Raw genomic sequence first — 121,896 nt, 5'->3', positions numbered from 1 at the left:
AGTGACGTTACAACCTTATTTGAAATTGGACTAACAAGATCACATCTACCATTGTGCCCTTTCTGCTCAGGAAATGCAAACCTTGATGACTTAATTTTTGGGGCACAAAGAGGATCAACAGGAGAGAGGTAAGGGTCCACATTCATAATGGCTGCACTGCAGCAAGACTGCTGATGGACAACTGAGGTAAATGACATCATCTCTGACACCCAAATTCCATAAGAAAGGAAAAATTATGTTTTTGAATGTCATATTCTGAATTTTGTAACCAATACAAGATCATACCACCGATCAGAATCCAACACCTCTTTCATTCAGTTTTCCCATTCACAGTGAATATGCTCTGAATCAAGTTGCAATTTCAAATGTACCAGGTCTATGTTGTAACCTTGTATTTGTAAAGTAAATTGTATCAATGCTGCTTTGATATTTGTGCAGTGTGTCTTTTTATCTTGCGAGTTGCCAAGTATATCACCTGTCTCCACTCATCTGTACATCTTATTCTTAATTTAATAACCATGGGGCCATCACCTTTAGGAAACACTTCTACACAACAAGACACTTAATTGTAGCCGTAATGGCTCCTCTTAGAGAAGTGTCTGAGCTGGGATCCTCTCACATTCAACAACAAGGAAATGATCCAGTGACTGTCATTCATTTTGAAGCAGAATAAATCAATGGCTTCACATTAGTCCTTGATATTTTAATGATGTTTAAAATCTAAAGCTGCATAAGACAGAATATGGCATTGCTGGTATATAAATATCAGCAGTAAATAATGCTTTTCAATCAAGCAAGGATCTTACTGAAGGCTTTACAAGCAGGTGAGAGCTGAGTTTTATTCAGGGGGGTAGGACATGTAAACTCAGTTCATGCTTTAGTGGAAAATACCCCAAACTTCCATTCTCCTCTCTAGCCTGCAGGTCACTCTGACAACCTGATTTGACCTTTCACCTCTAAAGAGAGATAAGATGCTATCCCTGTTTGTAAAGGTTTTTAAGAGTTAATTCAAGCAGTTAAAAAGGCCTAACTCAAAACTTTCCTGACTCACAAAGCCTTTATCGTGTCTTCTAAATTGTAACTTTAAATGCACAAGAACAATAAATTCCCTCTCAAGATTAGTTTCGTCCCAATCCATGTTTAACGTGAATTTATTTGATTATATTTTACCAAGTTTATGTTAACTTTGATTGTATGTTTTTAACTAATGCTTAGCTATCCCCGGCATAAGCTTGTGTAGACAGTTTATGTCATTTTTTAGGAGTATATTTAAATTCTTAACCTTACAGACAAAAGTTATATTAATGACTTTGTACTAATCCTGCTAGCATTAATTATAACACATTAAAATACTTTATTTATCTACTATTTGGATGATTCTGCCACAACGGAGGGCTCATTCCTGACTGCTTATACCTGAGCCCAAGCATCCCTAAAAAACTGTAATAGATTGTCTTTTATACAATCACAACAAACACAAGGTCCATAGCAGATCAGACACGTGTTTTTAAGTGCTAGCAACAGTAAATACTTAATGTGAAGGAATCTAAAGTCAAAATCAAAAGATCACACAGACACAAGATGAATGATTTCAGTCAGAAATGTATTAAATTAATCACTTTTCATTACTTTAACAAGCACAATTTACAGTCAAAAACAGGCTATGGTCCATTAGTGCCTTAGACGAGCAAGTCATTAATACATTAGTCATGTGTTACACACAAGGGCAGGAGTCTTTAAAAACTGCAGTTTAGTCAGGTCACCTTATCAGACATTTAGTTGTACATGAGACTGTGCATCGTGTCCCTCATAACTTAAGAGGCATGAGGAAAAGTCTAGAAAGTTGTTTTCATTTGCACGGCCTCAGATAGGTGTGTGTGTGTGTACACAGCTAGAATGTCTCTTATGTGGGAGATAGATGAGTTAAGTCGACATCTGCCACATACAGATAGTTAATGTTCTAGCACTCTTCAGAAATATATCTTTTGCTGGTTTTCAGATCCTCATCCTATAGAACAAGGAATAATAATCCCATGGCAAGACACACTCATATGAAATCAGAACGGAGCCGTTAAATCTCACGGTAATAATTTAACCTACAAAATATTTTGTGCATTTTAAACTGGATCAACCTCTCCTATTAGAGGCAAGGAGTGCATTTGGGTGCCTGCAGCTTCTCTGTATCTCCGACAGCATTTCCTTCATGCCTTTCGAGTAAAGGGAAACCACTGAGGTCACAAATGGTAATCACAGCACAATCCATGTAGCGTTAAAAAACACACTTATATCTCATCAGGAAAAAACACTGTTAGATGGGCCACAGCATAATACCTCGGCAAAACACACATAAAGACAGCGCTTTAAATCTGCCCCAGTAATATCTGAATCCAATAAATAAAAATGCATTGCGGTGAGCTGCAATAAAGAAATAGGTTACATCATTGTCATAATTTCATTTAAACTATGCAAAGTGAGGGGTCTGAAGGTCAGAATCCACACGAGGCATTGCTGTTTTTAAAAACTTCAAAAATCATCTACAGACAAAATGTGTTGATGTTGGACAGACACAGGATTTACACGACTGTCAACAGGTAATCAATAGAGAACACGATTTTAATCAAGTGTACATTTTGTAAACTGGATTTGATTTAGGAAACAAACCCCCCTCAAACATGTTCGGAGGGGGTTCGATCTCCAAAGAGTTGTCCATTTTGTTGCATATTGTCTTTTGAGCTGGAGTTCTTTCAGCTGAAAGAAGTCCGTAGGAGGGAGGAGCGAGAACGAGAAGATTATCTTCCAGATCAAATTTTAGACAATTGAGGTATCAAATAACCAATTGTTTCCAATTTCGAGAGGTAAAAAAAAGTCAAATTCCTGGAAGAAATAATAGGACACTGCATTTTCCAAGGTGGCTGGAATGTTGACTAATTTAGCCCCTTGTCCCAAAAACCTCACTGACCCGTCCTCTCACATAGTGGAAGGAGGGGCTAAGGAGGATCTGTGCAATATGTAATGGGACAGGGGCAGAGGGTAGTTACGCACTGTACTCGACCAGGGAGAAATTCTTCATGGCGCTGTCCAGTGTCACACCAGCCTCCTGCATTTCGTACCTGTGGGCAAAGCAACAGAATCAGTTCTCTGTAAAACATCACATTCCTGCTACACCTGTATGAGTAGTGAACCTGACATGCTGACTCACCAGTCACAGGTGGAGACGGTGTAGTAGACGGGCAGCTGGGGGGTGTTGGAGAGGCAGCTGAACTCCTCCAGGCCACACACTCCCATGTTGGAGAAGCAGAGCCAGTCTCCCACACTGAGCTCAGGCAGCAGGCAGCGCTCCACCACCTGGTCCAGCTGATCCAGGGTTGGGCCCCACAGGCTGCTGGGAAACACTCCCTCCTCAGCGCACAGCGCATGCTGGTGAGGAGAAAACAGTGTCATTAAAAACAGGCAACGATCTCTACAGTCTCTCATGCACATGGTAAATGATACTATAAGAAAAGCAAAATCTATATGATTACAGACGGCAACAGAATAAATTATTTGCCGTACAATGACAAATAACAATAACTAATGCATCAATATTTACAGACTGTATTCCTGTGGTAGCTAAAGGGGTTCTTTTTAAAACAACTAGAGCTGCTATCAGATTCATCATTCAGTCCAGGGTTGACTCCTGGGTGGAAGGCCACTCACCTTGTGCACTGACGGGACAGCGATGGACTTCCCCAGCAGCTTGTGGCTGAATGGGCCATAAACACCCTCATTCATGTAGTACAGGAACTCGGTGTCTTCGTGGTTCACACCTGTGTAAATACAGTGTGCAATCAAGTCAGAAATACAGAAACATGCCTACAAACTGAATACTTGACCTCTGTTGGGTTTGTTATGATCATGCAACACTCCTATACAACACAGAGAAGCTGAGTAACTCACCTTGAGTGAGTCTGTCCCAGTGGCGGGTCTCCACCTTTTTGCCGATCACGCTGACAGCCAGGCTGAAAGCTGAGGCCACGTAGAACCTGCCCGGCTGGGCCAACACTTGCACTCCGGACATGGGGGGGAAGTAAGCATCGAGGAGCGGCCTGACTGCAGACTCAACCTGCACACAGAAGGTTACAACACATGTGCACTTAGATTACATCTTTACTTTCAGGCCTTCAAGCTGTAATAGTTGCTAGTAGCATGGGATGCTGATGATTTTGCTATAGCTTATGTTATATCATTTTGTATATTATGATATATCTACATGTCAAAGTGTTGTGCTTTCACTTGTGTACTCTTCAGTTAGGGGTTTATGTTTTGGGGCAAGTCTTTGCTGAACGTGTAAATTGATTGTTATTTGACAGTCTAATAAATGCGTCCCACACATATCACAGCCGTTTACCACTTACCTGTTGAAGCTGAAACTCTAAGCCGGTAAATCCACCACCAATGTCCAGGATGTTCATGTTGAAGCCCAGATCCGCCTGAACAGAAACAGCTAACAGTCAGTTTTTACCCTTAATGAAACAGAAATTACAAGTGATAAAAGGGTATTCAGGATACAGGGGGAAAGGTCTCATATCTACTCAATTCTACCAGATTAAACACTTTATAATGAAGATGTTTCCCCCCAGACTCACCCCCATGTCAAACACACAGCGGGCATCTGACAGAGCGTGGGTGTAGGCCTGCTGCAGGTCCTGGCAGGAGCTGGGGATGTGGAAGGTCACCCCCACCACCTGGACTCCAAGGTCCTTAGCTGCTTCCAGCAGGTGCCGGCAGCTCTTCAGAGAGAAGCCAAAGGCCATGCTGGTCTCAGCCGCGTGGGCCTCAGTGGTCAACTGCAGCAGCAACCTGGAAGAGACAAGAACAACAAATCAAATAAAGTACAAAGATCAAAAGATAAATAAAACATCGATATTAGCAAAACTTGAAGTTTGTTTGACAGTAACAGCACCCAATTGTCTGTTTTATATATAGTTTAGAGTGCAGGTGGATTAAAAGCTAAGGGAAAGGGTTTGCTGCCTAATTGGATCACTCACTTTGCACTCGGATGCAGGCGGGAAATCTTGGACAACTCTGCCTGGTTTTCACACACAAGATGCTGGACGTTGTTCTTGGCAGCGTACTTGATGAGTGCCAGCTGCTTGCAGACGCCTGATAGGATGATGCTTTCTGGGGGCACGCCCTGCTCCAGCACCAGGCTCACTTCAGTCTGCAGGAAAAAGGACACACGTTGAAGACATGGACACAACATCGAACAGACCCAACAGAGATAATGAGTGTATTACAGAAATGGAAAGGTTAACAGTCATCAGCAGAGAAGTAATCACTTGAGTGCTTGTAATGTCATTTCCCCAAATCTCAAATGCTTTCATGAGAGGATGAGGCACTGAGCTGTTTTAAAGACAAACGGAGCTACCTGAATTTGAATCTGTGATGTTTAAAGCTCACCTTGTTAGCACAAACGAAGCCCAGGCCCAAAGAGGCCAGGACCTCAATGACTGCTGGGCTGCGGTTGCACTTGACTGGGTAGTAGGGCTGGAGCCGGGGCACCGCACTCTGCCAGCACACATGTTTCCTCATCAGGGCACCGAGGTCACCCACCACAAACGCACTCTTCTCCATCTGGGAACACAAGAGGTGGTGAGGGCTGCACAGAGAGCAAAAAGCAACTGGCCAAACCAAAGTGTGCTGAAGACAGTACAGGAAAGCCATTTCAGGCATTTTGGGAATCTCTTGCACTTCAACCTAAGGACATTTAAAGGCTAGGCAGCAGAACTTACCAGAGCCTGCTCACAGATGTGTCCGTCAATAACATTTTCAAGGGTCACTCCTCCCTCCAGGAGTTCAATGATGTAGCTGGGATTGTCAGCAAGTCCTTTCATCTCAACCGTATTCCGTTAAGCCGACAATCATATAGAACAGATAAACAAGTCAAGGGGTCACGACTGAGCCAATGGGGTCCTGCCGGTATGCAACAAACTGAAAAAATAGAGGGAGACACAAAAATAACTTTAATAACACCATAATAAGCTTTGTTTTTGTTTGTTTTTCACAGATATTTAATCAGGCATCCATATGGCTGATGAACTAGTTGCATTTCCACTGTTTAGAACCAACAACTAGTCATTAATGACTAATGTTCCATTTGGGCACACAGATCAAGAACTCTACTTTCTTTATTGTATAATAATTAAATGTGTAAAGTCCACACACCCACTTGAGCTTTTATCAAGCCAAATTCCACACAGGCCACAATCCGGCTGGACTTTGCTTCAGGTGTGTGTTTGTGTGCGTAAGCAAGCCAGGTGTTTGGTGTGTAAAAGAGACACTGTGTCACTCACATGGACAAGTCAGGAGATGGACCTGTCCCACTATCAGCTAGGATCCCAAGGTGGCTCAGCGTTGAAGTCAAACTGCTCCCGGTATAGAGCGGCCCCTAGGCCCACTGGGTAGCGCTCATACACCTGTGCAGAGACAGGGGAGCCCTGAACCACAAAGACATTATATCAGATAAAAATACACAAGTACACTGTACATAAAGGGAAATACATTTATTAGGTATTTATCACAACCAAAATCAAATGAAATGCAGTGTCATGGCTAGGCGTGTGAGTCATTTTGATTATTATGTCATTACCACTATTATCTATGGTTTCACATTTGTTGTCACCGAGGTCAAAACTTCACCAGCGTAATAGATAGCAACTCTCGCGACCGTTTACGTGACACCTAGTATATCATTATTATTAAATAGTATCTATGCCAACTGTGTATAATCGGAAATAGTACACATTATGTCATACTTGTCTATGAATTAAACACGCGTGTGTTGTTATGCAAATGTTGTCACACATTGAAAATTGAGATATTGTTGTTATTATTATTAATAATAATGCACTGCGTCAGCAAAACAAACATGAAACGCTAAACCAGACTCTAGTCATTAACAGTGAAGCTGTCAAAGTGAAGCTGCATGGAGCACAGGAAACGCCATGGAGAGGAAACTGAGATATTCTGGGCTCAGAGAGCTACTAATGCAAGCACGTCGAAGGAAGCTTATATTAGCATTCTGTTATAACCCTCAAACAAACCCAAATACGGACATGAAATAATTAGAAACATTTTGGGTTAACGCTCATATCGTTTGATAATATACTAATACAAATAGATACAACATTAAGACATTTGAAGTGACACATAATCCAATGAATCGGCCTGTCATGTATGGCTCAGAAGGGAGAAAGAGCAGCCCGCCATGTTACGTCCGCCCGCTGAATCCAAGCAACTCAACCGAAAGTGTTTCGCTTTACTTACGTGAGATAACGGCCAGAGTGATTCGGAAAATCGTCTTCTCTTTTTCGGCGGAATTTTCAAAGAGTAGTAGGCCCAACGATGTAAGAAAGAAAGAGGGCCGTTGTTGATGCCATATGGTAAAATGACGGACTCTGGTCGGCTGAATTGCGTCTTCTATCTCGGCTGATGGTGGTGGAGGACTGAAGCTCAGCAGAGGAAGTGGGAAAAGGTAATCAACTGCCGTGGGCGGGGCCTATCGTCAGTTCCACCAATCAGCTTTCTTCCTTTCTGTGAACATACCACCAAATAAGTATTTCCGAATATCTCACAGGCCGCCGTAAATCTGTGATGTTTATTCTGGTTACATAAGCGTAAACTTTTCCGTAGATGGCCAGTCGTCACAGTAAATCAGTCAAGACTACCGCTGCTCCAGATGTTTGTGTAGGAAAATTAAAACCAAGAGACACGTTTGTGTTTACATGTGTGTGTCACTATCCCCCTCAGCGAGTTATGTGAAGGTTTTTGGTTATAACTTGTGACGTTTTCCCCTTATTTATGTAGTTATTTTTCTTTTAATTAATCTATTTTACATTTTACAAAATTATACCTATATGGTACATACTATTTGTTATTATGTGTTCATAGTAATACTGCTCTTTAAAAATACTCCTGTTCAAGTTAAAGTCCCTAATTTCAGATATTACTAAAAGTAAAAAAATACCAATCTGACAGGTATATAAAGTAGTAAAGTTAAAGTACATTTTGAATTAATAAAAATAATGGGTCCTTTCAGAGGGTTATATTATTTACAACATATATAAATAAATAAAAAAGTAATTTGTCAATAATGGAGATAAGATAAGATAAGATAAGATAGTACTTTATTGATCCCAAATTGGGAAATTGTTTTTGTTACAGCAGCATAAAGCTCAAATGAACTGCGCTGTACACAATGGTGTGGCACTTTCATAATAAAGGAAAGCCAAAAACATACAAAATGTGCTTCTGCCTAGGTGGTTGATATGTTGACCCTATTTGTTTCTGCTTTGTTGAATCTGGGGGATTAAGATTCAACAGCTTGTTGAATTTTTGGTTTTAGACCTTGAGGCAAACTTTGTCAACCAAGATAATTGAATGTTTTCTGAAATGAAGTTTGATCGGAAGTAATTAATTTTGAGAATTGTATCTTGTCAAGCATGGTGGTCAGGAGTTCAGTACAACACTAAAAAACTGGCACAGAAACTCAGCCTGCAGCTATCATATTAGTCGTATGACTTGTGTTTCTGTGACACTGGAGCAACACGCTGCATGGCTTCATCTGTTTGTCTGTCCTATAGCTCATATCTTTGTTTTATGACAGTTACTCTGAGGGACACTGTTCACAAAAAGAAACATGGCCCAGAGAATCTTTCAGTCTTAACAACAAGAAAAAGTCTTATATGAACGACAAACTCATATTTTAAATGCTCTCAGAGGGCTAGCCTTCTTTACTATGTTTAGAGACAAAGTGACTACATTCATGTATGGATTCATGCAGTTCAGTCATGCTACTGGCCCTGAGGTACAAACTACAGAAATAGCTAATCAAATTGGGCCATACAGTTCACATTTCTGAGAAACACGATTTCAGTTAGAACTGGCTTCTAAATCAATTTGGAGCTGGGACATTCAATTCAAGGCTTGTTTGGAAAGTAATTGTGTGTAATGTTCTATAAACACAAGGTAAATTGCTTAACACACCCACAAGTCATAGACAAATACAAATAAAAACAAGGTGTGCAGTAGAGAAGGGAAATAAATTAATATATTTTTTTATAAAAATCATTATTATATTCTAATAATCATTGATTGTGCCTTTTTAGATTTATATTAGTTTTTTTCTTTACAGAATTATGATTGTGCTGGTAAAGTTATAAAGGTTGGTAAACATTTAAGCTTGTTTATTATTTTTAAATGGATATGCTGTTCTTTATAATGATAAACACCAGCATTTTCAATAACGCAACACAATGAAAATAAATGAAAATATATATGTGCTTCAAGGTTCACATCGGGGTCCACGAGGACGGGACTAAATTACATTTTGTGCTTCAGTTCCGCTGAGTTCAGTTAAAAGCCTTGACTGTCATCAGGAAGGAAACTCAATTTGCCCGGAGTAAAATATATAAACAACCAGCTGCATTAATAATCAATTCTAAATACTTCCAGCATACCAAGAAATCTAAAATAAAACTTTTATCTATCAACAAAGAGTTCTGTCACACAATTTATGTGGAGATTTATCCACAAATATCAGCACATTTGTACTGGTTTCTGTATACAAGACAGGTGACAAGTACCAATACATTATCAATATACTAATGCTCAAAACATTTTGTCTGTATTACATCATTTTTAACCCTAGATTAATCAAGAAAGACTATTAAGTTATTTATAGTGTAACATGTATGGCAGTGTACTGTATTACCTTACAATAGTCCTTTTACACAACACACATTTGGAATCGTCACAGTGGTAATTGACATTAATTTTAATTATTCACATAGTTTTGGCTTTCTTCCTTTGACTTGTCTTCAGGGAATAAGACCTATTCTCCTTTTTAAACTCTCAAAATGTTGTTTGTGTCAGCCTAGAAATAGAGTACAGCACTAGCCAGGATTGTGTGTTACATTATTTCTAACTCTAACAGCCTTAACTCAACAATTTAAAACATGTCGACAGTCCTGTGAGACAGTTTTTGTAAAATAAATGTACATTTGCATGATATGCTCCCTTTGAAAGCAGCTGTACCAGTCCTCTCTGATTTGAATGTTTGGTTTTCGTTATTCAAATGCAGCATTCCAAATCCTACATTGTTTTACCATAACACTGAGCCTTGACCTTCGACCATTTTGCTAATACAGTATATCCCCTGTGCAAACAATTGTTCGTCATATTAGTCAGAAAAGCATGTTGTCTTCTATACTTAAAACGCGACATCACGCTGGTATATTTGGTAAACTGCATTTGATTGAGGCTACTGTGTATTGGGACATACACTATTTGTTCCCCTGTATTACTAAACAATAAAGTAGTATGAGCATTGGAGGGCACAGTTTGATTCACTGTTACCCAAAGGCTGTGATTCCTATGTTCAGTCGTTACACATGACCAGAAGAGGGCGATATTGAGCGGTATCTGCGGACTGAGCTGTCAAAACAAACACTTCCTTCAAGGACTGTCGGAAATAGTTCTAATGCGGCTATAGGAAAACAAAACATGGAGCAGCTGATATGAACCTTTCTAATTTAAAATAAAAGTGGGTTTTCTTCAATCTGTTGACACACGTTGAAACTATGTGGTCTTGTAGGTTGCACTCAACATATTGGTAATATTCCTACTTTATATATACTGCGGCTATATTTTTTAAATGTACACATTGTATGTTTGTTGAATGATTATGTAAAAAGTAAAAATGCCTTTAAATGCCTTCCAACCGCTCAATAATTACTATCTCCGACTTTATTTTCTGACACTGAACGTCACAAAGACTTGTCGGTCACGTGAAGGCAGTATAGTGCGCAGCAGGTTTTGCGCATGCGCAGAACAACCGTCCTGATCAGCTGACTGTGAGATGCTGTGTTGAAGCACATTTGAGTCTTAAAGCTGTTATTTTCTGTGGTGTGTATGGAAAGCTGTGACTCTTTAACTGAATTACACCGTGTGGACAAAACGCTGAAGCCATTAATCACATCGGTAAGTACGAAAATACACCGAATAATGACGTCGTGACAGCGTGAGACTGCGATGCAAACAAGCAAGCTAACAGTGCATTCACCCATGTATTTTGGTATATTTTGCTCATTGAATCAGTCATTTGAAGGTCGAATGATTAAAGAGTCCAAGCTAAATACCAACAGTTCTCAGTGGTTTGTTTTTCATGGTGTTTAGGGTCTGTATTGAGCATGTCCTCTGCAACACACACACTGATCATATGACAGTAAATCAGCAGACCTGTCTGTCTCTACTGAGCTGTACTGATGCAATCAACCAGTGTGTGTGCAGTTTCCGTATAACTATCATAGGAAAATAAATGTGAGGAAGGTCATGAATCAAAAGCATAATGGAAGGCAAAAGAGGAACAAGGAGCTTCTTTAAAAAAAAAAATTACGTGGAGGAGGAAGACTTCTGTGTATGTATTCTGAGCAGATATGGAAATTGCTCATGCAACCAAGGGTACAAATAACATATAAAATAAAGGGTTACAATTCAAAGTCATGCTTTTAAAATCAAAAGAGCTGTAAAATATTCTGTAGGCTCCAAAGTTCTCTGCTTTCCTTTTGACAGGAGAAAATATATGTTTCCCATCATTTTGACTTGCCTAGGTCTTGTTTGACATTTATAATCTCACCATGTGATATTTCATTATTAAAGATATATATAGTGCAATAAATTAAACATCTTTGATTTACGTGTTGTTAGTTTTACATTATCAAGTTTGCTGATATGATGATCACTCTTAACTTTTTTTTATCATGGTCAAAAGTAAATATTACGGGCGCATGTTTGTGCCCATAATCATTTGGCTAGTAGTGGCATGTATAATATTTTGTTGTGATTTTGTAATACTTGTTGACAGTCAGTGGGGATACTGTTCACTGACAAAACAACAAAACAATAATGCTTGAAAAGAGAAGAAGTACTTTATGATGCAAAAGATTATTGAAACCAGACAACGGGACTCTTTCTCTTCCTTTATCTTCAGTGAATCTTTACATCAAACTCCCAGTAGACCAACCTCCTACCAGCAGCTATGACTGAATTCTGGTTGATCTCCGCTCCGGGGGAGAAGACGTGCCAGCAGACCTGGGACAAGCTGATGGTGGCCACCACACGCACCAACAACCTCTCCGTTAACAACAAGTTCAACATCCCTGATCTCAAGGTAAAACACAGCAGACATGTGTAATCTTCTCCACAGGGAATCAGCACACAATACGTTTAGTAGTGTTTGTGTTAATATTTGTGTTTATTTTGTCTCTAACAGGTGGGAACACTAGATGTCTTAGTGGGTCTGTCAGATGAGCTGGCTAAACTAGACACTTTTGTGGAAAGGTAAACTTTTACTAGTTATTTCTTGTTGTTTTTCAAAGGCACTTTTGTTATTTTAGTTTATGTTTAAAAAAAATGCTGAAGCAGTTAGGCTTAAGAAGATATTTGGACATTCAGGAGAATACAATATGGATGAAAGAAAACATTCAGAATGTTCCTTTATTTCAATATAAAAAAAGAAAATAAATTGTCAATATCTTTGCTTTTGGGGAAATTTAACTTTGAATATGTGGTTTTGAAATCTGATGGTAGATGTTTATTCAAATATAGCCTGTATTGCTTCTTTCCACTAAAACTGCATGTTTGGCATTCACAGAAAACAAAGTTAAATGTCACATTTAGTCCAGTTCTGCCTGTAGTTTTTCTCCTGTCTTTAATTAGGACCTCTTGTGTTGGTGTGTAACTCTTGTCCTCTCCCATGTGTTATGTTGCAGTGTGGTGAGGAAGGTCGCTCAGTACATGGCCGATGTCCTGGAGGACAGCCGCGACAAAGTCCAGGAAAACCTGCTTGCTAATGGAGGTAATTCCTGTGAACGTAATCATTAGACTGGTGCACTCCTCAAATAAAAGTAAGCAGTGAAATACATTGCTAGTAAAACATTTTTAGCTATATAAATAACCTGGCATGAATTTCAGTCAACTCTTTTTTTTTTTATCATACATTTTTTATTGCAACATCTTCAATTTACAACACAGTACAGAAGACAATTCAGGTTGCACAACATTTTGGATTAATTCAATCCCATCCCTCTATCCTACATCCCACCCACTCCATCGCCCACCCGCTCCAATATGGATATTTCCCTATCCCATGCTCTCATGCCTGATGTAGGCATATAGTTCTGGGAGTTAAGATTATTATAGATAAACAAAACTATTTGTTTGGGAGCACTCTGCACCCAACTCAGAATAGGATGAATTTCAGTCAACTCTTATGACATCGAACCACAGAAATGTTACACACTTGACATTCAAGGAGATGGTGCTATGTGTTTCACATCTCTGTAGTTGCTTGAACATTTAAAACATTAAGCAGAACAATTCATGGACATTTATACACAGTTCTCCAACCTGTGCTTTATATTTCTAGACCTAAAACTTGCAAATGCACTCTGTAAATGAACAAATACAATTATAAAAATTATAAATACATTAATACAAAAATATAAATAAACAATCATTATTCGACACTAGGCCCATAGATATGAAGATGTTTTAGGCTGATGACTGTTTTTCTTCTTTCATTTCCAGTGGACCTGGTCACCTATATCACCAGATTTCAGTGGGACATGGCTAAGTATCCAATCAAACAGTCGCTGAAAAACATCTCTGAGATCATCGCCAAGGTACAAAAAAGCTACTCATTTGTAGACATAATGTTTGGTTATTATATTAATGGTGGTGCTTTTTTATATGTGTTTTTTTATTTTATTCAGGCCTGTGTACAACAGTATAAAGATCAAATGAGAACAAACAGCAACAAAAACCCTCATATTTATATTTATCACATATTGACATAGTTAGATTTTGATCATTCCTGTAATCTGACAAGTGTGTTATATGTTTGGTAGAGGATTTGAGCCTCACTGAAGTCATCTCTCCTCATCTTCTTCTTACTGTTCTCTAGCAAGCCTCTCAGATAGACAATGACCTGAAGGCCAGAGCTTCAGCCTACAACAACCTGAAGGGAAACCTGCAAAACCTGGAGCGGAAGAATGCGTGAGTAGATATTAAATGTGTACAGTACTCCTGCACTATACACACTGTAATCGTAAAAGCTGTAACATAAATATTTGTATGTCTTCCTGAGAAAAATGAAGGTTGTCTGTTAATCTGAACTGCATGTGTGGTCCTTTAGGGGGAGCTTGTTGACCAGGAGTCTGGCTGACATAGCGAAGAAAGATGACTTTGTGCTGGACTCGGAGTACCTGATTACCATGCTGGTGGTTGTCCCAAAGTAAGTACACTTACATCACTGTCTTTATATTCAATATGCGTTCAAGTTGTTATACTCATGTAATTAATTAATGTTTCTGACATGTTCAATACATTGACAAAATAATAATAAAAAATAAATAACTGAATTCATAGTGTCAATTTAAATGGTCAATTTGTAATGCATGCAATTTCAAAATAATACAAACACCTTTTTGTTTGAAATATCAGTATTGGTATCAACAGCTACATGTTCTTTTAAACTTAGAATACATGACTGTTATCTTTCCTTCCAGGACCGGATATGGAGACTGGCAGAAGACGTATGAAAGCCTGTCAGAGATGGTTGTGCCACGCTCCACAAAGTAAGCATAACATTTAGTTATTTTGGGACAAATGTGTGAATGGTCAACCATTAGATGAGTAAAGAATGGCCCAGTGATGCATCTGCATTTTTAATAAATGTCATGGAGTGACACATGCTAAACAGACTGATTTTAAATTCTACTTACCTACCTACCTATAGTTGCTAATAGTGTTTCTAAAAACAGAAAAAACATTATGTGGGTGACCTGCAGAGAGCAATTGACCTTTAGCCGAAGAGGCCAGATGATTTGAGGTGGCCTTTCGGACAAACTCAGCTCAGTGTGGTGTGGTAACCTAGCAACCTGTATTTGAGACTTAGCACTACTGCTTGTATGCACTGCGAACGGGAAACATCTCATGTTGGAGCAGCGAGGAAATTGGCAGATGTTTTTGGGATTGTGCCTAAGAGCTACTTTTAAATGTATGATGTGAACAGCTGCATTGAACATTGGACGGACTTAATGCTTAGGAAATGCAGACTAAATCTTAGTGCAGATACTTTCAATACATTGTTAACCAGGAAACACAGTTGGTTTGTGTTTCGAGCAATAAGTGAGAAGCCAGTGAGGGATCGTCATGTCCTTGTTGCTACCTTTGGAGACAAATACTAAGACGTAGTTAGTGACCATGTTGACAGATCTTGATTAAAGGTCACCTATTATGCAAAATCCACTTTTTCATGTCTTTTATACATAAACATGTGTCCAATGTGTGTAAAGAGATGCTGAAAGTTTCAGGAAAAGAGATTCGCTCACTTTTTGTCCTGATCAATTTATATAAAAACCTGTCTGAAAATGAGCTGATCAGATTTTGGCCACTTTATGATGTCATAACGATTTTTTGGCTTGTGTAACATTAGCGAATAACCAACCAAGGTAACCCCCTCCCACCTTATCACCTGAATCTCCTCCTAGAGCACCATTGTTCTTTTTAACCAAATATCTCTCAGAGCGGCGTGGGGAGTGGCTCCTTATTTTCATCTAAAGTAACAGACAGAGAATCAGCTCTTTTGAAACAGGGCTGAAACAGAGGGGATTATGGGATGCTACAATGCATGATCTGTTTGGTATTTCAAGCCAAACACTTCAGAGACATGTTTGTATATATCTGAGACCTATAATATATTGATGAAAAACAGTATAATAGGGAACCTTTAAATTACAAACTCAGCAACTGGAGCTTCCAGGTCATTCGGTTAGTTTACATGAAAGTAAATAAATTAAACCACTTAAGATGAGAATGTGGACACTTACTCATACAGAATTACATACCTAAGAATGATATGTTACACCAGGTAGAGATGAACAGTAGGGCTGGTACACATTTGTATAAAGGGTAGTACTGTTCTCATTTTCTGTCCCAATGAGGTCTTTCTGTATGTGAAAACCTGCTGTAATGTGTCAAACATACTGTGTGTATCCAGCTCTCATGTTAATGTCTATTTTCCTCCAGGCTGCTGTTTGAAGACAACGACAGCGGCCTGTTCAGTGTCACTCTCTTCAGGAAGGCTATCGATGACTTCAAGCACAAGGCCAGGGAAAACAAGTAAATTCATTTAATTTCAGAATTTTAATTTTTGCAGTGTTAGCCATCTGATACATTTTTTTTTTGAATTGCAGATTATGTGTCCTTCTTTTTAGATAAACAGCAGTATGTTTGAACATATAATTGTTAAAGTAGGTGACCTATTTGTAAACAAAGGAACCGGCTTGTTATGCTTAAAAAAACTCCATTCTTCTATATTTGGCACAATTTTGTCAGCTGTCATTAGTCTCTCCAATTAGCATGACAGGAGGATCTCAATGTGTGTGTTTATGTATCATGTGACTGTTTGTATGTAGCCCATTGTCAGGACAGGAGTGCACTTGAGTGTTTATGTGTGTGTGTGTGTTCGCTGACAGCTGATTAGCTCTCTGCTGTGTGCCCTTATCCAGGTTTACGGTGCGTGATTTCCAGTACAATGAGGAGGAGATGAAGGCCGACAAAGAAGAGATGACACGGCTGTCCACTGACAAGAAGAAACAGTTTGTACGGCAGCTGTTTACTTAACAAACACTAATACCAAGTGGGGAAGAAGAAAAGCCAGTTTAGGAGGGAGGGTTCTTTTATTCTTTAGATACATTTTTATTTCCCAATTACATTTTTAATTCGTCTTAAATATTGGCTGAAATCAGTCATCATGGATATAAATATATGTTCTTGTCATATGCTTTCTGGTAATATTTGACGACATTTTTATTTTAAAACGTCCAAAAATCGAATGTTCAATATCAGCTAGTTGACAGGTATTTTAACTTTATTATAAAATATTAAAGTGCTATTTATTTCCACCCAGGGGCCTCTGGTACGATGGCTGAAAGTGAATTTCAGCGAAGCCTTCATTGCATGGATTCACATAAAAGCCCTGCGTGTGTTTGTGGAGTCCGTATTAAGGTAAGCAGGAGAACATCCAGCAGCTTTCATGAAACTGTACAATTCATTCATTCTCTCCATACTTTGGTTGTCTATCCACCCATCCCTTTTTAATGTAGGTTTTTCTTAGTAACAAACTTCTTTTGTTTCGTAGATATGGGCTGCCCGTGAACTTTCAGGCCATGCTGCTCCAGCCCAACAAGAAGAACATGAAGAAGCTGAGAGAGGTGCTCAACGAACTGTACAAACACCTGGACAGCAGCGCCGCCATCATCGATGTGAGTCTCCTTCACACACTCTGTAACAATAAACATTGGTAAACATTATATTATAATGATGAACAAGTTATGAATATGGGCTACACAATACTAAACTACAGTATATGATCACTACTTTAAGAGAAATATTATATAACCATTAAATAATATAATAATTGTATTTTTATATATATTGTTATATTATATATTCAGCCTTTAGTACTTCATTTAGTCCATATTGTTACCATAATATTACTATATAGTTTTGCCTTGTTGCTATCTTTGAATGTGTTTCCCAATTATTATACTTAGTAAATGTCAGTCCAACACTGTATTAACCCAGGTATACCCATTGTTAATGCCAAGCTATTACCTGCTTATTACTTTGGTAATTATGTGATTTCACATGATTATTACCTTTTTACCATAAAAGTATTACCCTAGTATTACAATGTTAATACCAAGCTGTGCTTCAAACAAAAACCCTGAACAATCAGTCAATAAATGAAAATGAAAAATGTATTGAAATATAAAAACAAAGAAGAATGAAGTGTGTGTAACTCTTGGTTCTCTGCTGTCCCTGCAGGCTGTCATGGACATCCCCGGGCTGAACCTGAGTCAGCAGGAGTACTACCCCTACGTTTACTACAAGCTCGACTGCAACCTGCTGGACTTCAAAGTCTAGAAAGATTTCCATCATCATCTCATTTTCTGTGCAGTATGATGTGACATGTTCACATCCCCAAGCTTTAATTTATTTCCACCTGGTTTTTCCTGTTTTTATTTTTCTTTCCTTTTGTCTTGTCCTTCTATGTTCCTCTCTCATGCTGCTGTTACATTCCTGGGTCTATATTGAATACGTTGTTGAACTTTTGTTCTAAAATACTGGACAAATGTGGACCTTTTATGATCTTTGGCATGCTCCCAAGACATGGATGACATTCCCTGTCAGAGGACATGAAATGATGCATTCTTATGTTTGTTTTTTCCCCCGTCAACCCACTTCATGCAAAGCATCAAAATCTATACATGTGGGGAAAATGGAGAGAAAAATAAATGTATGTTAACTATAGTATTTATTTTAAGCCTCTAAAATCAGTAAATAGGCATTTGTCTGCTCGGTTTTTTGGAAGTGATGTGTTTTTAGCTCCATGTAAGGACTGCCTGTTTACAAGTAGATGTTGACCATTGTTTCACCCCAAAGCTATAATCCTTTCAAAATACTGAGACGTATCATCCTACAGTATAATGAAGCAATATGTTTGCTTATTGTATGCTTCTATAATATCTGTATATTAAGCAGTTTGAGAAAATAATGATCAATCTATGTGCAAATACTGTATTGTCCTTATAAATGAAAAGTACACCACATATTTAAAATCGATGTGAAAAATAAATACTTTATGTGATGACTTTGGCATACTGTCCTTTAATGATATTAATAATACACATAATTGTGCTGATTTAAAGGTCCCATGTCATGGCCATTTCTACTGATCATAATTCCATTGTTGAGGTCTACTAAAATAGATTTATATTGTGCAATTTTCCAAACTGACATTGGTTTCTCATACAGCATCTCTGTATAGTATGACAGCGAGACACAGCAAAACCCAGCCCGAAACCAGCCTGAGCACACACCCGCAGCCTGGCTGGGAGTTTGTGTGTGTGTGTTCACACACAGACTCACAGCCTCGCCACGTCCCGCCGTCTCAGGCGGAGAAATCGGCGGAGCTGCAGCTGAGAAAAGATTGAGTGTGTGTGTGTGAGGAAGTCCGCGGATTGGTCCATTTGGACCAATCCACAGATGTAACGGCTCCGCGGACGTTACGTTACGTCACTATACCCAAATACGTCACTGTACCCATGGAAGAAATAGAGAAATCTCCAACGAGGCGTTCTGGGGCAGCATAGACAGGTCTTTTCTGTGTTAGAGTTGTACTCGCTACAGGGTGTACTTTGAGGGTTTGTGACTCTGCAGACCATTTACATGCATAAAAAGCTACATAACACACAAGGGGACGGGTAATAATCAGAAAAGCATGACATGGGACCTTTAACTTGAATCACATAATTATAATTTAACAAAAGCTTCCATTATAATTTAAGACGTTGACCAGTACAGTTTGACTGTTTTATAAAAAAAAAATTGCTTTAAGAGTTTATAAGGTTAAGAGTCTACCTCTTCAAATTCACATACACATGATGTGATGTTGTTGTCCACATGCATTATAGGCATTCACAATGTTTATTGAAATCAATACGTTTACAATTAATACAATGGTATATTTATAGCCTATATAGTCTTTTATTTGGGTCATGATGATTAGTACAAGTGCATATTTGCATGATGATGATGACATGAGCCGGAGTTGATATCCCTCTCAGCCAATCAGAGGTCAGAGAGGATGCAGTTGGATGACGCAGATAGCGGTGTGTGTGTGTGTGTGTGTGTGTGTGTGTGTGTGTGTGTGTGTGTGTGTGTGTGTGTGTGTGTGTGTGTGTGTGTGTGTGTGTGTGTGTGTGTGTGTGTGTGTGTGTGTGTGTGTGTGTGTGTGTGTGTGTGTGTGTGTGTGTGTGTGTGTGTGTGTGTGTGTGTGTGTGTGTGTGTGTGTGTGTGTGTGTGTGTGTGAACGCTGTCAGCTGCTGTCGGTGGAGAGCAGCACCAACCAACAGCGGCTCAAACAGACCGACAATGGAGACGGAAACACGGATGGAGCTGCAGTAGAGATCCGGGGAGGATGCTGCGGCTGCTGTGAGTGTTTAGTCCGCGTCAGCTGCACCTGCCGTGGATGATTTTCCCAGATGGGTTGTGGGGGGAGTCGGGCGGACGCTATCATCGAGCCCAGGTACCATGAGAGCTGGACCAGAGAAACGGAATCGACGTGGCTTACCAACACGGACGTAGAGACCTCTCTAGCAGTGGCAAACGGTAAGAGCCTCCGCCTCCGTTTTATCTGTTTTAACTGCAACATCCCTGAGTGCATGAAGGCCCAACAGCCATATTTCATTTAATTTCAAACCTTTATTTAACCAGGTGAATGCCATTGAGATCATCGATCTATTTTTCAAGGGAGACCTGCAGCAAATAAAATACATCTGTATGAACCAATCATAACACAACTGACATAGCAGTTTTCCAGAACAAGAATGTGGTTGTTTCACATGATAAACCTTTAACTGTTGTCCAAAGGTAAAGCCCTGGAGGCCAGTCTGAGGGAGAAGAGGATGGTGAACACAGGCACCCAGTGTGGGAAGCAGGCCCTCACATCCACCGGCTCCAACCACCAGAGGAGACCCAGACGCTCCCTGAGTGATGTAGGTGTCACTGGTAGCAGGTATTGGCACTACATATGAACACCAACAGCCTCTGTGCTGGCACGTCACAGGATGTGAAGCAGCATGACCACTATACATTTCTTCTGAAATTATTTGCAGTATTATGATGTCTTTCTGTTAGGCTGTTGCAGTATAATCAACTTAACGAGGAATCTGACTCCAGTTGTGTGTTTTCAACATATTTATACCATGTAGGCCTATGCACAATGAATTTTTTCACCAGTTTTCCAATTCACTTTCCTTGTGAAATATTCAAGTTGAATGAAGCAGAAAACGTGAAGCTTTAAGGAAGGAAGGTCCATTATTGTCATATGTTTGTGTTTGTAGTGTATTGTTGTGTGTGGTGTGTTTTATCATTAATATCAATGCCAAACACAACATTCCTTTTACTGCAAATCTGATAAATATATAGTTCACTGAAATGTTGACTTTAATTAAATGTATTATGTCAACAGATTACACATATACACATAACTGTATTAGGTTAGTTGAAAGCAATAGGCTATATTAAGTTCTCAGTGTATATGGAACATGAAGGCAGGCGGTATATATGTCTTGTGACCCGAGATGATTGCAAGATGGACTCTTATGATATATAAAAATAAGTTTGCAGAGACAATAGACATACACAACCAGAACCTTGCAATATACAGTTTCACTGTTGGGTTAGTGAAGTTAATTGTAAGACTGTATAATAAGTTGCTCGACAGAGGTGTAAAGAGAGAATTAGTAAATGTATTTGCATCTCTTTGTAGATGAAATGTAAGGTTTTGATGCTTTTCCTTTTTTGCATATGTCGGTAGAGTGAATATATTTGGGTTTTGTTTTGTTCGAAAATATGGTATATCATGGTATATAAGTCTGTTGGTGCTTTGAGAAATTCACCATTGCTAATATTTAATAGAGAAACAAGTGATATTGCAAATAAATAGCAAATCTGAAAGTTGTGGACCACAAAAGGTTCTATGTGTAATTATGGAGTACATTCATATTATATTTTTCTAAATAACTATGTTCCAGTAGCTTTTGGTCATTATTTTGTAGCTGCACAAACAGTGAACGTTGAGAATGATAAGTTGTCCAACCATGTGTTTACCTAATCTTTTTATTGTGGGATTTAAACCACAAAATAATGCTGCTAGCTGCTCTTAATGCATGTTATGAATTCATTCTGATCATACAAACTGTATTTAACTTTTCAAAAGATCTGAAAAATGAATTCCTCTGACCTACCAAATGGCATTTTCAGCTGCACAGAAACGTAGATTGTTGTGTTTTATTTATTTAACCTTCCACTTACTGTGTGGGCAAAGCTGCAGTGACTCAGGTCTCAGCAGGCCTGTTGCAGACTCACTCTCTGTCCAGCGCAGTGACATTAAATTGACGTGACATTCAAACTCTCACATCTTTTTGCAGCAAACCACCCGTGACACCAAAAGGAGGGCATCAAAAGAAACCGGTGCGCTGTGTAAGGATGGGCAGCCCGTCAGTATCAACACTGGTGGAGAGGCTGCACCTGGGGACGTGTGTGATGAAAGATGAAGAAAAGCCAAGACTCTGCGAAGAGGAAGATGGCCGGATCTATGAAAAGTTCACCAGAAGACGGGATGGTGATTTACACAAGTGTGTGGATGATCTTTGCTAGGGACTTGGTTCTTTACAACACAAGCACCTGCATAATGTCTCAATCCAAAGATCTCGGGATGCTGCATCTTTGTTGTGCCATTGCAAATGCATGCGTGAAGTGAAGCAAGAGAGTGGATCGCAAACAGTGTTAATGCTCTCCACCAGGCTTTTCTCCCATGCTTATGGTGCCGGTCATGGAATGGGTCACTGTGTTAAGCCACTTTTAAAGAAAACAAGAACAGACCGTACCGTATGCACATGATAATCACAATCTGCACATCATATGTTTTCTGTGTGTGTGGGGCCTTCCTTAAGAATTATGCTTCAGTTCTTTGTGCAAGTATATTCCTTTTGTTGTGAATGAAAAAACAATGATGATGCTGTTAAACTGTAAATGCTGTAAAGGATTTTCATTGAAATGACCCTGAAGTGCTGTTTAGAAACTCGGATTTGGAGGTTTGACACTTGAAGGCTGAAGACTGTCTTTTCCAGCCTTTGCAAGATAAAAAAACAAACACACCCGCATGTGCCTACAATTCATATTTATCTGAACTGCTCCTGTTTTCACTTTGAGAGTTTGTTTTATTCAGTAGTATGTGTTCTCTTACATCTTCTTTTGTGTTAGGATGTTAAAGTTTATAAGAGACCATTATTATGGATCGTAATGATGAGCGTTTATGTGGCTTATACACTGATCTGCATGTTTAAATCAATCTCAAATGCATTCAGCAATGGTCAGGAGAACATCGGGAGTTGAAAGAGAGAGTAATGGCCAGCAGATGGCGTTGTTGACCAGTCGGGGTCTCTGAGAAATCCCATGTCTTAACATTTTCTGCCTTTGATAACTGCTGCTTGTCAAACGTTTTTGATGATTCACTGAGATGATAATGTTGAAATGTGTACAGGCCAACTTTTGTGAGTGAAATACCATTGAAACACTATCATATTTTTCTTCTTTAAATTAAAATGGTCAGCTACTTAATTTGTGAAATCCAAAAAAACAAGTGAGATGTGCAGTCATTTCTACTTAGCTTCTGGTGTTTACTCTCAGAATGAACTATCATTTTGTTTAAATAGTTGTCAGTGAAATATTAATCATTTGGAATAGATTAGGTCTATAAATTACAAGTGAGTATTAGTCTATGTAAGATCTGAATGATAATATGAAACAATAAGATAAATAGTAATGTTCATTAAACTGGCATAACATCTATAATAATCAGAATATTGGAGCTACATAACTAGAAGGAGATATAGCTTTGGTGAATAAATAATAATGATAATATTACATTTCATTTGGAGGCGCCTTTCATGAAACTCAAAGACACCTTATATTGCATAAAATAAATGCTCTAAAATGTCAAAACATGACGGAAACATAAGCAGGACTAACATAAGAATAGACTTTCTTCATAAATCAAACATGTATGGTGGTTAGGGTGGACATGGACAGTAGCATTCAGATGAGGATTAAAACATGTGTAGCTAATAAGGCAGGCCAGATGTGGAAATGTGGAAGCAAAAACATATACATCTACAAGTAATTTAAGAATGGCATTTATCTATCTTGCAAAAAAAAGTAGTTTGCACCTGATGTGCTATTTAACCATTCAATTCGCAATTATAATGTGTCCTCTAATCAGTGGTGTTAAGTAACTAAGTACAATTTTGAGCTACTTTACATCAGTCTTTCCATTTTATATTACTTTGTACTTCTACTCCATAACAATTGATAGGTTAATATTGTACTTTTACTCCACTACATATATGTAGTACATTTAGTTACTTAGCAGATATAGAAAATTATTAAATTATAGTCACATGCTACCCAGCAGAGAGGCGAAGTCCCTCCCTTTCCGGGGGACCTCCATGGGACCTTATTTCGGAAAAAGTATGTATTGAAGTAAACGGCGAGAGAAAGATTATCTTTCCATCCCGTTTGAATTGTGCCACGAATTACACATATGATGTTTGTCAATTTAAAAGATAATTTTGCAAGTCAAAAAGGTTTGTAGTCTTTCTAGTTGCGTATTTTTCATAGTGTTATATTTCAACAGTTTTACACAAACTGTGACTTTTTTGACATGGAAATTATTTTTTAAGATTGACAAACATCATGTGTAATTCGTGGCACAATTCAAACGGGATCGAAAGATAAGTTTTCTCTCTCCTGACTTCAATACATACTTTTTCCGAATTAAGGTCCCATGGAGGCTCCCGGAAGGGGAGGGACTTCGCCACACCTGATACCGGAAATTGTGTTAGCCTACAAAAATATCGATTTCCGCCCGCCACGACTCCTGCGCAGTTAACCGGCAGGCACTGGGACCACGCGGAACGTGCTGTCGGCTCGCTGTGGTGAACCGTTGGTGCTCTTCGTTCACACGGGAGCGGTAACAGCTGACTAACGTCTCACTGCGTAGCTCAGCGACTCACTAATATTAATTAATATCTCCCTTTCGGATATTTTCTCTCAAACGTTTGCGGTTATAATGAGGTGAGGATGGCTAAGCGACCGGGGACCGACGACGGGATGTTGCCTTCGCCGACCGCTCTCCGGGACATCGCAGCCGGGGACGTGAACATGGAATGCGGCGACGGAGAGGCAGAGGTCTCCCTGGAAGAGATCCTGAAGCTGTACAGCCAGCCGATAAACGAGGAGCAGGCATGGGCAGTGTTTTATCAGTGTGGTCGGACTTTAGCGCAGAAACATCGGAGGAAAAGCTCCAAGTCTACCGGGGCTTCACCCGTCTCCTATCCGAGGAAGATCGAGGGACCCGGGGATGTGAGGATCGCCAGAGACGGGACTGTGAAACTGCGCTTTGAAGACAGCACAGGTAAACGAACCGAGAGCAGGTGTTACTCTTCTCTGGTTTGAGCTATTGCCATCTCAACAGGCTGCTATCAATGAAGCCTTTTTTCTTCACACCCCTCGCAGGCCAGAGGATCAGAGCATCCTTACAAAGAGGCCATATTGTTGTGGCTCTCCGCTTCCAGCCATGTGGTGAAATGTTTACGGACAGCACGATGCGGTTATTAAAAATACATCACATATCACCGCATAGCTGCTGGGGACCATGAAGACAAAGGGAGCTGTTTTGTCAATAATTGACGGATAGTGTTTGTTCTCGGAACATAATCCAATATTTTAATTTAAATGCATGTTATCTCTTCGTTTACTCGGGTGTGTTGCAGGGCTGGCTCAGGATGGCTGCTTGGTTGGGTTTGGGTTTGAAATGTTGCTCCTGCAGCGGTCGGTTAGCTACAGTAAACAATGAGCCATGTGATGGATTCAAACTGCAAAGCACCTTGGGCCCAGTCCAGAGCCAAGCAGTATAGCCAGCATTTAGGCTACAGTGAAACAGCTGGCAAAAATCCAAACACAAATAACTCTTATTACTGCTAACAGCCCCATAATATGTTATGGCGGAGGGATGGCTAAAATCACAGATAAGGGGGGAGGAGAGCAGGTGCTTTTTGTGGCCTGCAAGCACCTGAGGGAGATTTTTTGTAAGGGGGTAACTATGCATATGCGCTCCATTTAATTGTGATCAATGAGTTTTGAGCTCCAGCTTTAAATTATAAACATTTAAAACTATAAGTCCATTGACAGAAACCTTTTCAAGCAACATTGTCATCATTTCAGCTGCCAGCTCTACAATGCTTGCATTTCAATTAATTTCAATGTAGCCTTAATATCTCAGGAGGGCACATCTGGTGCAGCATAAACAGAAAACATACTCTACATACAGCCAACAACAAAATCAATATCACCAACAAAAAACATACTAAACATATGGCAACAACAACACACTTAAACGTTTGCTAAGTGAAATGACCAACCATAGCTTGTGGGTTTTTATGATGGTTGGTAGGATGATCACTTTTGGGTTTTGTACCATTTGTTAACCAAAAAAGCTCTATGAAGACTATCTTCTATTATTATCTATTAAACTCAGTTGTAGCCCTATTGTACCTGGCAGCAGGCTATACCTGTCCGACCTCTTGGGTAATTGTTATATGATTCATGATATCTGAGGGAATTATCATTCTCACCACATTATTTTTGTTTCATTTACATTTTTTTTAAATGATCAAAGACCACCTGGTAACTTATTAAAGCGGCCTCCAGTAGGAATATCTTAGTTCACCACTCCAGGTGTACACAGCGCCTCAAAGCCCTTTAACTGCATTCCATTAATATGTGAGAGATAGCCGGGTGTGGGAGGAGGTGTGGCTGTCAATAAAGCCTGAGGCACCGAGGTTATATCCCATCTCTCCTGGGAACTTATTAGCCACCTTTCTTCTTATTTCCCCCTCCCCTGTGGAAACCCCCCCCCCCCCCCCCCCCCCCTACAATCCCTGTCTTTGGCTAACCTCTCAAACCAGCTCTCCCTCCTCTTAGGTGCTGTTTACACAAGAACGCAACGGTTATATCCGCTACTTTTCTCTTTCGTATAGCCCGTTCGTTCACACGAGGCCGTAACGGAAACGCGGAAACGGACCCCGCAAACGATAAAGGGTACCAAGGTGGATAGATCTGCAAACGGAACGCTCTGGGGGGGCCAAACGGCTCATTGTGTACGCCCTATACAATCATTTCCTGATAACGATGAAGCCATAGCCCCACCTCTCCCCACCTCTGCTGCTCACTGCTGTAGCATGGTCAGTAGCTACTGTCAGTAGCCACTGCTACTGCTACTGACCATGCTACAGATGTTAGTGCAACATCTACAGCTCCTCTACCACAACCATCAGCAACAAGTGGACATGGAGAATTACAGGAACTACATTATTGCTAAATCCACCGCGGGGCATAAACAGATGGGCAACCATGCTCGGGGGTCTTCTTCGCTGCTTTTGGTGTATTTTGTGGCGCCACTTACAGGCCCTGCATATGTACTACAGCGTCTCCAGCGCTTTCGAGCGGTCTCGTGTGAACGGAATACTTTTTTGATATCGTATTCGGTTCGTTTGCGTTTCGTGTGCGTTTGCGTGTAAATGGGGTCTTAGCATATTCAGCCACCCCAGTAATGTTTGCAGTGTGTGGAAATTACACTCTCAGTATAAACACATTTTGCCAGTGTTGCTGAGAGTCTCGACACTTCTAAAAATAGAATAAATGTGATAGTTGGCTGCACACACTTTAGAAGTATAACTGCAGACGAGTTTGGGAAATTATAAGTGGAGTCCTCTGCTGCTCCTGTGGTGAGTTGCTGAGGTATTTTGAGACAGCTTGGCCTTGTCCTGATTCTTATTAACTCTGGTGATGAGAGAGACGTGAGACGTATTAGGCTTTCAGTAGCTCTGCGGCGACTTTCAGAGTTTCCAGCAGAAAATCATTGCTTATGCAATTGACCTATTGCCTGGTACATGAGTCAGTGACAAGAATGCATTTTTTGGCAAGCACCCAGACCACCATGACTGGGGCTTTCAGGTCACTCCTCCTATCTTACTGCTTGTACCAAGATGTAATCTAGAGCCAAACACTGCAGGAAGCGTGTATCACTGTAATGTTTGGCACATTTTTATCAGAAATGCAGTTAAACAGAGTCGAAGTAAGGTGTTTATTTAAGGCTAACTTGATGCACGATGAACGCTGATGCTGCTGCAGGCAGATCAATTCAAATGGAGCACCGTGAAGAATATATTGACTCCCACTCTAGCCTGGAGAAGGGCCTGAATGAAGCCTTGATGCTGCATGAAGATGAGACATTTGTTTACCCCAAGAGTTTCAATGATTCATACCTACAGTACAGTGCAGATACAAGTTTGTGTTGCTTAAGTTTGGTGCACACAGTATTATAAATAGAATGTTATTCATACAGTTGTTAATAATGTCCTTGAAGTGGGTTAAATAAGGACAAAACATATCTTCGGTTGTATCATTTGTTCTTCATTGATTCGATTATAGTAGAGACTTCTCTTTAACCGTTTTTTATTCAGCAGCACAGCGGTTGATCTTTTTTCTGAATGGGATTGTCTGGGCGACACGGCTCACTGCTCCGAATATGCCCACTCTGATTTCCTCGCTGCAGGAGAGACGAGGCCAAGCCAATCCTTCTCTGCTTGGCTGGGACAAACAGAGGTCTCAGTGTTTTCCAAATGAGCGTTGGTGGAAGACTGTTTATTTTCCTCTCGTCTGTTAGCTGTAATTCAGTGAACTGAGCAGAACCGAGCTACACTGTGGAACAAATATTTTCTGTATATATACAAATATTATAGTATGTAACCTAAGCAGTTAGAGTTGTACTATTGATTGCTAACACTCAAACACTTCCTCAATTGATGCAGTTAAAACTGAACTGGCACCTATATTATCATTTAGAGATGACACATGTGGCCAAAGTGTCTTATTTATATGCAATGACCTAATTTTACACTCTGGTCCGTTGTCAAAGTCTGCAGATCTCTCTATCTATATGTACTTTCACCCCTGACGATACTCTTACCGGCAGTTACCCTGTCTTCCAAGTAGAGCTGCATGATATGAGGAAAATATTCAATTTAATGTTGTTAAATATCAGGATCACAATATTACTTTAGTTAAAAACACAGATATTAAACTCAACCCTGTTTTGCCCTTCTGCTGATTTCTATAGACTGCTGAAAATACAACACATTGCTTGTTCAATAAAAAAAGAAATGAACTGATTTCCAACATGTTTTTATTGAACAAATTACACATTGAACTGAAAATAAAAGGAACCAATAAAAAAAGAAAAACATTTTATTGTATAGTTTTTATGTGCTACTGATTACTTTCTTTTAAAAAAAAAAAACATACCATAGCAAAATCAGAGTCTGTTAGGAGCTGTTCGGGCAAGTTCATCGCTATTTCTACTATTGCTTATCAAAGCGTATGTAATTATTAAAACAAGAGAGCTTATCTGTGTACTATGGAAGCTCCTACATGGAAATCTAGACGTACAGGTGTGTCGGAACAGAAGATAAGGTTGTCTAAGCTGTCGTTTCATCATTGTTCGATCGACGAAAAAGAAACTTCAGGTTTTTCCAGTCTATTTAGGCTCCTGTGATTTTGTTTTACAATGAATAGAGGGCAATGTCTTTCTCCCGGTTGAAAAGGAACAGTCTTATCTACAACCAGCACCCAATGGCAGGTTTTGACACTTTGCCTCAGGCGGTGTGCAGTGACTGCAGAGAAAACATAATCATTTATTCACCAAGTTGTGTGAAGCACTTCCGCACAATTGTGCTTCTCAGCCCTGCTTGCATTAATTCTCTTCTCTTTTTGAAGTTTAATATTTTATGATATCTAACACTGTGTGAAGCATGTGTCCTCTCTGCATAATGAAAAAGAACACAATTGTACACAAATGATTCAGAGGGTGTGTTGGCACATTTAATAACTGTCTTTATGGCTGTGGATAACCCTCTCCATTTTCTCTTGTTACAGATACATACCAACCGGCCCCGACGTCATTAGAGGTAAGTCTCACGTCACACTCTCCTTAGTCACTCTTCATTCCTGGTTTTAAGAAATTATAGTTTTCCTTTACCTCAAGTGCTGGAAGAGCAGTTTTCTTTTAGTTGTGGAGTAGTTTTATTTCTCTCAAGATAAAGTATACTGGAATGTTAATTTAGTCATCAGATTTATTTTCGCTCCATAACTCTCTTGTATTATTGACTTCACTTATGACAAAACAATTTCAGAAACAGTTTTCACAGCTTGCTCATCACTGAATCTAATAGTGAGCACAACAAGTGGGCTGGTGCAGCCACTGTGTCGCAATATTGTTGACCACGGTCAACAATATTGCGACACAGTGGCTGCACTCACCGGCCTTGAGAAAAACATCCTCTGAGCAAACGTACAAATCATTTTCATGAACTTTAACTCATTTGTTAAGGCTGGTGAAAAGTGTTGGTAATCCTTATGTGTAGATTTTCTGTTCAGGAACCGGTAGAAATCAGCTCGTTGTGTCCCATCAGTTCAGTCAAAATAGAAAAGTATATATGGCACTGCTCACCGGCAAACTAAATATATTTATCACCTATCCAACTGCAGTAAAATGCAAGCTTGACAACATTTCAAACATTAGTCCCAGTGTTTGAGCCCCTGACCTGTGCTGCACTACACACAAGTGAGTGGGAGTGAGCTCTGTGCAAATAGCACTCTTTACTTTGTTCTACTTATTGTGTTTGTTGTACTCTGGAGCAGAAGAGCACTTACAGAGAGCATTCATCAAATGCATTACTTTCTAAACTAATACACACTCATCACCAAAACCACATGAAGAGGTGTGTCCAGTGTCTGTTTGGCCAAGGTACACTGTTTAATCCTGGGAGGAGAAGTCTCTCTCTTCATTATGTGTACTCGGACTAATTACACAGAGAGTTCTCTGTCAACTCCGAGCCGGCTGATGTCCTTCATGTTTAACTTGTACTTCATGTGATCACAGGCATGCACAGTATGTGTTTTTGCATGGCTTAGTTGGAAATGGAATTACTTCCCTCAGCTGACAGCCTTTCCCCTCTCCTCTTCTTCTTCTACTACACTATTTTTTACTTGGTCATAATGGGTTGCTCCCTGCCTCATTAGCTCTGCTTATGCCTTGTTACTGCAAATTAACAGGGTGTGTTTGCCTTGTTATTTGTTGGAAACACATAATCGGTTGCACAATAGCTATTTGTGAATCAGCATGACAATCCCACAGAATCGATCACATGGCAAAACCCTGACGACACACCTTGTTTATACCAGCAGCGACAGCGACGCTGGTGTGTTTTCAAGTTTTGCGTTTGTGTGTGTCATCAGGGCAAAATGAACTCCTAGAAATACCTAATGTATAGGGAACTACCACATATGCTGTTTTGAGTACTTTGCCAAGTGTTTATATGTCTGTGGACAGATTTCGTATACAGCATACCATGCCGTATGCAGTCACAAAGCATAACAGGTGTGTGGTTCAGATGAAGATGGGTGTGGTCCAGGTAAGGGCGCTGGAATTCACGAGGTAGCAAGTTTCCCCAGTTTAACACATTTTTACAAGTTGATGGGATTGATGGGTTAAGCAAATATAGTCATGTGTGGGCTGGAGTCAATTGCTTGTTTTTTCAAATTCATTTTTAGTCGCATACGCACAAAAAAAAGAAATGTTGACTTATCAGTCAGTCCTAGATTTTCGTCCAGACTCAAAAGTCTCAACCACTTTTTCGTGGATTTCCATGAAAGATATTGCAGACATTAATCTTCCCCTAAGAATAAATCCTACTGATTTTTACAATGCCCTTACTTTTCCCATAGAGCCACCAGCGAGCTGATATTTAGTTTTTTAGTGAAATGTCTCTCTTACATCATATTCTCTACACATATTGAATGGACGGCAATGTCATCTGTAATGACATTGCCGTCCACTTTGTTTCCTTTGTTATAAATAACTTGTGGTGTGATCCGAAACCTTCAAACCGAATGGCATTCCCAAAACTAATGGCATTGTGTTCACTTCTAATTAGCAAATATTAGCATGCTAAAGTAAGATGGTGAACATGGTGAACTTTGTGCTACTGAACAAACACATGTCAGAAGTATTCTAATGATAGTCATGTTAGCATGCTTTAGTTATCAATTGGCCCAGCTGCCTCACAGCAGCGCCAAACACAACCCTGTGTAGACCATAGTTTTGATTCAATTTCATGTTCAATGTAATTTAATGTTCTGAGAGGACATTAGCGGGAACTATAAATTCACCCTGGCGCTTTTCCATGACCTAATTGTGTTCAGGTTATTCGAGAAAATTGATTTGGTGAACACGGCAACCCACACAAACACAGTTTTAACCTTTTGATTGATATAACACAGCAGTCCCCTCACATTTCGGCCAGCGTCCCTCATGTTTTGGCGTGTGTGTGTTGTCTCAGTCCCTTGTGTATCGAGTCAGCCGACTTGTCAACCATCCAGTGTCTCTGCTTCTGCACATGTCTTTGAGCTAATCACTATCTTGTTCTGAATGTACCCCTCCTACCTCACCACAGAACCTGTGTGGGGGATAATCCTCAAAGTCAAACAAGTTTTGTTCCTTCACAAGTAAGAGTTTCTTTAAGATGCTCTTTGTCAACTTTGTTGCTAGAGGGAAATACTTCTTCAAAGAACCTATTTTTGGAAACTAGCATATTCTGTATAGCCTTAATGGCCTTAATGGCAAGCTTACCCCAGTTTGTCCTCAGTTGAAGATCAAGGTGTCGTATCCTATTACAGCTTGAAGACAATTCGTTTTCCAGTATCATGCAAGAGGTAATGTCTTGGATTTTGGAATGGATCCTAATAGTTTTAGCCGTCGGTGAGGTAGAACATGGCATTTAATGTGCAGTCTCAAGGTTTATTATCAAAAATAATATGATCCCCATAAAGTGTTGTTCACACAGACTTGTTTTGCCTTGCTTCAAATTCCAGATTTAATTTGGATCATCACACTAATTTAACTTCTTTCCAGATGGTTAGATATATTCGGCTTAGATTCAGCAGAGTAGTGACTGTTTTTGCATGGTAAACGTGTACATTACCGGCTTCCAAGCTGCAGCTGGTTGAACAGGGACTGCATGTGTGTACATATGAGGCTTCTGTGTTTACTGTGTGTGTGTGTCGTCTCCCTCCTCTCTTACACCAGCCACTGCAGGCTATGAGCTCTGTCTCTACAAAGACTGTTTTTTTTACCCTAGTCAGCTCTGACCTCAGACTGAACATTTCGAGAGCGAGAGACGTCATTTGTTTTCTTCTTTTGAATGTTTGATGATGGCTAATAGAGTTTTTGTGAAGATTACTCTGTAAATACGAGTGAATACAGGTATCTTTATATTTGTAAACAAACAAGTGCAGGTTATTTAGTCTGATGGCTTTTGAGTCCAGTCCCCTGGAGTGATTGGCACCCGGTTTGATCCTGACATTAATAACCAGAGACTGTTACTTCCTGCTTTTTATCCTAATCAATAATGGATTTCTGTGGCATTGACAGTTTCACTTAAAAGCACCCCTGCGGCTCATGTTACAGCCCTCAAGCGTTACAATTCTGCCTATACAGGGATAATTGAGCAAGCACAAAACCACAAGAATGCAATTTATTGAGCCGTCTAAGCTATTTGAGTAAGGTATTCTATTTATATCCACCACAGAAAATCAATTTCTCATTTTCTTCTGGTCCAGACAGGCCTGAGGAATAAATTGAACGTCCTCTTCAGAGAGTTGGTCAAGTTTATGAGGTTATCGCATCTTTTGTCACAAATATGTTCCAATGCTTGAAAGGAAGCCCTTTGTGTTGTTTTGGAATAAGATGTGTGGTCTCATGTTGAAAGACATTTTCTGTCCTCGTCTGTCCCAAAAGCAATTTATCATATTTTAGATTTTGAGATTCTCTGTGGGGATTTTATTCTGACGGCATTGTAGGTCAAACTGATGGCTGTAACGGCAAACAAATAGTCGCTATTATTAAATAATCTTGGCTCCGTGTGTTGTTTTGGGAGGACATTTTTGGCATTACTATACAATAGTTGCTGTGTGCACCATGTATTGCTAAGACATTTTGTTATGAATATGTTTACCTGTATCTCAGAATCAGTTCTGCCATCTGATAACGTAAAATAATGAACTGATGTCAGTGAACATGATGTGAATGAGCAGCTTTGTGTTCTGACACACTATGAATAGTAATGCTTCAGCCTGGAGGAGGCCGAGCAGCCGCTGCAGTGGAAGACCTCTAGATTTAGCTGTAGTTATGTAACCGTCTGTGTTGTGATGGCTTTACAACTGCAGCAAACGCTGAAGGCTGCTTAGCTGACTGTTTTGTGAACTCTGATGGTTACAGTGTTGCTTTGAACTGCAAATTCAAAGGCAAGAAGGTTATGTCAGGCTTTTTTCTGTAGTATGCATGAATAAACACTTGAATAGTGATGGTACTTTTACAATGGAGTCTAGATAAGGGCTTCAGTTTTCTGAAGCACATATGTTTACAAGACACTTTAGCAATACTACTCTTCCAGACCTGCCCTATCGTCAACTCTGTCTGTCATTTTAAGCCACCTGCGATAATGCAGCTCAGAGTATCAGTTATTCAGCTTTTTCATTGTGTATTCAACGAAATCACAATGACATGACAACCAGTATCAGGGATTTGTCTAAAACGGGTAACGGGGGCGCTGCACTCTTACTTTCGGCCCTCATACCAAAATGCGTAAAGTGATGCCAGAAAACATTATTTCTGTTAGTCAGCAACTGTATTAGGCGGAGGCGTGTGGTGCAGTGGATAGAGAGTTGGTGTTCGGATCAGGGGAGCACAGGTTCAAACCCCACTGCAGTCAGCATGTCGTTGTGTCCCTGGGCAAGACATTTCACCCCAAATTGCTCCTTTGGGGATTGTCCACAGTATTGAGTATGTAAGTCGCTTTGGATAAAAAAAAAAAAAAAAGCGTCTAACAAGTAACATGGAATGTTACGGGTCAAATAAACCGTCAGACGGCATAGACGGCTTTATTTTTTACTGAGCTCCAACGTGGTGTTGTTGTTTACGTCTGCGGCGCCATCTTGCATGTTTTCGTCATGTTCTCGCGAGGAATTGATATCTTGTATACAAGATCAGCGCCACAGTATTGCCCTCATACTATATTTTTCTAGAATAACCCCCCCGAGTATGAATTGCCAATTAATTAATGAAAAACTAGGAGTAATTGTACATTGCTGCAGCACATTAGCCTGTCTTTTCCATTCTCCTGTGTAAGTGCTAAAGGGCACCCTTAACATTTACACAAACGGCTCTTTCTTTGCCCATCTGCGTGCTGGTTGACTCACTGATGCTTTTCTCATCATGGTTGTTCTTGTTTGTCGAGCCAAATTATACAACCAATGATATGTATTTATGCCTATTCCTTCAAGTAATCGTGTTTTTTTTTTTAGGATAACCTGACCTTACATTTTGCTTCAAAAGTAAATATACGGGGTCATAAGCTTCTCAGAGCTTTTCATTTATTAAATCTTAATCTAACCGGGGGCACTCACATTCAGAATGAATCATTGTCCTAGGCAAGTTCTGGTCAAGAAAGCTGCACACACACAGTAATTGCACAAGTTTAAGCCTCACCAGGGACAGCATTTATACTCATGTGTGACCAAACTTGCTTGATAGCCTGTCTGAGCTATCTGGCCTGAAAGCAGACCAAACGGATGTTTTTTAATTATGTGACCCTCTTATTGTTTTTGGTCATCGTTTGTCCAGTGTTTGCTTAGTGTACAGCTTGTCTCAACTGGTTAACTGAAAAAAACAGTCCTACTTGTATATATTTTATAAGCTATTTTGTACTGGCTATGCTTATTGGGAAATGGTCTAGCAATGAAGATTTGATATTAAATGCAGCGTTCCTTCAGGGGACAAAGGTTAACTTATTCACAAGTGAAAATTCTCTTCCTATTTGTCATTGATTCTCAAGATGATGACTGAGTCTTCATGTGAGAACGACATTCTGCAGTATAACACAACTCATTGTTGGAAAACATGAGCATGGAGCACGTCTTGCCCCGGGCAATGATGTCAGACACGAGCTTAGTCTCATTATTTGTTTGTGGAGCTTGATGAAAATGTGTTGTATATATTTTTTTTTTGGTTTGTTACACACACGAGACATATTTAGCTTTGACACCCAGATGACTCATCCTGCTACATTTCCCAAGAGGCATTTGAAAATGTAGGCGATATCCTGTGTTACCTGTGGTTGGCCAAGACCACAGGATGGGGAACATATGAGTGTTTCTCCGTGGCACGTCTCCACCTCTCCTGGGTGGAGCCTGGTTTCAGTTAGTGTTTGCTGCCAAACATTTCTGCCCATGCCTGAAACCCAGCAGAAACCCAGCAGATTTCTGTCTTTCCCAACAGTTTTTTCCGCATACTTGTTTCCTCTTCTTCCTCCTTCCTTCTCTGCTCTGACTTCTTGCCTCATTCCTCTGAGTCACAAATGAGATTGTGAGGTGTAATAAGAGAACCTAGCTGTAATTCTTCCTCTTACCTGAGTGATTGAGTCATTGATACAGTTCTTAAGATGCCTCTTCCCCATTCCATCACACAAACTTATAAGGGACATGATGTTATTCTTTGATAAGAAACGATGAGTGACGTAGTAGAGTTTCATTTATGAAAATTCAAGTCTTGCAAAGTTACGTTTTAGCTGTCATTATTTATGCTCTGTGATGTTTTAACCTTTGATATAATAAACAAGATTATTGTACAGATTTCCTCAGATAGCCTTATGATGTATTCATAATAAGAAATTCTGTTGTTGAACCGCTTGGCAGGTTGTTATTATAAGGCATTTTACGAGGGCATGGAAATTGAATTAGAAATCAAGTCTAATGCAACTGATACAATTCATCTGGCACCTTTATTTACATTGAAGGAAGAAATCAATTGATTTAAGGCAGTATGGCTATGTGTCGTTCAAAGGTTTACGATACATACATGGTATCCTGTCCATAAAGTCCACTTTAACAGAAATAAATGACAACATAAAACATGGCAGTGCAAATCCTTATTTTTCAACTCCTATGCAACACACATACACACTAGTCAAGCCTCTCTAAACACAACAACAGCCACACACACGTGAGCCCTGCTCTGGGCGTAGTGCAATGTTTTCCCTGCATGCCTCTACGGCGTGTAACAGCCAATCACCAGAATTGTTAGATCTTGCTACAACATGCTTCATGTGTATTGGCTCTCTGACGCTCATGAGATTAACTCCTTATGATCCTTGTTAATGGGTGACAAGTCATTTTACTTTATAGTATAGAAGTAATGCAGTCTGTGCCTAAATGTATTGAAGTTCTGTCCCCTGCTCCACCCTGCATCTATCCCGCGGCAATACGTTGTGTATTACAGCTAAACATGGTCTAATGTAAGTCTCTGCGTCCCTCTGGCCCATCAATGAGAGCTTTGTGCTGTCTGTCACTCTGGCCTTTTCTAGTATCTCCGCCCACTTCAGCGCATGTTGTCCTACAGATGGATTATAAGGTTACATAATGAGATGCTAAGGAATAGGATATTTGTTTTAGCCCTGGAACCGGATTATCAGCTGCACACAGAGATGGTTGATAAACTGACAGTACAAGAAGAAAAAATGGATATTCTTCCAGGAAATAATTTGATCAATTGGTTAATGTAAGATAATTCAGAATAGAGGCTGTTGAACTGGTATTTATATTTTTTATGGAGACAATTATTAATAAGCTTAGTTTAACTTCAAGTACAGGGATTTGAAATCTGGTCAAAAGGAGTAAAAAGAACCAGTGGAGTATACTTATGACACCTTTGTTCAGTACTTGATTCAAAAACGAATTTACTGATTATATGCAATTATTTTGGGTGTTTTGTTAGAAACATGACTCTTACATGTACGTTATTTAATGGTTTTTCCACCTCTGTCAGTCTACACCCCTGACACTGCAGGCAGGTGCTGTTCTCTGGCATCTCGCCCAAACCTAGCCAGCCATGCCCGACAACAGAGGTTTCACCCACATCAACACTCTGTTATATCTGGACACCTCCCTTTTTCAACAATGTCGCTCTATTCCTTTCTGGATAAGAACACAGAGTACAGTAATAACCAACAGTATGCTGCAATTAAACGAACACTTTATTAATTATTTTACACCAGCAAAGCATATAAAAAAAGAATGTTTTGTTGTTAACTAAGTTTCTACCCACATTTAAGTCCTGTGCAAACCATGTAGCCACAACAGGGAAACATTGACACAACAAAAACAATGACGAGTACTCGATCACTGGAATGTAGGTTAAAGGTTGCAAGCTACTGTATATAATATGCAGAGTGCAAAGAAAACATCACAGACATAGGCAGATACTGAATATGCCATGACTAATATTGGGATTGAACGGAGTGTCCGTTGTGGAGAAAGTCCTTAAGGGCCTTGAAGGTTCAGTTAAAGCTGAATACATAGTGAGTGTCAGTTCTGATGGAAATCCCAAAAGAAAATGACTAGAAACAAAGTGTTGAAAACCAAAAAAGGTATTTAAATTGAATTTACCATTTTTAGTCAAAGGCCCAGACTATTAGTTGACTGATGAGGGTTTTTTCTATGGCTGATGGCTAGAGATCAGGGCAGCTGATGGTAGACATATATAAGATTAATATATTATAGTAGTAGTTGTTTTCTTTTAGTATCTTTATAAATAATAACGGACTGTACTTGTATAGCGCTTTATAAGGTCTTTTCGACCCCTCAAAGCGCTTTACGTACCAAGTCATTCACCCATTCACATTCATGCAGAGCAGTACCACTTGCTCTAGGGAAGCCATGCTATCGGAAGTCATACTGATTTTAACATAATAGAAAATGCTAAACTTTAATAAACATTTATTCAACCCTGGTATTGTCCACAAGTATTCATTGAACTATGCTTTGAGAAAAGAAAAATATATTCTTGAACTTGAATAAATCCAAAATAAATGAAGTTGAGTAGCCTTCATTGGTGTTGGCTCAGTTAAATACTTATACAAATATATAATCTGCCTCGTGTTTGCAGGAGATTATTGGTCTACCATTAGCCCAGATGGCTCATACATGAACTAATTGACTAAAAACCGATGGCTCCAGACACTCCTCTGTGTGTAAAATGCTTTTTCTCCTCATGCTAAATTCCAAACACTTAAACTGAGAGCAATGGTTTGATTGAGTTTTCAGGAGAGGACACTGCACAGCAGAGCCAACTTGTCATGCTGCACTGGAGAACAACTTTGTCTCTTTGTTGATATTTTGGAACAAACTGCAAAAACAAAACTCAGAAAGGTCATACACTGACTGCTTGTTAATGAGGGGAAGCAGCGATGAAATGAAATCATCCCCAGATTATAGTAATCATCACGCTGTTTGGAGGAACACTGTGGCCTCATTTTGCATTTGGCTTGAGGACAGCAACTGTCTTCTTGTCTGTTCAGGTGAATTCAGCTTGTTGGTGATGGTTATCTAACTGAGGCAAAGTAATTAGGTTTTTAGGATGTGCTGATGTGCGTGTTTTAATTATAGAGCAGCAGGGGCAATATAAAAGGGAGTGTAGAGGGATCGAAGAAAGCTCTGGAGGTTGGTGATTTTAAAAAGCGTTTAATAACTCATGGATATTTAGTCATAGTATCAATTAAATGCCTATGCAAATTGTTGATTCATTTTATCTGTGAGAAATAAAGTGTAGTGTGTCAGCTGGAAATAATCAAGTATTGGCACACATGACAGCATGCTACTCATCTTCTGTCGTTTATTTCTTCAGTTTTTCTTGCATATCTTGGTAGAAGTAAAATATCTGGTATTGTATCTAATGTATTTTTTTCAATTGAAAGGAACCCTTGGACCAATCTGTAAAATTGATTTCCTTTTCTACTACACAATAATAATCCACACAACCCATTTGTCCATTGTCCCACAGGTTATTGACTCACTAGGCATCATGATTTACAAAGCTCTGGACTATGGACTTAAGGAAAACGAGGAACGTGAACTCAGCCCGCCGCTGGAGCGCCTCATCGACATGATGACCAACGCGGAGGAGGCGGAGAGTGACCCCTGTCCTGACGAGGGCTACGAAGCTACAGAGGAGGAGTGTGAGGAAGAGGAAGAAGAAGAGGAGGAAGAGAAGCCCGTCTCTGCCACGCCTGGCGTGGTCACCAGCATTCGCAGCTACCAAGACCTCATCACGGTATGTTGTGTGGGGCGCACTGTGTCTCTTAGGCTACGTTAACAATGCTGCTTTAGTGCTACATTTTGATTTATTTCTCAACTTAGATTTTTTTTGTTTGGCTGTTCACATTATTTTAACTGAATCAGGTTCTCTCCTGGACTGACCCACATGTGGAAAACAAAAAATAACCAAAAGCCATTGTACAAAAGTATACATGAAGACCACTGAACTCATCAATTACTGTTTAATTGTAAAGAATAAGGATTAGGAGAAATCCTTTTTTTTAATAGAGCGATGGCTGAAAACATGAAAGTGGCCCAAATAAGAGATAAAAAGATTCCACGCATTACTGTTAAAAATGATTTAAAATAAACTATTGATACAAATATGCACAGGTCATAAGTGCATATTGCAACATTTCAGTGAGATCCATTAGGTCCAATCGTAAGCATAATCCCCACACAGTAACACTCCCATAATAACTGCTCCTGATCCTTTACTGCAACATTTTGATTAGTCATGGTTCAAGGCGGATGAAGAACCATGACTCATCAAAGACATTAAAGGGCGAAATAAATATGCAGATTTGTCTTCATCGTGTCTAAAACAAAGCTGTGCACGTTGTCATCAGACCAGGTCCAAACAAATTCCCCTGATGGGGGCCGTCACGCTGTAAATTCCCAAAGCACTCTCTGAATATGAAAGCAATTATAGCTGTGTAAACACGCTGGTATTTGGGGAATAGGCTTAGAAACATTCAGCGTGTTCCTTCCATGTAATAAACTCAGTGTATAATGAATTAGGTCTGTTTGCTGCCGGACCGGTGCATGCTTCTAATTCTCCCAACAATCCCTCTCTTGATATAACGGCAATATGTTGGCATGACATGGCCGGAGTAAATGACTGCAAATTCCTGTCTGACCTCCTTCCTTCACTTTGACTCTGCTGTTCTGCCAGGCAGAGGAAGGTCAGGTCGATTAGGGTGAGGCAACAGGTGAAGCTGATAAAAGATGACAGCACTAGTGAAGCATCCCACTAAGACAGGAAGAGTTAGATGGTGCATGTGCAGACTGGGTCTCCTTTCTGATTTAAGGGAAATGGAGTGAACTCCTCTTACCAAAGCTGTCAATCTCTTGAGTTAGGATTGTATTCCACTCAAGTATGGCTCATCAAATACTAAAATGATTTCACACAAATTCACTGTGACACCACATTTCCAAACTATGATATTTAGCACATACTGTTAACCTTCAGTTTCCTTCTTTTTTTTAGCAACCATAAGGTGTGCCATATACAGATCATTGTTATTAGGGTAAACAGTGGAAACCACAGACATTGCAGTATTTGAGATGATACTGAAAAGACTCTCACTGCCTACTGTAAGTGTAGAATTAGCTGGGAATTTAGCTTCGGATGAACGAGGAAGAAAACACTTTCTGCTGAGTCAGACATTCCTGTGGCGAGCCAAGCCCATCAGGAGAAAACAAGAATATGTCACTCGTCTGGATTCCTGCTCTTGTGTCACTTGAGATCATTTGAGCTAATCTATTATGTTCTCAGGCAGGCTTTATTATCGTCAAAGTCAAATACCATAAGGGTCAGAGTTTTAAATGGTGCATAGCTAATGCTAGTCAGACAATGTTGCTCTGACTGGACACTCAGGTTCACGCTGATGACATTTTGTGTACATGACGTCCAGAGAGTGCTTACTGACGTTAAAGATCCCATGATGCCTCTGGAGGGCCACCATGAGCAAGAGATGTTTGTTTTTGGTATCGAAACTCATACAATTTTATATGTTTCCACTTTCCGTTTAGTGCAATCATTGGCCCACATTTTTGATCTGCCCAATACTTTGACCAAATGCTCTCTAATCTAACAACAATAACATTCCCATCACCCCTGAGCCCTGTTGCTTTTTTTGTTTTGTTTGTAGGACAGTTGGCAGGTTTACAGAAAAACTACTGGCATGATTTTCTTGAAACTTTGTTGAAAGGTGTGGCTTAGGCCAAGGAAAAAACCATTACATGTTGGACTGCATTCAATTCACAGGGACGTTTCACATTCGTTAACATTGAGAGATTTGAATTTGTGCTGAATTCATGTGTTGTTGGAATAATCAGATATGCCATTTGCAGGTTATTGTGTTTAATTGTATTGGTCACAAAAACACTCACCATGATTTAACTATACAAGAGCTCTATGCCTTCACCAGTTTTCCCGGATACTTGTCTAATTTATTTTATGGTGGCCATGTTTAGATAATGATTTGGTCTTAAGTAAAGGTCAAGACCATTTTATTAATATAGCTCAACACTCAATCACACTTTCCCTTAAGGCTGGCTTTAACGCACCACTACATGTATAACAAATTCCTTCTCTCATCTCCTACAGCTATGTTCTTCCCACCTGCCCAGCCCATCAGACGCCCCCCTCCATTACCAGGCGGTGTGTCGTGCTCTCTATGCCGAAGCCAGAGAACTACACACCTTCCTGGATAAAATCAAGAGTGCAAAGGAGGTAAGAAACACATCCGTTTGTGAGTTATTAATAAACCTGGTGAGTCACAACAACTATTTCAAAAAATAATGAGTAACTATACCAACCTTTGGCCACTATGTCAAGATTTCCAAAGTCGGTTAATTTTATACACGAGTCATCCTCAAAACATTTGACTTTATAACTCATCACAAGAAATAACAAAATAAATTGAAAGTGATAGAGATGTGCTTGGAGGTCCTATCCAGATAGTACCAGGAGGAAATGAGGATTTACCAAACTCTCTTGTCGCTCGGGGTTACCACCCTCTGCTGTTTCGGGATGTGGTTTTACCGTGTACAGATTTAAGGTTGAATAAGGATCTGTAAGGACGGCAAACCTTCTGATGCCAAGAAAATAAAAGACCAGATTTGTGCCCAGAAAGTGCACAATAACCACACACTGGACCACAAAGTGGAAATGGTCCAGAAGCATTGAGACTGTGTGGGTGTCCCTGAATGACCTTTTTTATCTGGCCAGATCATCATTGCTTGCACTACTTCATGGTTGTGACCTGGCATCCTGTTTCTCATTTCTTTGGATGTATTGCTCTAGAGATAGAGCATTGGAACTAGAGTAATTTAATCTGGTTAGTGAGGGATTCCCTATGGAGACGGCTTGTGTTTATACTGTTAATCAAAACGTGATGGGATTCATTGTTTTTAATTAAACTCATTAATTGAAAATGTCTTCATGGTAAAATACCTTTGAGGAAATACAACATGGAAGATGTCATAGGCAACTTGAACAGATTTGGATAGTTAACACTAGTTGTCTAATTTCAGAAAATCATGTTTTCAAGCAAATTGGACACCAAATACAAACGGTAGGAAAGCTTATAGCTTGTGGGAAAACATTTACCCTGCCCAACTTAAGCATTAAAAATAGACCAAAATTCCTGTACAATTAGTTGTACAACTCTGTGTTTCCTGATTGAGTTGAGGTTTAGAGATGTAGCCACATGACTTATCCTATAGACTGTCAGACTAGCTTTGCTGCACAGTCTGTACACTCTCATGCAGTACGTTTCACGCGTGAGCCAAGCAAACATCTTATGCAATATATGGTTATAGAATCAAGTTTAACCTCATTATAGGAATTTAAGGAGCTTACAGGAGGGGGCCACCAGGCTGTAGGGGTTGCTTTGCACTCCCTGTAGCACTGAGTCACTGGATAGCTGCTAATAAGTAACCATGCACAGTGTCACACATGCTTACGAATTAGGAGGCTCGTCAATGAGTCTTTCTTCCAGTTTCTCTCACTGTTGTTGTTTTTCTCTCTGTTAGTGTCTATCTGCTTCTTCTTGTTTGCTGAATTCCCCTGTATGTTCTGCCAGTCTAGAAATGAACCATAACAAATAAATGTTTTTCTAAATGATGGGAAGTCCAGGGTATTGAATGTGAAATTGGAAGCAGCAAAGCATTTGCACACAAGAAGAGAACAGTCAAATCAGCAGAAAAAAAGATAAGGCCTAGGAAGAAGGAATGTGTTCCAGCAGTAAACATGGGTGCGGATAATTGGATGTGTAGAAAAAGAAAGCTGCAGCTGCCAACAGAGGACGCTTTAGGCTTGACTGTCTTTGATCTCTAAATATTTAGATTTGACACGTGCAGCTGAAAACAAGATCATTAACTCACCCAGTTTGACATTTGAATTGCTCACACAGAACTTTCCATACAGTAACTTGCTAGAGGAATTCCGTAGCCAGACATGAAAAGCAGCCATTAGACGACTATTGGCATTTCCTTTCTTTCCCTCTGGTACATGGTCAATAGAGGATGAGACAGGTATTGACCCACTAATGTTAAACAACATCCATCGATTAATTAACCAGACTGCTTTGACTGCAGCGACCTCTACTTATTTAGAGCCAGTACTGTGAAAGCATCAGCACTCCTCAGGACTTGTTCCGCAGCTCAGGTAAAGAAGCAATGTCTCATGGGTACACCATCAGTAGTGGGAGAAAACATTGAAGTATTTTCAGGAAGTTTTATTTAAATGAAATGATTGTAAACAAAATCTATAATATAAGCATATGGTTGGGGCTTATCTTGGTCACCATGCGGCCTGTGTGAACTGACTGTCGTGTTTTGATAATACAAAGACAGTCATATTTACACAGGAGGCGTGATGGCCACCTGTTTAGATGAGGACAAGATTCATGAGAATTGATGGTCCACTTGTAATAACACGTCAGGTCGGGAGCTAATGCAGCGGCACAAACTCCCTATGAGTTATGCCGCTGAGAGGCTGAAATGTGCTCTTTGCTGTGACGCGTTCCATATAAGAGTCCGAAGTCATTTATAGTCCATAGTGTTTAATAAAACGCAAACAAACAATGTACAACTCCCGGCCTGACGGTCAACAGAAAGTATCAGAGCAAATTCACCCTCTTCCTACATCATATCCTCCCAAACCGGCATCCAACAGGTGACCTAAATAAAAATAAACCACACCCACGTGACCATTGCCGGAAGTGATAAACAATAAGAATTAACACTAGAAATGAAGATAATAATACAAATAAGTAATGGCAAAACAAGCATTTTGGCTCCTACAAGTACTGTGAATGCACTGGCTTTGAATATCATGCCTAAATATTTGTAATATCTTACTTCATTTTATGTTTTCATGTCCCTTTTCTCGGCTAGAATCTTCGAAGAATGGAAGGCGATACCCGGGAAGAACCTGTCAAAGACCTCGATGAGCTGCAAAATGCAGATTGGGTAAGATTAATTTTCTTCCTAAAGCATTATTATAATCACTCTGACCATGCATTTGGGATTAAGTCATTTATGTTTTGCAGTAAGATTTTCATCCCATCTTTATTTTTCTCCAACAGGCACGGTTCTGGGTGCAGGTGATGCGAGATCTAAGAGATGGTGTTAAATTAAAGAAGGTTCAGGAGCGTCAGTATAACCCCCTGCCCATCGAATACCAGCTCACACCGTACGAAATGCTGATGGACGACATCCGCTCCCAACGCTACAAGCTGAGGAAAGTCATGGTAAGGAAAAGGCCACCAAAAACAATTTTTTAAATGTAAACCTTCTTCTCTTTGTTTGTTTAACATGACTTTACAAAGGCATGTTGGTGCCGTTGTAGGTAGAAATAAATAACATGGAATGTGGACATGGAATATGAGTTTTCTTTTACAATTTATTCCCCAAAAATGTATGATTTTATTTTATTTTTTTCTCCACAAGCTTTTACAACTTTATTCATGGTAATTCAGAGTTCTGTTAAAATGTAAATGTTATCCTCCCCTGGTTCTGTCATTTAGTTGAACCTACAATGGCCACAAAACACCATCGCATCTTCCAAATAATTTTTTTTGTAATACTCATGTTCCATTCTGTTTGTTATAATAATAGTCACATTTCTCAATGTTCTCAGGTGGAAATGGTAATTTCTCGCTACAGGTTTCAACAACATCTTCGTTACAGGTATATATACAAACATTACATAAAAATCAAGATCTTCATAATCCATTTTTTTTCAAGGTGAATGGAAACATCCCACCAAGGTTAAAGAAGAGTGCACATGAGATCATTCTTGAGTTCATCAGGTCGCGGCCGCCTCTAAACCCTGTGAGTAGTCAACAACATGCTGCAATAAATACATTTTGATTGAATGATCACATGGAAGTTTTCTTAACAAGACATAAACTTTGAGTAACACAATAGTTACATGACTTAACGCAATAACAAAACATGCACCCTATCTTGGGGGTGGCAAATCTCACTTTGTTCACCATGGTGATGGCATTTGAGGGCTCACTTGTGGTTGTCTTGACAGGCCTCAGCACGTAAACTGAAACCCTCCCCTTATCGCCCCCGAAGCCTCCACGAGCGACTGCTGGAGGGCATCAAATCTGAACCGAAGCTCAGGCCAGTCTCACCGGACATGATCCGCAGACACCGCCTCGGTAAGCCACTAGTCAAGTCAAGGTCAACTTTATTGTCAATCTTCCAGTTTGTGTGTACATACAGAGAGATCGAAATACCGTTTCCCACAATCCCGAATAGAAAAACAAATGTATATAAAAATATGTGTGCAAATATGACACATTAAGACCTAAATAAAAACACAACAATCAATATATACAAAATAACAGTCACTTCAATATTTGAGAATGTACATTTGTGCAAAATTGTACATAGAATGTGCACAATATTATTGCCAGATTGTCCATAGCAGCGTAACATTACTGAGGCACTAATGGCATATGCAAAAAAGAATGCAACACTCTGTTCAACCTGTCAAACTAAACATTTAATTGTATCTGAAATAGGTAGTAAATAACCCTTACCTTTTAACTTGCTGCTTAAGAGCCTAGCCTACCCCCTCCACAATAACCATTATCTATGACTTGGCGCATTCATCACGATTACTCTAACAGCCCTCTTCCTACATTGATCTGTTCACTTAATCAGAAGTGTCAGAGTGTTTAAACACGGATCACTTTGACGGCTGCACGGAGCCATGAGTTGTTTGCCAGACATTCACTGCTAATGCATCAGCTGTGGTTTCTGACAAATGTGCTCTTGGACTGATAAATACTTTGGCTTGAACTCCATGATATGATTCCTGTACTGCATGTAATGCTGCTCTTTGTGGATACTGTTATATAACAGGGTGTCTTAAAAAGTATTAAAAGTTGATAAATCAATTTAGCGAAAATTAAGGTTATTAAAAAGTATTAAACGGCATTTTCCAAGGTATTACATTTTGTAGCTTGCTTTCCATAAGTATATACATGCTCCAAAGAGGTTGTCTTCTAAAGTTTGCCTGAATTTAATCATTGCGTAGGTGTGTAGTGTGATTCTGTGTAGTTTATTTATGGCATCCCATTGGAGGAGGCTTCAGTAGTCTGTCTCTTGGGAACAATGCCTAAATCAAATACTACTTTCTAATGGTTTATTTTTCTAATGAACCTTGCATTGGGTTGGTCACACAATTCATTCTATCTGAATTATGGTAAGGAGTTATCACAAACTGTTTAGTTGTGCTATCTTACAATCAATAATGTATATAGTAAATGCGAGGTAAAGTGTGTCGCCAATGTAACCGGTTAGAACTCGAAGTGGCGATGAAGTCTTAAAATGTATGGAAAGGGTCTTAATAAAGGTCTTACATTTGACTTCAGGATTCCTGCATATACCCTGTATAAGCGAGCAGTGCATAGGGAAGTAGATAACCATGTTGCTTTGTATTCTTCATAAATGGCCAATTGGATATAATCTCTCAAACCATTTCAAGCCTTAATCAGCTAAAAACAGCAAGTATGTTATCAGAATATACTTTACACTGCGTCTCTGGGGTTTACACAAGAGGCCTTTTGTGAGGGGATTTGGGAGGGTAATATGGAGCAGTGGTTACATAATCCTACTTATGTGATGCTAAACAGGGGTGTAAACATAACATGGTCTTTATAATGTTCGATTTTCAGAAACTGTATGTTTTACGAACTAAAATGATTCATTGACTTCACCATCCATCCACAACTCTCATGGATTTCTTTTTCTCCTATTTACTCCCATTCTTTCTTATTTCAAATATGCGCATGTCTATCAGTCATGCGACCTCTTAGCACATCTTTCAGCTTTGACTCGTCAGGTAAAGTTTCACAAAACCTGTTGTGTTCCTTTTGTTGTTCCTTGTGTTTCATTCCAGGCTATTTTAGGGTTAGGTCCTGCTTCTCCCTGATTTAAACAGACACACCCTCTTTATGATTTGTCTGTGCTCATGTGTGTACTGTTACTGTACCTGAGGGAAAAAAAGGGACATAAAAACAGTGTATAACTCAGACTGGGTAAAATGGTATTGGCTGGGAGGTAGAATAAAAAGGAAAGGAATCCTTTTGTATCAGGCATGTTATGACCGATAACTTTTAAAGCGTGAGCTAAATATAGCGGTCACTATTCACAGGGGACCATCTGTAGTCTAGGTGATGAGATGGCCACTGAGCCAGAGCCTGTTGGGTGAGATTACCCATCCATCACTCTGTCCTGCAGCCAGTCTGCCCTGCTCGTCACCCTAATCCGCTCTCACTGAGGAATATGACACATTACATAACACTGGTGTCAGCAGCCTACCTCTGGTTGAACGGCATATGACCGTCTTAATGTCGCAATACAGTTTCACAGGATGACTGTAATCCAGATGGATGTATGGGAATAACCTTTTGTACTGTGGCTGCACTCCTCGTCTTAGGCTGTGTTCAAAGTCGCACAATAACAACCGATTCACACCGAGTTTGACCTCAAGTTGTGCGTCAGTGTGTACTGTGTTCTGACTTTCAGGTATTTGTGGATTTTGAGACATGAGTTTACAGACATACTCAAGTGCATCGCAGCTCTTCAGACTTTTAAATTGAGACTGAACCATAAATATTTAACTATTGGATAAAATAATCACAAGTCATTGCGAGTGACTTTAAAGTACAGTTAAGAGTTAAAGTTAAGGGGCTCTCATATGTGTTGTACTTTGATGTATACATTTAATAATAAAGTATTTACAGTAAAGGCAAATTGCAATTATTAAAGTATTACATTTAGTGAAAGAGGTGATTTACAATTGTGATAAACAACAGTCATGTGATGCTGAAAAGAGTAATTGATCTAGTATATTTCAGTGTGAACAGTTTGCTCGTAATGGGATGCTTAATCATTAATTCAGTGTACAGTACATACAGATTGAGAATGTAGTATGTTTGATTGTGATTTTGAACACAGCCACCTTCTGCTTGCCCTGGCACTTCCCCTTCACTCTCCCTTTACTTTCCAGCTTTTCACAACATATGTGTGTGAACGTAGCCCACACCTACACAGCATCCCTTCACACCTGCATCTGACAGAAGCCTGCTGCTGTCAAGTCCTCACTGTGGAATCAGTCTGGTGTTAGAAATGTAAATCTGAATATGTGTGTGGGCCTACTAAAGGTTAAATATTCCCTTATTTCCTTTACAGGTGCAGGGAAAAGCATCAGCACTCCTCAGGACTTGTTCCGCAGCTCAGGTAAAGAAGCAATGTCTCATGGGTATGAAGTAAACCATCAGTAATGGGGAAAAAACATTGAAGTATTTTCATGCAGTTTTATTCAAATTAAATGTTTGGGGCTTATCTTGGGCACCATGCGGCCTGACTGGTGTCATGTTTTGATAATACAAAGACAGTCATAGTTTACACAGGAGGCGTGATGGCCGCCTGTTTAGATAAGGACAAGATTCATGAGAATTTATGGTCCACTTGTAATTAAGTTTCAATGGTATCTTTCACCCACAGACACTCCTGATGCTGCCAGGAAACTAGCTGGCAGCACCCAGTCTCTGGCCAGTGGCACCCTGGGACCCAATCAGGGCAGAGCGCTGCCCCTCAGCCAGAGGAAGAGGCTGCTGAAAGCGCCAACGCTAGCTGATCTCGACAGCTCCGAATCTGATGTGAGATATCGAACTCTTATTGTCTGTGCTCATAAGATGACAATTTCAAAAATGTAGCTCACACAACAAACGCAACAAGAACACCACTCTCATTCACTGACCACCTTAAGACATAGAAATAAAAAAGCGAATAATACCAAATAATCCCAGGTTATATTCATGGTTTATAATACTCTTATGTCTTTGCACAGCCTTCGTCATCAACCCCCTTTATCAATTTCTTATTTAACAGCATTACAAATGTTTATGAAGTATCATGCAACTGTAGTATAAGTGTTTCCACAAGAAGCTAGTTAAAACCTAATTGAATTTATTTTATTATGCTATATTAAAAGAAATGATAGCTATGGGTATCACAGGACTTAATAGGAGAGATATTCTGGTTGACAGGAGGAGCCCACGCGGAGCAGCTCCAGTATGTCCCCGTCTTTAGTGGAGGACCTGTCACCTGAGACTGTAACAGGGAAGAAAGGTAAGAGCTTACCTGTAACTTAATGTAATGTATTCTGCTTTTTGACTACTACAAACTGATGCTGCCTGCATAAAATTCACTTTTTTTTTTAACAAGTTATTCTTTTCTGTCCCATGACTCCAGCTCCTCCAAAGTTCCTTCCCGTTTCTGCGTCACCACAGCCAGACAAGCGTCGGTCTCCACAGAGGCGGCACTCCATCGAGAAGGAGGCCCCCACCAGCGTCTGCCCCTTCCTACCTCCATCCAGACAGACCTCCAAGTCTTTGGTAGGTAAACCTCTGGGAGCTACCTCTGCTAACCAAACATAGCCTGGATGAATTCATTAAGGAACCAATACATGAGTCCTTTAGAGCTGATGACAGAGCAATTATAAGTGACAGATATTACTGCATCAGCTGCAAACCACTTGTATCAGGTGATTTAAACTAAAACACAATCACGTGGGACAAGTATTATTTGTTAATACTGTACCTTGTAATAATTGAAGTTGTCATCTATAATTGTAATCCCCTGCTCAATATGTCAAGTAAAGATTCCACTAGAAATTACCTACCATATTTTACAAGAGACAGTGGTCAGGTGATAACATTAGTCCCGTGCAAATCGATATCTCAGTGATTTAGGATTGGAATATAGAATATAGTACATCATTTTTGATCTCCTTAAATGTAAATGCTATCAGCATCTGTTATCAGAAAAATGTATCAGTCTGCTCATTAATGCATTATAGCTAAATGAAAATAGTAGCACATGCTTAAAGAGTACAAATTACAGGCAAACATTTGAATTGCAATGTTTGTAGAATACCAAATTGTATACATGGAAATCACAATTTCAATTACCTTTTTTAATATACCAATAATTCTGGATAAATACAACATATATTTGTTGAATTAACTGCCGTCCTGTGACCGGTCATTCTTTCTGAGTGACTCTGTGTCGGTCGTATGATTCAATGAGGTTGAAGGATGTAATTGAAACCACAGGACAGACGCTGTATGAAGGGATTTAGAGGGAATGGTTCATTCTCACCACTTGTTAGTTTATTGGCAGACCTCTGGCGCCGGACCAGAAGCTGTGGTTTCAACCATCATCGAATCAGAATAAATACAACTTAAAACCCCATGGGGAGAGTCATCACACCAGTTTTTCTCGTAGATGTGATCAAGATCTTTGTTGCAGTTTCCCTCCTATTGGCTGGCGCTCATATAATATCTAATTTGAAATGTTTACCCTGGTAAGCTGTCTCATCTCTAACACAGTCATTTCCTATTTTATTTATTAATGCAGCTGAAGGCGGATCCCAGCACCAAGGTAACCTGGTCAACATTCTGTCTATCCACCAACACCATTTTTAAATGTTGCTTCATAAAATGATATTCTCTAAATTTGAACTGTAGAAAAGTGAGAGTGGGACAGATTAGAAGAGGTCTGAAAAGTGACGCCAGTGCCAAGTGCTTTAAACATGAACTTTTTCAAATAGGGCTACTTGAATGTGTCAGATTGCATTGAAGTCCATGAGAAAGTGTTCCTACTTCTCACTACATTTATTATGTCTGTAAACATTTACTTGATGACTGTATGCTCTCAATTCCTAGTTTCTAGTCTTCTTCAATACAACATCAGGTTTATTTTGTAAGTATATTTAGAGTAAAGTAGATGATAAAGCAGGGAATGCCTTTGGACTTTGTTACGTTGTGATTGACAAGTTGCTACTAAGGCAGTCTGTCAATCAGAATAGAGGTCTCTAGTCACTTGTGGCTACGTCCACTTCTTTTATACAATCTAAGGAAGAAGCAGGAGAGAATAGTTTGTGAAAAACTAGCAGGGATGTGTAAGATGAAGCTCTGCACATCAGAAGTAGACTCAGAGATGAAGGCTAACATCTCGTTGACCTTTTCTCCTTTGGCGAACGTTCATGTCAGATGATTTTTCTGTCATGGGACTTGCGGTCATGAAATTAAATTTCATGCCACACGAGATGACACAATATGCTAATGGTACGAGCACTTGCCAGGAGAGAGTGAATACAAAAATATCCTCCACTAGATTTATCTTGTATTGCATTTTATTAGGCATACTGTATGTTATTAGCTTATCAGAATATAAGGTCATGCTTCTGTTTGAACGTCAGGTCCCTCTGTCTGCTGGTCAGGTGGGAGCCAGCAGGGGTGCTCAGGGCACGGTATGTGATAGTTACTGCATATCATCACAGGCATATCACACTGTGTGGGGAACCATCCAGAATGTTGTGTATTTTTACATTTATGGGGGCTTAAGTCATGACCATTTGTGTGAATGGGAGATCTGCTGCATACTGAACATTGCTTGGGGAAGGTCTAAAAAGAAAATGGAGTTGAGAAATTATCTGTGAACATTTACAGTCTCACATCTTCTAATCCGACTCAACTAAAGGAGACGTGAATAAATGATTGCTGAAGAAGTTCCCCAAGCAATTTTCACTTCACTTTGGGTGAATACAGTTCAGACATAAGATAGATGGATATGTTAAATGTTTCATAGGCTCCCAGCTATGTCGCAAATCTCCTGGCAAACACAGCTTGTTCCATGATGGGGGACCACTTGCAAATGGGATGTGTGGAAATAATGGTTATTCAACAGTATTATAATCGTAATATATGAATAGGTCTGTTGAGTAACTTAAGATTGAACTTAATTCTAAATTTAAAATTATTATCAGATTTCTGTTTGGGAGTTTAAAGAGGGAATTAAGTAAATGGAATAATTGAATAAAGAAGATTGATAGCCAAAAGCTGTGGACCACCAACATGGCGGGAGTGTTGCATCACCAGCATGCTGTGTTTTCTGTTCATTGTCACGTCAGTGGAAGTGCCATTTGTGGTTAAGAGAGTCTGTAAATGTTCATTTGTATATCAACTACTCACCCTGTGTTACCTTAAAAACTATGTTGTCTTCCTATGGCTCCACAATAAACGAAGAATCCAGAAATGGAGAAAAGTCTTCATACGTCATCATAAAATAGGGGCCACATTCATCGTCAGTACTTTGTAAACCAATGTTTTTATATAGTTTTCCTGAGACAGACGAGTAACACACCTGTGAGGGTGAAATAATGTATCGATATAGTTGTTTTGCTGTTGCTAAACACAGCTATCCATTTACCACATTTACTGTGAAGCATGCAAGAAAAAGAGTATTCTTTAAGAATTTAAGGTACCACAGACTGAGTATATATAAATGGCCTTGTTTTGGGGTGAACAACACCTTGTGTAGTGGTGTGTAATGGGTGTCATTCTCATTGTGAGCAGGTATCATCCCTTCTTACCGCTGCTCTGTTTTGGGTAATCTGTTTCCTAATGAGTGTAATGATGGGTGTGTGTTTTCCCTCCAGGAGGAGTTCTGTTACCCGGTGGAGTGTCTGGCGCTGACGGTGGAGGAGGTGATGCACATCAGGCAGGTCCTGGTCAAGGCTGAGCTGGAGAAGTTCCAGCAGTACAAGGAAATCTACACTGCCCTCAAGAAGGGAAAGGTAGATATATCACATATTGTCTGAGTTATACGTTCCGTGCCTTATTATTTAAATAGATGTATTGTTCCCCTCTAAAGCTTACTTGATTCTTTCCGCTCTAGGTTTGCTTTTCATGTCGGACTAAGAGGTTCTCTCTCTTCACCTGGGCCTACACCTGCCAGTTCTGCAAAAGGTAGATTATTAGAACTACTAAACTTTCAATTTTATTCTGTTTAAACGTGTATCAAGTACCAATGCATATTATAAAATGCTTCTATAGAGCCTTTTGTGACTCCAGAGGGAACTGTGTGAAATCTGATAAATGTCAATGTATAATTCAATTAATTTTTCTTTGAGTATCGGTTGGGTCTGTACGCTCTGGAAAGGTAAAATATTTGGTGGTCTGGAGAAAGAAAGAAGTGGGCTCACCAAAACTGTAGCTGCTTCTCATTTCTGCTCTAAAATAGCGATTCATGGCTACACTAGCCAGCTTTTAAAAACCTTAATCTCTGACCCTAATGTCTCCGAGTTGAATATAATTAAGAAGTGAAATAAAAAAAGATATCTCAGATTTTTTTTCTTCATACATTTTAAACTCTTTGATTTTAAACTGTCTATCATGAGTTTTAATTTGACAATATTATAAGAGTAAATCATTTGAGTGCTGTTTTTAAGTAGCATCGGTTCAGTAATGTCTATTATAACAGATCTTTTGTATCTTCTCCAGGCCTGTGTGTTCCCAGTGCTCTAAAAAGGTAGGTGGCTGTTGAAAATGTTAACACTCACATTGTTGACACTCTTGACACTTGTTGGTACTGACAGGTCCTTTTATAAAATGACTTTTCTTTGAAATCCTTTTGTGTATCTTTTACCCTCAGATGCGGTTGCCATCTAAGCCCTACTCCACCTTGCCCATTTACTCTTTGGGCCCCAGTGCTGTGTCTAAAGAAGATCCGAGTGGAGCGTCTTCGTCTGCGGAGAGTGAGAGGCACCCGTTTGGGTCGGCACACAGCCGGCACAGCCTGCGCAGAAGTGTTAATAAGTATGTTGCTGTCATCCTCGCATTTATTTTTATATACTAAGAAATGTTGTCAAATGTGATGCTTTGTGAGATTAGTTAATTATTTATGGCTGACTTATTTTAGGATTAGTGCCAACAAGCATTGTCTGTTCATCCATTCCACACACATGCAGTCAATCCCACTTACAGTATAAACAATATAGCCTCATAAACCAAAAAGAAAACTGCTAATCTTATTGAAGAAACAATTACAGGTTTACATTATTTAGTTTTTTCATAGTTTACACACACCACTTAATTCTTGTTGCTGAAATGTTTGGAAATACTTTTTTAAACACTTTATAAAACAAAATATACTAGCAATGGATTCCTTGGTGGATTATTCTTTCATCCTTTGTCCCTTTTCTTCTTACTAATTTTTTTTTATTCTGACATCAGATATTTTTCCAATGTCCCTCATGTTTCACAGTATAGTCTAAAAAGCTACATTTTCCTGACTTAATATCTTTTTACACGCATGTCTTGTTTGATATTTGTGTTGAGGAAGATGAAATAAATTCCTGGTGGGGATTGTGTCACCAACACATTTGTGAATATCTCTTTCCGTCCTCAGGATGTCTAGAAGCAGCAGCGGCAGCAAAGATGGCCGCTCACAGGACGAGCCCGACCTCCCAAAGGAGCTAACGGAGGACTGGGTCACCATGGAGATCTGCGTAGACTGCAAGAAGTTCATCATCGAGATCATCTCCTCCAGCAAGCGCAGCCTCAACGTGGCCACCAAGCGGGCCCGTCTCAATCGCAAAACCCAATCCTTCTACATGTCGTCGTCCAGCTCGGTCAACTTCAGGCCGTCTGAGCGCACCATCAACGAGGTGTAGGAGGCGGGACTTCCCTGTGTGCACTTTGCTTTACGCCTCTGCCAAATCTTAGTCTCCAATACGAAGCCAGTCCATCCCACCCCAAAGTCATCCCTTACCCCATCTCAGGAAAAGTCGACATGTTTGATTTATCAGGCGTGCCAGGTAACAAAGGAAAGCCATGTTTCTAAAAGTTGGTGATAATTCAGGACACGTTGGGAGAAATGAGTTGACGATGTTGCTATGTGGATCAGGTAAGAATGTATATTTAACATAAGAGCAGGTTCAGATGATACAGAAAGCCAAAAGCTGCAGTGATAACGTGTAAATAGTAAAAAGGCCCGTCCCTAATCTTAGCTAGTGAATATGTTTTCCAGTTCCTGTTTACTTCTAGCACTCAGGAAGATCAACAGATTGTCCTTTTGACAGAAATGCACTGTAGATCCTCTACCACTCCTCTGCCCCCCCCTCTTTTCTTCCAGCAACAATTATGCCAAATGTTACATCATTCATTTTTTAGCCAGTTTAAATTAATGCTCATTTTGTAGGGATGATGCAGTGAAGGGTAAAAATAGGCAAAGATTATTTTTCCGGGAGGGTTTTTAGCTATTAGTTTTAATGTATATTAAATAATGTGCCTGGTGCCAAAATGTAATTTCTTTCTTTGAATGCCTTTGTAGTTGCGGACCTGTTGTACATATGTGTTATAAAGTCAATGGGGGTCATTTTTACGGTAATCTACGTTTGCTTTCCCGCCCTTTCCGCGATCCAAGAGCTGGGCAGCGGAAGCACAGAAATGTAAAGTTATGATTGTGTACATGCTGTATATCTTAATTGTTCTAAAGCTAATATAAAAAACTACAAGAAGTATAATTTTACAATGTTTTATGATTTCTGCCGCTCAAGTTTGTTAACATGAAATTATTCCGAATAAATGATTATGTTTATGTAATATTAAGATTTTATTTCTATTGTATAGTTTATAAACTCTGCAGTGTTAAAATACTCCTCTAAATTGCAAGTCGCACTTTTATTGGTTATTGTTTGTTGGGATTTTGTCTTAATTAATGATTATTATTTCTCCTCTTGGGGGTCCATAGTGCCATTTCCCAGAGTTCCTCATGAATGAATGTGTGTGTGTGTGTGTGTGTGTGTGAATGGCTGCAGCTGGTTTGTGAGAAAAATGGCTCGACAAAACGAAACAATGTATTGAATGTAGGCAAGTGTATAATTGTCGTTAAATACAGACATACACTCATGCACAGATGTTTGTATAGTGTGTTTTGTGACGGTCGTTAGCAAATAAACACAAAGTCAACCAGCCTGTTCAATAGCGATGCCATGTTCCAGTGAAACATCTGTTTTATTTTAGACCTCTGTAAGGAATGTATGCATGCTGTTCTGTGATCGGTTTGTTTTTATCGAAGAAATTCTAATAAAAACATCACGATTCTTACTTTGACCTCATCATCCTCATTATTGTATCTATAGTTTGAAGCCTGATATTACATTTAGTTTCAGGACTGTGCACTGTCACAGTCATTGTACACAGCAGAGGGCGATGGACGTAATGAAAGGAAGTCTTTTTAGTTGGGCGCCATGCCATGAACATCACCCTGTGGTCTCAGGGACATCAGGTGGTGGAAGGTGTGTATTGCAGGCGTCATTAAGTGATGCCATATTCACAGTTGAACGTGTTGTTATGCTGTCAAAACACTGTCTTTGCAATTGACCCGCTGCAATATTTATAATTTTAAAATTGTACAAAGAGCATTACATTTATACACATGGGCTTTCTGAAAACCTCTTTTTGCAGCCTGTCACTTTCTTTTGTATTTAAATTGATTTGTAATTTTTTTAAACGGTCATCTGTATTTTAAGTTCTTGATATACGAGTCCATAAACATGAACTAAAAGTTCTCATTTATTATAAAAAAGGAGAAATGGAATGTTCCTGAATGATTTTTAGGTTTAGTTTTTTTATCGCTATTATCACAAACATTTCCCAAATTGGGATCAATAAAGTACTATCTTATTTCTATGTTCAGCTCAACAGTGGCACATCAAGTGTGAAACCTGCAAGATAAGTGTACAGCGGAAAGAATACTCAGATATTTGATTTAAGTAAAACTAGTTATAACCCTGTGTATTAATACTCTGTTTCATATGAAAGTCCTGCATTTAAATTCTTCCCTAAAGGTACAAAGCTTAAAACAATTTTATTTAAAATATATTCATTATTGGATTATTTTCGACATTAAACTGCTCATTACTCTGAAGTTGCAGCTTGTAAAAGTGGATTTATACTGCTGAAGGAGTATATGTTGTAATAATATAGATCTGCAAAGTAACTAACAGTCAATTTAGTGAAGTAAAAAGTGGATTATTTGCTTCCGAGATGTAGTGCAGTGGAAGTACAAAATAGCATAAAATGATGTGTGTTAAGTACCCCAAAATTGTACCTAAATGCAGTAGTACATAGAGGTACTTAGTTACTGTCCATAAATGTAGGGTATGTTTATACTGGTGGATATATATGTCAGCATGCATGCAGCTCCTATACATAGTTCTTCCAACAACAATTGGCTTATGTATGTAAGCCATAAACTGTATATATAAAGTTGTATGTACACATACACACACACACACATACATACATACATACATAATGGGCTAGCAATGAAATGCTATCCCTTGATGGGTTAGTAACAGCCCCTGAAAATAACCTGCCTGGAGGGTGACCCTCACACACTGGTTTCTATGCAGCAAACAAACACACAGTCCATAAACAGTGTGAATAGGCTGTGTATTTAGCAGCAGCTCAATACAACTTTCACAGCGTGTTGTTATCAAATACTGCTCTGGCTAACTGAGTCCAGCAGCTGACATGTGACCCAGCTGATGGCAACATATTCAAATCTGGTTTTTAAACTTCAGGTTTTAAGTTCAATGTTGAAGTTAGATATTTCGCCAGCTGGTATGTAGCCTATCCATTGTTGCCACGAGTCTTTGACATTTTTGAGAAATTGTGAACATGAGGGGAGAATATCAAGGCCATGAAAATGACAGAAGTTGGCATGTGTCATAGAAACTGCTTGAATTTATGTATTGAATATTTTATGCATGAATGGAAAAGTTGGTTATTTTTCACTCAATTAGCTGTGCTGTGTGTAACAAAGCATACACGTTTTAACACATTTAAGCCTCTGTCTTTCTTTAATGCATTTCTGTACATTTCGGATAATGGTTATCATAAACACATTGTAATTAACTTTGATAAGCGTCTCTATGTTGTGTTGGGTTCTTAAATTTGAAGGAATTTTGCCTGGAAATCTTTGAAAAGTTCACGAATTTGATGTTTAAGAAGGAGTGGGAGCCCTGTGCATCATACTGCAGAGTTTGTGTGTACTGATAACAATTTAGTTAGGCATCAGGTGCTGAATACACACACACACACGCACACGCACACACACAGATGGTTATTGTGAGGCATTCAGAGTGACCGGGCTAACAGGGGGCCATTTAACTCAATGACAGTCTGGGCTTGCTAATGTGGAGTGTAATGAAATTCCCCTTTGGTCGCCGCTCCTGGGCTTCTTTCAATGTTTCCCCACTAATGGGCAGGGATTCAAATGTGAAAGGGATATATGATCCTGCATCTCTTCCCCTAAGGTCGGTGGCTTCACCAGAGGGCTGCATACAAATACCATGTAAACAGTGAGCCTCCCAGGGGGGTAACAATATATTTAGCCTCTTAACTACTGTATGAGTATAATGTAGACTGAAAGGTCAAGGGGTGAAAGTCATAATGTAACATGAAGCAATGCATTTATTTTACTTCATCTTAACTGTTTTATCTTTCTATCATAAGTCCTGAAACATTACACTAAAGTTAAATATATTGACGTTGCATGTGATGATATATAGAGAACATATGTTTCCCTAGATAGCCAGCAAATAGGCCTATGTTTTTTGTGTTTGTGTCAACAATGTTCCCCTGTGTCAAGGCAACAGGACTCAGCCGGTCCAAACTATCTGCACCAAGTGAGTGATACTGAGTCTAAGAAAAAAACACAAACAACATTTATACTGCTGTCCGAAACATATTCTATTATTTGTTCTTGTGTGCAGATAAATCTAAAGCAATACATTGGAAATTGTCTTTGCAGTATCACATCAATTTACAAAAACCAAAAACAGGGAAATCAATATCAAAGATATAAGGATATTGTAAAGTTTTGAAAGAAAATAAATTGTGCTAGTATCAGCGTTACAGTAAATCAATCTTAAATAATCCCACTACAGGGAGGCATGCTGCGGATGATCCGATGGGGGTGATAACAGCGTTGCTATGGCAGCTGTTACCAGGGGCAGTGGTCTTAGCACAACAGTGAACGTACGCTCCGTCAGCGTCAAGAAGTTTGCAGGGTCGACACAGATGTAAAAGTAGTGGACTGTCTCATTGTCGCAAATGTTCCTCCGATATATTACAGCTTTTGTTCTCAGATGAATAGAAGACTGATTTGAAATCAGCGGACATGTTTATGAGAGAGCACCTGTAGTTTACATGTTTACATGAGCCTGCTGTAAGGCTGCAAACCCTGGACATCTCCCCCACATCATTCCCAGTCATAGTTCCCCCTAAGTAGGTCGCTGCATCTCCACCATGCATTCACCTCAAAGGCAGCATTGTCACATTTCCTCACAGCAGTATAGCTGCCTGTGAAGCTGCTTCTTCTTCCAACATTAAACCACCAATGAAATACACAAACGTTTGAGTGCTGAGACTTATTATACATATTTTTATTATACTACAGAGTGCATACACATTGGGGCTGTTATAATGGCCAAAGTACAGTATTTCACAATAACAATATTATGACAATGCCAATGGAAACATTTTATAAATGACAATAGGTTAATGCTATCTGTGAAATTCATATTTAACTTTTTTGATTGTTAAATGTTCTTTTTTAAATCACACTCAAAATATGGTTGTAGTGAGATAGAAACAGGGGGTGTATAACTGCAAATAAGCGTGATTAAAGAGGCACTGAATTGTGTGTTTTCATAAGATAATATATCATTTGTATTTGTTTGAAATATCATTGTTATAGTCTGGAATACAGTTGGCCCAAATTGTTTTGTTGAAATAATAAATGTGCTACTGATGGACTCATCAAACACGATAAACGTCTTTATTTAGCTGGGGGAGCTGATCCACGTTCAGTTAAAATTCATCAACTCAATCAGCAAGTGCAGTCAGAGAGAAGCATGTGGGTGAAGGAGGAATGTATTTTATATTAAGTGCAAATTATATTAGCTCTCTGATCGTTTTACACGAGCAGCAGAGCTCATAGAGTTGCCAAGCAGTGAGACTTTTTATCCCAATGTATTTAATAGTAACAGGGAAGTCAACTGCAGCTGCCGGGCAGTGATATGCTGTGTCTAAATGTCTGGGAAATTAAAGCATTACCACTTTGAGTGAGCATCAAAAAGCGCAGCAATGTGCAAAAATAGCTTTTTGGATTGCACATGTGTTTGCACAGCTGCTTGTTACGTAATTTCGTCTGCCTCCCGTCATCTTGTGGGTTCTCAGTTCCCCTCAGGTGCCTCAGCAGTGACTCCTCTGCTCTCAGATGAGCCACCCTTTGATTCAGCTGAAAGTCAGTCTGGCCTAACGTGCTGCTAAGTTGTGACTGAGCTGCGTGAAGGAATGCAGTCAGGTTGAAATGGTTTCCCATTTGTGACTTTAGAGGCCAATAAATCATGGCAAAGGGGATGTGAGGAACATGCAGCAAAGCATTCGCTCAAGTAGCCGGTTAATGTTGGGTCATGGTGGGTTTGGTCTGTTGGAGACGCAGACTAGAGGCAGGGAGCCGTGGTCAAACAGCTTGTAAGGCAAAGAACCTTTCGAGGTCCAAACGTCCGTCTTGGGGTCGTAACACTCGAAGCAGTCTGAGTCCTCGATGACATCGTGGCCGTTGAGGATGCGTCCACCGGTGACGTAGAGCTTGTTGTTGATGACTGTAGCGCTGTGATGCATCCGCCGCTCCTTCAGGTTCTCACACTTGATGAATTTGTTGGCCTTTGTGTCGTAGGCGATCATTCGCCTGGTGTATCCTGGAAAATGTGATTTTTATTCAGTACACTTTAAAGAACTGAGTCCGTTAAAGTTTTATATTGTTCTTACAAACAAAGAAGATCATAGACTAATGGACAGTAGTAGCGTATGTTATGTGTATCTAAAGCCTGATTTAGTTTATTCCTCTGTGCAGTAGAGCTCCATTGTTTTTACTAAACTATAAACAGATAACTGAGCAACACAGTTGCCCTTGGAGACATGTTGTATTAGTTTATTTTGAGACAACGACGCATACAATACACTGTCCTCCTACTGGAAATACGTGCATCAAATGTTTATAATTGTTAAGCAAAAAAATAGTCCTTGTCAAATGCACAGTATAACTTAAGATTGACATTGTCATTAGGAAGGAATGGGCGTGGGGCTGGGAGCCACAGTCAAGGAACATCATTAAATACCAAGAGATAACTGCTTTAATGCTCTAATTTAATGAGTACATTGATTATGTAAAGTTATGTAATGAACGGGGCGACCATTCATTGAGCTCACCTCCTATGATGTAGATCTTATCTTCAATGACAGCAGCAGGAGCACACACATTTTTCACCGTCCTTGTTTCCAGCCTGGACCACAAGTTGCGAGAAATGTGATACACCTGTTGACACAAATATCAACAGAGAGAAAACCTGTTTACTGCACCATCAAATACTGTAGTTTGCTCTCTGCTTGTGTGACATCTGGTTTCTATCTTTGAAAACTTACAATGAATTCAGTTGAAAACTAAGTCTCTATTTGAGTGGCAACAATACACATATTGGACATAAATGCTGATTCAATGCTGATAAAATTAGGTGTGTGACTCTACCTGAATCAGTCTAACTGGATTCTGCATGGCGTCCTCCCCTCCGAAAACATAAATCCGCTGATCACTGGCTGCAACAGCTGGATGCAGCACGGCTGTGGGCGTTGGTGCCATGGCCTCCCACTGATTAAACATACTGTTATATCTCTCTACGGACTGAGAGATCTTCTTGTCAACCCCAATGCCTCCTAACACAAAAATAAAGTGCAGGTAGGACACACTTTGGTGGGCATATCGTGGCTCCAACATGGGTTCAGCAGTGCGCCATTGGTTGGTCTTCAGGGAGAGCGTGTACACTGTGGCGCTGACTGAGCTGTCACCTGACGTCATGCAGAGGCTGAGCCCGCCGACCACGTACAGGATGCTATGAATGCACACATATGCAGCTTTGTAGAGGCGCAGAGGGAGCTTGGCCAACCACTGCCAACGTTGAGTCCTTTCATCATACAGTAGAGCTTCTCGTGAGGTCTGCTCATTGTTCTTGCGTCCTCCAACCACCACCAGTGTTTCTCTGCAGGTGTAACGTCGTGGAGTGGTCCAGAGCGGCTTGAGCTCTCGACCACACTTGGTGCTGACTGAAAGCATGAGGCGGCGCACTGACTCGATGATCTCAGTGCAGAGGGTTGAGGACTGCACCAATGGGTCGTTGGCGATGAACTGGAAGAGGTAAGTTGGATGGATGTATCGAAGGCGGACTTTCTTGAAGAGATCATGGATGGCGCCGCGTCGGGAGAACGGGTCATGGTGGATCCACGCCAGGAGGGTCTCAAACACTTGTTCTTCCTCAGCGCAGAGTCGGTCGTCCTCTAGGTAACACATGAGCTCAGGAAGGGACAACTCACAGAAGTCCTCTGTGGCGGCTACGTCAGAGAAACACCTCACGGCCATCTCCTTCGCCCTCTCCTTCAGGCTCTCACAGTGAAGGATCTCAGAGAGGCGGATCATGCTCAGGCAGTTTTCTGGACTCAGCTGCTCCTGGAGGAACAGGGAACAGGCCTCGAAGAGACCTCCATAGTGAAGCATGGAGGCCGCCTGCATGAGTGGGAGCACGATCTCCATGGTGATAGTGATGCAACCTGTGTAGACGTAGTCCACTATGCCACTGAGGACATCTGAAGAGATCCCCTTCAGATTCACTCGGGCCTGACTGCTCTCCAGAAAGTTGCTGCAGAACATGGCGCGGAAGTACGGGCTGCTGGAAACCAGGACGTTCCTGTGGCAGGGGATCTCCTGCTGCTCGGTGCAGAGCAGGACGTCTGTCAGGATACGCTCCTGACGCAGGATGTTGAGCTGGGCATGAAGGTGGGTGGGAAGTTCTGAGTCTTTGTAAGAGAAAACCTCTCGTGGTTTTAAGGCCATTCTGTGGAGAGGGAAAAGAGAGACTCCATCATCAAAGTGTTTCTATCGTCTGTATTGGAAAAGCATGGGCATACACTGACATTGCATGGTTCTATCAGATATCGGGAAAAGCATGGATCCGTTCTACTCTCATGTCTGGAGTTAAGTAGGGGGATGCAGCCAGGAAACAGTTAGCTTAGCTTAGCATAAAGACTAGACACAGGGAGAAGCCGCATTTCCTGTACAAAAACAAATCAAATCAAAATCAAATCAAGTTTTATTTATATTGCACATTTTTAAAACGATTTTTGGTCGAGCCAAAGTGCTGTACATATAATAATTACCTTACAGTAAGGACACTTTACAGCAAATATAACAGCACAGTTTGTGCAGAATATCAGTATGAGAAAACGAAGTGTAAGTATATACCAATACGATATTTGTAGACTTAATCAACATATGGCAGTATCAAATGAAAAAAGTAATTTCTTCAAATTGTATAATATTCCTTTTAGGTCTAAAAGTAGAATGGGATTCCTCTACAAACTACTCAAATGACTAATCTTCCAAAAGGGCAGTTTTTGCTTCATTTTTACATTTCAATAGCAGACGTTTTTCCAAAGTTTAGGTTAGTTAATTTATGTATATATGCTTTAACATTTTATCTGGTTTTATGAGACCAACTCAAACTCTGAAACTTCTGCTGAGCAGCTGTCCTTAAAGTGAAGATTACTGACTGACTGCTATTTTTACCTCCTCCAAATGATCTTGATGCATCCATGTAGCATTAGGCCACATCTCCCATATCAAGCAGCCCATCACCGCTAACATTAACAGAGCTGTGTCATCACACCATCTTTATTTGTCTCTCCTCTCTCTGGACATTTCTCTGCCTCTCTATCTCTGTTGCCATTTTCCTCCTCTCTCAAAGTCTCTCTCTGTCTCTCCCTGGTTGGACAGTTTGTTAAGACCTTTCGGTTTAAAGAGCAGGAATTTCATTGTGCTATTAGCAACACTAAGGCTTTTAATCACCCAAAGTGACAGCTACTGATTTACTCCCACTTACAGGGCCTGCCAGCCTGTTGGATATATTTGGACCTCTAGTCATTACCTTTTATTATGAAATGACTGTAACAGACATTTCACAACTCACAGTTTAAGCAGTTACTTCACAGATCAGATGAAAAATACAAAACATTAATTAATAATTAAATTATGATATCATTATGTCCATAAGGCTTTATAGGTCTTTAGGGGGAATTAAAAGGCTACCAAGCAGAATGAACATAAATACATAGAATATAAATACATTAAAAAAAGCTGCAAAATTAATGCATCAATAACTATTATTCAATAATAATTGTAACTCTGAATTGGGCCAGTTTGCATAATTAGTGCTCTTATGTTGGTACTTTTGTATATTGTGATGCCTTCACTTTTGTACTTTTTGTTTTTTTAGTTCAGTCAGATATTATTACTATTGTTACTTCTTCCACCACTGTGCAAAAAATATCATTTGGGATACTTTGTAATCAGTCGTCAATAATGTTTCTAAACATTTATTATGTAACCAATATGGTTTTTTTTATGCTCTTTTGTGACCTATGTATACTTTAAAATTCTTCTGCTGTTACCAAATGTCAAAGCTGATTTATAAACATATCATTAGTACAAACTATTAAAATAATGGCTTTTTAAGTTATTGTAACAGAGGCAAAGCCTCAGTTACCTAATCATAAACAACATTTGTGATCATAATGAATTATGATTGAAGCAGACAATGAGCTTATGGCTGAACAAAAGTTCTGAAACATTTAAATATCATATTTTCATCAAACTGATAAGTTTGAGAGAAACGTGTTGTTGTCAGTTCATCAGTGAGCATCTGTGACTGAATAAATCCTTACCTCCTGTCTTCAGAAAATCAATAATATCCAAAATCAGTGGTTGGTTTGGACTGAAAAAATTATCAAATCCTACGAAGAACAAACCAAAACAGTATCCAGAGAGAAAATGTAGTGTAGTCAGGGAGAGAAAAGGAGCATGGCACAAAGAAACGAACAAGCTTTCCAGTTAGGCGCTGTGGAGCTCGCCATGAGGCCACTGTGTACATTCCTGCAGCTAAGAATAGTATCCCAGCCACCGTGACTCCAGCCAGGCCTCTCATGTGACACAGAGCGGTTTGGTACCCAGTTGCCGGCTTAGCGGCTCTGCCCGGGTCCAGTGTTTACAAAGGCCAGGGGAGGGAGAGCCATCACAAGGCCCTGACTCAGCCATCGGGCCCACCCAAGCTGGAGTTTAATCAAAGAGTCCCAAAACCCTTGTCCATCTTCTGTGCTGATTAGGTCCCTTCCTACTCCTCCGTCATGTGTGTAACCCAGGATGAAGGTAAATATAGAGCAGTGCTGATGGGCCGTCTTGATCAGAGAAAACAGCTGTAAGAACCAGGCCCAGTGTGCGTCAAGATGTGGTTTCTCTTCATGCACAACTGAAGATGACTGCAGTTACTACTTCTCACCTGTTTGAAGTGTCAGTTACCCTGTAGCACTGTATGTGTCACGTTGCCAAATAGCATCCATGAAACCCAATCCTGGATATAGTTTAGATGTACATACTGTGGTCTCAGAGGCATATTTGGCCACTATGACATGTAGTTGTGATTTTACATGAGTCGATTGTTCATGAGTCCACACACACACACACACACACACACACACACACACACACACACACACACACACACACACACACACACACACACACACACACACACACACACACACACACACACACACACACACACTTTAAAATAACTGAAAAAACAATAAGACTGTTACTGTATACTTTTTCCAATGTAAATCCATTTATTTCAAGCTTCATGTTTTCCTTCATCATACAGCAGGAAAATAAAATCTTTAATATCACGGTAACTACAATGGAGATTACAAAATCTCTTTGACAATATGTCCTGAACGCACATTATTTTTTCTATTTACAAGACACAGAAACTTGCAAATTGCTTTCTAGTGGAAACTGCTCTAATCTCATATCAAGAGTGAATAACCTCTGAGGGTTTATGGTAAAAGAGGCCGGAAAACAGTGATCGGAGGAACGGGCACATTACCCTTGGCTGAAAGATAGAATCAGAATCAAGACAAGATCTATTGCAACATGATTCGAAGTCACTGACGGGAAAGATTTAAGAAGAAAAAAAAGTATTCTTCTTTGATGTCATAACCTCATTCTCATACTTTTCAGAGAGATATGATTCCATGGGTTTCTTTTCCTGACAGTAAATATCTTTAAGATGTCTTTTCCCTGTCTCAAAAAAAGGCCTTATCTTCAGCCCCTCTCTAATTTGCTCTCCATGACGTTCCTGATGCAGTGAGATGAAATACTGTCTATTTGTTTAGTGGCATATCACAAGAAACTGGAGTTACATGTGGACAGATTGAATGACAAAGCTGCAAGAAAGTGGGCTGTCAGCAAGTCAGACATCATGGCATGCGAGCACACGCTGCATTGGTGGACTTTGTCACACAGTGAAATCCTACACTCCACACACCAGTTACCAAGTGACAGCTTCATGCTTGAGGTCATGGTGTGTACTACACACTCACACTTCAGGGGCGAAGCTCAAAATCTGACAAAGACCACCCATAATAAATGCAGGTTGAGGTGCAAGAGGAAGGTTATAATCTTCCACTTTTATCTTACAGGTTCTCCATATTTCATATTGTTCAGTCAGGGGCATGAACAGGCACCACTCAGTTAATGTTATTCTAAAGTGTCAGACAATCCTGATTTATCTTATTCCCCAGAGGCTATCGACTTCCATTGTTGACATAAAACTATAAAAAACACATCAATGAGTCACACTGGGTGACATGACCATGGGCATTGTAGTTTATTTTGAGTGGATCCTCCCTTGAGTGGGTCATATGACAGTGGGCTCCGTAAACAGGTTTACAAATAAACATTTTCAATACTCCACAGATCTGTTTAATGTCACAAATAAATAAATATGTTTAATGTGTAATATCTTTCGAATTGTGTTGTTCTTTCACATATAGTACTATAGAAGTATAACATATTGGCGCCATAAATAATTCCAAGGGACATATACAAAGTGGGGACCTGGAATATATTCTGTGTTGTTAGGGGTCCTTGGCTGAAATAAGAATCAGTAATATCTGCAGTAGAATGTAAAATGTGCATTAATCTGTGTCTGAAAATAGACCCCTCCAAATACGCTATTAACTGTTTGGGTGATGTTGCTACAAACCACAATGACCCATGTTATACAGGCTTTATTTGAAATAGAAGTACGCTGTTTTTGTTTGTTGAAAACAGGCAGTGGTGGAAGAAGTACTCAGTTGTTATACTTTAGTAAAAGTAGTAATACGTAAGTGTAGGAATACTGGTAGAGTACAAGTATAAAGTAGCATCAAATCGAAATACTCAAGTAAAGAGATGCACCTCCAAAATGTACTTGTATGAATGGGCTTGGTGCAGGCTTTTATTTGTATGTGTTGATAATAAGAAAACAAAATAAGACATATCCTTTGAGGCAGGTTTTTGAGGTGAAACACTATCTTTCATTTTGATATAAATTAGGTTTGTTTGATACTCCATCACCTCTCATCTCTCACTGTGCTCTTGAGCCCCATTCACATCCACCGTCACGCCTCGACCGGAAGTGACGGATGTAGCCACGAGCCCGACGAACGGCTTGTTCGAAAATACAACAAGGAAGTGACCGTTTATTGTAAAGGAAAATAACCACCGGATAATAAACGCTCTCCTCACGTCGGGGGTCGCCTTGCTCGGTTGTTGGGTGTCGGGGGGGTAAAGTCACCGTGGACTTGCCCGAGGTTTCAGGTCGTCTCCAGGGATTCTGGTTGTAGCCAGCAAGCTAGCTAGCGATGAACACGGACGTGGAATTTCACATCAGGCAGAATTATCCTTGGACCAAGCTTCCTGCTAATGTCAAACAGGTACCGTATTTTTAAGCTATCCTCAGGGGGAAGGTGAGCGGGGAACACCGGTGTGTGCTGGGGGGTGAACCTGTCAATGTCACCGCGGGGCTCTGTGTCATACAGCTGTCAGTGTCGCACCACTCGGTAAATAACCTCTGCAGAAATACAGCCGGAGCCACAGCTGGCCATCTTTACATTACAGCCCCTGAAGCTACCCTGGCTGGCATCACGTGACAGGCTGCTCAATAGGTGGCGTCACATGATTTTAGCGCGTGGATATCATTCATACCTGTGTGCATAATGTGTGTTTTAACTATAGGCTTGCAATGTCGAAGAATTACGAAGGTTATTTTATTATGAATAGTCTGTATAACCCCCTCCTCCTGCATATACGTTGTGCTATCACGCTAGCATGTCGTGCTGAAGTGGAGGCGGGTGTATGTACACACAGAGGCTCTGTGCATCCTCACCAGAGATGCACACCCTTGGGAAATATCAGTTTTTTATTATGTTGTAAGTCTTTTTGTCTGACAAACATGAATGCATCAATATGGAGGGATTCAAAAATGATGGTTAACTGCAGCACAGCACCCAAAGGTGTTATAGTTTCAGTGCTTTGCTCATGGGCATCCTGGCAATGCCCAAGATGTGACTGGCTCCTCTCCAGCTACCAGTCAACATGACATACTTGGTCTGTGCAGGGACTTGAACTAGCTTCCCTTCGGTTCCCAGCGGACTGAGTTAATGCCGCCCAAAGATGTGTGTGTGCATCTACCCAGAGGCACAATAAAAACATCCAAGTGCCCAACAGGATTGCTGCTGGATCAAATACATATCCAACATCATTTGCACAACTTTGCTCCACTGCCCAAAGGCTCTATACCTCAAGGCTTTTTGGGAGTCATCTGTTTTTTGTTGAAATAATTGAATAGTTTTACGGATGCGCATTGTTTCCAAGTTTCTCTCTCCCGATAAAGATATACATTTCAATTCAGGTTGTTTTCTTTCTCTTAAATTTAAATCTACACCGCTTACTGCGTGGGTATAACTACCAGAGGCCAGATACTGCTGTGTCCCTAACTGAGTCGAAGGCCTGCTGTAGCCAAAACAATTAACTTTATTATGACACTGACAAAGTGAATACAATGTGAATGGGTAAACTAGGGCCAGGAAATGTTCTAGCATGGGACAATTATACACATTGCACAGACAATGGTAGAAAGATGTTGATAAAAAGGGGCCCAGTAGGTCATTTTACGCCCTAAAATGTGAATCAAACCATGATCCTAACCTTTGTGCTTTGTTTTGCTCTGCAGTGTTTGGGGAACTCTCAGCGAGAGTATGAGAAGCATGTGCTGCTCTACAGCATCCGCAACCAGCTGCGATTCCGCAATAACCTAGGTGAGTTACGATTTTACCTCACGCCAGTGCTAAACATACACCTTGTACAGTACTCACACATGATGATACGCTGCTGTGAGATTAAAAGAGCTAACATATTCACTTACATTAAATAGCATAATAAAAAGGCATAAGGAATATGTGGACTAGCAGAATATGTGCCCGGGTATCTAAAAAGGCAGTTAAGCAAAAATTGCACCTGCACAAGGCCATCTTCCCAACAAACGCATTCTCTCACAGGTACATTCCCTGGAATATTGGTAATACTTGACCCCCATTTCGGTACGATGTTATGTGTATGAACAGGTAATGCGGTTTTAGTGATATCAACACATTACCTATATAATTTCCCAGTGTCTAAAACACTTTATGTAATCAATTGTCTAACTTGCTATGTGACCTTTTGAAGCCTATTCAGTATTGTATAATTGTTCCTTTTATTACCTGGATTTACCTATTTTAGGTTTCCCGGAAGTATGACAGCATGAAAACTCATGTTATATGTGGCTCAGTGGATAGAGTGCTGGACTTCGAATTAGGGGGTAGCAAGTTCGAGTCCCACTGCAGTCAGCATGTCGTTGTGTCCCTGGGCAAGACACTTCACCTCAAATTGCTCCTGTGGAGATTGTCCACAGTACTGAATGTATGTAAGTCGCTTTGGATAAAAGCGACTTACAAATGACATGTAATGTAATGTAATTTTATGAACAGTGCGCCACGTGAGGAAGGATGAGCGCAAGTATTATGAGGAGCTCCTGAAGTACAGCCGTGACCACCTGATGCTGTACCCCTACCACCTGTCTGACATCATGGTGAAAGGGCTGCGCATCACTCCGTTCTCATATTACATAGGAATCATGGAGGTAAGCCACTCCTGCTGCAATGCACAACAGAAAATGAAGAATGGGGTTTGATGTGGAAAGGCTTAAATTCATCAGGATTTGTGTTAGTCTTCTCAAACACCTGAACATCTATCTTTGTAAACACAGTATGTGAAAGCTCTGGCTGATTTCCAGCATTGCTGTCTTCTGAAACCAAAGACAATAACAAAGGTGATTTTCACATTTCCGTCTGCGCTTATAGAACAATGAGCTGGGTAAACTGCAAGGCGACGAGCAGGAGTTGTTATTGTTCATCAGAAAAGATTCACTAATTGGTTTCGGAGCTCCGTCTCTTATTTAAATTGAACAGTGCCTCATTTTTGGCATCCCTGGTAACTACTGTGGAAAAAGCAGTTTTAGACTAAACAAAGAATCCATACAGCCATTATAATAAGAAAGATCTAAGCTTTTCACAACCCCCTGCAGCTATTTGTAATGTGTTCTTTGAATCTTGGAAATATACTATATGATATGGTACACCTGAAAAGATTTGCTGAAAAAATACCCTTTGTTGCAGCTACACCTTAATCATGTATGCACAGTATGTTACAGGAGCTAGCACTATTGAGCCACATTATTTTAATTATATTTAAATTGCATGTATAACCAGAGGAACATGATGTAACATGATAGAGCTGCATCAAATAGATTTAAGATTTATTCATAAAATTGCTGCTGAAAATCCAAAAATCATAGTTTTATTGAAAAAGTAGATAATCTCAATAATTCACACCACATTTGTAGCTACTGAAATATTAGAGATTCTATTTGAAAAAACATAAACATTTATATTTTAAGCAACAGACACAGAGTTATATTAGTTAAAGAGAGTTTAATTCATAACTAAGACAGACTCATTTGATACAAAGAATCCCTTTTAAAAAAAATATAATTTCTTATGTGATGAATTCACACAATATGACAACAGACATTCAAAGCATTTGAAAACCTCAATAGAAACTTTGAATTAAAGACGTCCATATGACATGGCATACATTACCACCATCATCAGATAGATATATTCGGTTGTTCTATAAAATATTCTGTCTTGAGTATTTCTATGTTGATCGACCTGGCATCAGTCAGGCACTAGGTGTCAGTCAGAGTCTAGTGAAGCCTCGTGTAGCAGCTGAGAGACACAGCACTGATCCCAGGATAAACACACCCAGAAACATGTTTTCTGTTTGCTCTGCAGTCATTTTTGGCTTTGTCCGCATCACGCCTCACCCTCTCTGATAAGTCTGTAACACTTTCTCTGAGACTTTGACCAGGACCAGTACTTCTTGACTCCCGACAATAATGGATACAACAACTCATCGAACTGTTTCCATGGTGCTGTAGCTTGAAAAGTAATCAATATACATATAATAGTTGGATGTTTTTAATGACAGTAATGCGCCTGCATCAAATCAAACTTTATTTATACAGCAATGTTCATACACAGATAGTAACACACAGTGCTTCACAAACAATAGACAAAAATAAAAACAACGCCCCCTTCTAAGGTGATAAACAGAGTAGTATTATATAATTATGAAAATTAGAAACACTTGATGCCAACAGAAGTCAATAAACACAGAAGAATAAGAACATAAGAATCTATAAGAATAAATATAATTCAATTAAAAGTCAAGTTAAAAGCGTGGGTAGTGAGTTGGCTCCTGAAAGTATGAACTTTCTCTGTAGTCTAGTTCCCTCTGTTCTGTTACACTTGAAGCTGATTACATATATTGTGTATCTTTTTTCATAATGCCCTCAGATATATCTTTTCAGTTTCTCCACCCTGTGTGTTTACTCAGAGAGGGTGTGTGCAGATGCCAGCAGCCACATATGATTGTTCCACATTCACATTACTTCCCCCTTTCAGAGAAGATATGACTAATAAGCCCAAAAGCTCTTTCTTACAACTCAACTTAAAAAGGCTTCTTTCATTTGCCTATGCATGCTAAACTTAACTTGACTGAGCTTTTAATTGTGGCCGCTGAATTGCCGAAGGCTATGTCATATTCTGATAATCCGTTTTAAGCACTTAATGTAAATGGGTTGTAGAAATTAGCACAGCCGCCCAGATCTGCTAATCCTGTTATTAACCAGAGGCAGAGGGACACAGAAAGGGAAAGAGGGAAATGAGTTCAATTATTTTCCCTGTGTCCTTCCTGTCTCCACCTTCCCTAACTCTCCCTTCCTTCTTTGCACCTCCAGGATATTATGAACAGTGAGAAGAGTTACGACTCCTTGCCCAACTTCACTGCTGCTGACTGTGAGTTTTTCCTCATCCGTATTTTTTTCTCAGTTCCCCCCCCCTTTGCTAGGGTTGTTGGAGGTCGTTCATACGGTCATTGGAGGGGCACATTACATTTAAACTGGAGATATTCAAGAGTTATCGGACATTTTGTTTATTCACGGGGCGAAATCAGCACCTATAATGAAACTAAAGCTGGAACAAATTGATTATTTGATTAACGGAAAGCTAACTGTTTTGATAAATCGTTTTAATAAAACATATTGGTTTGGTCGGACATATAGAGCAATTTAAAGAGATTTCCCTCAGCTAAAATATTTTCTGTTTTGATTCAAATGTTGTTGTTTTTTTTAACACGGAGCATGTCCTGTATCCAATATAAGTAAATTAAGCCAAATCAAATATTTTTACGGAAGTTGGGTATATTATTTGTTGATAAAAATAAGTTTTCTTAGTGTTAGCATTGTGCCTCTGCTTTGACGAGGCATGCCTTTCCTATAAGACTTCTACCACTTTCCCTCAAACAACAAACTAATCTCACTATGGTTTTTTTGACAGCTTATTAGAGTAACGATTTTCAAAACCCCCTGACAAGCAATAATCAATCTGAAACGTGTCTCTGTATCTCTGTAACAATCCAGCTCTGGTAAATAGATTTATTTTGGATTGACTGATATAAATTACATTTTATAAAGGATTATAAATTGCTTTTCTGCAATGATAATACTTGACCAAGGAGCTGTGGTTCTCGGTAATGATTGTAAAACCAGATTAAGATTGTGTCAAAGCTGGAAGTGTACAGGCAGTTGTAGCTTTCTTTGTCTTTCTGCTGTCAAGTGTAAAGGGCTTTGGCGTTGGCCTGTGAGTGGCCGAGTCCTGGCTGAGCAGGACCTTCACGCTGTGGGGACAGAAGGCTGCCAGCAGGGGCTTTTCTCCTCAAATCTCTCTGAAGGAGCTTTGGAAGTGTGTCATGCAGCAGTGGGTGGCTGGAGAGACAGCAAAGTGCGTGTGTGAGAGTGTTTTTTAGTAGGCGGTTGTTTGTGTGTCTGTGAAAAGGCAGGATATGCGTGCAGGATTCTGCTGCGATAGTAGGCCGAAATGCGAACATCCCTTATTTGTCCCTGAATGCGCTGGCAGCCGTCCCAGCACATTCTGCTCTGCCCCTTCCAGCCATGGGCATCAGAGGCTTGAGGAAAGGACAAGGTGGGATCTAGAGTCAGATAATTATACCTCTACCTCTGTACCAGCTTTACAACTGTGCTTCATGGGCCAGTATTTTCTCAAACAGACCATACGTCTTCATTTATTCACAGATAAAAATGCATGCACACGCTCACTCTTAAGATACCTCCCTAGATGGATTAGTGGTGCTTTTGTGTCTCTGTGTGTTTGGATTGTCTAGAAGAAGAATTGGGAGGGATGAAACCCTCTTTAAGGGTCACACATGCAGAGCACACAGCACACACAGTGACATTTGTTCTCTGCTTTTAACCTATCCTAGTACCAGGAGTCTAGTACTAGGAGCAGAGAAGGTGTGTGGTATTTGTGTATACGTACCCCTTCAGCAGAGTTGGGATGAGTCACTGCTGCCGCTCGTCAAGCTTTCTCCGAAGCCACTCTCAAATATGAAGTTGGAAATATCCAGAAAAAGCTCATTCTCAAACTTCTTTCTTCTTGCTGTAATTCTCTGCTGCAAAGCCTCAAAGTCTGTAATTGAAAAATGCCTCAGACACTTTTTTCCAAGCTGTACTGCAGCCAGAATGATATGTCTTAGTACATGTACAGCAGTGGCGAGCCGTGACTTTTATACCTAGGCCCTCTGACCCCCACCCCTTCCCTCGAAAAAAACAGCGTATAGTTCAGCGGAATATCAAAACAAAACGCATGAATGAAAGCGACCCTCTACCACACAAAACAACACCTGTAAACACCCAATTTGTGTTCTTTGAAATTGAAAAGGATATTGCATTGTGTTTGTTACTTTCGTTGCAGTTGTATGTCTTAAGTGTAATTTGGCATGCTTTTATTTTTGAAGGCGAGTTTACGCTGTTGACAGGAAGTTGTTGTTGCTATGGAAACAAGAAAAGCTTCATAGCGGGCGGAACTTGTCATAAAGTCCGCGATAATAAAACCCACCCATTTAGAGGGAAGATATGATTGGTCAATTGTACTGTCATTTGACATTACTCTCTCGTTCAGTTAGGCGAAGTCCCGCCCATTTACCTCCGACCCATGGGACCTTATTTCGGAAAGATTATGTATTGAAGTCAATGGGGAGAGAAAACTAAACTAAAATAATATATATATATTTTTTTTTAATGTTTTTAAATATTATTTTGTAGAATATTTTAGGCCTTAGACATTACATGTTCAAGGCCAATTACAGAGTCATAATTGAGTTTGGCTGACTTTCTCCTTTTCTCATCATTCCACAGGTCTGCGGCTGCTTGGCATCGGGAGAAATCAGTACATTGACCTAATGAACCAGTGCAGGTCGTCCAAAGTAAGACATGTTTATAATACAGCCTTTTAAATAGATGTGTTCAAGTTAGAAAAGTCAGTGTAAAGTGCATATGGGAATATTTAATTTAATCCAGCTGTATTTTCTCGGATTTAGCCGACAGCAAACTGCATGGCAATTCTCAATAGATAGAACGGCCTAATAAGTATTTACAAAAGCCAGAAAACACACAATATCATTCCACCATTTTCTTCACAATTATTAGCACATATCATGTTAATTAGATTGTAGTGATTTAGTCTGACCTCACTTTATAATTTTGTCTCCTTTTTCAGAAATTCTTTCGCAGGAAATCAGCGCGAGACCTGCTCCCATCCAAACCAGTGGAGATCTCTGTGGAGCCGTGGTGGACGGCGCAGACCGGCTACATCACCGAGGACGATATCAGGGTGCGATAAGTGCTCTGCCTCTCTTATTTCCCATGTTTAACCATGTGTATGGATTTGTAATGTTTAGTATTAGCATGCAGGGATGGATACAGTGGAAGGAGAGTTGGCAGATTTAATTATGTTATTTTATTTCATATAGCAAATGCAAAACTGTACTCTTTTAATCCTTATTCAGTTTTATCTACAGTTCATGTATCATTGATTTACAACATAAGTGAGAAAATATGTTGGCTGGTGTTGACTTTTCATTGAAGATTCTTACACGTCACCCACCAAGCTACAATCATTGATCGTACGAGCGCCTGCACTGCATGTGGAGATCTCACCTGACTACAAATAAATACCTGCAGCGTTCCCAATACTTCTTCTCCCCTCCATAAATAGGAAAAAATAAACTCTGGAAAAACAGTCAAGGAATTCATACATTTCATCATCCCAGAGACTGTCCTACCCCTGTTGTTCACTGGAGGCTTTTTTGACGAACAAAGCCACATATCCAGGTGTGCTCTTATGTTGTTTTTTTTCTTTTTGTTTGTTTACAGATCTGTTCCACAGCAGAGAAGAAAGCCATTGATAAGATGATAGACACTGGAGCTCAGCTGGCTGGAACAATGGAGTACAATGTGGTGTTAAGTGAGTATCTGTCACATGTAATGTTCAAATTAAAACACCTGAAACTAATCAATCATAATCATAATCATAATCAATGTCATAACAAAGTGACGTTTACACCCTGTGTTAAAAAGAAACAACAATTATTCATTTCAATAATGGTTTGCTACTTAGCAAGAATGTCAAAATATTACTATTATTTACTTTTAGAGATTCTTTAACATATAGAAGCAAAGGATATTGACATTGTCACTCTCTTTTATAACAATTTTCAATTATTTTGCACCTATTCATACTTTCAGCTTTGTCTAGTTCATATGTTGTTGTATTTAAAAGATGTCTCCAATCTGTTCCCCTTGAATTTTATATTTAATTTGAGGTGGACTGAATATTTCAAACACAAAGCATTTCAGAGTGGATTGCTTCACGGTCTTACTTTTTCCAAATTAGATTTGTTCTAGTCTCCTGTCCCACCCTTACATCCGGTTTCAACAGGAATTATGGGAACACGTTGCCCCAAAGGGCTACTCTCTTTACGGCTTTACGATCCTTATGCTGCCACAAAGAGATTAAGTATTATTGGAAATGAGTGCTGTTTAAATAGTTTACTGGTGCAGATGGAGCATTACAAATCTGCAATAGCAGTTGGGGACTGAGGTAGTTTTTGTTTATTTATTTTGTATCTACCTGCTGGTACAGGATGAATTAACCTTCAGAACTAAACTTCTTTTTAATATAAAATTACATTTGTTGGCATAAATGGATAATTGTGTTTGCATCTTTCAAATTCAGCTAGCAAGAGGCAAAATCCACTTATGATATTATGGTGTGAATATCACAGATGAAGCTGCAGTCGTGTCCACGCAGTTTAAATGTTAATTAAAGAAGAGTTTCACAGTCATGAACCCCGGGCCACTGGAGTGCTGCTGACTGAGTTGGAACAAATACAATTAGATACAGGAGTCACAGGCAATTTAAATACAAGTCGCAGTTCAGATGAGATTTATTAAGCCATTCTCATATGTGCAATACACAGAACAGAACTGTGTACATGTTAACAATAACAATTTGGTATAGTAAGATTTGTTTTTCTGAATGTGGCAACCATATAATTGGTTCAATTATCCTAACAGTATATTTGTCTTTTCACTCTAGGCTTGTACAACCGGGGCTTCATATACGTGGATGTTCCCATATCTGATGACAGCTGCATCTCAGGTATGTGTGTGTGTGTGTATGTGTGTGTGTATGTGTGTGTGTGTGTTTAACATCCTGCCATTAACCCCCCCTGAGTATTTCCTTGACTGAATGCTATATTTACCTTAATTACTAATAATATAATAATAATAACTGTGGGGAAATAAGCTGTGATTATGGGTAATTGACTGATCTGAAACGAGGCCTAATAGTGTCATGAAAGATGCATACAGTATTTAAAACAAACAACTTTTTTGCAAAGTGAAATTATGTTTTTTTTAAAAAGTAGTATCTATTGGAATGTGTGTTCACCCCTCTGTGTGTTTCAGTTCCCCCGCTGGAAGGCTTTGTCATGAACCGCGTCCAAGGCGATTACTTTGAAACACTTCTCTACAAAATCTTTGTGTCCATTGATGAGCAGACGAACGTAGCGGAGGTACGCTACAGAAACACCTTTTGTTGTTCTCTCCTGTTGTGTCTGCTCAATGACATATGACTGTGTGTGTTCAAAGAACTTTTCAACTGAGTCCTATTTATTTTTCTTTCCTGATCTGCCCCCATCCCCCCCCCCCCCCCCAGCTGGCAAATGTGTTGGAGATTGACTTGGACTTGGTGAAGGTTGGTATCCACTTGCTGCAGAATGTTTCTATAGTAATATACATACTAAAGTTGTGTTTTTCACAAGAGGAAGGAAAAGTGGTAGATCTGGGGACTATTGCGCCGCTTTCCAAAATTGACACCAACAAAACAGGGTAATTTCCTCTGGTTCCACTGAGGTTTTGAAGAGATTTTGAGAGATGCTTTTTGCCTCTCTGTATGTTTTCAAAGCACACAGTGTAGCAGCAGAAAGCAATGAAGTGAACAACCTTCTTCACTTTTTTGCCAATTCGTTTTTCTGAGCCAAATATTGAGATGAAAGTTTGGCATGAAAGCTGATACATCAAAACATTTGTATTTAAATGTGTTCCTTTAGTGTTTGCTTTCAGAAGGCATGCTTTTATCAAATTTGACTACCGGTAATGTGTTGTATAACACATTTGTCGGAGTAGTAGATTGGCCATAAGAATTTTAAATTAAATTGTGTGCAAATGAATGAGAAAGGAGGGATAATATGTAGCTTAGCAAGTTGATTTTAATGCACAATTTGGCCATACATTCTGAACACACACACGCTCCCACAGAAACACATCTGAGAGATAGCCTGTGACACACACACACTCACACACACCCACCCCATGACTGATGAGGGCTGAGCAGCACCATTCCAGTTGAATTGGTGCTCGAGTTTGACCCAGTTTTTCCCAGTTTCCTATTCACTCTCGATCAGACACTGAGCCAAACTCCCAGTGTTGTGACCGCCGGTGTGAAGAGCTGAACTCCCCTCCGTCCCTCTGCCTCAGTTCATGCCTGCAGCGTAAAAGCAGCACTTAACAGAAACGGCTGAAGGCTGAGGAAGCCGCGGTTCTCCAGGAGAAAGCCGGTAACTTTAGAGTTGATTGAGATGTCTGAGAGGTCTCCTTTGTGCCGAACCCTTTCCCATTGTGACTTAAGTTTAAGTTTCTCTTGTGTAATGACTGTCTCATGGCCTGAGTCACTTGAAAAAATAAATCCTCGCTCTCTTTTGATATGGTAAGAGGAAGGGAGTTGAACTCGGCTTACACCTCTGTGTGTTGAGATGTAAGAAGCAATCATGCCCCTAACTTGATTGAGGTGACCTGAATACAATCTAAAATGGCAAGCCCAGTTGACCACTTTAAGGAAGCCAGCTGACTGTTTAGTGGAAATGTTGAAGTTTTACCCTTTTGGATTTGGTTCAGGTACCATCAACAATGAATGACTTGTTATTGTAATTCCTGTTTGGTGTTGAGAGAGCCTCACCTGAAAGAGTATCCAGGTAGCATCCAGTCTCTCTTAGACCTTCACAAGTCAACATTGTTGTCAGTAGAACCCAACCTAGTGGAAAAAAAAAGCAATGTCCTTATTTTGAGATGTTTCACAAGCAATCATACAGGAAGACAGCTATTTTAAAAGGAAAGCTACAATTTTTGCCACCCGCCGTCTCGAAAAAACCATACTGTGAATAAGTGGTGCAATCCACTTTGTTTTTCGCCTTTTCATTTCCAATTCTTATTGTCTATGCTCACCTAAAGTACACGGAGTTCGTCCAACTCTTTTGTGAGGAGAAAGGCTTCAAGATTCTTCACATTTTTGGCTTGATTTCCTTGAAAGTACTTTATTTTTAAAAAGCTGTATAATTAATGTATACATTTCCACATTAGTAAAAGTCAAGGAGAGTGACAGGTTTAAAGTTCATGATAGTAGATGACGTATTACGGTGAAAGAGTATCAGATTTTTGTGGGTCAAACAACTTTTGATTTTTGTTTTATTAATGTTTTATCAGAATGCAGTTTCCATGTACTGCCGCCTCGGCTTCGCTGTGAAGAAAGGTCATGTGATCAGCGCAGAACAGCTCCACCCCTCCTGGAAGAGCGCTCCGTCCTCCAACAGATTCAAGTATGTACAGACAGACACTTTAAATCGTCCATTTGTCCCCATAATTGTTTAAATATATTTGTCAACCTTTTACATACCAGTATGTTTTGTGCCCTGCACCTTCATCCACCTAGAAAATCCTTTAAAAATATGATATGTAACTTTTGCATTTAATTGTCTAAGAATAAGTAGGGCCATGTTTTACATATTGTTGAGTTGTGTAGTTACTAGGAGACAAATCGGCTATTTTAATAGAAGTTAATGGTCCCATTTCATTTGGTCTTCTGTAATGGCGTCGTGTGGCCTCTGAGCATGCGCCAGTGTTGTGTTTGTTTGCCAGAATTTTTAACTGGAATTTTTTATCCAGCTCTAAACGAGACTTTTACTTTACACTTTTAAGATCTTCGACATTTTTAAATATATAAGTTAATGGAAGATATCAGAGAAACAAGCTGAGCACATGGCAGCCAAACAGCGTCAGAGATGTGAGACTGCTTTATTCAGTATTATACCTGGAGACATATTCTGATAATTGGGCTTACGGTAAAAATCTCCTGAACCATTTGATGAAAAAATGAAGCAATTCTAACTCGGTGAAGGTCACTGCATTGACAAACTCCCATGATCCCACGCTGCTGCACAAATTATTTTGTTATAATTCTGAATGAGAGTCCCCAAGTGGCAGAAAATTGCTTATTCTTGGACAATTAGATTTCTCTTAATATTCAATTATTTATTACGTTTTAATAAACTACTACACTTGGTTTGATTGTGTTGATGGTGCTCTCTTTAATCCCTGTGGCTCTCTCCTCCGTCAGGAGCACCGTGGACCCTCAGAAGATGCTGCTGTCCTGGGACCAGGGCAGTCCTGTGATGGAGGGGGGCTCCTCAGCCACCGACACCGACACCACCAGCCTGGAAGAAGGTCTGAGTGGCCACACACACTCACTCACTCACTCACTCACTCACTCACTCACTCACTCACTCACTCACACTGCATTGAATGCAAATGAAAACACATCTTGATACACAAAGCCCTTTTCTTAATATTGCTTCAGAAGTTTTGAAGAAGCAGCGCTAATTAGTCCCAGAGAAAGCTTAGTTATGCTTCTGAATTTCATTCTCACATTATTAGTTGTTTTTCTAAGAAGTTTTTATTTGTGGTTTAATATTAACTTTGTTATGCCTATTAGGGTGCCAATTTGGTGTTGCTGAGACTAACAAATTGGATATTATCAAAGTGGCTGTCAACATTTATGTGTTCTATTTTCATTATTTTAAAAAGAGACACGGTTTGTGTTGGACCTTGAAAACACAGAACATTTGACATGAAATCATAAGCTCATATCCTCAGCGTATGAATCGGACAGCCAAGTAGTTGTGCTTTTGCATATATTCATGTTCATTCATTGAGTTATGCATTTGGTATACCGTATGTCTGCTTTTTATTTGTCTCTGCAGCAGAAACAGGAAGCGTTAGCAGCTTAATCATCCCAGCTGCTCCCACCAAGAGGATCGCCTTCCTGTTTGACTCCACTCTCACTGCCTTCCTCATGATGGGCAACCTGTCTCCGGTCAGTCACTGAATGTGGACGCTAGAAAACACACCGATTCTCCATGATAAAAAGCTGAATAGAGACATGACGATTTAATCACAATTAGATTTGGACTGTGCATCCTGACTCCTCTGTGTATTTGTTTCTCTGTCAGAACCTGAAGAGTCATGCAGTGACCATGTTCGAGGTGGGAAAGCTGTCCGATGAGACTCTGGACAGCTTCCTGGCTGAGTTGGAGAAGGTGAGACCAGCAATGGAAACAAAGAAAATAAATACTTGTTAGTGTATCTAGTTCAGCCTCTGTCATAAACACCAGAGTATGCTAAATTACAGCGCAATGTACTGTACATGCTCAGAGGTTTAAACAAACATGTATCTCGTGGTGTCTCTGTCTCCAGGTGGAGAGCACAGCAGAGGGCGAGGCTCAGCGTTACTTTGACCACGCTCTCACCCTGAAGAACACCATCCTTTTCCTGCGCTACAACAAAGAACTCACTCAGGACCAGGGACCAGATATCCCTAATATAGGTAAATATACGGTTACTCCCTCTCTGTCCTCCCCATTATAGGTAAATACATGCAGGTGTTATTCTCCCATACCTGTTTATACATGTGGTTAGTTGGAAGCTTGGAGGTCCGAGTTGTTTGTGCATTTTTACTCAATTTTGTCTGCTGTCTGCACACAGTTCCCTCCTTGCTGTGTTGTTAGTTTTTTTGCCAATAATTGATATATAAATGATATAAATGAAGCCAGTTCAGTACTGGTTGTTTCAAAATCACTTGGAAATTGGAAAATGTCAATCAGACAGAAATGTAAGGTGAGAGCTGGAACGTGCATTGTGAACGTGGTGGTGACTTAAGTGGCTCATTATAATGTTCACTGCCAGATGAATTTCTACTCTTTTATAGTACCAGTAGTCTTCATCACAATGTGAAATTCAGGATAAAAAAACACTCATGGAAATATCTGGGTATAGGGATGATTTGTGGGGGTTAACTGACGATAATTGTCAGCAATCATCAGCTGTATGACACTCTTTTCCAATTTACACCTTGACTCTACTCTAATAATATTATTACATATTTTGAGTTATCATTAACACAATTGAGGCAAACAACCACTGTAAATGAATCTTATTCAACTACTTAATGGTGGGGTAGGTAAGTTTGAGAAACCGGCTCGAGATACACTTGTTATATTCCATGGAATGCTCTTAACATCCTGATAGCAATGAATATCTTAAGTGCTTTGACAAAAAATCCATAAAAACATATTTCATCTGTGGAAGCCGTAATACTGTAAAAAGCACGACCAATCATTTTAGCCGGCCCGGCTAAAATAACTGGATGGCCTACCTGCCTGTCAGCCTTCCACCTGTGCACAAACTTATCTCGTGCCCTCATTGGTCATGTGCGCGTTCGTGTGTGTTGGAGGAGGGGCTCTGGAAGGAAGTCTGAAGGAAGGGGCAGATTTTTTTTCGGCTGCGTACTTTCAAATGGTTTCTCCATTCTTACCTACCCTACCTTTTAAATCTGTGGTTTTCAATAATAAATCACAAGCAATGAAAGATTTAGAGATATCTTTATGTGAAGGTTTTGCCTAAGACTGTAAACCTTTTTGGAAGCAATGAAGAGGAAGTGGATCTTCTATTTGTTCTACTTTTGGCAAACTTGTGTCAAAACTTGTCTCTCTGCTGTATCTCCCCCTCACCTGTTTCAAACTTGAATATATGACCATATTTTATTCAAGTCTCTCCTAAATATTGTTAAAGGCCTGTCCATCCAGAGTGAAGCTGTATTGTTCTCCTGGAGTCTCTAGTGGGAGTCGGAGAGGACCAAGCTAACTGAGTTTCCCTGTAACAACGGTTGTGACACCAGATGCTGTTTGTTTGCTTTGGCAGCGTGCCTCTCTTCTGATTGTCTTATCTCTCAGTCGTCCTCAGCTGCTGCTCGAGACGTCTGCTGGGGAGCGAGCACACTGAGAAGCCCGCTGGGTGAAGCCCACAATGATACAAATTATAATGAGAATAAATAATAAATGATTATCAGATTGCAAAAATCAAGATCCAAACCTTAGACAATACAATGTGAAGCAGCAGCCTCATTGCATATTGTGAATGGCTCTTATCTGTTTTACTCTGAGTGTCTGAGATTCAGTTCGTTATTTGCATCTGCTTCACTCCGGTTATGATTTAACATTAATTATCACCTTTAGCACTTAATAGACACCTCTTAGACTTATATCTAGCATGCAAAGGTTGATTATTAAATCAAAGAAGGCCATGTTGACACTTTCTCCTTTTGAGAGGACTTTCTTACAAGCGTCTCTTTGGAGAGAAGACTTCTCTTGACGCCACTGTTATAAATAAATCATCTTTACTGGGCTCTCTGGATGAAGTTCTTCAACCCAGTTGCTGTTTGATGCATCTACACTTGGTAGAATGATTGACAGGATCTTTATTTGCACTCATTGCTTCTGTACGCTTCTTTTTCTTTAAAGCAGGGGACGCCAAACTCTTTTTATTTTAACAGGTCAAACAATAGTAAATGCGTATTTTACAACTAGTTACAAAGCAAAGAATGAAACGTTTCTAGAGCAGAAATTGTGCCACCGAAAAAGAAAATTCCATGAAAATAAATGCACCACTTCTAAACTGTTTAATGTTTGACATTACTGTATTTCATGGATGCACCCACATATTACAAACAGTATTTCTATGTCTGCTGCTCTTAATTTAGGAATACTAAAGCCTAAAAAAATTATGAGGTGTGTAAATCTGAAAACAGGGAAAGATAAAACTACTGACAAATACTGGTTTATGTTCCTAGCCTAAGCACCAACTCAAAAGACTACAATGAAAATGTAAGATGTAAATCTGTAACTCTAATATTTAGATGTAACAAACAGAAATGGCAGGTCGGGTAAAATATTGGTTTCATAGCCAAGATGTTGAAATAAAAACAATTTCACTAAATCTAGTTGACATCTTGTGCTTAAACTTGGATGTGTACTTTCAGTGCAAATCATGACAAATAATACTGTATGCTCAAGCCATGGCGTATAGATAGTTTGGTTATCCCTGTTTGAAAGGAATAGTAAGTACAGTAAAAGGTAACAACCAGCAGCTAGTTAGCTTAGCTTTGCATAAATACTGGAAACAGGGGTAACAGTTGGCAATTCATTCTTTACTCTCTTCTATTCTTCTACCATCCATGAAGTAACTTCACAAAACACCCAAATACTCAAACTACATGCATTCAGCCCGATGACTCACAGTAAGATCTCAGCTTGTTTGGTATAGAAGTTGAAACTGAGCCTGGTTTGTCCCCTCCAGGTTTCCCCTTGGACATGTTGCGCTGTGAGAGCCTGCTGGGTCTGGACCAGGCCACCTGCAGCCGGGTCCTCAACAAGAACTACAAGCTGCTGGTCTCCATGGCGCCGCTCAGCAACGAGATCAGACCCATCAGCAGCTGCACGCCTCAGGTACGACTCCTGGAGGGAGGGAGGGGGGGAGCGGAGGGGATACTGTGTCACCCTGGGATCAAATGATCACCGTTGGAGAGTTGTGAGACAGTGTGAGACAGTTTGTGCATGTGTGGTCTGTTTAGTTTGCCTTTTTCTGTGTGTACACACTTGAGTGATCTGTTGCCGTGTGTGTGTGTGTGTGTGCTTTGTGTGCACTCAGTCTGCAGTTGCCCCCAACAACAAGGCTATACAAAGAGAGGGAGGAAGGAAGGGAGAAAGGCTCATGAGTAATTCCTCTGCCTGGCTTCAATCCAGCTTTCTCGCTGAGCCCAGAGAGACAGAGGGAAAGAAGTTAAACTCTTGTTGTGCCATTCACGCTGCTCTTTAATCGCACACTACTGGGAGTCAGTGAAGTGGAATTCAATGAATGTGTTGCTTTGTTTTCTGCTTGGTTCAACAATGGCAGCTTCAATTTCAGCTTCTTCCACAGAAAACACAATGACTCTCCTTTGTCTCTGTTACTTACCTTCACTTTAAGCGTGTGTTTATGTAAGAAATTCAATGGAAAAAGCATTAATGTGTGTTTCTACCCACAGCATATTGGCCCAGCTATCCCTGAGGTGAGCTCCATCTGGTTCAAGTTATACCTGTATCATGTGACCGGCCAGGGCCCGCCCTCTCTGCTGCTCTCCAAAGGCTCCAGACTCCGCAAACTGCCAGACATTTTCCAGGTTAGCACATACTAATAATTAATCAGATAAGTGCACAGTTGAGTAAGTAAACGTATGCTGATAAAGATTCTGTACAAGCTTAAGAAATCTTTTTGAAGCCGGATAAGAAAAGCCCTGCACGATGTGATAAGAAAAACACATTTTTTGAGCCCGATCAAAGATGTGACTGCACACTTTTTCACTCGTCTTTGACTCCTGCCCTTTCAAATGTTGACCTTGTCGCTCAGTTTGTAATCAGAGCACCGGAGGTACATTTTCCTTCATCTCCTTCTACCTTCATTTGTAACTCTGCGCATCACAATCACATTCATATCACACTGTGCACCTGCATTTCCCGCACCAAAGGCTTCCCTGATACTACTGGAATGTTGTAACTATCCGTGGAATGCGAGACGGTGAACAAAAGAGAATCAGATTTTCACAGAAGAGCAGGTTATATCATGCAAATGGGTCACTTTATCGGAACAAACAGCATGTGTTTTTCTTGCTGTCATTTGACTTATTTAAAAACAGTTGTCTTACATAGTCATTTTAACTGAAGGATTTACCTCCTTGTAAAACACAAACGCCTCACTCCTTTATATCATGGAAAAGCTCTAACTCATTAAGAGGTCAAACTAGCTGCAGGGTGTGGGTTTAGTTATTATTAATCAGTTTTAGGTTTGGTGCGGTCAAGTTGACATGTCAGTAAACAGAATACAAATAATTCCTCTCAATAAGATTTTTGACTGAGATTATACATGAAGAAACCTTTTCATGTTATTTGAGTCTAGAGGTACTGTTACATTCCACTTGTGTTAAGTTCCTCATTATATGAATAACATTATTCTTATCATTGCTCAGTACGGTACATAATGAGCAGCTGTGAGTTCTTTACTTGACCCACATTCTGTTTCTGTCCAGACCTACGACAGGTTGTTGATCACCTCCTGGGGTCACGACCCCGGAGTCGTGCCAACATCCAACGTGCTGACCACCATGCTCAATGACGCGCTCACACACTCCTACTGCTGATACTAATCCAGGTAAAACCAACTTACTGTAAATGAGCGCCCACTTTAACATTGAGGTTTCGTTGTTCTCTTAATTGCATCATCGTGTTGTGTTGGTTGGTGGTGTGTGTGTGTGTGTGTGTGTGTGTGTTGTGTGTGGTGTGTGTGGTGTGTTGTGTGTTTGTGTTTGTGTTGTGTGTGTTGTTGTGTGTGGTGTGTAGTTAGTGTGTGTGTTAGTGTTGTGTGTGTGTGTGTGTGTGTCGTGTGTGTGTTGTGTGTGTTGTGTGTGTGTGTGTGTGTGTGTGTGTGTGTGTGTGTGTGTGTGTGTGTGTGTGTGTGTGTGTGTGTGTGTGTGTGTGTGTGTGTGTGTGTGTGTGTGTGTGTGTGTGTGTGTGTGTGTGTGTGTGTGTGTGTGTGTGTGTGTGTGTGTGTGTGTGTGTGTGTGTGTGTGTGTGTGTGTGTGTGTGTGTGTGTGTGTGTGTGTGTGTGTGTGTGTGTGTGTGTGTGTGTGTGTCCCTCCCTCAGGGTCACGGTATGCACGGCCACGGAGAAACCGTTCACATCCCGTTCCCCTTTGATGCAGACGATCTGGAAGGAGGTGAGTTTTTATCCGTGGATAAATCTTTTAAATGATACAGTCGTAAAAGAGGTGTTTTTGGGTGTTTCCCTTCCCTGTAGTGTGCATTTGATCTCGAAAATATGTTACAGTCGAGGCACAAAATACAGATAGGAACTCTGAAAATTAGCTTAATAGGGCCCCTTTCATTTGTGTTATTACAAGAATAATTTAATTAAAGTAATCCAGAGCAAGGCTTAAAGCTACATTTATTTTCTCATAGGTCTTATAAAGAAATAATTTTAGCAGAAGCAAACATCCGATAAACTGAATATGGCACAGTTTTAATTGTTTACAATACAAGTTATTGACACAACATGAGAAGAGAATTTTTGGCACATTTTTGTTCACATTACTATTTTCACATCTCAATAAAGACTTAAACTTAAAACAAAGATCAGTATTATCTAACGTAGCAAGAAATGGCAGACTTCAACATTTGCTTTCCACTTCTATTAACCTTGAGTTCATGAGTAAAAAAGCCACACTGGTCCTCTTCAAAATCATGCATTAAATAATGAATAAGTCATATTGCAATATGAGTGTCCTGTCACTGTCATGTTGCGTATAAATAATTAACATAACATGAGTCAAGCTATTCAACTTTCTCTGGTTCCTCAAATATTCCGTTTTTGGGCTTAAGGGTTTAAACACGTCAAACATCATTAAAAGGATTGGAATCCTCTCAAATCCTTCTCTTGTGATTTTGTGTGTGTGGCTTAACACTAACACTGATCCCCTTAATACATTTGCTGTGACAATATTACATCCTCTGCAGAAACAGAATTGATATGGATGCCATGCTGCACACATATTAATATGGCGTCTTGTTGGAGTGAGCTTCACTGCCGTTGTTTGTGTTGTCTCTCCTCCCTGCGCAGACTTCTCCCACTCCAACATGTGTGTGCACAAGGCGCTGCAGAAGCTGAAGGAGAACGTGGACCTGGAGCACCAGTGTGGCTACATCACCATGCTCAACGCCAACAACCGGCACCGACGCAGACCCAGCGAAGGCAATGAGTGCAGAGGTAAGACACACTCTTTTTTTTGTTGCAGATGTTTGTATGTTAGAGACAAGACATAGAGTTGAATTAGTAACCATGACTTTGCCTCGGCGGCCATTAACACTGATAGTGCAAATTGGATTAAGCCCACAGTCCAGTTTAATTATCCTGTTTGCTGCATAATGTGTCCCTTATTGTGATAGCCTTTGCTAATGGACACGGATCGAACAGCATTAGCCTTTACCTTGAGATTCACTGATTTAAATGTTGCTGACATAATTGAAACACAATTTATTTTAATTGACCTCTCAAATGTATTCAGCAAAATTGATTGAATCAAACTTGTTTTTTTAAGTAGCTTCTTAATTAAAAGTCTGTGATCCAGCTGTGAAACAACCTTTCTGTGTCTTAATGCTGATGGAGAGTTGTTGCCTTCTTTAAGGGGAAACTCATCTGGGGGGGGGCCTGGACAACAATGGCAGTACTGAGTCATTTGAGCTTGTGACAGAAGAAAACAATGGGGAAACCAAAGCAGCAAAGACAGACAGTAAGGCTACTTTTTTGATTAAAGGGATAATTCACCCAAAATAATAATTAAAAAAATACTTTTTCTATCTCTTACCTGAGTGCTCTTTATCAATGGAGGTCCATTTGGTGTGTTTTGCAGAATGTACAAGATACTGGCATTAGAGAATTCTGCTTTCTCTCAAGTGTAATGAAAATAAACGTCACTCGGCTTATGGTGCACACAACTCATCAGCAATGTCTCTTCAGAAATCATGACCTGGTTTCTCAAAATAATCAGGTTGTGTTATTGTGAGCAGTTTTAAAGTAGGAACTCATGTTTATACCGAACAACATCTGAAAACGGTATCACCATGCAGACGGCTAGTTCCATTATATTTAAAAGAATACAGAAATATCTCAAACACTTACAACAAACCTATCCAGATTGAAAAAACGCATTTTTGCTTTTGAGGTGAATTGTTCCTTTTTAATATGCTTCTTTCCTATTCGTTAACCTTCAAATGACTTGATCAAATGTTTGAGGGTTGGGGGAGACAGTGAAAATTAGCCTTTCTATGCTAATGTCTTGTGTCTTAAGTAGTAAAGCGTGTCCTCACCATCCCTCCTCTCCGTGTCTCTTTTCCTTCAGGCCTTTCCTCTGAAGATGAGTGGGTTCCTCTTGAGCTGTGCTTCGGCATGCCCCTTTTCAGCTCCGAGCTAAACCGCAAAGTGTGTCGAAAAATCGCCTCGCACAGACTGTGCAGCAGCGAAAGGTACAAAAAAACAAAACACCCAGCGTCCTCAAAGATTTCACTTTTGTTTAAAACTTTGAAAAAGGTGTAAAGACGTGTGTTGTGACTTTGTTGTTGTTTCAGCCTTCAAGAGCTCCTTTACTCGAGCCGAAAGCTATCGCTGAAGGTGTTGAACTTCGTTCAGTCATTCCAGGTACAAACACTCTGCTCACTCTACAGGTTCACTCTTGAGAATACTTGCAGAAAAGAAAAGGAAATAATGTCTCTTGAAAATATCAGCAATCAGAAATGTATTATTTAAAATGAAATCTGTTAAGAGTTAATCAAGATTAAAAACTGATTAATAATTCATGCTTGTATCCTATTTAATCTTTGATTTAATCTGCTTTAGAAACAACGTTGTGCGGTATTGTGAGAGAGAGAAGGATTTAAAAAACGTTAGAAAACAACATAATTAAATCTTTGTAATAACCATCTACACAAATAAATATTGCATCTTCAATCTCGAGATAATGAGATAATTAAGACACTATTTTGATGCAATAGGATTAAAGGTCCCCTATTAAACAGTTTTTCATCAATATATTATAGGTCTCAGATATATACAAAACATGTCTCTGAAGTGTTTGGCTGAAATACCAAACAGATCATTGCAGCATCCCATAATCCCCTCTGTTTCAGCCCTGTTTCAAAAGTGCTGATTCTGTGTCTGTAGCTTTAAATGCTAATGAGCTGCTGCTGGCCACGCCCCTCTGAGAGATGATTGGTTGAAAAAAACACAATGGTGTTCTGGGAGGAGATTCAGGGGATAAGGTGGGGTGGGGGTTACCTTGGGTGGTGATTGGCTAATGGTTACACAAGCCAAAAAACATTGTGACATCACAAAGTGGCCAGAATCTGATCAGCTCATTTTCAGACTGGTTTTTATATAAATGGATCAGGACAAAAGAGAGCAAATCTTTTTTCCTGTAACTTTCAGAATCGCTTACCACAAGAGGGATTTTGCATAATAGGTGACCTTTAAAATAACTGCCTGGCGGCTCTTTTATCAAACCTTTTGTGTTGAATGAGTACTGGGTTAGATAATACCATGTGCTATTCTTTACCATAAATATTTTTTTAAGAAGAGTTTTTGATTCTATACATTTGCCAAACCAATCTTTTTTTTATCCTGAGAGGACCTACATCCAGTCTGAAAAAATACTTCTAAGTGAGGGTAAATACTGTAAAGAAACCTTGGCTTTTTATTGTAATTCTTTTTAGAAAAGATGAAAGACAACACATGTACATACCAAACAGAAAGGTAGTGTGTATTGCACATGCAGTGTCCGAAAATTGGAGCATAAAATGCAATAAAACGACCATAGTTCACTCTGAGTGCAGCCACACAGGGTGGAGGATATGAGAGCCGGGTTGAGATAAAGGTGAAGTATTATTTTGAAGTATCACTCTTGGAGACAATGTATTCGGAGACTATAGAGAGAAAATAAATATTAAGCAGAAAGGAACATTAAATCCTAACAATTTAGTAGGAAGTGTAGTTTAAAAGAACACAGGAAGTGATAATAACAAATATGTACAACTAACACAACACAGATGTGCAGAAGAGGTAAGAAACCCCCCCAGGGCTTACAGTCAAAATGTATCCTTAAACTACAGATATTTGTTGCCTTAACATAAGATATTTAAAGGTCACCTACAGTATTATGCAACATCCACGTTTCCTTGCCTTTTATACATCAACATGTGTCCCCCCCCCCTCTGTGCAAAGAGATTCTGAAAGTTTCAGGAAAAAAGATTCGCTCACTTTTTGTCCTGATCCATTTATATAAAAACCTGTCTGAAAATGAGCTGATCAGATTTTGGCCACTTTATGGCCCCCCCCCCCCACCTTATCACCTGAATCTCCTCCAAGAGCACCATTGTGTTCTTTTTAACCAAATATCTCTCTTGCGGCTTTCACACCAGCGCTTTTCCCTTTCTAGCTCCTAGCGAGAGCTTTTCTGGTTCAGCTCCGGTTTCCCTTTTCAGCTCCCGCTCTGTTCACACCGCCCAGAGCTGCCGAGAGATTTTCTCCCACAACAACAACGGGCCGGGGACTGCGTCGGGTCGACGATCGTGTTGCTTTTAATCATACGAAGCCAGATTAAATTAAATAACGACTTCTCCAACCTTATACTTTTCTCCAGAGTGCCGTGGTTCATTGTTTATTAATGTGTTTCAGCGGCATTTACCGACCGCTGCAGTGCTGGCCGCTCTTCAACGGGAGTTTATTCTCCCGTTAGCTCACACGGCTCTAAAGTATTCACTGTCTGACTGTCACACAAGCAGCTGATACATATCCCCAGTTCCCCTTAAGTGAATGTGTGTCAGTCTGAATTGACGCTGTTTGGCATCACAACGCTGTTATGAAAGTTTCTCTGGTATAACATGGGTGATGTTAGCATAGCAACCGAAGCTAAACTGACTACTTGCTAAGCCGTGTTCTACAGGCACATTTTACCGGCGTATTTTTCATTATGATTCTACTTGTGATAGTCGGACATGACAACCTGTGCAGCCCATGTATTGATTCCATCCGATAGCTGCTATAATAACAAACAAAACGTCTGCCTGCTCTCCACAATGATCAATAACAGCGAACGGATGGTCAAAGTAAGGTTTCCTGCACGCCTCGACGTAAGCGACGCCGCGTCATAGCTCCAAAGCTCTTGCCTCTGGACCGACAACTTTTTGGAGCTGGAAGTGAACCGCATTCCGGAGCTATGACGCGCCGCCGCTGCGGTGTGAACAGGAAAAACCGGCGCTTTTCAGGCTCTAGCTCCCAGCAGGAGCTGGAAAAGCGCCGGTGTGAAAGGGGCATCAGAGGGGCGTGGGGAGTGGCTCCTTATTTTCATCTAAAGTAACAGACAGAGAATCAGCTCTTTTGAAACAGAGGGGATTATGGGATGCTGCATTGATCTGTTTGGTATTTCGAGACAAACACTTCAGAGACATGTTTTTTATATATCTGAGACCTATAATATATTGATGAAAAACAGTATAATAGGGCCCCTTTAAAACTAAAAAGACAATATAAGGGAAGGGTAAATGTGAATATTTCTACCTGATGTATCTGTTCCTCTTTGACCGTTTGCATATTTTACCTCCGCATCTTTAACCGCATGATTAGTAAAACAGGAACCATTCTACTTGGCCTTTAGCAACTGTTTTGTCCCAGAGTAACGACTCTTGTGTTCCTGGTTGTCCTGATCCACTGTGCCCTGTGTCAGCAGGACAGCATCCAGCCCTCTGACATGGACAGCGGCGTGTCGAACCCTCTCAGTCAACCCCCGGCCGAGTCCGGCGTCCCCCTGCCCGCCCTCAACCTCATCTTCAAGGACGGGCAGCTGAAGGAGTGGAGCGGGCGGGCCCCTCCTCCTCTCGACATCTCCGCTCTGCAGAAGGACCAATCCACATAAACCCACCTCCCCAAAAAACAGATTTGGCCATAAGGAAAAACATCCTCATCAAAAAGGCCCCTCCTCTCACTGAGGGAAATTGTAAATCGAGGTCCAGCCCTGCATCGTGTCCATCAGTCTTGGGAAAATTAGCCCCGCCAGCACTTCATCACCTACTGTATGAGGAATCTCCTTCTGACAGTGTTGCCCCCCCCTCACTGTTCCCCTCTGTGATTCCTCATATTCGTAGCAACGCAGTGTTATCTGTTGGGAGTGGTGCTATTATCACAGTATATAAGTGATGCAGGTAAACCTTACCTGGAAGATCATTTACCTGGAAACACACACGCTGTTCTCCACTGACTATCCCCCCCCTCCCCACCCCACTCTTCTTCAATCTATGGGTGTTCTGTGAGAGCGAAGTGGTTATTAATTGTATAGATGTTATTGAAATGACCCACAAAATATATGATGAAGTGTGACATCGGCAGGACTCATTTGACAATATGCATATTCCAGGACCAACTTTCAGGACGGATGGAGTCCAGGTTCAGCCCCCCTGTGTTGTCTCACGTTACGTGATCTGATGCATGATACTGTTGCACAACTCATGAAAAATACTTTACTTGTAATCAATGTCGGGGGCATTTATTATTTGCACTGTGCAGGATTTCTTCAAACCTGTGGATGAAGTAATGTCATGTAATTCTTTTTAAACGTTGGATTCCTTGTATTGCGTACCTGGTTTTAGACGTTAACCACAAGACAGGTTTTCCTCTTGGAATTTAACTGGGCATCAGAGAAACTGCAGTTTTTTTATTCTTTGTCATCATTATTCTTCAGTACAAGAAACACCAAAGACCCTTTTCTGTTCCTGTATTATAAGTTTTACTTTCTTTCCTTTATTTTGTCAGCCAATCAAAAATGACAAGGTCTATAGGTTTGATTAGCTTACTTTTGCCTTTTTTAAGTGATTTATGCACATTTGAACAAGTGTCTACAACCAATACAATCATCAATATTGAGCCATAAACTACCAACATCGCCCTGTTGAAGAATTTGAGAAAATTAACTAAGTTGACCTGATTGCATGGATTGTTAACAGTCAGGTTTGTGTTTGACCCCGGCCTGCCGCAGCCAGTATTTCCCCCTGGATCGACTCCAGTTAGTGAGCAGTGCACTCTCCAAGGGTTTCTGTTTACACCGTGTTGAAAAATGGGGTTTGTAGTCCAGAGAGGAGAAGGCAACTTCGCTGTGAAGGCTGTCACAGACCCATGGGATGGAAATGCTAATGCTCTGCCCGGTGTTTCAGAGATGTTTTGGCCCAAGAGTCAGAAGTGTTTCTTGAGTTTTCAGTGTGGCTCGAAGAATATAGATCTCCTTTTATTGCATTTAGAATGCTAATCCACTTTGTTGAACATTTTTCTTGCATTTCTTTTTTTTTTTAAAGGAATCTGTCTCCTGCAGTTTTTGACCCCACTTGTGGTTGTTATTTCTAATAATATGATGCCGAAATAGAAAAAAAAGGACTAACATGAGGTCCGGTTGAAGCATGATGACTGTGTAGAAACTGTTGTGTGTAAGTTGTGTATGCGTGTGTTGTACACCTTACTCTTGGTGTGTTTTTCATACACGCCTACCTTTCACAGGTCAAGTTGCAGTGCTCGGTCATCCTAGATATCCCCCATCCTCCACTACAGTGTTTAAACAAAATGCTAGTTTTATATGTCAGCCTATATTTTAGGAAATCTTTGTTGTAGCTTGTTTGATGGGACTGTGAATATCATTGAGTGAGTTCATAATGCTCTTGTAATTAAATGGGATTGAAAAAATATGAACGTGACATTCCTTCAACATGCACTTCCTCCATCCTTACTCCATTTTCCCCTCTGCTCCAGATACATGTTATTATGATGAATAAATATGTAAAAAGTATATGAGAATATAAATAAATATGTTATAAGAACAAACTCTTTTTCCTCCCTGAAATGTCTGTCTGTGTCGTTCTTCCTCTCTTTGTTGATTTGTATCACTGATTTCTACCTCTACTGCCTCTGAACTGTAGCCAATCACATTACATGACATTAAGCCGTACTCGGTAGATGTTTTGCTCGCCAGGTGGAACAGATGGCGAGCAAGACGCAGCGGTCCGGATGCTCTGTCCATCTGCCTCGAGTACACACTTCTTCACCCATCGTTGTAGATTTATATCTAACACTTTTTTGAAAAACAACATCTGAAACATGGATGTGCAGCCTCGCGAAGAGCTACGATTTTTTTTTAGGAAGTGTAAGGTGTCGGTTTACAGTTGACTCTGCCCCCAACGGACAGGTGGATCCCCTCCTAATTGACTGTGTCTCCCAGGCCTCCCTGCTCCAATAATTTCCTAGCACCACAAATTACAGTGTGTCACTGGCGGGGGGGCACCAGGGGCGTAAACTGGGTCATGCCACCTGAGGATTGGACGCACCAAGAAAGAAGCAGTCATATGGCCTGCACGTCAACACTTTGACAGTTAATTTGTTTCAGACACCCTCACGCTGCACTGATGCTCGCTTTGGAAAGGTGTAATAAATCTGCTATATTCATTCTTCAGATTAGTTATTTTTTACTTCCATCATATGCATTATCAAACTGGCACTGCTGCAAGGCTTAAAGCTGACATTTAAAAACATTGTTCACATACAAAGTAGCCTATATACAAACAGTTGAACCAAACCTGATGAAAGGTCAATGAAGGTTACACCAGTCTCTTGAAAGCTGAAATAGTGCGATTTATCACCATTTCAAGCTAACATGTAAACAGCCTATACATCTTAGATAAAGTTACTAAGTGTGAGGATGCAGTTATCCCATTGGTGTAAGCTGTCATTGAACTAACCTAGACTCCAAAATAACTTAAAATTGTTATAAAATGGTTTATAAAATAGGCAGTTTCCCCAAAATAACTGGGACACATTTTATGGGCACACTGAATCTGAACCTTAAGCTCGTGTGGTTAAGATGTTAAACGTTGCTTCTGTCTTGACCTGGAAACCTGCATGACGATATTTGAACCCTGTGACCCAAGTTGAATCTTACTAGCCAGGGAAAACATTTAATCTGGATTAGTAAGAGTTGGAAATCACATAGCGTGATCCTGAGCAGCTCTAAGAAAGCTCAGTCTCATAATTAACCTGATAGTCTTAAGGAGTTCTGCCTAAGAGCTTCTACATGTATGCTAATCTGCTGAGTCCACCCTGGCCCAGGGAGCCATTCGGCCTGTTTAAACTAGACAAATGGATCAGATGGAGGTTTTTTCCCCCTGTTGAGACACGTCCTCTATCATTTCTACTGTGCTTAATGACTTTGCCGTCAGTTTGTAATCGGTCCCTCCAGTGGGAACTCAGCTCAGTGCCAGGGTAAATGTCAGGTTCATCCTATTTGTGGTTTGTGTCTCTCTCATCTTAGTTGAACATACATGTTTCTATTTACAGCCTGTCAAACATAAACACACCTCTTAGCATCCTCCAGTCTCTCACTCACAGCCTCCCATTTCCAGGACAGGTGTTTTCACAACCAGGATTCTGCAGCGTGTGCCATTTTTGGGGAATAGCTCATTCTCCTTGCCTCTGGGATACACTGGTGAGAAAATAGCCCATAACTGAGAGCCAGTCTAGGCAGGCCACAAACCACTACATGTGTAATGGAGACATTACAGTCCCACCAGGGGACTGAGAGGGAGCCAACCACTGTGCTGCTTCAGTTCACTCAAGGACAGGCAGGTGGTCAAAACAGTAAAAAATGTTGTACTGCTCACAGTCTTCCTTACTGTCAACTTCTAAACCAATATGTATTTATTTTTGTTTCCCTATTTTGCATCGTTTTTTTTAAAGAAACATTTAATCAAATTAAAAAATCAAGATTAATATCCAAATTAAAATAAAACAAGAACTAATAAAAAATACATCCATAAAAAAAAGTATATACAAAATGAACAATTGGCTAACAGATACATATTGTTTTAACCAATGAAATGATCCCATAAATAAAACAATAAAAACGTAAACAAATATTATAGAAGAAATAAAATGTAAAGTAATACAAATAATGAAATAGATATCTCACTACCTTGCCAAATCAATAAAAACAAACATCAAACATATATTCTAACTTAATAAAACTTAGTTACAATGAAATATAATTGATTAATAAACATATTTAATTATTTATATATTCCTATAGGCCTACAGCTTTGTATTTTATTTGATAATTAAAGCCATAAAGAAAAAATCTTATCCTCCAACCTCCTCAGACAAAGGGACATATTTACAACAGTATTTAAGTCTTAAGTGGAGATGAGGAGTCAGTGTATTGAAGGTGCGGTGATATAGAGCCCGCACACTTCCGCTTTAAAGCGAGGCAGCAGCTGAGTCGCTGCGGAGCCCCAGATCTACAGATCAGCTTCAGTTCAGCCTCTCTCTCTGCGCAGTGTGTGCGCCGTCACCACAGCGGACTAGTTTGTCTACACTAGTGCGGTGTAGACAAACATACGGGCGAGGATTTGGATAATAACTCTCATTGTTCCGTTTACGTGATCGCCTGAAGACGGAACTTTACGCAGGGAAACAGCAGGTGAGTCTACGAGGCTACACCTGCAGGATACTTCTCCTCGCGGAAATTGAAACCAGTTTGTTTTCTCTTCCCAACTCCACTTGTTGATGGGGCAACAACAAGCTACTCAAGCAGCCACACCACGGATATACACTTATGCGTAATTTAGATAAAATCCTGTCCAACGGCAGGGCGAGGGAAGTTATAACCTGTGAGGTTTTGTGGCAGATTGTGGTGATGTTTGGCGACCGGTAGCCTGACATCAGATCGTATTACACAGGCTTTCACCGGGGGAGCAGCGGCATGGGGAACCAGATGGACAAGCTGTCACATTTAAGTTACGCAGAAGTTCCCACGGTGGACCCTAACGGCGTGGACACGGAGGAAGGTCCACGGATTGGTGTCTCTTACATATTCTCCAACGACGACGACGAGCTGGAGGAAGGCTGCACGGTCGATGGCTCGGATAAGGACCCGAATAAGGAAGAGAAACAATACGATCCGCGCGACGAGGTGGAGTGCGCCGTCTACTACAGAGATGAGTGCATTTACGAGAAGAGCGTCAAGTCTGCCAACCTGGAGGTTTACTCCCCGGAGAATCTACTAAACAAATGCAAAGCAGGGGACCTGGTGGAGTTTGTGGCCACGGGTCAGTTCCCGCACTGGGCTGTGTACGTGGGGGACTTCCAGGTGGTGCACCTGCACAGAGCCGAGGTGAAAAACAGCTGTTTAACAGATGCCAGTCAAGGGAGGAGGTGTAGGATTGTGAACGACTTGTACAAATTCAAAGCTCTGGGTCCGGACATGGTGGTGCAGAATGCGATGGAGCAAGTGGGGTTAAAGGACCGGGAGCTGAGCTGGAGGAACTCGGAGGGATTTGCCGCCTGGTGCAGGTTTGGCAAAAGGGAGTTCAAAATGGGTGGGGAGATCCGGATAGGCAAGCAGCCGTACAGGTTGAAAATATTCATGTCTGAGAAACACTCACACGTGTTGGAGTTTCAGAGTTTGGAGGACATGATCATGGAGAAGAGGAGGAACGATCACCTGGGCAGGAAAGCCGTGCTGAAGGAGCTGGCCACTCACTTCAGCAGCGTGGAGCAGAGCAAAAGCGAGGAGCCAGGCGCAGACTGATGGCCTCCTGATGGCCTCCTGATGCTCTAAATGAATTGCTTTGCAAGTAGAGTAGCCTTGACCAAACATAAACTGTTACACTCTGCTTTAATCTATAGCAAGCCTTCACTTTATTTTTAATGGAAGCATCATTTTAGTCTGTTAACAATGTTATTGCCTTAAAGCCTCAATCATCAAAATCCCCCAGATGCTTCATGGCCTTAGTAATTATGAGTTCAGTTTTCTGGGAAAAATCGAATTGATTGTTTGTAGCTCCGCTCCACCACACAGAATGTAACGTTTTTATAGAGCCTTTAAACATTTATGTCAAGCTGTCATGATTTTGTGAGAAGAGTGAATGTTTCTTTATTCATCGTGTGTCCTGTTAGTTGATCCTGCTGCAGTTTAACTTCATCCCTCAGCTCTACCCAGACAGAAATGTGTCAGAGCTGCTCGCTGAATACAAGAAGGATTATTTCTGCCTTTACAAGGGTTATTCTCACACCAGCACATGTTGGAGGAAATGTTGAGGAGCTGGTGTTACACTGATCCAAGTTTGTCTTTACTGTACTCACAGTTCAAGTAAACCATGACCCTGTGTCTTCTTTTGAAATGAATAATCTGTCTTACTGTTTTTCTTTACTTTACATGCACACGAGTAAGATATTCATCCATGTCTGTTCAGTCAATTCATATAGATATCTGCTGTGTGTTTAAAATGCTTGTTTTGGCTTCTTTATATGATCTTAAAGTGTTTCTTAGACAGAGTAATTTGCTGGAAAGACAACACAACATGTGCTGTGATCTTCTCCCCTCCCTCCTCTACTGACATGTTATCTCCTTCATGTTGCAGGCCGTGCTCTGTCGTGCTCGTATCAGACTGAAGCTGGAATTACCAGAGGCAGCTTTCAGTACTTTGTGTGTTTATATGTCTGTAGACAGATGTTGTCACCACCATAGCGTCACAACCGTGCAAGATGCAGTCATGACACTTTACACGTGTGTATTTAAGACGAAAATCAAAGATGGCTGTGGCCTAAGCAGGGTGACAAAAGTCTGGGGTAGGAAGTGGTGAAGGGGTCTTCCCCCACTTTAAGCCGCTAGTATGTTAATCATCACAATGCATGTTTGATTGAGCTGTGTGCACAGGTTGCTGATAGGCCAGTTTTTTTATTTGCCAGAACGTGGCATAATGACATCAGATATACAGTCATAATAATGACAAATTCGGGTTTAGCCTGTTAGCATAGAATCATACCAGTATAAGCTTGTATAGGCAGGCAGGCAAAACCTGAAATGGACCCAACTCTAGGTAAAGCTTAACCCTCCAGCACTACCACGATTGTTTGCTGAGATATTGTGATGAGTTTGAATCAAATCATAAAGGGTGTATAAAGCAACATTCCTCAATGTTTCTAGCAGCTGCCATACAGTACATGATTTAATAATTACATTACTGCATTAAATTGATAGTAGTAACGGGAAAATGGCTCAAGTGTTTGGATGACAAACTTTCATGATCGTTTACATGAACAAATTAAAAGCGTTTTTAAACCATCTGCCACCTTAATGATTAAACTATGATCTGCCTTAATATCTATACACTTTTGTTGTTGAATCTAAACTCCACTGCATACCTATGAAAGGATTCGAGACAGTATTTCGTTTTCACTCCAGCCCCAAAGAACACCAGGGAATATTGTTGTACAGAGTGTCTCTACAGCCTCAGTGTGAGGAAATCACATTGTATCAATAAGAGTGCTCAGTGTGCCCTGATGATGGCAGTGATAAGCTTGTTTACTTATCATTGGAGGAGGCTATACTATCTGCTGTAATCCACCAATGATTCTCTCGCGTCAGAAAGTGATACTTTTTTCAAATTTATGTTTTGTTTTTCTCATATGAGTGTATTCTTAAAGCTTCTTTTGAGATAATTGAAATGCTACCCTCAAGGTTTCCCAACTCAAGAGCTTGTTATCTTGGTTGAAAAGGAATAAACATTGTACAAATGATTATTTTTTTAATGCAGAGCAACTGCACTAAATGTTTCCATGTACTATAGCAACAGAATAACAGGAAGTGGTATAGCTACAATCTTGTAACTGTCCCACAGTTTAAAAAAAGTCTGACTACTTAAATAATCTATGACTGTTTGATATATGTATAAAAATACTTTTTTTAAGGAAAACATGGATCAATAAGACCTACTGTAAATGTTACTTACAGTATGGCACTATCTTGATGCTTAAGCCCCTACAGTATGTGCTGCATTCACAAGCAGTTGCTTTGATATTCCTTACAGCAATGAAATTCAAATTAGGACATGGTTTACTCTCTTAAGGATGATGTCAGGTTTAACCTTTCCTAATTGATGTTATATACAGTAATAGAAAGTAGTGCAGCTGAGGAGATGTTAAGCTGTTACAATGGGAACATCCTGCATGTGAGGTGTGGTGCAGATAGTTGACATGTGTTGATGTTTGGCTTTAAACTTCACAGCAGTTGAACTTGATTGCAAACTTTTGACCTGTTTCTAGTTTTCAGGCACATCAATGCAGTGTTTGACAACCTTTTTGTTTACGCCCCCTTCTAGGAATACTTTACTTACAGGATTATCTGTATATCAATTATTCTCTTTGTGTCACTTTACATGCTTGAAGAATGTTCTTATTGCAGGCCTCCACAGATAACCAAAAATGGAGAAAAATCTTGATGAATTGAGACAAAGTGGGGCCGCGTCTCAACCCAGCAAAACTACTGAATATCAAGACATTTGTTTACAACTCTAAAAAACTGATGCAGAATAACCCAAGTTAATGAGCACTTGTCTGCTAAATCTTTATTATGTAAATCAGTTCCACATACACAGTTTAACGCTTGCAAAACAAACGTAATGTGTTTAAAAAAGCAAGTTTTTTAGTAGTCTTATAACTGAACACATAAGCGTCATAATATTCTGCCCAAGTTGTGTGCAAGGTTTAAACTGAGGTTTTTTTCGCATTTATTTTTGCTGTTTTTAAATGCGACCTCTGTTTAAAATTGCTTGTTGATTCTTTGGAGGCAAGAGGGAAATAAGAAATCCTTCAAGAATACAAGGTAGCATAGTAAGTATTTGATATAAAATGATCATTCAGTGGGTGAAGCCTTCCTTTAAAATGTAGGAGATTTCTACTTTTGACATTAATATCCCTCATCCTTCTGTTTTTTATACCATTCCTCCTGTAGTACAATGAGGGATGCATGATGCTCTCACAGTGAATTGGCATTACCTCTCTCCCTGGCCATTCCTCTTGATGGGACGTGAAAGCTTGGACACGGTTACCCAATTATAATCATCTGTCAGCGCGGGAACCTCATCCTGCTGCTGCTCCTATAGGTTTGATTTCATATAGGTGACAAACCCATGAGATTGGTTGCAATATACAAGAGAGAGACATCAGAGTTCATGCCTACCTGTAGCTGAAATGCAAAAGATCATTTTGCTGCACTTGTGAGAGGTACACAGTGAGAGAGGAATAGAAGGTATAGTTTTAACAAGCCTTGTTCTCATAAATAAATACTCAGACACAATTTTCCTTCCATCTGTTTACTGCCTCCACAAATACATGCAGATAAACAAAAGTTTAACAACCTGTTCGAGAGGCTCATCTTGAGGTGCTCCATTTCTCATCTCACCAAGAGATGTAGCTGTGGAGGAAAATTAATTCCAATTTTGTAATTATTCAAACACTAACAAGAGACTTGGAACACCATTAGAGCCCAACACATACTTAAGATGTTGTTTTGTCTTCACAGAAAACCCAAAGGGCTTTTAATAAAAGAGCCTGGAGACTGCATGTATTGTCAGTTTTTGAGCTGAGGGTTTTCCATGTTAATTTAGTCAAAGTGCATTATGGAGATGGAGGCAGTGGGACTCCTTCTCCATCTGTACCACGAAGCTTCAAAGCGTGCCTTACTTTTTTATATTTAAAATGTTGATTTCAGGTAAAATATCTCTAATGAAGGAGGAGTTAGATTAGAAATAGGCTCGATCATCTTCTTGCAGAGAGTTTGACGAAGCGATCGAGAGCATTCCTGTGTCTGGGTGCTAAACAATAAGCTGGAGCCTGAACCAGTAACTTCCTGAAGTATCCCTGGTTGCCTGGCAACTGCCACAGGCCAGGGAGTCGTTTTTGCACAGATTAAACAAACGAGATATAACGCGCTGATTACTAAAGCTTCAAAGGTGGTGCTGGTGGGTTTTATTCCTTTTGGACAGATCCAGCTGTTCCACCTGTTTCCAGTATTTATGCTAAGCTAAGCTAACCAGTCTCTTGCTTCATGTTTACCGTACAGACAGTTGATATTCTCATCTAAGTGTTTTCAAGAAAGCAAATATGCTGAACTCTACTACACAAACTATTACAAAAACGGTATTATGGAACACATTATGTTGTCTGTTCTTTCATATCTCTATAACTCCATCCCTAGAGATTTCGTGATGCAGCTGTTAAAAGTAGAATAATGTAGAGAAATGAATCAAAATCAGAATCAGAAATCCTTTATTAGTCCCACAGCGGGGACATTTACATTACAATTTAAATTACTTTGTTAAATCAGTGCAGCATCTAAAAGTAAAATGTCTTCCAAAAAAACATGTACAGACACAAATTAATCATAATTCTATAACAAGAACAAAACAAAAGACCCAATTAAGGACACAGCATGGAGGCCCAACCTGGGTTTCTTTTTCCAACAGGAAATCAAGTGTGAATAAAGTAATTGAAACATTTGAACTGCAGGCAAACACTCAGGCACTTTTAAAATAACGTGATTACACCTGCCATGAGTGAGTAACAGCGGCCCACATTATCAACAAAGTCTCTCCTGTGTGTCAGAGTGACGCCAGGAAAACTCCTCAATGCCTCAAGGACAATTATTATACTCTGACGTCATGGTGAGAAACTCTTTAATGGGAGGAATGTCTAAACAGTTTTTTTTAGTGGCCAGAAAAGCACTACTGTGCAATGAAGCAAAACAAAAGAATGAATCACTGGCACGGTGAATAATGAGAAATCTCAGAGGTGGTCGAGATGAGAGTAGAGCAAGACTGTGTTAGCCTCTGTGGCAACAAGAAGCAATTACAGAATTACAGGACGTGAGTAAAATCTGTCTAACAGTGGCACAAATAGTAAAAAGTAAACAATCTTACTCTGTAAAATCGAAATATATGTTTAAAGTGTGCTTACAGTACATTGGCTAAAAAATAATAATAACAATGCTGAAAGTAAATTCATATAATACTTTAATAATACTTTATTAATAAAAATACGTGAGATGTGAGTCTTGGTGTAGCCGGTCAGTCTGATTCTCTCATATTGTGGCAGGCAGAGTCAAACTGTCCTGCAATAATGAAGCTTTCTTTTATTTCTCCTAGTAATATTTATAGTTTTTCATTTTATTTTTTAAATAATTGAGGATGCCTATAGAATTTTGGGAAGAATTGTTTCCGTACTGGTTTGAATTTTGGGCATTGTATGAGGAACTGCTGCTCTGTTTCCACAGCAGTTCCTCCACACTGTTGGTATAATCGCTCGTCTTTTGGCAGCCATGTTTCCTTATAGCACTCAGTGTACGTCAACATGTGTCTGTGTTTAACGTCAGTCACTGTGGGCAGGTAGATTGCCACAGTGGACTGTCTTTTTAGGGTCAGATAACATTGGTTTTTACTTTCTGTAAGTGTTCCAATAAGTATGGTAGTTTGTTGTGTGTTTTGTTATAATTTGGTTGACTCTAATAGGTAAGGTCTCAGACTGGTCCATTGTTGTTGAGCTATGTTTTCATTTCGCCAGTAGGTTTTAGATTCCTGAAAGTGTTTTTCACCAGTGAGCTGGTTTTAGCTTCTGATAGGTTCTCAACACATTTTGGATTCAATCTGTCGACCCCTTCACTTTTCCATTTCCCATTACCGGGATGGCAGCCAATGTATTTCACCCAAAATGTGGCCCGAAGCTGTGGTCTTTCATTTGAGGTCCTTGTGGAGTGGCACAGCTGAGTGGCTTGAGATGGCGTAGAGGCAGGTGGCTTCATTGTCTGCTCAGCTTTTTGTTTACCCCGCTGTTGTCCTGCTCTGGCTTTGTGTTTGCCCGAGGGCACCCGGGTCACTTTAATAGCGTTGTTTTTGAATGATCCCAAATGTCTTCCAGGTCATTTACATTGGCTAAGTAAAGAAATTATGTTTATTTAAAGCTTTTAGCACAAAGGATTGCTAACGATGTATGCCTTTAACTAACAAGACCTAGCTTTAGATGATCAGTTCATTCATCAATCTCATGGAACACTTGAAAGTCATTTTGCTGCATGACGTGAGGCTGGGAAATCAGAAGCAATTTTACATACTGTAACCCAACAGTACAGGCTTTCTCTTCAGGGTTTACGCACCATTAAGCTGCTAAATTGGACGACACAAGTGCAGAGTGAGTCATAGCACGCAGTAGTCCAACACTTTCTTCTTATCGCTCCCTTATCTGTTGACACAGCTGGATATGCAGGCAGAGATCAGCTTTGAAAGGGCACACGCTCTACTCTGTCTGTATTGTGAACAAATCTAATAATTTTGTGTGCGTATAACGAGAAAACTAAACGTTTCACTTCAATCATTTAATTGGGAGCTCCTATCTGAACATCTGGATGGTTACATTATTTAATTTGGCAATTATTTTCTATTTATGGTCAACTGATTTTGAAGTTATTGAGTCTTTAATTCACCTTATTTCTGATGATCCTTATTGGCAGTACTCCATTCACTCAAAGAGTCTCTTTCGTACTGTAAAGCCAAAATGGTGCCATATAAGTAATTCTTCTTATAAAATGTAAGTATGAGCTCATCGGGGATAAGTTTCAAGTCTTAAAAGAAACATTTTCATGCTGCTGGTGTTAAATCACACCTTAAGATGAATCAAAGCTTTGAGTCATTAACTCAAATATATATATTATATTTGGCATGAATCCCAGACTGTGTGAAATGCGGTCCTTCTTACAGAGTGGTCTAAACGTATTTGACTATGCGTGAATTATGTATAAATATGCAATATGTTAGTGTGTCTGCCAGATCTTGGGGACATATTGCAGCTGAACATCCATTTACATCCTCATTATGTGGCCCGCCTCTGCACAGACTGTTGATTTGAATCTCTCATGGCCACAATTGTTCCACTGTCTACATAATCGGCATTTATTTACAGTCTATAGAGGCATTTCAATGTAGAGAAAAGTTTACAGAGCGAGAGAAGCTACTCCAAAATCGATTTGCATTCTGCCTCTCCTCCGCGTTCAGCGTTCCCCTTCACAAACAAATTAACGGCAACTTTCATGAGGCTGGCTGAGTAATTACTTCAAAGTGCGATGCTCTTGAAAGCACAGAAAATTGTACTGCACAACATTGCCAATTTTCAAATCAGTTATGAATGCATGTGAGACTTTTTAATGACTGTCATCTGCTCGCTCACAGCTTTTTTCAAACAAAAAGTAATTTTCAGAGTTCACTTGAGTGTATCCCATCTTTTGAGTTACATCCGCTGTCTTTGGTCCCTTTGCAAAAGTGATTATGGATATGTGTCTGTACTGATTAAATTATTCATATAAGGCAAAGTGCACTTCCATAATAGCATAAAAGAGAAATTGTTACTCCACAAATGTAGAGTTTTGAGGGTTATTGCTTAAATATTGGCCTTCTCTTCAATCCCTTTTATTGGATTTGAAGAGCACATGATGCAAATAGGCCATAATGGCAGGGGCTGAAAGGGAGCATATTGGTCATATCATTTAGATGACTGATGGAGAGTAGTAGAGAAGTAAATAGTCGAGTGACATCCCTTCTCTGCTGAGACAGCTGAGGGCACGCTCTAACTGGCACATGCCATCTGCCCTGAGATCTGGGGACCGAGGTGTTCCTCCAAAAATGTGTGTCACTGTCATCTCCATTGTGCAATCGGAGCACATCGATCCCTTTTGGATGCTGACCTCGGGTTGTTTTTCATTTCACACTTCAGTGGTTGGGGTCAAGGTTCGGGGAGGCTGAGGTGATACAAGTCAGTAGACTGATGGTGTATCGAAAAGAGAAGAACTATGATTTTAAGCTTCATAATCTGCCCGGACCTGAAGGTGCCCCGTGACTTTAATGAGCTTCAGGAGCCAGCAGTCTGGTCTCTTTGCAGAGTTAAGGGCTTTGCATTACGTGTCCCTTCACACAGGCCATTTGCTCAGATATGGTGTCAGCATGCTGAGCTTTCTCTGCTAATGATCCCACAGTCGGTCCAGGTGCTGTCACTTACATCTCTGTGTAAGGAGAGTTGACTCCGCTGGTATATGGTACATAATGTAAAGTGTAGAATGAAGCGAGGTCAGCCAACGTGCATCACATTTTTACTATTCATTATAAATGTTACCTTTCCCTGTTTAAACTCATTTGGCTTTGTCCCCCTTGATCTGGTCACATCTGGGGAGCACATTAAGCCAAATGAGCATCCACGTCCTAATTGCTGCTCATTTGCATAAATGTGTGATTTCCAGATGCCAGTAGGGGTAACAGCTGGCTGGGTCATCTCTCCGGCATGTGTGAGTGACATCCGACCGCCATTTTGGCTCTAATTCTGTCTCTCTATGAAATGTAATATGTTCCAAACCTTGACTCTAAAGGAACAGTGTGTAGGTTTGTGGGTGAATTTGGGAAGATATGAAATAGCATTCATAACTTTGTTTTAATTTCTGTATAATCGCCTGAATCGTCATGTTTTCTTTACATCTTTATAACAAACGGGACTTGTTTATTGAGTTTACCACGTCGCACCGCCATGTTTCTACGGTAGCCCAGACAAACTAAACTCTGAATATGATGTCTTGAGTTTTTTTACCTGAAGGCCACCAAAGCTATCCGACACAATGAGAAAAGGGAGATGAGACAACAGACCTCAATGCCAGATGACACTAAATCAAGACACTCTGGACCTTCCATATTTTTTATGATAACAATAAGTTAATATGCCCAATTTGTTTCCAAGGACTGTTTTTTCATCTTCATCTCTTTAGTTCATGACCTGCAACTTTCCGACACCTTTGTTGTGGTTCATTCTCATCACTCTGAATGGGTCGTTTTCCACTGTAGCAAATATCTGTTTCCAGCAAAAAGCTTCAACACAGCAGACTGATCGAGTTGAGGGTTGCATGTTGAAACATAGTTTAGCATTAAGCAGCATAAGAGTCAGATCTTTCCCTTGGGATCTGGTAGAAACCAAAATCAGAGCTGAAAAATAACAAATATTGGACTTTTATTCTTGACTTCGCCTGAAACACAGCTCGAAATGAATGCTATTGTTTCTCTGATACAAGTTATCTCCCAAAAGGTAACAAAATAACAGTGTGGAGTTCACAGCTTGTTTCCGTTGCACATAAGCCACAAGAAAATCAGCTTTGGCAGCATTGAATTTCTTTAAAACATCACTGGATGACATGAGAGGGGTGAACCTCATTGTTTCTTACTACAAACTGTTAAGAGGGAGGGCAGAGGACACACTGACACTCTTTCAGATTGTTGCCTCTGGTGCTCACCATGCGGTCCGGCTCCTGCACTGCAGTCGGTGCTGAGCCCTTCTGGAACTCTAACCTTGAAACAAAAACACTCACCCAAGGCTGGTATTAGGAGGAAATTAGATTGACAATCAGACCTGGACATCGCGGAAATATCAATATCTGCAAGTCACCGCTGAAACAACAATGTATTTAATTAAAGGAAATAATTACTTCAAACTAAATAAAAAGAAAGATAAGTAATGCAACATTGAGAATAAAATAAAAGGCGTTGTGTAGAATCATATTGTGAGTCCTTTATTTAATCAATTCTTCTGCGCCTCATTACCAGATAATCAGACAACGTTCAACGTGCACTGACTTTCCGCTTTACTCAGCTCTGTGTTTTTGTGGACATCAGGGGATAACATCTAAAAAAGAAAACTAAAAAGGAGAAGTGATCATGATAGAAGAGCGCATTAAAATATAAGTTACCATGTTCAAATATCTAATAGAAAGGTCCTGTATTTGCAGCAAAACCTGTTCTAGCTGTGGATTTAAAATGAGGATTATTAAATAAGTGCTAAAATGTGGTTACCCAGCAAATCTAATTTGTATTCCCTTTGGTATTTACTAGAGGGGAGGTACACCGGGTACGTTAACTCTGTTTGTATTCACAGTGTGTGTAAAGCCGAGAATAATGAGCTCACACTCATGAGGTACATTTTCATCACATTGTGCCCTGTGTGGCAGCCTAAGCAGAGGAAATTCCAGTGTGTCAAGAAGCTTGATTACAATAACAACAGCGGCACAGAAAACAAAGGATCAAGTCAGTTGCATGTGGAGCGTAAAGCTAGAGACTGATTAAGGGTGTTTTAGCAGCATGTTATATCAGAGGGAATGTTAATAACAGCGTGGGGAGTCACGCAGCGCCACAATTTGAAAAACAAGTGTGCTCCAATTACTAAGGGCATGTATTTCATCTGAGTTTGTTTCCCCTGTGCATTTATGTTGATATAAAACTGATAAACGGAGGTTATTTTGCTGTAGAGGAGGGTAAAAGTTTACAGTAACGGCATTGCTTTTTGTATTCACCCTCCATTTAATGGAAGCGCATTAGCGAAGTCATATCTGCTTCATCATAAAACACAAGGGAGCCTGCAAGATTACAGAACTACAGGCTCAGTTATCTGCATTGTTTGGAAGCAAAATGAAATGTCCTGGTATTGTTCGCTTTGTTGATATTGTTGGTTTTATTCCTGTAATTTTTTATCTCAGTTTTATGAGACGCAGTTTGCAATGTTTGTTTTGATAACTTGCTCCCGTATAAATAAACATAGTTATTGCTTTATTATTGTCCTCATATCGATGTTTCTGACACAACTCAACATCCTCATTCAACGCCTCTTATCGCAGGAAGCTGAATTCAGTCACAGCTCAGTAAGGGGCTGAGCTCTCAGGCCCAGCAGTATGCAGGTTATGAACCCTATCATTATGGGGAAAATGTCACTGTGTGTACCAGCGTTTTCAGAAAATTGCATAGAGGTTCATTCGCAAGGGGTCATACAGAAAGATGCCATGGAGATAACTTACCTGTCCTTGCTTGCCGGAGGCTTGTACTGTAAAGGATGCAATCTGAGAATAAGGTTTGCATCCTCCATACCCGTACCTCAACCCATCAACCTCTCCCTTCAACAGCAGGCGTAGGCTATGTGTCAACCAAAGAGACGGTCCTCATGTTTGCTGAGGTCAAAGTCATCTGTCAAACCGGCGAGACGGCTGGCTGGCTCCGTGGAGGTAATTGGTAGCATTGCTGCCTTCGAGGAGAAGCTTGACGAAAATCTTGCTGTGTGTCAGGGAAGTTGGTTTGGGGAGCAAAGGCTCATCTGATGGCTGGCTGTGCTGAAAGGCAAACACGCTGAAAGCGACAGGAAAAAGACGCTCTCGGGCACGGAAGCAATCAAAGGCAATTGGCACTTTTTGCTCCAGATGATATTACCACTACATAAAAACAGCTTTTATCTGCCACCCAAACGCCCCAAGTAAACTGTTGCAACTTTAATTGTGGGTATAATGAGGAGTGTTTAAGGGAAGGCCATGCCTGGAGTTTTATTACTCTTCTTAACAATGGATGTGTATGACTTAAGAGGTAGTTTGAATGTCACATATTTGTGTCTTAGAAATCTCCCCTGGAGACGCTTGAGCTCCAGGCCAGGGAAAACCCTCCAATCACATTTCAAGGCCAATTCTATGGTTGCCAGGATACAGAGCTTCATATTAAAAGTATATCCAGTCAGGCTTTATAACTACGGCTGAGCCAAGTAGTGTAGATCAGGGAGCTAGTTCACCAGCTTCCCTCTAATTCTTCTGCTTTAACTACGAACATTTGCTTTTTTGTTACTTGTCATTACAGAAAAAATCAGAAAATTATTCTCAGATTTTCATTACATTTTGGTGGAATGATAGTTTATTGGCCAAGGCTATATGGGTAAGCAAAAGATGAAAACCTTTACCGTGCAAGCTTGTTACCTTTTGTTCACATTTTTATATTATTAAGGAATTGTGCCATTCTTACATATTAAAGTCCATTTATATGTCTTAGGTAATTCTACTGCATATGTGAAATAACTTGTCCAAAGCCTTCTGACTATACAGGGAGCTGCATCAAATCCTATATATTTCCAAAGGTTGGGTGTGAAGACTACTAGTTGGAAAATGAAAAAAATAAATGTCAAATTAGAAACAAATTTAAGCTCAAAAGACCTCTGTAGCCCCCTATTTATTTCTGTTTGAGGCTATTATAACTGAACACAACTGAATCTTCAACCAGGCTGTCAGCAGTTGAGATGCATTGTGGGCAATCAGGCAATGAAGAAGGCCATCTGCATCTTGATTCCTCTTTTAAATGGACAGCAGCAGTGTCCTCCTGCCTGCAAGTTGTACCAAAAAAAAGGAAAAATACTGAATGAAAGAAAGAAGAATTTTACTAATATATGTTCCTTATAATAGTAGAAGACCCCCATGGCACTTTCACATGTGTACAGCACTTGTGTTTGTTGCCTTTACTAAATGCTGGTGGCTGACCTACAGTACAAAGACGTTCTCTGAAAGAAAATCCTTGAAGATATAACTCTTTTAATGAAAAGCTGAACTCATAACTTTGTCTCGTTGCAGCGGGGTGGGTGGCATGGGGGGGGTTTGTCTGGCAGAATAAAATTAACATCTTGTCAATTTCCATCATCACATCCCTGCTGTCTCCCAGAATGAGCAGGTGATCTGCAGCCTGGCTTCAATATCCAGTTATGAGTCAGCTAAAGCCTACAAAAGATCAGTGTAGCTAGAGCAGAGTGGTTACTGTACATTTGGATTTGATTGTCATGTAATAATGATATTTATGCAGTTTTATACAATAGTGCAGTTTAAACACTTTTCTTTGAGTTAGCAAGGTCAAACTGTTATGAAACTCTGGTGATTACTCTTTGGGTCCTTTCTCTGCAGGAATCTCTGCGATTCATTGCTCTCTTCACACACATTGCTTGAAAAAAAAACACAAAAAGGCAAACGCCACAGACAGATTGGTCTGTTCCCTGCAGAGATGCTCTTCGACTCTGCTCTTGGCAGATTAACAATAAGTCCAGAGAATCCTTTGACTTTGGTACAATTCAAGGTTTTCCCAACTCTTTAGACTTTGCTCAGCAGGTAGGTGCTGGACTGCAATGGCTCAGAGGCTCCAAGCAGCTGCATGCGATGGCTCGGAAAGGTGCGAGCTTCAAACAAGTGCATGCAATGGTGGGTTGTGGGCGCTCAGGGGTGGGCTGCCTGGATGGTCACTACTTCAATAGACACCTGCGGTTCTCTCTTCATGCCATCTCATTCCCTGCTTTTTGGTTCAGTGGAGAGTGATTGAAGGGGGAGAAAGAGAGACATACAGGGATGGGGATATGAGGAAAAAAGGGAGTAGCAAAGATCAATGGCAGGGATGTAGAGAGTGGCTAGAGAGATGGATCAAATGATGCATAGAAAGGTTAGGAAGTTCAAAAATAGAAAGGACAAACAACAAAGCCAGTAGGAGTATATCATTAAAATAAAATAGGGCCTGGAATAGAACCTTGAGGTACACCACAAGTTATAAGATGCAGACAAGGATATAATTAAATATAATTAAATATAATTATAAATAACTGAAATGTATTAATGTTGTTTATAAGAAATAATGCATTATAAGGCCTTAATATGGATGCCTACTAAATGTTTGACTATGTACAAAATTAAAATGTCATGATTTCCAGAGTCCTAAAACATAGCAGTCATGTGCTACGTTTAGAAGAGCTGACTCACTACTGTGGTGTATCACTGTTTAGATTTATTCCAATATATAGTTGTGATATTTAAAAATATGTGAGAAGACTACTGCTGTTAGTGATTGCACAGTCAGGGGTTGAATGCAGCATGCTTGAAGGACAGAAATACATTTGTAGAGAATCTGATCTGTCGAATAATAAAAGAGAAATTGAAGAGGTTTCTAAAAGGTGAGAGGAAGGTTTGTGAATCACATTACAGCAACAGGGAGACAGATCAACACCAAGCGTATATGGTGGCCATGGGGACAGTTAGCATGTAGTGGCTTCATTTTCATCTTCAAGGCTGGTTTTCATTATCTTACCAGTTCCCTGCCTAAACGGTGGATAGTGTTATGTGAGGCATTACTTCCCTTTATTAAAATAATCACAAGTGTTTCAGAATGACAGGATGATTCAGTGCTTTATTATGCTGCTCATTATAAATCAAATGTATACTCAAACTCAGTTCACATTATTTTACCCTTCTGCCAGTCAGTTTTAAAAACAGGCTTGCTTTTAACCTTAACTACAGACAATTATAATAACACATAAAGATCTCCTAATATAACACAACTTCTGTATGCAATTGCCTTAACCTTTGAGTTCCTCAGCAGCATTAAACCCAAAGAGAAAGAGAGCATGGATGATGGCTTTGTAAGCTTTCTGACGTGCTGAGATGCTCTCCAGTGCAAACTTAATTACAGCCTGACAGCGGGCAGAAGCCCTCACAAAGGCCCAATAATCAGAAGCTGGTGATCAGAGCATGCAGCTCATGACCAGGAGAGGCAGTGACGCTGAAAAGTAATTAAAGTCACCCGCAGAGTGGAGCCATGCAAACTGAACTCCCAGCTTGCTGCAACACCCCTTCTTTACTTCTCGCCTTTCTATTATTCTCTCTCTCCCTTTCTCTCGTCTTTCTTGTTTCATTTTCGCTCACATCCTGCTGCTGCATATTGTTCGGTTTCCTGACTCCAAACCCTCAGCCATCGGCACCTAAACTCCTGTCTTGCTTTTCTCTCCATCTGTCCATCATTCGTTCAGCCTGTGACTGTTTGTTCTCCTCTCCATCCATCACCCGCTGACTCATGAGCTACCTGTTATGTGCAGAAGCAGTGAATAAAACACACACAGGCATTCCAAAACAAAGCGAGGTAAATCGATTTCACCTGAAGCATTTATTTCGCTTTTGTAAGTCATTGTGTTTCTTTTAAAGGCCATGTAGCTTGAATGCAAGTAAACACTTTCTGGCCTGTGTTTTTGTTCTTTTTTGTGTCCACACCATAGACTGTATATATAAATGGACGTAGGGTCCGTGACGTCACCCATAGGATTCTGCAGAGTTGCCGAGTAGGCGGAGTCGGCCACTAACGGCTCGACAGTGGCGTCAGAGTTCCACTCCCGCCTGTTCCAAATAAGGGCAAAGAGGCGGAGCCGAGGCGGGACCTGCTGCCTCCGGGCTGGAAGTTCCAGAGCTAGCTCAAGCTACCAAGCTAAGCTAACATGCTCACTATCTGCACACTGCCGTCGCATTTTACGTTTCTAAGGTAAGCGGACATGAGACTATTCAGCAAAACTAGTTTTTAGCATAATACTTCAGAATCTTAAAATCCCTTAACGCAGGGCTGCCAACATTTGAGTTCAGCTTGGAGTGAGATTTTTTTTTTGGTGAACCGAAAAAAGAAACGTTCATGTGTACAGTGTTACAAATGTATTGAATATGTACAAACTAGGGTTTCCCATTAATGTACCGGGTGCTACAGTGGAATACGCACATACACAATGTACCCGCGACTCTTACAATCAAGTGCTATTTTATAAGTGGAGGGGGGGTCCTCACCTCCTCTAGGGGGGTCCGGGGGCATGCTCCCCCTGTAAGATTTTTTTTTAAATATTGAAGTTAAATGCATCAATCTGGTGCACTTTGAGAGCAAAATGAATTTATGGATACATCTCTCAACACCCATATGAAACAGAACTGTAAACAGATTTTCTTTTTCTTTATGGATATTTTACAAATCACTCCCCTTTCAACAACAATGCAAATAGTGAATTCGGTAGAAATATACTGTATAATAGTAAAGTTATTCAAGATAATGCCATATTTATTGAAGATTTACATTATAAACATTCCCCAAAATTCTTCAAAAGCATATTCTTCCAAACTCCTTGCTGTAGTATGACCACCAGGAGACTATTTATGTGTGTAGTGAGTTAGTAATATACTGTATAATAGTGAATATTATTGTATTCTCTTTTTTCGGAGTTGCACTTTGCAGACGGTCCCTGAACACTCGTTTCTTCTCCGGCTGCGGACAGAGACCAATGTAATGTGCCCAGCTCGGAGGATGGCGCGTATTGGCTTTTTTTGATCAAAATGTGATTGTAGTTCGTTGTCCTTACCACGGTACTTAGGAGACGTCATTTGTGTCTGAATAACGTTTTGTTCATGAGTTATTGATCCGTGAAATCCGAATCTCCCAATATCGTTCCAACTTCACTGAACTAAGCCAGAAGACCGTCTCATTTCGTAGACCGCTCGGTTTGCTGTTCCTTCACTTTATTTTTATATACATTTATTTTGGACGGAAACTTAGCGTGAGGAAAGGCATGTGTGGCGTGAGTGCGTGAGATATGGGTTAATTGCGTGACTCTCACGCTCAATGCGTGAGTGTTGGCAGCCCTGCTTAACGTTTGTATGCAATTGTGCTAAATTAAACACTGGAATCAAGCAAATATTAATATGTTTGCATGACATTAGTTATTTATATTTTGCCATCACTTAATTATACGTTTAATACATTTAAGTTAAGCTAAGGTACATGTGATGATAGCTAGTTAGTGCTCTTACCTGTGAGGCCTCCTCCAAACAGCATTATAACCAGACTGTATCATTAAAACTACAAGTACCAGTTCTAGGTCCTTGACTTTAGACAAACAATTCAAAAGACAAAATGTATTTAAAGACCAATCTTTATTTGAAGGTGCCTCTTAACCTGAGATATTAGTTATACAGTAATAGTATTGACAATCTAAAAAAACTGAGCAACTCAACAGTCAACTTTATATTTCTTATAGTCTAAAGCATTTATTATTTTCATTTTTCCCCTCTCATATTCAGTGTGGATGGATTGAGACAGCGTGGTGTCCAGAGAGCTGCAGAGACTTCAGAGAGAAACCTCCGTGTGATGGACGTCCTGTCTGTTGGTTTGGCCGGAGAGGACTGAGGGTCTTTCCTCTGTGAGGAGGACCAGGTGTTTAGGGGCTGTAGATATAATTATTTTGTAATTGTAATGTTTTTTTTTATTTCAACAGTGAGCTACAAAGACAATCAGATTATGAATGAACAGTATGAAATTCATCAACATTGAAATATATTTTATTATCAAAATAATATTGAACTGTTATTAAAACAAGCTTGCTCTGTTGTCTCACTGAAAGAATAACTTTTACCACGTTTTTACAGACAATATTGAGAGATAAATAGCAGTTGTCACTATGCGTTAAATATATTTGCCTTCAATACATTAAATTAGAAAGCTGACAGTCATATTGCTTGTTAACATCTAAATGTAACCCTTTGCATGGAAAAAACCCTCAACTTCACTGATGTGTAAGTGATCTAGTATTTAGTATTGTTTAATGGAATGTATAGCAGTGTATTAAAGTCAATACTTCATTTATTTAAACCAATATCTTTCTTGATTCTTTGTACAGTATGAAAAAAGAGTATTTGCACCTGTGCTGAAGTTCACTGCTGTGAGGAGTCCAGTTCTGTCTCTCACTCTCTGGTCCAGCCTGTCTGCATAACCTGGGCACTTTAAACACACAGATATATATGTAAAGAACCATGTGTACAAACAATATAACTTATTATCTTCTGTTGAACATGTTGGATTGTGTATTGCCCAAGTCAGGGTCCTTTTTATTTTACTGTAACTTTGGAAGTTGTGTTACCAATGCTTACTATTTATTTGATACCAATTTGGTAATGCAATTAATAAAAACAACAAGGTTTGGGTTCGTTCTTCAGATGACTGTGATGTTAACGTGTAAGCTCAATAATGAACTCCAGCTCAACCAACCATATTGTAATATCTAAGTAATCATCTTGAAATATGACATTAATAATTGTAATATACACACATCTTATTGTGAGGTTGATTTCACGTTAGCTTGTCTACATACTTGAGCATAGCCAATTTAAATTAACCTTAGCGATGCATACAGTTCCTACCTACATAATAAAATATCTCTCTAAGTTACAAGGATGACCTTATTTTATCAACCTCAAACAGAAGCCGTTTGTTCTACAGTATTATCCCACTTAACGCTTAACACTTGTCTATTTCGTTTTAACCTTTATATATACAGTCTACGGTTTTAAGTTAACTTGGAGGCTAAGATTAGCATCGTTAGCACCGATGTAGCTACCACTCGCTTACACGCTAACCCAAGCCTTAACCAGTGGCGGCCGGTGGTCTTTTTTTTTGGTGGTGTTCTTGACGTACCGTAAGTGACCTACACGGGGGGTCCGGGGGGTTTCCCCCCCGGAAATTTTTTTCGAGAAATGACCCCTTAAATGATGACTTCTGGTGATGTTAGAGGGGGGGGGAAAGGAGAAATCGAGGCTTAAAAATATGAGAAGACTGATCAATACCTCCATAATCTTCAGTGTGGAAAATATTATTTATCAACCTGAACATCTACTACTTTACCAGGAATTTGTGTTCTCAGAACTGGTCTGTTTTTTTCTTTCTTAAAACTGTTCATGTTTTATGAACCAACACCTTCACCAAGTAGCTTTACAGTGAACTGCATGTGAGATATAAAATTAATAGCATCTTTTCAGTAGCATTAATTATAAATATTTAAGTGGTTCAATACAAGTCACTACAGCATTTCAAACTGAACTGTGAATAAATGCAATTTAAAAAAAATAACCACAGCACAAAATGTCATAAATTGTGTTTTTTCTTTGTTTCTCTGAGGATTATTTACAAACAGGCTTATTTACATATAGCAATAACTCAGAAATGAAAAAGCTACATCGTCTAACACGAACAACCAGTTAGCATAATGATAATATATGTGTTATGTACAATGTAACTGGCAAGGCTAGAGCAAGAAAGAACATAAAGTTTGCAAAAGGTTTAAATAACTTCAAGTATCTGTCTTCAGATTACGTGGAGGTTTTAGTCCGATGGGAAGCAGATTTTAAGCGACACCGAAGATAAACCAAAAATGTGGTGGAGCTGCAAACCGTGTAGTGTTGCTGGGACAGAACAGGAGCTATAACCGTTGGAAAATACATCACAGACAATGCAACAAACGTGGAGACAGAACAATCACTTCTGTGATAAATGCCCACTTATTAATAAACTTCTAACAACCATGGGAAACCTCCTCTCTACATATAAAGTGATATCCAAGCATGGGAAACAAAAGACAGCATTTACCTGTTTGCATCCAGCTAGCCAAGCCTTTCTTGTGTACCAGCTACTTGTGAAGCCTCGTGTATAAATTTAGTCTTTTTCACGAGATTGCTGCGATATATTCAAATCGGGTTGGTCCGGTGCAAGGTCTTTAAGCAACAATTTATCTGCCAAACTTCTCCTTTCGAAAGGATTGGAGATTAGCTCTTGAACAGAATTAGGCGGGACCGAGGTCCGGAGACTCCACCTGCACACGAAGCCATCCTCATCAACTACTGCGTCAACCGGATACGAGTCACTGTCCAAACTACTCACAGACTGCACTGGGCGCTGACATTGGCGCCCGGTGACCGTCATCTTTGACGACGCTGATTGGCTGAAATTATATTTTCGCGGCATAGTTTACACGTTACAGATAGCAACAGTCAGCTGCTGGTGGCTGCTGCTGCACTGGTTGAAGGCTCCTCTCTTAGCGCCCAGACGAGAGAAGTTGCATGGGCAAGGCCAGGCAGGAAACATGTGACTTATCAGTAACTTTAGACATCGTAACACAATTTTAAACGAGATTTTATTGTAGATTATACATTTTACTGATACCAATTATATAATATTTACCTTGTTCATTAAAAATAAAAATAAAAACATATATATTTTTTTAAACATATTTTTTTTTTTTTTTTTTAATTTTAATTATTATTATTATTATTTTTTTTCAATATGGGAAGAGGTGGGGCGGCGCCCCTAGCGCCCCTATGGACCGGCCGCCACTGGCCTTAACATTCATTACGTAGCTGATTGAAATCATAAACACATAAATAAAGTACTCGAATTTCACTTACCGCAAAACCGCATTCATGCACCGTCTGTTTTAACCGCAGAGCGAGTCACAATAGTCCGATATATAAGCATGAAGAACAAACAAACACGGCCGGGGTCAAGTTGTGTTCCCTGGATGAACTGAGCATGGAGAGTCCCTGTAGCTTCACGGAGACGGAGCAGCTAGCAGAGAGACAAGAAGCTAACAGCAGCAGTCACTTGACAGAGCTGTCACTCAATGCGACCACGCCCTAATTTATGCAAAAACTTTAAGACCTAATATAAATAAAAGGGTCATGTTAGAAAACAATTCACTCACAGATTCATAATCATGAAGGTGGAATCTAACTATATACATAATAATATTTATTGCATCCAGGGCTAGAAACGTTTTTTTTCTGCTGTGAAATTGGGCATTTTAACATGGGGGTCTATGGAAATTGCTCCTTTCTGCAGTCATCGCCTATCGGCCAATATATGAACTGCAGTTTGTGGCACTTCCGTATTGGCGTCCCGGCTCTTCCCCAGAGTTTGCCGCTTGGTCCACACGTGTATTCTTTTGCGTGTGCATTCATAATTTATTAACTCATGTATGTCCTTTCAGGTATCTCAGATGTGTGACCAACTTTTCTTCTAAAGCGAGCGGTCTCTTATATTACTTGCCATGCATGCTGCAGAGTGTGAGCTTATCTCCAGCTAAGCCTTTGTGCTATGCAAAGAAGTGAAGATTACCCCTTTCACTCCCCTGTTCATAACCCCCTGGCTCACCCGTGGGGAGCTCAGAGTAAATTGAGTAGGTCTTTGTGTAACTATGTTGATTGGTCATTAAATCTCTTTTCATGTTTGACACACTTCTGGGACTCTACACAAACTTGTGTCTGTGCTTGATACTTTAATTAATGAAAAGATGTCTAAGAAGGTAATGGTCTCAATTTCTCCCACTCAGAGACAAGCTAACCAGCCAACGAGCAGGGACATGGCATGGTGATGAGCCAATATGAGCTTCAGTAGCAAAATTAATGAGAGTGAAGACAGCATGTCAGGGCAACTGTGTTTAATCCCTCCTCTGAGGATCAATGCAGTTTAGTCCAATGACATGCAGCATGCTTGTCATATTGTCATAAGTAGGCCTATACATGCACGTGCAGCACACTCAGAATAAAGGGCTCTGATACTGAGGGGAAAGGTGAAATAGCACAATTTAAAGCTGGTGAACACAGAGACACCTTTGATAGACATGTTAGTCATTTCGGAAATGTATTGTAGCCTTCCTATACAGAAATAATCAGACATCCATTACACCACATACTCAAGAACAGCACTGACAAACAACATCAACAAGGACACCTCCACATGTCTTTTGACCTATTGTTTGCCACATTTTGCGTTTTTAAGAAAGCACTTAGCCTAGGTTACATATCAGACACAAACGTATTGATAAACTGTGTGAGATGGTGTACAATAAAGGAGCTGATAAGAAACTGCTGGTGTTTCTGCGGCCGCCGGAGGGCAGAGCAACAGGTGACACTCAGCTGACACTCCGGAAATGAGGGCCGAGGGAAATACTGGCGCAAACAATAGCCTACAAAAAAAAAGCAAAACCATGCAATTAAGGCGCCATTATTGGGTAATGGTACAGCTGGCAGTTTAGCAGTGACTTAATGCAACATTCAGTAAACACACACACCAAGTGATCAAACACACTTACGATGCGTGTTAACAGGTTATTAACAGGTGCACGTTGTCTGGTTTAATTGCTAACATGCTAATATGCTACAGTCTATGATGCTAACAGAGGATCCTCCAGAAGTGACTCATGAGGAACGTTTACCTTCAGTGAGGTGTGTGAGGACTTTCTGCAGTTTGTGACCTGATGAGTTTGGCTGCAGAGCTTCATTCAGCTCTAACGTTTTGGGAACATTGAGGAGCTCAGTGGGACAGAGAGGACTGTGTGAACTGAGATTAACCTGGAGCAGACTGAGGAGGATTCACAGCATGACTTTCAAACAGGTGAGTAGGCTCCAATGTAGGGCTGTGCAATTAATCGTATTTTTATCGCAATTACGATTTTGGCCTGTCACAATTACGAAAACAACATAATCGAAAAAAACGATTATTTTGCTTTGCTTGGTTGTGACAGTGCACTGCAACATATTTTATCTAATTTATTTTAGTCTAATT

The 121,896-nt window shown here is 40.0% G+C and overlaps 7 protein-coding genes across 13 annotated transcripts; 5 read left to right on the top strand and 2 right to left on the bottom strand.

The window, feature by feature from the left end:
* Positions 1–1,584: 1,584 nt before the first annotated feature.
* azin1b (antizyme inhibitor 1b) lies at positions 1,585–7,484 on the bottom strand. The gene is made up of 11 exons (XM_034124869.1): positions 7,306–7,484; positions 6,333–6,476; positions 5,772–5,970; positions 5,440–5,613; positions 5,028–5,200; positions 4,626–4,839; positions 4,395–4,469; positions 3,937–4,102; positions 3,697–3,806; positions 3,200–3,417; positions 1,585–3,110 (listed from the first exon to the last, which is right to left on the bottom strand). Exons 3-11 carry the CDS (start codon positions 5,871–5,873, stop codon positions 3,035–3,037), a joined length of 1,308 nt encoding a protein of 435 aa, XP_033980760.1. The 5' UTR covers positions 5,874–5,970; positions 6,333–6,476; positions 7,306–7,484; the 3' UTR covers positions 1,585–3,034.
* Positions 7,485–10,844: 3,360 nt separating this feature from the next.
* On the top strand, positions 10,845–18,757 carry atp6v1c1b (ATPase H+ transporting V1 subunit C1b). Its single transcript, XM_034125291.1, has 13 exons — positions 10,845–11,019; positions 12,029–12,208; positions 12,311–12,378; positions 12,810–12,895; positions 13,627–13,721; positions 14,003–14,094; positions 14,234–14,332; positions 14,607–14,675; positions 16,129–16,221; positions 16,611–16,704; positions 17,012–17,109; positions 17,243–17,366; positions 17,932–18,757. The coding sequence occupies exons 2-13, from the start codon at positions 12,077–12,079 to the stop codon at positions 18,028–18,030; spliced, it is 1,149 nt and encodes a 382-aa protein (XP_033981182.1). The 5' UTR covers positions 10,845–11,019; positions 12,029–12,076; the 3' UTR covers positions 18,031–18,757.
* A 1,187-nt stretch (positions 18,758–19,944) lies between these two features.
* On the top strand, positions 19,945–23,319 carry si:ch211-215i13.3 (brain and acute leukemia cytoplasmic protein). 2 transcript variants are annotated; one of them, XM_034124358.1, is made up of 3 exons: positions 19,945–20,277; positions 20,539–20,663; positions 22,101–23,319. In XM_034124358.1, exons 1-3 carry the CDS (start codon positions 20,151–20,153, stop codon positions 22,224–22,226), a joined length of 378 nt encoding a protein of 125 aa, XP_033980249.1. In that variant the 5' UTR covers positions 19,945–20,150; the 3' UTR covers positions 22,227–23,319. The 2 variants fall into 2 exon arrangements, with proteins under 2 accessions (XP_033980249.1, XP_033980248.1); XM_034124357.1 differs by having other exon boundaries at positions 20,539–20,683.
* A 1,300-nt stretch (positions 23,320–24,619) lies between these two features.
* spire1a (spire-type actin nucleation factor 1a) lies at positions 24,620–57,272 on the top strand. 6 transcript variants are annotated; one of them, XM_034124658.1, is made up of 20 exons: positions 24,620–25,147; positions 29,728–29,759; positions 39,746–40,015; positions 42,392–42,517; positions 45,187–45,261; positions 45,378–45,542; positions 45,932–45,940; positions 46,039–46,125; positions 46,334–46,463; positions 49,507–49,554; positions 49,822–49,976; positions 50,367–50,448; positions 50,572–50,714; positions 51,739–51,762; positions 52,583–52,633; positions 53,822–53,959; positions 54,061–54,131; positions 54,666–54,693; positions 54,817–54,980; positions 55,573–57,272. In XM_034124658.1, the coding sequence occupies exons 1-20, from the start codon at positions 24,814–24,816 to the stop codon at positions 55,835–55,837; spliced, it is 2,397 nt and encodes a 798-aa protein (XP_033980549.1). In that variant the 5' UTR covers positions 24,620–24,813; the 3' UTR covers positions 55,838–57,272. The 6 variants fall into 6 exon arrangements, with proteins under 6 accessions (XP_033980549.1, XP_033980550.1, XP_033980551.1 ...); XM_034124659.1 differs by lacking the exon at positions 45,932–45,940; XM_034124660.1 differs by lacking the exon at positions 51,739–51,762.
* A 3,424-nt stretch (positions 57,273–60,696) lies between these two features.
* Positions 60,697–66,162, bottom strand: klhl38a (kelch-like family member 38a). Its single transcript, XM_034125253.1, has 4 exons — positions 66,009–66,162; positions 62,767–64,123; positions 62,451–62,556; positions 60,697–61,939 (listed from the first exon to the last, which is right to left on the bottom strand). Exons 2-4 carry the CDS (start codon positions 64,120–64,122, stop codon positions 61,650–61,652), a joined length of 1,752 nt encoding a protein of 583 aa, XP_033981144.1. The 5' UTR covers position 64,123; positions 66,009–66,162; the 3' UTR covers positions 60,697–61,649.
* A 2,638-nt stretch (positions 66,163–68,800) lies between these two features.
* fam91a1 (family with sequence similarity 91 member A1) lies at positions 68,801–95,706 on the top strand. Its single transcript, XM_034124796.1, has 24 exons — positions 68,801–69,098; positions 70,397–70,481; positions 71,193–71,344; positions 73,565–73,622; positions 76,040–76,107; positions 76,401–76,514; positions 77,057–77,147; positions 78,282–78,344; positions 78,653–78,759; positions 78,903–78,941; positions 80,726–80,838; positions 81,636–81,742; positions 82,279–82,391; positions 82,528–82,614; positions 82,772–82,901; positions 85,709–85,857; positions 86,436–86,570; positions 87,474–87,574; positions 88,072–88,160; positions 89,060–89,206; positions 89,625–89,729; positions 90,339–90,462; positions 90,565–90,634; positions 93,717–95,706. Exons 1-24 carry the CDS (start codon positions 69,027–69,029, stop codon positions 93,900–93,902), a joined length of 2,505 nt encoding a protein of 834 aa, XP_033980687.1. The 5' UTR covers positions 68,801–69,026; the 3' UTR covers positions 93,903–95,706.
* Positions 95,707–98,289: 2,583 nt separating this feature from the next.
* Positions 98,290–101,596, top strand: lratd2a (LRAT domain containing 2a). Its single transcript, XM_034125404.1, has one exon. The coding sequence runs from the start codon at positions 98,778–98,780 to the stop codon at positions 99,603–99,605; it is 828 nt and encodes a 275-aa protein (XP_033981295.1). The 5' UTR covers positions 98,290–98,777; the 3' UTR covers positions 99,606–101,596.
* Positions 101,597–121,896: the final 20,300 nt, after the last annotated feature.

This window comes from Trematomus bernacchii, unplaced genomic scaffold (genome assembly GCF_902827165.1).
Source record: "Trematomus bernacchii unplaced genomic scaffold, fTreBer1.1, whole genome shotgun sequence".
NCBI classification, from domain to species: Eukaryota; Metazoa; Chordata; class Actinopteri; order Perciformes; family Nototheniidae; genus Trematomus; species Trematomus bernacchii.
Note: the sequence above shows the minus strand (reverse complement) of the source record. Positions and strands in the feature narration are given on the sequence as shown.

Excerpts from the sequence above, each read along its gene's own strand:
- azin1b (XM_034124869.1), bottom strand. The coding sequence starts at position 5,873 with ATGAAAGGACTTGCTGACAATCCCAGCTACATCATTGAACTCCTGGAG. Across the intron at positions 5,201-5,439 it reads GCTTCGTTTGTGCTAACAAG|ACTGAAGTGAGCCTGGTGCT; the intron begins GTGAGCTTTAAA and ends TTTTTCCTGCAG. Across the intron at positions 4,103-4,394 it reads TAGAGTTTCAGCTTCAACAG|GTTGAGTCTGCAGTCAGGCC; the intron begins GTAAGTGGTAAA and ends TTCTGTGTGCAG.
- atp6v1c1b (XM_034125291.1), top strand. The coding sequence starts at position 12,077 with ATGACTGAATTCTGGTTGATCTCCGCTCCGGGGGAGAAGACGTGCCAG. Across the intron at positions 12,379-12,809 it reads CTAGACACTTTTGTGGAAAG|TGTGGTGAGGAAGGTCGCTC; the intron begins GTAAACTTTTAC and ends GTTATGTTGCAG. Across the intron at positions 13,722-14,002 it reads TCTCTGAGATCATCGCCAAG|CAAGCCTCTCAGATAGACAA; the intron begins GTACAAAAAAGC and ends ACTGTTCTCTAG.
- si:ch211-215i13.3 (XM_034124357.1), top strand. The coding sequence starts at position 20,151 with ATGGGTTGTGGGGGGAGTCGGGCGGACGCTATCATCGAGCCCAGGTAC. Across the intron at positions 20,278-20,538 it reads CTCTCTAGCAGTGGCAAACG|GTAAAGCCCTGGAGGCCAGT; the intron begins GTAAGAGCCTCC and ends TGTTGTCCAAAG. Across the intron at positions 20,684-22,100 it reads GTAGGTGTCACTGGTAGCAG|CAAACCACCCGTGACACCAA; the intron begins GTATTGGCACTA and ends ATCTTTTTGCAG.
- spire1a (XM_034124658.1), top strand. The coding sequence starts at position 24,814 with ATGGCTAAGCGACCGGGGACCGACGACGGGATGTTGCCTTCGCCGACC. Across the intron at positions 40,016-42,391 it reads GCTACCAAGACCTCATCACG|CTATGTTCTTCCCACCTGCC; the intron begins GTATGTTGTGTG and ends CATCTCCTACAG. Across the intron at positions 54,132-54,665 it reads ACCTGCCAGTTCTGCAAAAG|GCCTGTGTGTTCCCAGTGCT; the intron begins GTAGATTATTAG and ends TATCTTCTCCAG.
- klhl38a (XM_034125253.1), bottom strand. The coding sequence starts at position 64,122 with ATGGCCTTAAAACCACGAGAGGTTTTCTCTTACAAAGACTCAGAACTT. Across the intron at positions 62,557-62,766 it reads ATCCAGTTAGACTGATTCAG|GTGTATCACATTTCTCGCAA; the intron begins GTAGAGTCACAC and ends TTGTGTCAACAG. Across the intron at positions 61,940-62,450 it reads TAAGATCTACATCATAGGAG|GATACACCAGGCGAATGATC; the intron begins GTGAGCTCAATG and ends CACATTTTCCAG.
- fam91a1 (XM_034124796.1), top strand. The coding sequence starts at position 69,027 with ATGAACACGGACGTGGAATTTCACATCAGGCAGAATTATCCTTGGACC. Across the intron at positions 76,108-76,400 it reads ACCAGTGCAGGTCGTCCAAA|AAATTCTTTCGCAGGAAATC; the intron begins GTAAGACATGTT and ends CTCCTTTTTCAG. Across the intron at positions 78,345-78,652 it reads TGATGACAGCTGCATCTCAG|TTCCCCCGCTGGAAGGCTTT; the intron begins GTATGTGTGTGT and ends TGTGTGTTTCAG.
- lratd2a (XM_034125404.1), top strand. The coding sequence starts at position 98,778 with ATGGGGAACCAGATGGACAAGCTGTCACATTTAAGTTACGCAGAAGTT.